At 45.9% G+C, this 142407-nt stretch overlaps 3 protein-coding genes and 1 long non-coding RNA gene across 5 annotated transcripts; 1 reads left to right on the top strand and 3 right to left on the bottom strand.

Moving 5' to 3' along the window:
• Window positions 1-39683: 39683 nt before the first annotated feature.
• LOC141948053 (uncharacterized) lies at window positions 39684-43623 on the bottom strand. The gene is made up of 5 exons (XM_074880018.1): window positions 43583-43623; window positions 43194-43338; window positions 42964-43077; window positions 42222-42418; window positions 39684-41924 (listed from the first exon to the last, which is right to left on the bottom strand). The coding sequence occupies exons 1-5, from the start codon at window positions 43621-43623 to the stop codon at window positions 41660-41662; spliced, it is 762 nt and encodes a 253-aa protein (XP_074736119.1). The 3' UTR covers window positions 39684-41659.
• A 3617-nt stretch (window positions 43624-47240) lies between these two features.
• Window positions 47241-122064, bottom strand: IQGAP1 (IQ motif containing GTPase activating protein 1). 2 transcript variants are annotated; one of them, XM_074880096.1, is made up of 38 exons: window positions 121952-122064; window positions 120317-120416; window positions 94803-94959; window positions 94352-94429; window positions 92607-92683; window positions 89774-89841; window positions 88611-88724; window positions 88041-88219; window positions 87264-87354; window positions 86638-86801; window positions 82046-82130; window positions 80749-80912; window positions 80212-80372; window positions 79568-79692; window positions 75855-76018; window positions 72985-73075; window positions 71334-71501; window positions 70844-70986; window positions 70345-70515; window positions 68786-68869; window positions 68616-68687; window positions 68456-68525; window positions 67807-68015; window positions 66652-66807; window positions 66341-66504; window positions 64975-65199; window positions 63545-63685; window positions 63367-63451; window positions 60911-61143; window positions 59992-60124; window positions 59567-59669; window positions 57972-58107; window positions 55122-55209; window positions 54516-54728; window positions 53273-53439; window positions 52269-52391; window positions 51289-51397; window positions 47241-49582 (listed from the first exon to the last, which is right to left on the bottom strand). In XM_074880096.1, exons 1-38 carry the CDS (start codon window positions 122001-122003, stop codon window positions 49469-49471), a joined length of 4977 nt encoding a protein of 1658 aa, XP_074736197.1. In that variant the 5' UTR covers window positions 122004-122064; the 3' UTR covers window positions 47241-49468. The 2 variants fall into 2 exon arrangements, with proteins under 2 accessions (XP_074736197.1, XP_074736198.1); XM_074880097.1 differs by lacking the exons at window positions 120317-120416; window positions 121952-122064 and adding an exon at window positions 96821-96854.
• A 5563-nt stretch (window positions 122065-127627) lies between these two features.
• Window positions 127628-141417, top strand: TUBGCP4 (tubulin gamma complex component 4). The gene is made up of 18 exons (XM_074880414.1): window positions 127628-127719; window positions 127831-127959; window positions 128534-128656; window positions 129159-129212; window positions 129665-129721; window positions 130295-130374; window positions 131058-131259; window positions 133219-133384; window positions 134499-134623; window positions 135294-135344; window positions 135738-135843; window positions 136172-136279; window positions 136515-136653; window positions 137129-137306; window positions 138250-138384; window positions 139583-139699; window positions 140149-140288; window positions 140600-141417. Exons 1-18 carry the CDS (start codon window positions 127642-127644, stop codon window positions 140610-140612), a joined length of 2001 nt encoding a protein of 666 aa, XP_074736515.1. The 5' UTR covers window positions 127628-127641; the 3' UTR covers window positions 140613-141417.
• Window positions 135921-138255, bottom strand: LOC141948224 (uncharacterized). Its single transcript, XR_012630396.1, has 3 exons — window positions 138177-138255; window positions 137011-137078; window positions 135921-135943 (listed from the first exon to the last, which is right to left on the bottom strand). It is a non-coding gene; the product is annotated as an uncharacterized LOC141948224 (long non-coding RNA).
• Window positions 141418-142407: the final 990 nt, after the last annotated feature.

The following is a 142407-nucleotide window of genomic DNA, read 5'->3' as shown; positions in this document are numbered from 1 at the left end:
TTTTGGCCTCCCACCCCTTTTCGGCTTCTAATTTTTTCTGGCCTCTACTATTCACCGGTCTCCCACTCCTTGTTGGCCTCCCACTTCTTTTCGGCCTCCAATATTTTCTGGCCTCTACTTCTCTCCAGCTTCCCACCATTTTTCGGCCTCCCACACCTTTTCGACCTCTAATTTTTTCTGGCCTCTACTTCTCTCCAGCCTCTCACCATTTATCATCCTCCCACTCCTTTTCGGCCTCTAATTTTTTCTGGCCTCTACCTCTCACCAGCCTCCCACCATTTTTCGGCCTCCCACCCCTTTTTGGCCTCCCACTTCTTTTCGGCCTCCAATTTGCTCTGGCCTCTACTTCTCTCCAACCTCCCACCGTTTTTTCAGCCTCCCACCCCTTTTCGGCCTCCAATTTTTTCTGGCCTCTGCTTCTCTCCAGCCTCCCACCCTTTTATGGCCTCCCACCCTTTTTTGGCCTCCCACTCCTTTTCGGCCTCCTATTTATTCTGGCCTATACTTCTCACCAGCCTCCCACCATTTTTCGGCCTCCCACCCCTTTTTGGCCTCCCACTCATTTTTGGCCTCCAATTTTTTCTGGCCTCTACTTCTCTACAGCCTCCCACCCCTTTTTGGCCTCCCACTTCTTTTCGGCCTCCAATTTGCTCTGGCCTCTACTTCTCTCCAGCCTCCCACCGTTTTTTCAGCCTCCCACCCCTTTTCGGCCTCCAATTTTTTCTGGCCTCTGCTTCTCTCCAGCCTCCCACACTTTTATGGCCTCCCACCCCTTTTTGGCCTCCCACTCTATTTTGGCCTTCAATCTTTTCTGGCCTCTACGTCTCTCCAGCCTCCCACCGTTTTTTCGCCTCCCACCCCTTTTTGGCCTCCCACTTCTTTTTGGCATCCAGTTTTTTCTGGCCTCTAATTCTCTCCAGCCTCCCACCCCGTTTCGGACTCCCACTCCTTTTCGGCCTCCAATTTTTTCTGGCCTCTGCTTCTCACCAGCCTCCCACCATTTTTCGAGCTCCCACCCCTTTTTGGCCTCCCACCCCTTTTCGGCCTCCAATTTTTTCTGGCCTCTTCTTCTCTCCAGCCTCCCACCCTTTTATGGACTCCCACCCCTTTTCGACCTCTAATTTTTTCTGGCCTCTACCTCTCACCAGCCTCCCACCTTTTTTCGGCCTCCCACCCCTTTTTGGCCTCCCACCCCTTTTCGGCCTCCAATTTTTTCTGGCCTCTTCTTCTCTCCAGCCTCCCACCCTTTTATGGCCTCCCACCACTTTTTGCCCTCCCACTCCTTTTCGGCCTCCACTTTTTTCTGGCCTCTACTCCTCTCCAGCCTCCCACCCTTTTTTGGCCTCCCACTCCTTTTTGGCCTCCCACTCCTTTTCAGCCTCCAGTCTCTTCTGGCCTCTAAATCTCTACAGCCTCCCACCCTTTTTTGGCCTCCCACTTCTTTTTGGCCTCCCACTCCTTTTCGGCCTCCAGTTTTTTCTGGACTCTAAATCTCTCCCGCCTCCCACAACTTTTTGGCCTCCCACCCCTTTTCGGCTTCTAATTTTTTCTGGCCTCTACTATTAACCGGTCTCCCACTCCTTGTTGGCCTCCCACTCCTTTTCGGCCTCCAATATTTTCTGGCCTCTACTTCTCTCCAGCCTCCCACCCTTTTATGGCCTCCCACCACTTTTTGGCCTCCCACTCCTTTTTGGCCTCCAATTTTTTCTGGCCTCTAATTCTCTCCAGCCTCCCACCCTTTTTTGGCCTCCCACCCCTTTTCGGCCTCCATTTTTTTCTGGCCTCTACTTCTCTCCAGCCTCCCACCATTTTTCGGCCTCCCACACCTTTTCACCTATAATTTTTTCTGGCCTCTAATTCTCTCCAGCCTTCCACCCTTTTTCGGTCTCCCACCCCTTTTCGGCCTCCAGTTTTTTTCTGGCCTCTACCTCTCTCCAGCCTCCCACACTTTTTTGGCCTCCCACCCCTTTTTGGCCTCCAATATTTTCTAGCCTCTACTTCTCTCCAGCCTCCCACCCCTTTTTGGCCTCCCACCCCTTTTTGGCCTCCCATCCCTTTTCGGCTTCCAATTTTTTCTGGCCTCTACTATTCACCGGTTTCCCACCCTTTTTTGGCCTCCCACCCCTTTTTGGCCTCCAATATTTTCTAGCCTCTACTTCTCTCCAGCCTCCCACCATTTTTCGGCCTCCCACACCTTTTTGGCCGCCCACTCATTTTTGGTCTCCTATTTTTTCTTGCCTCTACTTCTCTCCAGCCTCCCACCCCTTTTTGGCCTCCCACTCCTTTTCAGCCTCCAGTATTTTCTAGCCTCTATTTCTCTCCAGCCTCCCACCATGTTTCGGCCTCCCACACCTTTTCGACCTCTAATTTATTCTGGCCTCTACTTCTCACCAGCCTCCCACCATTTTTCGGCCTCCCACCCCTTTTTGGCCTCCCACTCATTTTTGGCCTCCAATTTTTTCTGGCCTCTACTTCTCTACAGCCTCCCACCCCTTTTTGGCCTCCCACTTCTTTTCGGCCTCCAATTTGCTCTGGCCTCTACTTTTCTCCAGCCTCCCACCCTTTTTTGGCCTCCCACCCCTTTTTGGCCTCCCACTCCTTTTCAGCCTCCAGTCTCTTCTGGCCTCTAAATCTCTACAGCCTCCCACCCTTTTTTGGCCTCCCACTTCTTTTTGGCCTCCCACTCCTTTTCGGCCTCCAGTTTTTTCTGGACTCTAAATGTTTCCCGCCTCCCACAACTTTTTGGCCTCCCACCCCTTTTCGGCTTCTAATTTTTTCTGGCCTCTACTATTCACCGGTCTCCCACTCCTTGTTGGCCTCCCATTTCTTTTCGGCCTCCAATATTTTCTGGCCTCTACTTCTCTCCAGCTTCCCACCATTTTTCGGCCTCCCACACCTTTTCGACCTCTAATTTTTTCTGGCCTCTACTTCTCTCCAGCCTCTCACCATTTATCATCCTCCCACTCCTTTTCGGCCTCTAATTTTTTCTGGCCTCTACCTCTCACAGGCCTCCTACCATTTTTCGGCCTCCCACCCCTTTTTGGCCTCCCGCTCTATTTTGGCCTTCAATCTTTTCTGGCCTCTACTTCTCTCCAGCCTCCCACCGTTTTTTCGCCTCCCACCCCTTTTTGGCCTCCCACCTGTTTTGGGGGTCCAATTTTTTCTGGCCTCTAATTCTCTCCAGCCTCCCACCCCTTTTTGGCCTCCCACCCCTTTTCGGCCTCCAATTATTTCTGGCCTCTACTTCTCTCCAGCCTCCCACCCTTTTTTGGCCTCCCACTCCTTTTCGGCCTGCAATTTTTTCTGGCCTCTACTATTCACCGGTTTCCCACTCCTTTTTGGTCTCCCACTCCTTTTTGGCCTCCAGTATTTTCTGGCCTCTACTTCTCTCCACCTTCCCACCATTTTTCGGCCTCCCACACCTTTTCGACCTCTAATTTTTTCTGGCCTCTACTTCTCTCCAGCCTCTCACCATTTATCATCCTCCCACTCCTTTTCGGCCTCTAATTTTTTCTGGCCTCTACCTCTCACCAGCCTCCCACCATTTTTATGGCCTCCCACCCTTTTTTGGCCTCCCACTTCTTTTTGGCCTCCCACTCCTTTTCGGCCTCCAGTTTTTTCTGGACTCTAAATCTCTCCCGCCTCCCACAAATTTTTGGCCTCCCACCCCTTTTCGGCTTCTAATTTTTTCTGGCCTCTACTATTAACGGGTCTCCCACTCCTTGTTGGCCTCCCACTCCTTTTCGGCCTCCAATATTTTCTGGCCTCTACTTCTCTCCAGCCTCCCACCCTTTTATGGCCTCCCACCACTTTTTGGCCTCCCATTCCTTTTTGGCCTGCAATTTTTTCTGGCCTCTAATTCTCTCCAGCCTCCCACCCTTTTTTGGCCTCCCACCCCTTTTCGGCCTCCAATTTTTTCTGGCCTCTACTTCTCTCCAGCCTCCCACCATTTTTCGGCCTCCCACACCTTTTTCACCTATAATTTTTTCTGGCCTCTACCTCTCACCAGCCTCCCACCCTTTTTCGGCCTCCCACCCCTTTTTGGCCTCCCACCCCTTTTCGGCCTCCAGTTTTTTCTGGCCTCTACCTCTCTCCAGCCACCCACCATTTTTTGGCCTCCCTCCCCTTTTTGGCCGCCCACTGATTTTTGGCCTCCAATGTTTTCTTGCCTCTACTTCTCTCCAGCCTCCCACCCTTTTTTGGCCTCCCACCCCTTTTTGGCCTCCCATCCCTTTTCGGCTTCCAATTTTTTCTGGCCTCTACTATTCACCGGTTTCCCACCCTTTTTTGGCCTCCCACCCCTTTTTGGCCTCCAATATTTTCTGGCCTCTACTTCTCTCCAGCCTCCCACCCTTTTATGGCCTCCCACCACTTTTTGGCCTCCCACTCCTTTTTGGCCTCCAATTTTTTCTGGCCTCTAATTCTCTCCAGCCTTCCACCCTTTTTCGGTCTCCCACCCCTTTTTGGCCTCCCACCCCTTTTCGGCCTCCAGTTTTTTTCTGGCCTCTACCTCTCTCCAGCCTCCCACACTTTTTTGGCCTCCCACCCCTTTTTGGCCTCCAATATTTTCTAGCCTCTACTTCTCTCCAGCCTCCCACCCCTTTTTGGCCTCCCACCCCTTTTTGGCCTCCCATCCCTTTTCGGCTTCCAATTTTTTCTGGCCTCTACTATTCACCGGTTTCCCACCCTTTTTTGGCCTCCCACCCCTTTTTGGCCTCCAATATTTTCTAGCCTCTACTTCTCTCCAGCCTCCCACCATTTTTCGGCCTCCCACACCTTTTTGGCCGCCCACTCATTTTTGGTCTCCTATTTTTTCTTGCCTCTACTTCTCTCCAGCCTCCCACCCCTTTTTGGCCTCCCACTCCTTTTCAGCCTCCAGTATTTTCTAGCCTCTATTTCTCTCCAGCCTCCCACCATGTTTCGGCCTCCCACACCTTTTCGACCTCTAATTTATTCTGGCCTCTACTTCTCACCAGCCTCCCACCATTTTTCGGCCTCCCACCCCTTTTTGGCCTCCCACTCATTTTTGGCCTCCAATTTTTTCTGGCCTCTACTTCTCTACAGCCTCCCACCCCTTTTTGGCCTCCCACTTCTTTTCGGCCTCCAATTTGCTCTGGCCTCTACTTTTCTCCAGCCTCCCACAACTTTTTGGCCTCCCACCCCTTTTCGGCTTCTAATTTTTTCTGGCCTCTACTATTCCCCGGTCTCCCACTCCTTGTTGGCCTCCCACTTCTTTTCGGCCTCCAATATTTTCTGGCCTCTACTTCTCTCCAGCTTCCCACCATTTTTCGGCCTCCCACACCTTTTCGACCTCTAATTTTTTCTGGCCTCTACTTCTCTCCAGCCTCTCACCATTTATCATCCTCCCACTCCTTTTCGGCCTCTAATTTTTTCTGGCCTCTACCTCTCACCAGCCTCCTACCATTTTTCGGCCTCCCACCCCTTTTTGGCCTCCCGCTCTATTTTGGCCTTCAATCTTTTCTGGCCTCTACTTCTCTCCAGCCTCCCACCGTTTTTTCGCCTCCCACCCCTTTTTGGCCTCCCACCTGTTTTGGGGGTCCAATTTTTTCTGGCCTCTAATTCTCTCCAGCCTCCCACCCCTTTTTGGCCTCCCACCCCTTTTCGGCCTCCAATTATTTCTGGCCTCTACTTCTCTCCAGCCTCCCACCCTTTTTTGGCCTCCCACTCCTTTTCGGCCTGCAATTTTTTCTGGCCTCTACTATTCACCGGTTTCCCACTCCTTTTCGGTCTCCCACTCCTTTTTGGCCTCCAGTATTTTCTGGCCTCTACTTCTCTCCACCTTCCCACCATTTTTCGGCCTCCCACACCTTTTCGACCTCTAATTTTTTCTGGCCTCTACTTCTCTCCAGCCTCTCACCATTTATCATCCTCCCACTCCTTTTCGGCCTCTAATTTTTTCTGGCCTCTACCTCTCACCAGCCTCCCACCATTTTTATGGCCTCCCACCCTTTTTTGGCCTCCCACTTCTTTTTGGCCTCCCACTCCTTTTCGGCCTCCAGTTTTTTCTGGACTCTAAATCTCTCCCGCCTCCCACAAATTTTTGGCCTCCCACCCCTTTTCGGCTTCTAATTTTTTCTGGCCTCTACTATTAACCGGTCTCCCACTCCTTGTTGGCCTCCCACTTCTTTTCGGCCTCCAATATTTTCTGGCCTCTACTTCTCTCCAGCCTCCCACCCTTTTATGGCCTCCCACCACTTTTTGGCCTCCCATTCCTTTTTGGCCTCCAATTTTTTCTGGCCTCTAATTCTCTCCAGCCTCCCACCCTTTTTTGGCCTCCCACCCCTTTTCGGCCTCCAATTTTTTCTGGCCTCTACTTCTCTCCAGCCTCCCACCATTTTTCGGCCTCCCACACCTTTTCACCTATAATTTTTTCTGGCCTCTAATTCTCTCCAGCCTCCCACCCTTTTTTGGCCTCCCACACCTTTTCGGCCTGCAATTTTTTCTGGCCTCTACCTCTCACCAGCCTCCCACCCTTTTTCGGCCTCCCACCCCTTTTTGGCCTCCCACCCCTTTTCGGCCTCCAATTTTTTCTGGCCTCTTCTTCTCTCCAGCCTCCCACCCTTTTATGGCCTCCCACCACTTTTTGCCCTCCCACTCCTTTTCGGCCTCCACTTTTTTCTGGCCTCTACTCCTCTCCAGCCTCCCACCCTTTTTTGGCCTCCCACTCCTTTTTGGCCTCCCACTCCTTTTCAGCCTCCAGTCTCTTCTGGCCTCTAAATCTCTACAGCCTCCCACCCTTTTTTGGCCTCCCACTTCTTTTTGGCCTCCCACTCCTTTTCGGCCTCCAGTTTTTTCTGGACTCTAAATCTCTCCCGCCTCCCACAACTTTTTGGCCTCCCACCCCTTTTCGGCTTCTAATTTTTTCTGGCCTCTACTATTAACCGGTCTCCCACTCCTTGTTGGCCTCCCACTCCTTTTCGGCCTCCAATATTTTCTGGCCTCTACTTCTCTCCAGCCTCCCACCCTTTTATGGCCTCCCACCACTTTTTGACCTCCCACTCCTTTTTGGCCACCAATTTTTTCTGGCCTCTAATTCTCTCCAGCCTCCCACCCTTTTTTGGCCTCCCACCCCTTTTCGGCCTCCATTTTTTTCTGGCCTCTACTTCTCTCCAGCCTCCCACCATTTTTCGGCCTCCCACACCTTTTCACCTATAATTTTTTCTGGCCTCTAATTCTCTCCAGCCTTCCACCCTTTTTCGGTCTCCCACCCCTTTTTGGCCTCCCACCCCTTTTCGGCCTCCAGTTTTTTTCTGGCCTCTACCTCTCTCCAGCCTCCCACACTTTTTTGGCCTCCCACCCCTTTTTGGCCTCCAATATTTTCTAGCCTCTACTTCTCTCCAGCCTCCCACCCCTTTTTGGCCTCCCACCCCTTTTTGGCCTCCCATCCCTTTTCGGCTTCCAATTTTTTCTGGCCTCTACTATTCACCGGTTTCCCACCCTTTTTTGGCCTCCCACCCCTTTTTGGCCTCCAATATTTTCTAGCCTCTACTTCTCTCCAGCCTCCCACCATTTTTCGGCCTCCCACACCTTTTTGGCCGCCCACTCATTTTTGGTCTCCTATTTTTTCTTGCCTCTACTTCTCTCCAGCCTCCCACCCCTTTTTGGCCTCCCACTCCTTTTCAGCCTCCAGTATTTTCTAGCCTCTATTTCTCTCCAGCCTCCCACCATGTTTCGGCCTCCCACACCTTTTCGACCTCTAATTTATTCTGGCCTCTACTTCTCACCAGCCTCCCACCATTTTTCGGCCTCCCACCCCTTTTTGGCCTCCCACTCATTTTTGGCCTCCAATTTTTTCTGGCCTCTACTTCTCTACAGCCTCCCACCCCTTTTTGGCCTCCCACTCCTTTTCAGCCTCCAGTATTTTCTAGCCTCTACTTCTCTCCAACCTCCCACCCCTTTTTGGCCTCCCACTCCTTTTAGGCCTCCAATTTTTTCTGGCCTCTTCCTCTCTCCAGCCTCCCACCCTTTTTTGGCCTCCCACCCCTTTTTGGCATCCAATATTTTCTAGCCTCTACTTCTCTCCAGTCTCCCACCATTTTTCAGCCTCCCACACCTTTTCGACCTCTAATTTTTTCTGGCCTCTCCTTCTCTCCAGCCTCCCACCATTTTTTGGCCTCCCTCCCCTTTTTGGCCTCCCACCCCTTTTTGGCCTCCAATTTTTTCTGGCCTCTACTTCTCTCCAGCCTCCCACCCCTTTTTGGCCTCCCACTACTTTTCAGCCTCCAGTATTTTCTAGCCTCTACTTCTCTCCAGCCTCCCACCATGTTTCGGCCTCCCACACCTTTTCGACCTCTAATTTATTCTGGCCTCTACTTCTCACCAGCCTCCCACCATTTTTCGGCCTCCCACCCCTTTTTGGCCTCCCACTCATTTTTGGCCTCCAATTTTTTCTGGCCTCTACTTCTCTCCAGCCTCCCACCCCTTTTTGGCCTCCCACTCCTTTTCAGCCTCCAGTATTTTCTAGCCTCTATTTCTCTCCAGCCTCCCACCATGTTTCGGCCTCCCACACCTTTTCGACCTCTAATTTATTCTGGCCTCTACTTCTCACCAGCCTCTCACCATTTTTCGGCCTCCCACCCCTTTTTGGCCTCCCACTCATTTTTGGCCTCCAATTTTTTCTGGCCTCTACTTCTCTACAGCCTCCCACCCCTTTTTGGCCTCCCACTTGTTTTCGGCCTCCAATTTGCTCTGGCCTCTACTTCTCTCCAGCCTCCCACCCTTTTTTGGCCTCCCACTCCTTTTTGGCCTCCCACTCCTTTTCAGCCTCCAGTCTCTTCTGGCCTCTAAATCTCTACAGCCTCCCACCCTTTTTTGGCCTCCCACTCCTTTTCGGCCTCCAGTTTTTTCTGGACTCTAAATCTCTCCCGCCTCCCACAACTTTTTGGCCTCCCACCCCTTTTCGGCTTCTAATTTTTTCTGGCCTCTACTATTCACCGGTCTCCCACTCCTTGTTGGCCTCCCACTTCTTTTCGGCCTCCAATATTTTCTGGCCTCTACTTCTCTCCAGCTTCCCACCATTTTTCGGCCTCCCACACCTTTTCGACCTCTAATTTTTTCTGGCCTCTACTTCTCTCCAGCCTCTCACCATTTATCATCCTCCCACTCCTTTTCGGCCTCTAATTTTTTCTGGCCTCTACCTCTCACCAGCCTCCCACCATTTTTCGGCCTCCCACCCCTTTTTGGCCTCCCACTTCTTTTCGGCCTCCAATTTGCTCTGGCCTCTACTTCTCTCCAACCTCCCACCGTTTTTTCAGCCTCCCACCCCTTTTCGGCCTCCAATTTTTTCTGGCCTCTGCTTCTCTCCAGCCTCCCACCCTTTTATGGCCTCCCACCCTTTTTTGGCCTCCCACTCCTTTTCGGCCTCCTATTTATTCTGGCCTATACTTCTCACCAGCCTCCCACCATTTTTCGGCCTCCCACCCCTTTTTGGCCTCCCACTCATTTTTGGCCTCCAATTTTTTCTGGCCTCTACTTCTCTACAGCCTCCCACCCCTTTTTGGCCTCCCACTTCTTTTCGGCCTCCAATTTGCTCTGGCCTCTACTTCTCTCCAGCCTCCCACCGTTTTTTCAGCCTCCCACCCCTTTTCGGCCTCCAATTTTTTCTGGCCTCTGCTTCTCTCCAGCCTCCCACACTTTTATGGCCTCCCACCCCTTTTTGGCCTCCCACTCTATTTTGGCCTTCAATCTTTTCTGGCCTCTACGTCTCTCCAGCCTCCCACCGTTTTTTCGCCTCCCACCCCTTTTTGGCCTCCCACTTCTTTTTGGCATCCAGTTTTTTCTGGCCTCTAATTCTCTCCAGCCTCCCACCCCGTTTCGGACTCCCACTCCTTTTCGGCCTCCAATTTTTTCTGGCCTCTGCTTCTCACCAGCCTCCCACCATTTTTCGAGCTCCCACCCCTTTTTGGCCTCCCACCCCTTTTCGGCCTCCAATTTTTTCTGGCCTCTTCTTCTCTCCAGCCTCCCACCCTTTTATGGACTCCCACCCCTTTTCGACCTCTAATTTTTTCTGGCCTCTACCTCTCACCAGCCTCCCACCTTTTTTCGGCCTCCCACCCCTTTTTGGCCTCCCACCCCTTTTCGGCCTCCAATTTTTTCTGGCCTCTTCTTCTCTCCAGCCTCCCACCCTTTTATGGCCTCCCACCACTTTTTGCCCTCCCACTCCTTTTCGGCCTCCACTTTTTTCTGGCCTCTACTCCTCTCCAGCCTCCCACCCTTTTTTGGCCTCCCACTCCTTTTTGGCCTCCCACTCCTTTTCAGCCTCCAGTCTCTTCTGGCCTCTAAATCTCTACAGCCTCCCACCCTTTTTTGGCCTCCCACTTCTTTTTGGCCTCCCACTCCTTTTCGGCCTCCAGTTTTTTCTGGACTCTAAATCTCTCCCGCCTCCCACAACTTTTTGGCCTCCCACCCCTTTTCGGCTTCTAATTTTTTCTGGCCTCTACTATTAACCGGTCTCCCACTCCTTGTTGGCCTCCCACTCCTTTTCGGCCTCCAATATTTTCTGGCCTCTACTTCTCTCCAGCCTCCCACCCTTTTATGGCCTCCCACCACTTTTTGGCCTCCCACTCCTTTTTGGCCTCCAATTTTTTCTGGCCTCTAATTCTCTCCAGCCTCCCACCCTTTTTTGGCCTCCCACCCCTTTTCGGCCTCCATTTTTTTCTGGCCTCTACTTCTCTCCAGCCTCCCACCATTTTTCGGCCTCCCACACCTTTTCACCTATAATTTTTTCTGGCCTCTAATTCTCTCCAGCCTTCCACCCTTTTTCGGTCTCCCACCCCTTTTTGGCCTCCCACCCCTTTTCGGCCTCCAGTTTTTTTCTGGCCTCTACCTCTCTCCAGCCTCCCACACTTTTTTGGCCTCCCACCCCTTTTTGGCCTCCAATATTTTCTAGCCTCTACTTCTCTCCAGCCTCCCACCCCTTTTTGGCCTCCCACCCCTTTTTGGCCTCCCATCCCTTTTCGGCTTCCAATTTTTTCTGGCCTCTACTATTCACCGGTTTCCCACCCTTTTTTGGCCTCCCACCCCTTTTTGGCCTCCAATATTTTCTAGCCTCTACTTCTCTCCAGCCTCCCACCATTTTTCGGCCTCCCACACCTTTTTGGCCGCCCACTCATTTTTGGTCTCCTATTTTTTCTTGCCTCTACTTCTCTCCAGCCTCCCACCCCTTTTTGGCCTCCCACTCCTTTTCAGCCTCCAGTATTTTCTAGCCTCTATTTCTCTCCAGCCTCCCACCATGTTTCGGCCTCCCACACCTTTTCGACCTCTAATTTATTCTGGCCTCTACTTCTCACCAGCCTCCCACCATTTTTCGGCCTCCCACCCCTTTTTGGCCTCCCACTCATTTTTGGCCTCCAATTTTTTCTGGCCTCTACTTCTCTACAGCCTCCCACCCCTTTTTGGCCTCCCACTTCTTTTCGGCCTCCAATTTGCTCTGGCCTCTACTTTTCTCCAGCCTCCCACCCTTTTTTGGCCTCCCACCCCTTTTTGGCCTCCCACTCCTTTTCAGCCTCCAGTCTCTTCTGGCCTCTAAATCTCTACAGCCTCCCACCCTTTTTTGGCCTCCCACTTCTTTTTGGCCTCCCACTCCTTTTCGGCCTCCAGTTTTTTCTGGACTCTAAATGTTTCCCGCCTCCCACAACTTTTTGGCCTCCCACCCCTTTTCGGCTTCTAATTTTTTCTGGCCTCTACTATTCACCGGTCTCCCACTCCTTGTTGGCCTCCCATTTCTTTTCGGCCTCCAATATTTTCTGGCCTCTACTTCTCTCCAGCTTCCCACCATTTTTCGGCCTCCCACACCTTTTCGACCTCTAATTTTTTCTGGCCTCTACTTCTCTCCAGCCTCTCACCATTTATCATCCTCCCACTCCTTTTCGGCCTCTAATTTTTTCTGGCCTCTACCTCTCACCAGCCTCCTACCATTTTTCGGCCTCCCACCCCTTTTTGGCCTCCCGCTCTATTTTGGCCTTCAATCTTTTCTGGCCTCTACTTCTCTCCAGCCTCCCACCGTTTTTTCGCCTCCCACCCCTTTTTGGCCTCCCACCTGTTTTGGGGGTCCAATTTTTTCTGGCCTCTAATTCTCTCCAGCCTCCCACCCCTTTTTGGCCTCCCACCCCTTTTCGGCCTCCAATTATTTCTGGCCTCTACTTCTCTCCAGCCTCCCACCCTTTTTTGGCCTCCCACTCCTTTTCGGCCTGCAATTTTTTCTGGCCTCTACTATTCACCGGTTTCCCACTCCTTTTTGGTCTCCCACTCCTTTTTGGCCTCCAGTATTTTCTGGCCTCTACTTCTCTCCACCTTCCCACCATTTTTCGGCCTCCCACACCTTTTCGACCTCTAATTTTTTCTGGCCTCTACTTCTCTCCAGCCTCTCACCATTTATCATCCTCCCACTCCTTTTCGGCCTCTAATTTTTTCTGGCCTCTACCTCTCACCAGCCTCCCACCATTTTTATGGCCTCCCACCCTTTTTTGGCCTCCCACTTCTTTTTGGCCTCCCACTCCTTTTCGGCCTCCAGTTTTTTCTGGACTCTAAATCTCTCCCGCCTCCCACAAATTTTTGGCCTCCCACCCCTTTTCGGCTTCTAATTTTTTCTGGCCTCTACTATTAACGGGTCTCCCACTCCTTGTTGGCCTCCCACTCCTTTTCGGCCTCCAATATTTTCTGGCCTCTACTTCTCTCCAGCCTCCCACCCTTTTATGGCCTCCCACCACTTTTTGGCCTCCCATTCCTTTTTGGCCTGCAATTTTTTCTGGCCTCTAATTCTCTCCAGCCTCCCACCCTTTTTTGGCCTCCCACCCCTTTTCGGCCTCCAATTTTTTCTGGCCTCTACTTCTCTCCAGCCTCCCACCATTTTTCGGCCTCCCACACCTTTTTCACCTATAATTTTTTCTGGCCTCTACCTCTCACCAGCCTCCCACCCTTTTTCGGCCTCCCACCCCTTTTTGGCCTCCCACCCCTTTTCGGCCTCCAGTTTTTTCTGGCCTCTACCTCTCTCCAGCCACCCACCATTTTTTGGCCTCCCTCCCCTTTTTGGCCGCCCACTGATTTTTGGCCTCCAATGTTTTCTTGCCTCTACTTCTCTCCAGCCTCCCACCCTTTTTTGGCCTCCCACCCCTTTTTGGCCTCCCATCCCTTTTCGGCTTCCAATTTTTTCTGGCCTCTACTATTCACCGGTTTCCCACCCTTTTTTGGCCTCCCACCCCTTTTTGGCCTCCAATATTTTCTGGCCTCTACTTCTCTCCAGCCTCCCACCCTTTTATGGCCTCCCACCACTTTTTGGCCTCCCACTCCTTTTTGGCCTCCAATTTTTTCTGGCCTCTAATTCTCTCCAGCCTTCCACCCTTTTTCGGTCTCCCACCCCTTTTTGGCCTCCCACCCCTTTTCGGCCTCCAGTTTTTTTCTGGCCTCTACCTCTCTCCAGCCTCCCACACTTTTTTGGCCTCCCACCCCTTTTTGGCCTCCAATATTTTCTAGCCTCTACTTCTCTCCAGCCTCCCACCCCTTTTTGGCCTCCCACCCCTTTTTGGCCTCCCATCCCTTTTCGGCTTCCAATTTTTTCTGGCCTCTACTATTCACCGGTTTCCCACCCTTTTTTGGCCTCCCACCCCTTTTTGGCCTCCAATATTTTCTAGCCTCTACTTCTCTCCAGCCTCCCACCATTTTTCGGCCTCCCACACCTTTTTGGCCGCCCACTCATTTTTGGTCTCCTATTTTTTCTTGCCTCTACTTCTCTCCAGCCTCCCACCCCTTTTTGGCCTCCCACTCCTTTTCAGCCTCCAGTATTTTCTAGCCTCTATTTCTCTCCAGCCTCCCACCATGTTTCGGCCTCCCACACCTTTTCGACCTCTAATTTATTCTGGCCTCTACTTCTCACCAGCCTCCCACCATTTTTCGGCCTCCCACCCCTTTTTGGCCTCCCACTCATTTTTGGCCTCCAATTTTTTCTGGCCTCTACTTCTCTACAGCCTCCCACCCCTTTTTGGCCTCCCACTCCTTTTCAGCCTCCAGTATTTTCTAGCCTCTACTTCTCTCCAACCTCCCACCCCTTTTTGGCCTCCCACTCCTTTTAGGCCTCCAATTTTTTCTGGCCTCTTCCTCTCTCCAGCCTCCCACCCTTTTTTGGCCTCCCACCCCTTTTTGGCATCCAATATTTTCTAGCCTCTACTTCTCTCCAGTCTCCCACCATTTTTCAGCCTCCCACACCTTTTCGACCTCTAATTTTTTCTGGCCTCTCCTTCTCTCCAGCCTCCCACCATTTTTTGGCCTCCCTCCCCTTTTTGGCCTCCCACCCCTTTTTGGCCTCCAATTTTTTCTGGCCTCTACTTCTCTCCAGCCTCCCACCCCTTTTTGGCCTCCCACTACTTTTCAGCCTCCAGTATTTTCTAGCCTCTACTTCTCTCCAGCCTCCCACCATGTTTCGGCCTCCCACACCTTTTCGACCTCTAATTTATTCTGGCCTCTACTTCTCACCAGCCTCCCACCATTTTTCGGCCTCCCACCCCTTTTTGGCCTCCCACTCATTTTTGGCCTCCAATTTTTTCTGGCCTCTACTTCTCTCCAGCCTCCCACCCCTTTTTGGCCTCCCACTCCTTTTCAGCCTCCAGTATTTTCTAGCCTCTATTTCTCTCCAGCCTCCCACCATGTTTCGGCCTCCCACACCTTTTCGACCTCTAATTTATTCTGGCCTCTACTTCTCACCAGCCTCTCACCATTTTTCGGCCTCCCACCCCTTTTTGGCCTCCCACTCATTTTTGGCCTCCAATTTTTTCTGGCCTCTACTTCTCTACAGCCTCCCACCCCTTTTTGGCCTCCCACTTGTTTTCGGCCTCCAATTTGCTCTGGCCTCTACTTCTCTCCAGCCTCCCACCCTTTTTTGGCCTCCCACTCCTTTTTGGCCTCCCACTCCTTTTCAGCCTCCAGTCTCTTCTGGCCTCTAAATCTCTACAGCCTCCCACCCTTTTTTGGCCTCCCACTCCTTTTCGGCCTCCAGTTTTTTCTGGACTCTAAATCTCTCCCGCCTCCCACAACTTTTTGGCCTCCCACCCCTTTTCGGCTTCTAATTTTTTCTGGCCTCTACTATTCACCGGTCTCCCACTCCTTGTTGGCCTCCCACTTCTTTTCGGCCTCCAATATTTTCTGGCCTCTACTTCTCTCCAGCTTCCCACCATTTTTCGGCCTCCCACACCTTTTCGACCTCTAATTTTTTCTGGCCTCTACTTCTCTCCAGCCTCTCACCATTTATCATCCTCCCACTCCTTTTCGGCCTCTAATTTTTTCTGGCCTCTACCTCTCACCAGCCTCCCACCATTTTTCGGCCTCCCACCCCTTTTTGGCCTCCCACTTCTTTTCGGCCTCCAATTTGCTCTGGCCTCTACTTCTCTCCAACCTCCCACCGTTTTTTCAGCCTCCCACCCCTTTTCGGCCTCCAATTTTTTCTGGCCTCTGCTTCTCTCCAGCCTCCCACCCTTTTATGGCCTCCCACCCTTTTTTGGCCTCCCACTCCTTTTCGGCCTCCTATTTATTCTGGCCTATACTTCTCACCAGCCTCCCACCATTTTTCGGCCTCCCACCCCTTTTTGGCCTCCCACTCATTTTTGGCCTCCAATTTTTTCTGGCCTCTACTTCTCTACAGCCTCCCACCCCTTTTTGGCCTCCCACTTCTTTTCGGCCTCCAATTTGCTCTGGCCTCTACTTCTCTCCAGCCTCCCACCGTTTTTTCAGCCTCCCACCCCTTTTCGGCCTCCAATTTTTTCTGGCCTCTGCTTCTCTCCAGCCTCCCACACTTTTATGGCCTCCCACCCCTTTTTGGCCTCCCACTCTATTTTGGCCTTCAATCTTTTCTGGCCTCTACGTCTCTCCAGCCTCCCACCGTTTTTTCGCCTCCCACCCCTTTTTGGCCTCCCACTTCTTTTTGGCATCCAGTTTTTTCTGGCCTCTAATTCTCTCCAGCCTCCCACCCCGTTTCGGACTCCCACTCCTTTTCGGCCTCCAATTTTTTCTGGCCTCTGCTTCTCACCAGCCTCCCACCATTTTTCGAGCTCCCACCCCTTTTTGGCCTCCCACCCCTTTTCGGCCTCCAATTTTTTCTGGCCTCTTCTTCTCTCCAGCCTCCCACCCTTTTATGGACTCCCACCCCTTTTCGACCTCTAATTTTTTCTGGCCTCTACCTCTCACCAGCCTCCCACCTTTTTTCGGCCTCCCACCCCTTTTTGGCCTCCCACCCCTTTTCGGCCTCCAATTTTTTCTGGCCTCTTCTTCTCTCCAGCCTCCCACCCTTTTATGGCCTCCCACCACTTTTTGCCCTCCCACTCCTTTTCGGCCTCCACTTTTTTCTGGCCTCTACTCCTCTCCAGCCTCCCACCCTTTTTTGGCCTCCCACTCCTTTTTGGCCTCCCACTCCTTTTCAGCCTCCAGTCTCTTCTGGCCTCTAAATCTCTACAGCCTCCCACCCTTTTTTGGCCTCCCACTTCTTTTTGGCCTCCCACTCCTTTTCGGCCTCCAGTTTTTTCTGGACTCTAAATCTCTCCCGCCTCCCACAACTTTTTGGCCTCCCACCCCTTTTCGGCTTCTAATTTTTTCTGGCCTCTACTATTAACCGGTCTCCCACTCCTTGTTGGCCTCCCACTCCTTTTCGGCCTCCAATATTTTCTGGCCTCTACTTCTCTCCAGCCTCCCACCCTTTTATGGCCTCCCACCACTTTTTGGCCTCCCACTCCTTTTTGGCCTCCAATTTTTTCTGGCCTCTAATTCTCTCCAGCCTCCCACCCTTTTTTGGCCTCCCACCCCTTTTCGGCCTCCATTTTTTTCTGGCCTCTACTTCTCTCCAGCCTCCCACCATTTTTCGGCCTCCCACACCTTTTCACCTATAATTTTTTCTGGCCTCTAATTCTCTCCAGCCTTCCACCCTTTTTCGGTCTCCCACCCCTTTTTGGCCTCCCACCCCTTTTCGGCCTCCAGTTTTTTTCTGGCCTCTACCTCTCTCCAGCCTCCCACACTTTTTTGGCCTCCCACCCCTTTTTGGCCTCCAATATTTTCTAGCCTCTACTTCTCTCCAGCCTCCCACCCCTTTTTGGCCTCCCACCCCTTTTTGGCCTCCCATCCCTTTTCGGCTTCCAATTTTTTCTGGCCTCTACTATTCACCGGTTTCCCACCCTTTTTTGGCCTCCCACCCCTTTTTGGCCTCCAATATTTTCTAGCCTCTACTTCTCTCCAGCCTCCCACCATTTTTCGGCCTCCCACACCTTTTTGGCCGCCCACTCATTTTTGGTCTCCTATTTTTTCTTGCCTCTACTTCTCTCCAGCCTCCCACCCCTTTTTGGCCTCCCACTCCTTTTCAGCCTCCAGTATTTTCTAGCCTCTATTTCTCTCCAGCCTCCCACCATGTTTCGGCCTCCCACACCTTTTCGACCTCTAATTTATTCTGGCCTCTACTTCTCACCAGCCTCCCACCATTTTTCGGCCTCCCACCCCTTTTTGGCCTCCCACTCATTTTTGGCCTCCAATTTTTTCTGGCCTCTACTTCTCTACAGCCTCCCACCCCTTTTTGGCCTCCCACTTCTTTTCGGCCTCCAATTTGCTCTGGCCTCTACTTTTCTCCAGCCTCCCACCCTTTTTTGGCCTCCCACCCCTTTTTGGCCTCCCACTCCTTTTCAGCCTCCAGTCTCTTCTGGCCTCTAAATCTCTACAGCCTCCCACCCTTTTTTGGCCTCCCACTTCTTTTTGGCCTCCCACTCCTTTTCGGCCTCCAGTTTTTTCTGGACTCTAAATGTTTCCCGCCTCCCACAACTTTTTGGCCTCCCACCCCTTTTCGGCTTCTAATTTTTTCTGGCCTCTACTATTCACCGGTCTCCCACTCCTTGTTGGCCTCCCATTTCTTTTCGGCCTCCAATATTTTCTGGCCTCTACTTCTCTCCAGCTTCCCACCATTTTTCGGCCTCCCACACCTTTTCGACCTCTAATTTTTTCTGGCCTCTACTTCTCTCCAGCCTCTCACCATTTATCATCCTCCCACTCCTTTTCGGCCTCTAATTTTTTCTGGCCTCTACCTCTCACCAGCCTCCTACCATTTTTCGGCCTCCCACCCCTTTTTGGCCTCCCGCTCTATTTTGGCCTTCAATCTTTTCTGGCCTCTACTTCTCTCCAGCCTCCCACCGTTTTTTCGCCTCCCACCCCTTTTTGGCCTCCCACCTGTTTTGGGGGTCCAATTTTTTCTGGCCTCTAATTCTCTCCAGCCTCCCACCCCTTTTTGGCCTCCCACCCCTTTTCGGCCTCCAATTATTTCTGGCCTCTACTTCTCTCCAGCCTCCCACCCTTTTTTGGCCTCCCACTCCTTTTCGGCCTGCAATTTTTTCTGGCCTCTACTATTCACCGGTTTCCCACTCCTTTTTGGTCTCCCACTCCTTTTTGGCCTCCAGTATTTTCTGGCCTCTACTTCTCTCCACCTTCCCACCATTTTTCGGCCTCCCACACCTTTTCGACCTCTAATTTTTTCTGGCCTCTACTTCTCTCCAGCCTCTCACCATTTATCATCCTCCCACTCCTTTTCGGCCTCTAATTTTTTCTGGCCTCTACCTCTCACCAGCCTCCCACCATTTTTATGGCCTCCCACCCTTTTTTGGCCTCCCACTTCTTTTTGGCCTCCCACTCCTTTTCGGCCTCCAGTTTTTTCTGGACTCTAAATCTCTCCCGCCTCCCACAAATTTTTGGCCTCCCACCCCTTTTCGGCTTCTAATTTTTTCTGGCCTCTACTATTAACGGGTCTCCCACTCCTTGTTGGCCTCCCACTCCTTTTCGGCCTCCAATATTTTCTGGCCTCTACTTCTCTCCAGCCTCCCACCCTTTTATGGCCTCCCACCACTTTTTGGCCTCCCATTCCTTTTTGGCCTGCAATTTTTTCTGGCCTCTAATTCTCTCCAGCCTCCCACCCTTTTTTGGCCTCCCACCCCTTTTCGGCCTCCAATTTTTTCTGGCCTCTACTTCTCTCCAGCCTCCCACCATTTTTCGGCCTCCCACACCTTTTTCACCTATAATTTTTTCTGGCCTCTACCTCTCACCAGCCTCCCACCCTTTTTCGGCCTCCCACCCCTTTTTGGCCTCCCACCCCTTTTCGGCCTCCAGTTTTTTCTGGCCTCTACCTCTCTCCAGCCACCCACCATTTTTTGGCCTCCCTCCCCTTTTTGGCCGCCCACTGATTTTTGGCCTCCAATGTTTTCTTGCCTCTACTTCTCTCCAGCCTCCCACCCTTTTTTGGCCTCCCACCCCTTTTTGGCCTCCCATCCCTTTTCGGCTTCCAATTTTTTCTGGCCTCTACTATTCACCGGTTTCCCACCCTTTTTTGGCCTCCCACCCCTTTTTGGCCTCCAATATTTTCTGGCCTCTACTTCTCTCCAGCCTCCCACCCTTTTATGGCCTCCCACCACTTTTTGGACTCCCACTCCTTTTTGGCCTCCAATTTTTTCTGGCCTCTAATTCTCTCCAGCCTTCCACCCTTTTTCGGTCTCCCACCCCTTTTTGGCCTCCCACCCCTTTTCGGCCTCCAGTTTTTTTCTGGCCTCTACCTCTCTCCAGCCTCCCACACTTTTTTGGCCTCCCACCCCTTTTTGGCCTCCAATATTTTCTAGCCTCTACTTCTCTCCAGCCTCCCACCCCTTTTTGGCCTCCCACCCCTTTTTGGCCTCCCATCCCTTTTCGGCTTCCAATTTTTTCTGGCCTCTACTATTCACCGGTTTCCCACCCTTTTTTGGCCTCCCACCCCTTTTTGGCCTCCAATATTTTCTAGCCTCTACTTCTCTCCAGCCTCCCACCATTTTTCGGCCTCCCACACCTTTTTGGCCGCCCACTCATTTTTGGTCTCCTATTTTTTCTTGCCTCTACTTCTCTCCAGCCTCCCACCCCTTTTTGGCCTCCCACTCCTTTTCAGCCTCCAGTATTTTCTAGCCTCTATTTCTCTCCAGCCTCCCACCATGTTTCGGCCTCCCACACCTTTTCGACCTCTAATTTATTCTGGCCTCTACTTCTCACCAGCCTCCCACCATTTTTCGGCCTCCCACCCCTTTTTGGCCTCCCACTCATTTTTGGCCTCCAATTTTTTCTGGCCTCTACTTCTCTACAGCCTCCCACCCCTTTTTGGCCTCCCACTTCTTTTCGGCCTCCAATTTGCTCTGGCCTCTACTTTTCTCCAGCCTCCCACCCTTTTTTGGCCTCCCACCCCTTTTTGGCCTCCCACTCCTTTTCAGCCTCCAGTCTCTTCTGGCCTCTAAATCTCTACAGCCTCCCACCCTTTTTTGGCCTCCCACTTCTTTTTGGCCTCCCACTCCTTTTCGGCCTCCAGTTTTTTCTGGACTCTAAATGTCTCCCGCCTCCCACAACTTTTTGGCCTCCCACCCCTTTTCGGCTTCTAATTTTTTCTGGCCTCTACTATTCCCCGGTCTCCCACTCCTTGTTGGCCTCCCACTTCTTTTCGGCCTCCAATATTTTCTGGCCTCTACTTCTCTCCAGCTTCCCACCATTTTTCGGCCTCCCACACCTTTTCGACCTCTAATTTTTTCTGGCCTCTACTTCTCTCCAGCCTCTCACCATTTATCATCCTCCCACTCCTTTTCGGCCTCTAATTTTTTCTGGCCTCTACCTCTCACCAGCCTCCTACCATTTTTCGGCCTCCCACCCCTTTTTGGCCTCCCGCTCTATTTTGGCCTTCAATCTTTTCTGGCCTCTACTTCTCTCCAGCCTCCCACCGTTTTTTCGCCTCCCACCCCTTTTTGGCCTCCCACCTGTTTTGGGGGTCCAATTTTTTCTGGCCTCTAATTCTCTCCAGCCTCCCACCCCTTTTTGGCCTCCCACCCCTTTTCGGCCTCCAATTATTTCTGGCCTCTACTTCTCTCCAGCCTCCCACCCTTTTTTGGCCTCCCACTCCTTTTCGGCCTGCAATTTTTTCTGGCCTCTACTATTCACCGGTTTCCCACTCCTTTTTGGTCTCCCACTCCTTTTTGGCCTCCAGTATTTTCTGGCCTCTACTTCTCTCCACCTTCCCACCATTTTTCGGCCTCCCACACCTTTTCGACCTCTAATTTTTTCTGGCCTCTACTTCTCTCCAGCCTCTCACCATTTATCATCCTCCCACTCCTTTTCGGCCTCTAATTTTTTCTGGCCTCTACCTCTCACCAGCCTCCCACCATTTTTATGGCCTCCCACCCTTTTTTGGCCTCCCACTTCTTTTTGGCCTCCCACTCCTTTTCGGCCTCCAGTTTTTTCTGGACTCTAAATCTCTCCCGCCTCCCACAAATTTTTGGCCTCCCACCCCTTTTCGGCTTCTAATTTTTTCTGGCCTCTACTATTAACCGGTCTCCCACTCCTTGTTGGCCTCCCACTTCTTTTCGGCCTCCAATATTTTCTGGCCTCTACTTCTCTCCAGCCTCCCACCCTTTTATGGCCTCCCACCACTTTTTGGCCTCCCATTCCTTTTTGGCCTCCAATTTTTTCTGGCCTCTAATTCTCTCCAGCCTCCCACCCTTTTTTGGCCTCCCACCCCTTTTTGGCCTCCAATATTTTCTAGCCTCTATTTCTCTCCAGCCTCCCACCATGTTTCGGCCTCCCACACCTTTTCGACCTCTAATTTATTCTGGCCTCTACTTCTCACCAGCCTCCCACCATTTTTCGGCCTCCCACCCCTTTTTGGCCTCCCACTCATTTTTGGCCTCCAATTTTTTCTGGCCTCTACTTCTCTACAGCCTCCCACCCCTTTTTGGCCTCCCACTTCTTTTCGGCCTCCAATTTGCTCTGGCCTCTACTTTTCTCCAGCCTCCCACCCTTTTTTGGCCTCCCACTCCTTTTTGGCCTCCCACTCCTTTTCAGCCTCCAGTCTCTTCTGGCCTCTAAATCTCTACAGCCTCCCACCCTTTTTTGGCCTCCCACTTCTTTTTGGCCTCCCACTCCTTTTCGGCCTCCAGTTTTTTCTGGACTCTAAATGTTTCCCGCCTCCCACAACTTTTTGGCCTCCCACCCCTTTTCGGCTTCTAATTTTTTCTGGCCTCTACTATTAACCGGTCTCCCACTCCTTGTTGGCCTCCCACTTCTTTTCGGCCTCCAATATTTTCTGGCCTCTACTTCTCTCCAGCCTCCCACCCTTTTATGGCCTCCCACCCCTTTTTGGCCTCCCACTCCTTTTTGGCCTCCAATTTTTTCTGGCCTCTACTATTCACCAGCCTCCCACCCTTTTTTGGCCTCCCACCCCTTTTCGGCCTCCAATATTTTCTAGCCTCTACTTCTCTCCAGCCTCCCACCATTTTTCGGCCTCCCTCTCCTTTTCGGCCTCTAATTTTTTCTGGCCACTACCTCTCACCAGCCTCCTACCATTTTTCGGCCTCCCACCCCTTTTTGGCCTCCCACTCTATTTCAGCCTCCAATTTTTTCTGGCCTCTACTTCTCTCCAGACTACCACCCTTTTATGGCCTCCCACCCATTTTTCGCCTCCCAGTCCTTTTCGCCCTCCAATTTTTTCTGGCCTCTACTTCTCTCCAGCCTCCCACCCCTTTTCGTCCTCCAATTTTTTCTGGCCTCTACTTCTCTCCAGCCTCCCACCCCTTTTTCGCCTCCCACCCCTTTTCTGCCTCCAATTTCTTCTAGCCTCTACGTCTCTCCAGCCTGCCACCTTTTTATGGCCTCCCACCCTTTTTTGGCCTCCAATTTTTTCTAGCCTCTACTATTCACCGTCCTCCCACCACTTTCTGGCCTCCCAACCCTTTTTGCCTCCCACTCACTCTTGGCCTCCTTTTTTTTTCTGGCCTCTAATTCTCTCCAGCCTCCCACCCCTTTTTGGCCTCCCACTCCTTTTCAGCCTCCAGTATTTTCTAGCCTCTATTTCTCTCCAGCCTCCCACCATGTTTCGGCCTCCCACACCTTTTCGACCTCTAATTTATTCTGGCCTCTACTTCTCACCAGCCTCCCACCATTTTTCGGCCTCCCACCCCTTTTTGGCCTCCCACTCCTTTTCAGCCTCCAGTCTCTTCTGGCCTCTAAATCTCTACAGCCTCCCACCCTTTTTTGGCCTCCCACTTCTTTTTGGCCTCCCACTCCTTTTCGGCCTCCAGTTTTTTTCTGGACTCTAAATGTCTCCCGCCTCCCACAACTTTTTGGCCTCCCACCCCTTTTCGGCTTCTAATTTTTTCTGGCCTCTACTATTCACCGGTCTCCCACTCCTTGTTGGCCTCCCACTTCTTTTCGGCCTCCAATATTTTCTGGCCTCTACTTCTCTCCAGCTTCCCACCATTTTTCGGCCTCCCACACCTTTTCGACCTCTAATTTTTTCTGGCCTCTACTTCTCTCCAGCCTCTCACCATTTATCATCCTCCCACTCCTTTTCGGCCTCTAATTTTTTCTGGCCTCTACCTCTCACCAGCCTCCTACCATTTTTCGGCCTCCCACCCCTTTTTGGCCTCCCGCTCTATTTTGGCCTTCAATCTTTTCTGGCCTCTACTTCTCTCCAGCCTCCCACCGTTTTTTCGCCTCCCACCCCTTTTTGGCCTCCCACCTGTTTTGGGGGTCCAATTTTTTCTGGCCTCTAATTCTCTCCAGCCTCCCACCCCTTTTTGGCCTCCCACCCCTTTTCGGCCTCCAATTATTTCTGGCCTCTACTTCTCTCCAGCCTCCCACCCTTTTTTGGCCTCCCACTCCTTTTCGGCCTGCAATTTTTTCTGGCCTCTACTATTCACCGGTTTCCCACTCCTTTTTGGTCTCCCACTCCTTTTTGGCCTCCAGTATTTTCTGGCCTCTACTTCTCTCCACCTTCCCACCATTTTTCGGCCTCCCACACCTTTTCGACCTCTAATTTTTTCTGGCCTCTACCTCTCACCAGCCTCCCACCATTTTTATGGCCTCCCACCCTTTTTTGGCCTCCCACTTCTTTTTGGCCTCCCACTCCTTTTCGGCCTCCAGTTTTTTCTGGACTCTAAATCTCTCCCGCCTCCCACAAATTTTTGGCCTCCCACCCCTTTTCGGCTTCTAATTTTTTCTGGCCTCTACTATTAACCGGTCTCCCACTCCTTGTTGGCCTCCCACTCCTTTTCGGCCTCCAATATTTTCTGGCCTCTACTTCTCTCCAGCCTCCCACCCTTTTATGGCCTCCCACCACTTTTTGGCCTCCCATTCCTTTTTGGCCTCCAATTTTTTCTGGCCTCTAATTCTCTCCAGCCTCCCACCCTTTTTTGGCCTCCCACCCCTTTTCGGCCTCCAATTTTTTCTGGCCTCTACTTCTCTCCAGCCTCCCACCATTTTTCGGCCTCCCACACCTTTTCACCTATAATTTTTTCTGGCCTCTAATTCTCTCCAGCCTCCCACCCTTTTTTGGCCTCCCACACCTTTTCGGCCTGCAATTTTTTCTGGCCTCTACCTCTCACCAGCCTCCCACCATTTTTCGGCCTCCCACCCCTTTTTGGCCTCCCACTCTATTTCAGCCTCCAATTTTTTCTGGCCTCTACTTCTCTCCAGACTACCACCCTTTTATGGCCTCCCACCCATTTTTCGCCTCCCAGTCCTTTTCGCCCTCCAATTTTTTCTGGCCTCTACTTCTCTCCAGCCTCCCACCCCTTTTCGTCCTCCAATTTTTTCTGGCCTCTACTTCTCTCCAGCCTCCCACCCCTTTTTCGCCTCCCACCCCTTTTCTGCCTCCAATTTCTTCTAGCCTCTACGTCTCTCCAGCCTGCCACCTTTTTATGGCCTCCCACCCTTTTTTGGCCTCCAATTTTTTCTAGCCTCTACTATTCACCGTCCTCCCACCACTTTCTGGCCTCCCAACCCTTTTTGCCTCCCACTCACTCTTGGCCTCCTTTTTTTTTCTGGCCTCTAATTCTCTCCAGCCTCCCACCCCTTTTTCGCCTCCCACCCCTTTACCGCCTCCAATTTTTTCTGGCCTCTACTTCTCTCCAGCCTCCCACAACTTTTTGGACTCCCACCCTTTTTTGGCCTCCAATTTTTTTCTGGCCTCTACTATTCACCGGCCACCCACCCCTTTCGTGCCCACCATCCTTTTAGCCTCCCACTCACTTTTGGCCTCCAATTTTTTTCTGGCCTCTACGTCTCTCCAGCCTCCCACCCTTTTTTTGACCTCCCACTCTTTTTTCAGCCTGTAATTTTTTATGGTCTCTCTTTCTCTCCACCTCACACCCTTTTTGGCCTCCCACCCCTTTTTGGCCTCCAATTTTTTCGAGCCTCTACTATTCACTGGCCTCCCACCACTTTCTCGCCTCCCACCCCTTTTCGGCCTCTAATTTTTTCTGGCCTCTACTTCTCTGCAGCCTCCCACCCCCTTTTTGGCCTCCCACCCAATTTCGGCTGGAGAGAGGTAGAAGCCAGAAAAAATTGGAGGCCGAAAAGTGGTGGGAGGCCAAAAACATGTGGGAGGCTGGAGAGAAATAGAGGACAGAATAAAATTTGAGGCCGAAAACGGGTGAGAGGCCAAAAACAGGTGGGAGGCCAAAAAAGGGTGGGAGGCTGGAGAGAAGTAGAGGCTAGAAAAAATTGTAGGCTGAAAAGGGGTGCGAGGCCAAAAAGGGGTGGGAGGCCAAAAAAGGGTGGGAAGCTGGAGATAAGTAGAGGACAGAAAAAATTGGAGGCCGAAAAGGGTGGGAGGCTAAAAAGGGGTGGGAGGCCGGAGGGAAGTAGAGGTCAGAAGAAAGTGGAGGCCATAATGAGTTGGATCACAAGGGGTGAGACGCTGGAGGGAAGTAGAGGCCAGAAAAATTGGAGGCCGAAATGCAGTGGAAATCTGAAACGGGGTGGGAGGCCGGAGGGAAGTAGAGGCCGGAGAAAAAAGTGGAGGCCAAAATGGAGTGGGAGTATCACAAGGGGTGAGAGGCTGGAGGGAAGTAGAGGCCAGAATACAGTGGAGGCCGAAATGGGGTGGGAGGCTGAAACGGGTTGGGAGGCCAGAGGGAAGTATAGGCCAGAAAAAAGTGGAGGTCAAAAGGGGGTGGGAGGCTAAAACGGAGTGAGAGACCGGAGGGAATTAGAGGCCAGAAGAAAGTGGAGGCCATAATGGGGTGTGAAGATCACAACGGGTGGGAGGCCGGAGGGAAGTAGAGGCCAGAAAAAAGCGGAAGCCGAAATGGGGTAGGAGGCTGGAGGAACGTAGAGGCCAGAAAAAAGTTTAGGCTGAAATGGGGTGGGAGCATCACAAGGGGTGAGAGTCCGGAGGGGAGTAGAAGCCAGAAAAAAGTGGATGCCAAAATGGGGTGGGAGGCCGAAACGGGGTGAGAGGCCGGAGGGCAGTAGAGACCAGAGAAAAGTGGAGTTCAAAAAGAGATGCCAGCCTGAAACAGGGTGGGAGGCCGGAGGGAAATAGAGGCCAGAAAAAAGTGGACGCTGAAATGGGGTGGGAGGCCGGAGGGAACTAGAGGCCACAAAAGAGTGGAGGGCAAAATGGGGTGGGAGGCTGAAACGGGGTGGGAGGCTGGAGGGAAGCAGAGGCCAGAAAAAAGTGGAGGCCAAAAGGGGGTGGGAGGCTGAAACGGGGTGGGAGGCCGGAGGGAAGAAGGGGCCAGAAAAAAGTGGAGGCCGAAATGGGGTGGGAGGCTGAAACGGGGTGGGAGGCCGGAGGGAAGTAGAGGCCAGAATACAATGGAGGCCGAAATGGGGTGGGAGGCCAGAGGGAAATACAGGCCAGAAAAAGGTGGAGGCCAAAACGGGGTGGGAGGCTGAAACGGGGTGGGAGGCCAGAGGGAAGTAGACGCCAGAAAAAAGTGGAGGTCAAAATGGGTTGGGAGGATCACAAGGGGTGGGAGGTTGGAGGGAAGTAGAGGCAATAAAAAAGTAAAGGCCAAAACGGCATGGGAGGCTAAAACAGGGTGGGATGCCGGAGGGAAGTAGAGGCCAGAAAAAAGTGGAAGCTGAAATGGGGTGGGAGGATCACAAGAGGTGAGAGGCTGTAGGGAAGAAGAGGCCAGAAAAAAGTGATGACCGAAATTGGGTGGGACACTGAAACGAGGTGGGAGGCCGGAGGGAAGTAGAGGTCAGAAGAAAGTGGAGGCCATAATGGGGTGGGAGGATCACAAGGGGTGAGAGGCCGGAGGGAAGTAGAGGCCAGAATACAGTGGAGGCCGAAATGGGGTGGGAGGCTAAAACGGAGTGAGAGACCGGAGGGAATTAGAGGCCAGAAGAAAGTGGAGGCCATAATGGGGTGTGAAGATCACAACGGGTGGGAGGCCGGAGGGAAGTAGAGGCCAGAAAAAAGCGGAAGCCGAAATGGGGTAGGAGGCTGGAGGAACGTAGAGGCCAGAAAAAAGTTTAGGCCGAAATGGGGTGGGAGCATCACAAGGGGTGAGAGTCCGGAGGGGAGTAGAAGCCAGAAAAAAGTGGATGCCAAAATGGGGTGGGAGGCCGAAACGGGGTGAGAGGCCGGAGGGCAGTAGAGACCAGAGAAAAGTGGACTTCAAAAAGAGGTGCCAGCCTGAAACAGGGTGGGAGGCCAGAAAAAAGTGGACGCTGAAATGGGGTGGGAGGCCGGAGGGAACTAGAGGCCACAAAAGAGTGGAGGGCAAAATGGGGTGGGAGGCTGAAACGGGGTGGGAGGCTGGAGGGAAGCAGAGGCCAGAAAAAAGTGGAGGCCAAAAGGGGGTGGGAGGCAGAAACGGGGTGGGAGGCCGAAACGGGGTGGGAGGCCGGAGGGAAGAAGGGGCCAGAAAAAAGTGGAGGCCGAAATGGGGTGGGAGGCTGAAACGGGGTGGGAGGCCAGAGGGAATTACAGGCCAGAAAAAGGTGGAGGCCAAAACGGGGTGGGAGGCTGAAACGGGGTGGGAGGCCGGAGGGAAGTAGAGGCCAAAAAAAAGTGGCGGCCAAAACGGGGTGGGAGGCTGAAATGGGGTGGGAGGCTGGAGGGAAATACAGGCCAGAAAAAGGTGGAGGCCAAAATGGGGTGGGAGGCTGAAACGGGGTGGGAGGCCAGAGGGAAGTAGAGGCCAGAAAAAAGTGGAGGTCAAAATGGGTTGGGCGTATCACAAGGGGTGGGAGGTTGGAGGGAAGTAGAGGCAATAAAAAAGTAAAGGCGAAAATGGCATGGGAGGCTAAAACGGGGTGGGAGGCTGGAGGGAAGTAGAGGCTAGGAAAAAGTGGAGGCCGAAATGGGGTGGGAGGCCGGAGGGAAGTAGAGGTCAGAAGAAAGTGGAGGCCATAATGGGGTGGGAGGATCACAAGGGGTGAGAGGCCGGAGGGAAGTAGAGGCCAGAATACAGTGGAGGCCGAAATGGGGTGGGAGGCTGAAACGGGTTGGGAGGCCAGAGGGAAGTAGAGGCCAGAAAAAAGTGGAGGCCGAAATGGGGTGGGAGGCTGAAACGGGGTGAGAGGCCGGAGGGAAGTAGAGGCCAGAAAAAAGTGGAGGCCAAAATGGGATGGGAGGATCACAAGGGATGGGAGGCTGGAGAGAAGGAGAGGCCAGGAAAAAAGTGGAGTCTGAAATGCGGTGGGAGGCTGAAACGGGGTGGGATGCTGGAGGGAAGTAGAGGCCAGAAAAAAGTGGACGCCGAAATGGGGTGGTAGGCCGGAGGGAAGTAGAGGCCAGAAGAAAGTGGAGGCCATAATGGGGTGGGAGGATCACAAGGGGTGAGAGGCCGGAGGGAAGTAGAGGCCAGGAAAAAAGTGGATTCCGAAATGCAGTGGGAGACTGAAACAGGGTGGGAGGCTGAAATGGGGTGGGAGGCTGGAGGGAAGTAGAGGCCAGAAAAAAGTGGAGGCCAAAATGGGGTGGGAGGCTGAAACAGGGTGGGAGGCCGGAGGGAAGTAGAGGCCAGAAAAAAGTGGAGGCCGAAAGGGAGTGGGCGTATCACAAGGGGTGAGAGGCTGGAGGGAAGTAGAGGCCAGAAAAAAGTGATGACGCCGAAATGGGGTGGGAGACTGAAACGAGGTGGGAGGCTGAAATGGGGTGGGAGGCCGGAGGGAAGTAGAGGCAGGAGAAAAAAGTGGAGGCCGAAATGGGGTGGGAGGCTGAAACGGGGTGAGAGGCTGGAGGGAAGTAGAGGCCAGAGAAAAGTGGAGGCCAAAATGGGGTGGGAGGATCACAAGGGGTGGGAGGCTGGAGGGAAGTAGAGGCCAGAAAAAAGTAGAGGCTGAAATGGGGTGGGAGGATCACAAGAGGTGGGAGGCTGTAGGGAAGAAGAGGCCAGAAAAAAGTGGAGACCGAAAAGGGGTGGGAGGCCAAAAGGGGGTGGAGGCCGGAGAGAAATACAGGCCAGATAAAACTGGAGGCTAAAATTGGGTGGGAGGCTGAAACGGGGTGGGAGGCCGGAGGGAAATACAGGCCAGAAAAAGGTGGCGGCCAAAACGGGGTGGGAGGCTGAAACGGGGTGGGATGATGGAGGGAAGTAGAGGCCAGAAAAAAGTGGAGGTCAAAATGGGATGGGAGGATCACAAGGGGTGAGAGGCTGGAGAGAAGGAGAGGCCAGGAAAAAAGTGGAGTCTGAAATGCGGTGGGAGGCTGAAACAGGGTGGGAGGCTGGAGGGAAGTAGAGGCCAGAAAAAAGTGGACGCTGAAATGGGGTGGGAGGCCGGAGGGATGTAGAGGCCACAAAAGAGTGGAGGGCAAAATGGGGTGGGAGGCTGAAACGGGGTGGGAGGCTGGAGGGAAGCAGAGGCCAGAAAAAAGTGGAGGCCAAAAGGGGGTGGAAGGCTGAAACGGGGTGGGAGGCTGGTGTGGAGTATAGGCCAGAATACAGTGGAGGCTGAAATGGGGTGGGAGGCTGAAACAGGGTGGGAGGCTGGAGGCAATTAGAGGCCAGAATAAAGTGGAGACCAAAATGGGGTGGGAGGATGAAACAGGGTGGGACGCCGGAGGGAAGAAGGGGCCAGAAAAAAGTAGAGGCTAAAATAGGGTGGGAGGCTGAAACGGGGTGGGAGGCCGGAGGGAAGTAGACGCCAGAAAAAAGTGGAGGTCAAAATGGGATGGGAGGATCACAAGGGGTGGGAGGCTGGAGGGAAGTGGAGGCAATAAAAAAGTAAAGGCGAAAATGGCATGGGAGGCTAAAACGGGGTGGGATGCCGGAGGGAAATAGAGGCCAGAAAAAAGTGGAAGCTGAAATGGGATGGGAGGATCACAAGATGTGAGAGGCTGTAGGGAAGAAGAGGCCAGGAAAAAGTGATGACCGAAATGGGGTGGGAGACTGAAACGAGGTGGGAGGCTGGAGGGAAGTAGAGGCTAGGAAAAAGTGGACGCCGAAATGGGGTGGGAGGCTGAAACGGGGTGGGAGGCCGGAGGGAAGTAGAGGTCAGAAGAAAGTGGAGGCCATAATGGGGTGGGAGGATCACAAGGGGTGAGAGGCCGGAGGGAAGTAGAGGCCAGAATACAGTGGAGGCCGAAATGGGGTGGGAGGCTGAAACGGGTTGGGAGGCCAGAGGGAAGTAGAGGCCAGAAAAAAGTGTAAGCCAAAATGGAGTGGGAATCTGAAACGGGGTGGGAGGCCAGAGGGAAGTAGAGGCCAGAGAAAAGTGGAGGCCAAAATGGGGTGGGAGGCTGGAGGGAAGTAGGGGCCAGAATACAGTGGAGTCTGAAATGTGGTGGGAGGCTGAAACGGGGTGGGAGGCTGTAATGGTGTGGGAGGCTGGAGGGAAGTAGAGGCGGGAGAAAAAAGTGGAGGGCAAAATGGGGTGGGAGGCTGAAACGGGGTGGGAGACCGGAGTGAAGTAGAGGCCAGAAAAAAGTGGAAGCCAAAATGGGGTGGGAGGATCACAAGGGGTGGGAGGCTGGAGGGAAGTAGAGGCAATAAAAAAGTAAAGGCCAGAACGGCATGGGAGGCTAAAACGGGGTGGGAGGCCGGAGGGAATTAGAGGCCAGAAAAAAGTAGAGGCTGAAATGGGGTGGGAGGATCACAAGAGGTGGGAGGCTGTAGGGAAGAAGAGGCCAGAAAAAAGTGGAGGCCGAAATGGGGTGGAAGGCCGAAAGGGGGTGGAGGCCGGAGAGAAATACAGACCAGATAAAACTGGAGGCTAAAATTGGGTGGGAGGCTGAAACGGGGTGGGAGGCTGGAGGGAAATACAGGCCAGAAAAAGGTGGTGGCCAAAATGGGGTGGGAGGCTGAAACGGGGTGGGATGACGGAGGGAAGTAGAGGCCAGAAAAAAGTGGAGGTCAAAATGGGATGGGAGGATCACAAGGGGTGGGAGGCTGGAGAGAAGGAGAGGCCAGGAAAAAAGTGGAGTCTGAAATGCGGTGGGAGGCTGAAACAGGGTGGGAGGCTGGAGGGAAGTAGAGGCCAGAAAAAAGTGGACGCCGAAATGGGGTGGGAGGCTGAAACGGGGTGGGAGGCCAGAGGCAAGTAGAGCCCAGAATAAAGTGGAAGCCAAAATGGGGTGGGAGGATGAAACAGGGTGGGACGCCGGAGGGAAGTAGAGGCCAGAAAAAAGTGGAGACTAAAATAGGGTGGGAGGCTGAAATGGGGTGGGAGGCCGGAGGGAAGTAGAGGCCAAAAAAAAGTGACGGCCAAAACGGGGTGGGAGGCTGAAATGGGGTGGGAGGCTGGAGGGAAATACAGGCCAGAAAAAGGTGGCGGCCAAAACGGGGTGGGAGGCTGAAACGGGGTGGGAGGCCAGAGGGAAGTATAGGCCAGAAAAAGTGGAGGTCAAAATGGGATGGGAGGATCACAAGGGGTGGGAGGCTGGAGAGAAGGAGAGGCCAGGAAAAAAGTGGAGTCTGAAATGCGATGGGAAGCTGAAACGGGGTGGGAGGCTGGAGGGAAGTAGAGGCCAGAAAAAAGTGGAGGCGGAAATGGGGCGAGAGGCTGAAACGGGGTGGGAGGCCGGAGGGAAGTAGAGGCCACAAGAAAGTGGAGGACAAAAGGTGGTGGGAGGCTGAAGCGGTGTGGGAGGCCGGAGGGAAATACAGGCCAGAAAAAGGTGGCGGCCAAAACGGGGTGGGAGGCTAAAACGGGGTGGGAGGCCAGAGGGAAGTAGAGGCCAGAAAAAAGTGGAGGTCAAAATGGGATGGGAGGATCACAAGGGGTGGGAGGCTGGAGAGAAGGAGAGGCCAGGAAAAAAGTGGAGTCTGAAATGGGGTGGGAGGATGAAACAGGGTGGGAGGCCGCAGGGAAATATAGGCTAGGAAAAAGTGGAGGCCAAAACCGGGTGGGAGGATCACAAGGGGTGGGAGGCTGGAGGGAAGTAGAGGCCAGAAAAAAGTACAGGCCAAAAATGGGGTGGGAGGCTAAAACGGGGTGGGAGGCCAGAGGCAAGTAGAGGCCAGAGAAAAGTGAAGGCCGAAATGGGGTGGGAGGCTGAAACGGGGTGAGAGGCCGGAGGGAAGTACAGGCCAGAAAAAAGTGGAGGCCATAATGGGGTGGGAGGCTGAAACAGGTTGGGAGGCCAGAGGGAAGTAGAGGCTGGAGAAAAAAGTGGAGGCCGAAATGGGGTGGGAGGCTGAAACGGGGTGGGAGGCCAGAGGGACATAGACGCCAGAAAAAAGTGGAGGCACAAATGGGGTGGGAGGATCTCAAGGGGTGGGAGGCCGGAGGGAAGTAGAGGCCAGAAATGGGGTGGGAGGCTAAAACGGGGTGGGAGGTCAGAGGGAAGTAGAGGCCTGAAGAAAGTGGAGGCCAAAATGGGGTGGGAGGCTGAAACGCGGTGAGAGGCTGGAGGGAAGTAGAGGCTGGAGAAAAAAGTGGTGGCCGAAATGGGGTGGGAGGCTGAAACGGGGTGGGAGGCCGGAGGCAAGTAGAGGCCAGAATAAAGTGGAGGCCAAAATGGGGTGGGAGGATGAAACAGGGTGGGACGCCGGAGGGAAGTAGAGGCCAAAAAAAAGTGGCAGCCAAAACGGGGTGGGAGGCTGAAATGGGGTGGGAGGCTGGAGGGAAATACAGGGCAGAAAAAAGTGGAGGCCAAAATGGGGTGGGAGGCTGAAACGGGGTGGGAGGCCAGAGGGAAATAGAGGCCAGAAAAAAGTGGAGGCCAAAAAGGGGTGGGAGGCCAAAAACATGTGGGAGGCTGGAGAGAAGAGGCCAAAAAAAAAATTGGAGGCTGCAAAGGAGTGGGAGGCCGAAAAATGGTTGGAGGCCAAAAAAGGTTGGGAGGCTGGAGAGAAGTAGAGGACAGAATAAAATTTGAGGCCGAAAATGGGTGGGAGGCTGGAGAGAAGTAGAGGCTAGAAAAAATTGTAGGCTGAAAAGGGGTGGGAGGCCAAAAAGGGGTGGGAGGCCTAAAAAGGGTGGGAAGCTGGAGATAAGTAGAGGCCAGAAAAAATTGGAGGCCAAAAAGGGTGGAGGCCAAAAAGGGGTGGGAGGCCGGAGGGAAGTAGAGGTCAGAAGAAAGAGAAGGCCATAATGAGGTGGGAGGATCACAAGGGGTGAGACGCTGGAGGGAAGTAGAGGCCAGAAAAAAGTGGAGGCCAAAATGGGGTGGGAGGATGAAACAGGGTGGGACGCCGGAGGGAAGTATAAGCCAAAAAGAAATGGAGGCTGAAATGGGGTGGGAGGATCACAAGAGGTGAGAGACTGTAGGGAAATTGAGGCCAGAAAAAAGTAGAGGCCGAAACAGCGCGGGAGGCTAAAACAGGGTGGGAGGCCAGAAGGAAGTAGAGGCCTGAATAAAGTTGAGTCCGAAATGGGGTGTGAGGCTGAAACGGGGTGGGAGGCCGGACGGAAGTAGAGGCCAGAAAAAAGTGGACGCCGAAATGGGGTGGGAGGCTGAAACGGGGTGGGAGGCCGGAAAAAAGTGGACGCTGAAATGGTGTGGGAGGCTGAAACAGGGTGGGAGGCCGGAGGCAAGTAGAGGCCAGAATAAAGTGGAGGCCAAAATGGGGTGGGAGGATGAAACAGGGTGGGACGCCGGAGGGAAGCAGAGGCCAGAAAAAAGTGGAGGCCAAAATGGGGTGGGAATCTGAAATGGGGTGGGAGGCTGGAGGGAAGTATAAGCCAAAAAGAAATGGAGGCTGAAATGGGGTGGGAGGATCACAAGAGGTGAGAGACTGTAGGGAAATTGAGGCCAGAAAAAAGTAGAGGCCGAAACAGCGCGGGAGGCTAAAACAGGGTGGGAGGCCAGAAGGAAGTAGAGGCCTGAATAAAGTTGAGTCCGAAATGGGGTGTGAGGCTGAAACGGGGTGGGAGGCCGGACGGAAGTAGAGGCCAGAAAAAAGTGGACGCCGAAATGGGGTGGGAGGCTGAAACGGGGTGGGAGGCCGGAAAAAAGTGGACGCTGAAATGGTGTGGGAGGCTGAAACGGGGTGGGAGGCCGGAGGCAAGTAGAGGCCAGAATAAAGTGGAGGCCAAAATGGGGTGGGAGGATGAAACAGGGTGGGACGCCGGAGGGAAGCAGAGGCCAGAAAAAAGTGGAGGCTAAAATTGGGTGGGAGGCTGAAACGGGGTGGGAGGCCGGAGGGAAATAGAGGCCAAAAAAAAGTGGCGGCCAAAATGGGGTGGGAGGCTGGAGGGAAATACAGGCCAGAAAAAGGTGGTGGCCAAAACGGGGTGGGAGGCTGAAATGGGGTGGGATGCTGGAGGGAAGTATAGGCCAGAAAAAAGTGGAGGTCAAAATGGGATGGGAGGATCACAAGGGGTGGGAGGCTGGAGAGAAGGAGAGGCCAGGAAAAAAGTGGAGTCTGAAATGCGATGGGAAGCTGAAACGAGGTGGGAGGCTGGAGGGAAGTAGAGGCCAGAAAAAAGTGGAGGCCGAAATGAGGTGAGAGGCTGAAACGGTGTGGGAGGCCGCAGGGAAGTAGAGGCCAGGAAATAGTGGAGGCCAAAATGGGGTGGGAGGCTGAAACGGGGTGGGAGGCTGGAGGGAATTAGAGTCTAGAAAAAAGTGGAGGCCGAAACAGTGTGCAAGGACTAGAAGGGGTGGACAAAAATTCCGGCAAATACCCAAAGACCCGACCCCTGCTTACAGGGAGGTCACCTGGCACAACGCTGGCCAGGGCACCAAAGGTCCTGGCGACACCCTTGCGCGACCGCAGCCCCGGTGACAGGGAGGTCCCGTTGCCCAGAGTGCCCTTCTCTTGCCTCCACTTGTTGCCCAGACTTCCTCCGCTCCTACCCCCACTCTTACCTTTGCAGGTCCTTTCGCACGTGGTGTTTGTCTCTTCTTTTTTCTCCACCACCAGCTGCTGCAAGGCCAGGACGCCACCATTGGGTCCGAGAGGGACGCCGGCCCCCAGACAGAGCTCGCCACAGCACCACCCGAATCCTGGCTGCCCTCCCACCTGCAACCCCCTATACCCTAACACCCCCCAACCCCCTCCCAGCAAAAAATCTCACAGATCTGCTTTTCTCATCCAGTCAGTGCTCCGGGGCTGCCACGCATGCAGTCCCAGCCGGCACTGGAGCTGGGCTCAGAGTCAGGCACTCTGGACAAATGGGAGCTGGGCACACAAAGCAGCAGCCAAAGAAGCTGCACCCCTGCTTACAGGGGGCTCGAGCTGCTGCCGGCACTGCAGAGTGCCCTGGCCTGCAGGTCACTGGCCAGCCCCGGACCTACAGGGCAGCCCCGGACTTACAGGGTAGCCCCTGCTGGCTGCCTACAGCAGCCTGCCCAGCCCTGATTACAGGGCAGCCCAGCTTCTCCTGGGGACAGAGGGCTCCACGGCTCGTGGCACTCGCCCCGAGTACAGGGCGGGCACGCTGGCAGGTCGCCAGCAGGACAGGCGGCCACCCAGGCAGAGACCCGGGCCCTGACTACAGGCGGGTCGCACGTTGGCCATGCTACGGCCATGTGGCTTCACTCTGTCCTTGGAAAGGAGGGGCAAGCCGGGACTCGCCTTCCGCTCGCGGGCTCAGAGGGGACCGACCCCCTGTTGCTGCACAGAGTCCTTCTTTCCCTCCTGGGAAGTTTAAGCTAAGTACGCTGCAGTGATTTCAACAGGGGCCTAAACGAGAAGCTCATTCACTCGCTCACTCGCACCGACGCAGACACAGGCAGGCACACACACACAGACACACACAGGGACAAACAAAACTTCCCAGAAGAGAGAGCGAGCTCTGTGCAGCCAGTGTCTGGGGAGCCATCCCTTCCCACAAGCAGGAGAGCAGAGCCCCAGACCTGCCCCCCAGGATGCACGGAGGCCACAGGGACTCAACGTGCCACGGGCCTTCACGGCTGGCCAAGGGACAAATGCCGTGACACGCCCCGACTCCAGGGGGTCACGCTGGCCAGGCCACCAGCAGCCAGAAAGCCGCCAGGGCTAGGTAAACAGCCCTCCCCTGCTTACAGGGTGGGCGTGGGGTCTGGAGAGCCCCATTTCCCTCTCAGCACGGAGACAGCGCCGCTCACTCTCCTGACAGGGCCGCCCTTCTCTCCGGGCAGCCAAACCGTGGGGCAAGGTGGCAAAAGGCTAGAGACCCGAGCCCTGCTTACAGGGAGGTCACCCAGTGCATCGCTGGCCAGGGCACCAAAGGTGCTGACAATGGTCTTGTGTGACCGCAGCCCCGGTAGCGGGGAGGCGCCTTTGCCCAGAGCTCCCTTCTCTTGCCCCGCTCCTCCCTTCAGCCCGCCACTCCTCATGATGCCTCGTCTTTCTTCTCCAGGAGCTGCTGCTCAGAAGGAGGGTGCAGTCAGGCAGCAGCTCCCCCACCCAGAGCACAGAGGGAAGCCGGCCCCCGGAGGGAGATCCCCACAGCACTCCGTGCCCCCCCCCATACCCCCCCCCCCGCCCCGGCCAAAAAAACCTCACAGATCAGCTTTTCTCACCTAGTTCGTGCTTCAGTGCTTCCTGCAGGGACGACTGTGATGGGCACTCGTCTGCTCCGGGCTCCTGGCTGCGTCCAGCGGGGCCTTGGACCCTCCTCAGCCCCTGAGGCAATGCCGCTCCCCCCCCAGGCAGCTCCAGTCCACCCCCACCCTGCCTTGCGGTGACGGCGCTCCCCCCCCCCCCCACAGGCGGTGACGGTGCTCCCCTTCCCCTCAGGTGGCCGCTCCGCCCCTCACAGTGCTGCTTTGCCTCCCGGAGCACCCTTCTCTTTCCTCCACTTGTTGCCCAGACTTCCTCCACTCCTCCTGCCACCCTCTCTTGCCTTGCGGGTCCTTCCGCACGCCATGTTTGTCTCTTCTTTCTTCTCCACCACCAGCTGTTGCAAGGGCAGAAGAACGCCGCTGGGTCTGAGAGGGACACCGTTGGGTCTGAGAGGGACGCCGGCCCATGGACAGAGCTCACCACAGCACCACCCGAATCCCGGCCGCGCCACCCCCCCCCCGAAAAAACCTCACAGATCAGCTTTTCCCACCCAGTTGGTGCTCCAGTGCTTCCCGCAGGGACGACTGCGACGGGCATTCATCTGCTCTGGGCTCCTGGCTGCATCTGGCAGGGCTGGACCCGTCCCCTTCCCCTCAGGCGGCCGCTCCGCCCCTCACAGCGACTTTCCCGCCCTTCGCCCTTCCCACAGGCAGGTCCCGCCCCCTTCCCCTCAGGTGGCCTCTCCGCCCCTCACAGCGACTTTCCTGCCCTTCCCTCTTCCCACAGGCAGGTCCCGCCCCCTTCCCCTCAGGCAGCCGCTCCGCCCCTCACAGCAACTTTCCCGCCCTTCCCTCTCCCCACAGGCAGGTCCCGCCCCCTTCCCCTCAGGCGGCCGCTCCGCCCCTCACAGCGACTTTCCCGCCCTTTGCCCTTCCCACAGGCAGGTCCCGCCCCCTTCCCCTCAGGCGGCCACTCCGCCCCTCACAGCGACTTTCCCGCCCTTCGCCCTTCCCACAGGCAGGTCCCACCCCCTTCCCCTCAGGCGGCCGCTCCGCCCCTCACAGCGACTTTCCCGCCCTTCGCCCTTCCCACAGGCAGGTCCCGCCCCCTTCCCCTCAGGCGGCCGCTCCGCCCCTCACAGCGACTTTCCCGCCCTTCGCCCTTCCCACAGGCAGGTCCCGCCCCCTTCCCCTCAGGCGGCCGCTCCGCCCCTCACAGCGACTTTCCTGCCCTTCCCTCTTCTCACAGGCAGGTCCTGCCCCCTTCCCCTCAGGCGGCCGCTCCGCCCCTCACAGCGACTTTCCCGCCCTTCGCCCTTCCCACAGGCAGGTCCCGCCCCCTTCCCCTCAGGCGGCCGCTCCGCCCCCCACAGCCACTTTCCCGCCCTCACAATCTATTACCTGGGCTACAGTACTTCATTTCTTGTGGCTCTTCTGAGATGTAAGCAGTATGTGTCAGGCATCTTTTTAGAGCCAAGGCACCTTCACACACACCAATAGAGAGCAAAACTCCGGGAGATGAGAAATTTAGAGCAATGCAGGTTAAGGAGATAAGAGAGAACATTATTACATAGCCACGACTGTTGCAAGTGCAGTGGAAATCATATGTCAAACAGTGAGCCAAAGTCAGACAAGTAGCATAATGACAGCTTGGAAAAGCCCTGCAAAAGACACCGAGGACGAGATGATTGCTTTATCTCCCCAGATCGGTGTGTAGCTCGGGGGGATGTGGGTGGAATCACACCTAGCACCAAGCAGCCCAACAAGGAGGAGTGGGGAGGGGTAAGAATTGCACCACCACAATCCACCCCGTGACTAAAGTCAATTTATCTTGTCCATAGAGTGGCAGTGGCAACTGAGGCACGGACTCGCCATGAATATAATAGTAAGAATATATAAAGCCATTGCTTATAGGTTATGTGGTCTTGACAGACAAGGGACACCACATACCAGTGTCAGCACCTTCTGTAAAAACTGCTGCTTTTGGGGGGGGGGGGGGGGCGGGGGCCTAGAGCACGGTGCTGGGCTTGGCCGCAGGCGGTCGCCCCGCGGCTGGGGGGGGGGGGGGTGGCGCTCGGGGAGGCCCGGGGCGCTTGCAGGTGGGGGGGCATGAATGCTGAGTACAGAGATCCACACAGTCGGTTTTCCAGATAGAATACTGTGCCGGCGTTAATACTGTTTTTAAAAGTGCCAGCCAATCCCATGGGACCAATTGACATCCATGAGCGATTGCCTCCAGTATACCTGTTGTAAATGAGTTTAAGTCTGTCCTCATTAACGGTCTTCTGTAGTTCTTTAATAACAGAAAAATGCAGTCCTTCACAACGTGGCTGACGTCCGGCTCATAAATTACAGGAGCAACAATCTTTCTTGCCATGTCCATATCCCCTTGCGCCAAGGCTTCTTGCCTCACTTTTACCCACGATCATCCCCAGCTAAGGGAGGACAGAGCCCAGGTTGTCTTTTAGGATTTACAGTGTCAGGGTCTAAAAGATTATCACAGTCTAGAGACCCAGCATATAAATCTTGCTCCCGGGGTTCAAAATATGCGTCCTTGCCCTCTGGGTTCTCATTCTCTGTGTTAACAGTCTGGCCGCGTTCATTATTTTGTCTTTTTGTTATCTCAAAATCTGGATCTCAAAAAAACCTGCTTTATTATCTGCAACCTCATTCCCTCGGGTTGCACAGTCCCACAGTCTTACTCCTGCTTTATCCCATATTGGAACAGTGAATATAGTAACCGCGGCTGCTACCCACTTTAAAATTCTCTTCAAGGCATGCAGATTAATATGCACCTTATATTTAGCTAACAGTCTTTCCATCAGTGCAAGCACTGACTTTTCTTCCGAGGGTATTGACCTACCCATCGCTTCCCCACAGCTCACCTTGCTCACACTGCAACCGTGACTGATGCCGGCTCCTGCTTCCTTTCAGCAGCTACCTAAGTTCTGTGGGGTTTGCCACTGCAGTGATCCAAGCTAATCACACCTATTGCCGCCTCACACAGGGCACCATTTGAGGCAACTGAGGCACGGACTCTCCATGAAGTCCAGAAGGAAAAAAGAGACTTTATTGTTACAATGGTACATACTTATGCTCTGGGATGCTGTCAGTAAAGCTCTTACTTCATAGTTACCAAATCAGCAATTAGACAGCTACCAACCTTTTCTCCTATCAGCATCAGACCACTCTAACACGCCCTGTGCAGACCAATCACCCTCTCGTTCATGCGCTGTTTTCGCAGCAGTAACTTCTCACAATTCAGTACTTTTCCACAGTTCAGTGTTGCAGCTGTCTGTTGTTTTTCCCTGCCACCTTGGCACTACTCAGCAGTTTCTTATCTTTCTTCTAAGGCCTGTTTTTCATCAAAGCCTAGCTATTTCTCAGAGGCTGTGCAAGGCTGACAGGCCAATGCCTCCCACAAGCGACAGTGTGGTTGCCTCTTGCCTCTATGCCTATAAACAGAGGATGCCATAATCCAATTATAACTGAAGGCAAGTTTGTGTTTTATTAGCTGCTATTAAAAAAAATTATTTTAGGGAAGCATATACACTGGGATGCTTTTGTAACTGAGTGATCTGTTTAACCATCCTCCAAACCTTAATGTACAAAACTATTAGAAGTAGTAAACATATTAAAGTTGGAATTAGGAAAATCAGACCGAGTGAAACATGGAATTGAACAGTCCTGTCGGTGGTGGTGACCATCCAGATAAGCTTTCCCACCATCGATGTTCTTCAAGGAAAGAAGAGAGCTGTCTCTAGGCGGGGGGGGGGGGGGGGGAAGGCTAAACAGGTTACCCCTTAGGATGCAGGATAAATCCATCTCGTACTGAGTTTCTTTTACTCCATTGTTGTCACTAGCATCCCATGCTAGAGGTAGGGGGGGTGCATCTAAAATTGGTGAAGGTTTAAATGCCTGCTGTAATGCTCGTGGGTCAAGTATTAATAGGCATTTGTAATTTAGATATGTTTTTAATTCGAGTATCAGAGTTTTAATTGCTTCTTCATGTTCTGAATGCCAACTCCACCGTTTTCCTTTTTGTAAAAGCGAATACAGTGGTCAGGCAATGGAGAATCCAGGTACCTGTTTTCTCCAATATCCTAAAGTACCCATTACAAAGCTGTTGTAATTTTTTTTCTAGATTGGGGCATTTCTGAGTGTTTCTACCCCCCTCTGGGAGTCTGGTAAAGGTATGCTGGATACCCTCCCATGTAAATGCAAATTTTTGTTTTGCCTTCTTCCCCTAACGGAAAAACCATGTCTTTGACATGTAGCACTGCCAGCCAAGGACATGCAGGAACTTGCAGCGTAGTCGTTAAGGCTGCATTGTTGGGGACTGCCGCTGACAATGGGGCTCTATTTAAGCACTTAAACGCCAATTCAACTCCACCTCCCCCTCTGGTTTACTGACTGGCCAAACAGGAAAATTGTAAGGGAGTTGGGGTGGGGTGTCTCGAAGTAATATGTCGTTTTTCTAAATCTGCAACAGAAAGCTGCTTAGCAACTTATTTACTTACTTCTAGCAAGTTATAGTACTACTTATAGTATTTTTTAATATTGCTAAGAATCCTGCTTGCCCAGACTGTTCTGCGGAATTTTACCAAGGACTGCTGTGTTCATCAAAACAAAGCAGTTTACTGTGAAAATCTACCAAGAACTGCAGTGTTCAGCAAAATATCATGTTTTTGTCCTCGAGGAACAGGTATGCTCTAACTAGTTGGGCCTCGGTAATGAGTAAAGATAGCCATATACGGATGGTAGAAGTTTTATTGCTTCCCTTAAATAAGATAGCATGAGTAAACCGGCTGAAAAACATTTCTGCTGTTCAAGAAATTGGCTAAGAGAATCTGCGCATGCTCCGGGGAAAAAACAAGGTGAGAAAGACTACGAGCCTTCCTCCCAAAGACCCCTGAAGACGCCCCCCAGGAGGCAATGCGCAGGTGCAAAGATAACATAAACTGCTGACACCAGCCTCTAGAACTAACCCAGTCTTACTCATGCATATGTATGTTTGTGTTATGTAATCCAGTGAATAAGTGTATCCACACTCTGTAACGTTTTGGTAAAATGTGCTGTTGGTGTGCAAGGTTTGTGGAGAAATCCCCTTGCACCCCGGCCGGAGTAAAACATACCTGCTTTATAATGCCATTTCGAGTTGTAGAGTCTTTTTCCGCGAATCAAAGGCCACTGCAGATCCATTGCAAGCGGCAGGGAAAATGACAGTACAGCGAGGCCTGTGCTGGTCATTATCAGCATCCCGCGGTGCTGACGGCTGCAGTCTCTGTTGTGGCATAACTTTGTCAGCCAGACCTTTCTGGGGGGAGGCAGAGTAAAGTCCACGACCCCCACGGCTCCTGCAATGCCGACACAGCAGCTGAGGTACTGGCACCCACGGGCACACCGCCCCCCAGCCCGGGGCAGTCTCTTGCCAGCTCTAACCCCCCCCACTTTCCTGCCTCCCTCCACCCTGCAAGGGCATTTCAGATGCCCTCTCGGACTGTCCCTTCAAACCACCCAACCACGCAACCCACTGAGCACGACCACTGAGCCCTAAAAGCCCTGACCACTGCAAAATTACCTTCTCCTCTTCTTCAGGAGCGCTGCGGCCGGAGTAAAGCAGCAGGCGCTCGGGATGGCCTTGAAGCCTGGGGCAACTTTCTCATGCCTGTGGTAGCTCACCGCCCTGGATGTGACAGCTGTGACTCCAGAACTGCAGAACGGTTTGAGGTGGGAAGGGAACTCTTGCAGGTCATCTGGTCCAACCACGCCCTGGAACTAAAAAGTAGCCACAGCAAACAAAAGAGGGGACGATTTAAAAAGACAGAGAGGGCATTAAGGAAAGAGAAAAACTCACTAAAAAGACACTGAAGGGAAAAAGAACATTTTAAAAGCAACAGGCGTTGGTGAAATAAAGGAAAAAATGATCACACAGGGATACCGAACTAGAACAGAGGCACAGAAAAGAAAATTTAAAAAGCGGCAGCACTAAGGAAACACAAAATAGCGACAGCAAACTAAAAGACGTAGAATGAAAATTTAAAAAGTGATGACACTAACCACAGAGATGGAAGATGAAAAAAAGGAGGGAGAGGCAGGACAAAAGCACAGAGAGAAATGAGAAAAGGGAGCAGTAGGACAAGAGAGAGAAAGTGAGAAAGGAAGGGGGAGCAGGACAGAAGAATAAAGAAGAGGAGAGGTCTAGGAAAGGGGCGGGGGCGGCAGAAATAACAGCAGCATGGAAAAAAGAGGTCCAGGTGATGGGCAGGAAAGGACCAGGACGCACAAGACGTGTGACAGGGCCCTGAAGGCCCAGGACTCACCACAGCTCTCGCTCTCGGCACTGCCGGGAGAATTTGACAGGTCAGATGCTTCTTTCTCCTTCCTTCCTCCTGCCCCTCTTCTTCTTCTGAAACTCCAGTCGCCTGGTTGTCCTCCCCCTCAAAGAATACGTGGGTGTCTCTCAGCTCTTACAAGACCAGGCTTCCGACACACGCAGCCTCGCTTGCTCGCGCACTACGTGGCCGTACCGCGCTTGGGGTGACGCACGCAGACCCTGGGTGCACGCTGGCGGTCTGACTGTGAAGAGGGCTCCTTCCTCACCCAGAGAGGCAGGCTCTCTCTTCCTGCACTGGGAGGCGGGTGCTGCACAGATGGTCTTGATTTTCTCTTTCTTCCCCTCTCTCTGGTCTCTCCAGCTTCAGCCGCGGCAGCTCCTGTCCGCTGTCCACAGCCGGGAAGGGCTCCGCCTGTCCCTTTTTGCCCCCGTGCCGTGAGAAGCGCAAGGCCAGGCAGAGACACCCCACACAAGCCTGAGGTGGGCGCAGTCAACGGCACCCCAGGGCAGGAACAAACAAGCGCAGCCTCAGCACGGCCTCTGGAAGAGGGAAAGAAGCAGCACTGACCATTATTGCTGTAGATCGCACGTGGCCGGAGACCCACCTTCCACCTCCCACTGCGCAGCAAGGCATCACAGACCCCATGGACACCTACCAAGGTGCATGTCCCGTGCAGAGAGCCCACGGGGCACCACAGAGACGTGGGGAAGGCACTGCATACAAGACAGAACACAGACACCACAAACGACACGAGGACACAGACACAGGCCAGAACATGCACATCCTGTGGGACAGACCCTGCTCTCTTCCTCCAGACTTAAGGAAGCCTAAATAGCCCTCTCCACAGCCCTGATGGTAGAGCCTCTGCTGGCCCCACCCTACCCACGGCTTTTGCCCCTTGACTTACCTTTCAGAGAGCACGCTCCAGAATCCATCCTCATCAGGAGCACGTCATCTCACTGGGATGCTCCCGCATTCAACAGGTTCCTCTCCATCACCTGCAAGACAGAGCGCCGCCAGTCACCGCAGACGTGGAGTTTGGCCTGGTGCATGCCGGCCTCCCAAGCTTTGGGGTCCCATGCCACCCTGACCCCCACCCCCTCCTTTCCCCCCCAGCCCCCAGCGCCCTCCCACAACCCTCCGCCTCTCACCTGCCTGCAAAACCAGCCAAACTGCATTCTGCTTTTGGCCCCCAAACCAGCTGCCTTAGTGCCTCTTATGAGCCCAAAAACCTGCCTGCTGAGCCGCTTCTCAAGTCCCAAAAAACGCACTTGACCTCTGTTTCTGAGCCCAAAGCCACACAACTCCGTCTGTTTCTGAGCCCCTCAATCAGCCACACGCGTCTGTTCTCAAGCCACAGGAAGGCAAAACGTTACGTCCATTTCTGGCCCACAGCACAGCTCACCCCGTCTACTCTCTGACCCCCTCCGCAGTCCCCACGGGCGATGCCGAGGGGTTGGAGGGGGGGAATGCAGCCACCCCACAGCCCTGCACCCCCAGAGCCCCACGGGCGGGTTTGGGGAGCGCTTGGGGATTGCGGCACTTCCGGGGGCCGCCACCGCGCATGCGCACTGCCGGGGCACGGTCCTGGGGAAGCCGCGGGCAACCCGCGGGAAACCGCACGAACCCGCCACAAAACCTCCCCTCCCGCTGCGCCGCGGGGCCGCGCCGGTAGCGAGGACTGTGCCGTGCCGCGCCCGGGAGCGACGCAGCCGCGCCCGGGAGCGACGCAGCTGCCGGGCAGCCGAGTGCGCGAAAACTACTGCTTCGGGCGTGCCTCGGGGAGCCAACATGGCCGACCGGAAGCCCCGCTCACGTGACTACAGCGCCCGCCCGTCGCCCACACACCCGGAAGCCCGGCCGAGCGCGGCCCTGGGAAGCGCCGCCCGGCCCCGACCCGAGCGGCTTCTGCCGCCGGTCCCGCCGCACCGCGCGGCCCCCCCGTCGCGGCTTTACCCGGCAGCCGCCTGGCGACCGACCGCGCGGCCCCGCTCCCCTTCTCTCTGCTGCTCCCGCGGCTCGCACCGGCTCCTCCTCCAGCACCGCCCCGGACAGGGAGGGGCCGCTGCCCGCAGCCTCACTGCCCGCCCCTGGGGCTCCTCCAGCCTGGCCCACGCTACCCCCTCCCCGCGGTAACTCTAGCGACCAGCACCGGGCTTAAGGCCAGGTAGCGTGTCCTCAGTGCAGCCTCTGGAAGAGGGCAAGAGGCAGCAGCACTGACCGTTATTGCCGTAGATCACCCCCGGCACTTGCTCACGGGCGGCACCGGCGCTGCCGTTCCGCGCTTTGCGCCCCGAGCACCCGCCGACAGCGCGCACGGAGTGGGGGCGGCACTTCCCGAGCATGACCCCGGGCACGGCCGTGCGCGGGCGCGGTACCCGGGCTGCAGTACCCAGCTTTAACCACAGGGTGGCAGCACAGAACACGACAAACAGCCGCGCCGTTCCGCCAGCCCGGCCCCGCGCTGCAGTACCGACATTTGCCCGCCGGGCGGCGCCATCGCCCCATCCCGCCCCTCGGAGCAGTTCCCGGCAGCAGAAATGACGCCCGCAGCAGCCCCCTTCTACCATCCCAACGCGGCAACTGCTCCCCGGGCGGACAGGGCTCGCGTTCCCCGGCCCCGGCAGCGCCGGCAGCAGACACTGCAGAGAGAGTTTTCACCCCGGCGGCAGCACAGCGGGTGCTGAAGGCAGCAGGGCACAGACGGAAAGCTGCTTTGTGCCAGGGGGGCGGCTGCGCTCACAGCAAACAGCACGGCCGAGCAGAGTCGGGGACAGCGGCGGAGCTGCACAGCAGCGATGACACGCTGGGGACCCGCGGGCTCTGCGGGGCTGTTTGCACCTTTCCTCACCTCTGGGCTACCGGTGCTCTGCTCTCCTCCCCCGGCATCCACACGAGGCTCCCTGGGCAAGGCCTGTCCCTTCGGGAGGAGACGCCGCACAAAGTTCCTCCCCAGCCTGCCCTCCAGCGCGCAGCGAGCCGTGCGGCAGGGAAAGCAGAGAGGCCCGTTGGGCTGGGAGATGTCCTCAGCAGGGGACCGCAGAGCCCGGGAGGGTCCGTCTTTGCTCCGGGCAGCCGCGGAGCCCTGTGCTCCTTGCCGCTCCCACCAGCGAGCACTTTGCTGCCTGCAACACGCAATACTTGGTCGGCTGGAGGGGCTCTTCTGCCACTGGGTCAGGCGAGCAGCTCAGTGCCTTTGGCTGCCTAATTCACCTTAAAACACACACTTCAACCCTTGCTTTCTTTAATTGAGACCCCTTTAGCTATCTCCTGGCCTGCCAGCCGTTTTCAGCTAGCAACACAGCTGACCTACAGTGCTGGTGGAAATAGAGCGGTCATCTTGCTTTGATGGCAAAAGGTCATGACAAACAGCTTGGCTTTCGTGGCTCATACTCATACGCAAAGACTCAGAAACACTCCATGACATGGTTTTGCTGGAAAGACACATTTTAATCCTGTCCCCAGAGGCGGGGGTGTTGCATGACATGTTGGGGACAACTTTCTCTGCTAGCAAAGCTGAGGTCCACCCCAGATCCTGAAAGGAGCTTGCTGAAAGCTCTCTCAGGTGCCAGCCCCAGGGCAGAGGCTGAGGGCTGGAAGGCAGGGGCAGTTTTTGGGTGGTGGTGTCAGCTATGGGGAAGGATCTCAGGATGTTTGGGGCCCAGAGGTAGGATTTGGGGCTGTGTGGCAGTGGTGCTGGAGACCCTGAGGCAGGGTCTGGAGTGTTTTGGGGCCCTGGGGGCAGGCTTAGAGGTCTTTGAGGGTACTCAGCCAGGGTCTCATGGCCAGTCAGAGTTTTGGGGCAGTGTTTGCTGGCTCTGAGGCAAGGTTTTGGGTAGCTGAGAGCCACAAGGATGCTGTAGAGCCAGAGCAAATGGCAAGGAGAACCCCAATGGAGTAGGAGGCTGCTGGGAGGGCAAGCAGGTTGCAGAAGCATTGGTGAGGGCCCTGCCCTTTACCCTACCTGAACCAAAAGAGAGGCTGTGTGGGTCCCGTAGGGTGCTACATGGCCACAGGGAGGTCCCCTGAGTTGGGTGGTCCACACCTCCACCCGAGCTGTGTCACATCATCCGTTGTTTCCTCACACCGTGACCATGCCCATAGGCGCAAGAAAGGCCAGGACTGAGGTGCAGAGGAGGGTGAGTTCACTGGTGCTGCCCCACCGTGCTCACCAATGACGGTGCCCGCTGCCACAATGCTGTGCCTGGGGCCCAGCCACGCATTCATGGCCACTGCTTGCAGTCAAGAGCTCACACAACGGCCATGGGGACAAATGACTTTTTACTTAGATGTGAGTTACAAAGGCAAATTTTGCCAGGAAAGAAAGAAGACAGAGTTTGTACTTGTAGCTACTCCCACAGTAAATAGTTGTGTAATGGAGTAAGCAAAGCTAAGTCACCAGTAAATCATAGAATACATATATTTTAAGTGCTGAGATGGGATCTTTTAAAAGAGCTTTTTCTTTTTAAAAAAAACCTCCACAGTTCCATACTGTTGCTCAACTAAGATGAGTAGACTCCCATTTTTAATATTACTTTTAAAGAACCGATTTGTTGGGGTTTTTTTTTCAATTTTTGCCAAAAATAGATGTAGGCAACAAGGGAATTACTGTAAATCACAGAGCAAGGCTGCTTTCCACACAGGTACTACACAGGCCTCTAACACCTCATCACCTTATCCCTAAATATCAGCTGGGTTATAGCTGAAATTTATTTGAGAGACATTGGAAAGTATTAAAAGTATTAATTAAAAAAAAAAAAGGTGGGGGGGATGATCAATCCCTGTGGCTCAAGAGCTTGCAGAGTACAGCTGCATTTTCTTAACAATCATTTTATAATGTTCTACCATTATTCTCATCATCCCCAAATCAAAGGAATTAAGTCCTTCTACAATACACAAAATTCAGAGGGAGGAAAAAAACAAACCCAAACCAAAAAAAAAAACAACTACCCACCCCACAAAAGAACAGGCAAGACCTTTATCCCATTTCAGGCCTCTTCTTCAAGATTTCAGTAGAAATCCAGTTCTGAGGTATCTCTGTCTCAGATGATCTGGACCACAAAGATCTTTCTTGGGTTTGGCAAGTAATTTTTGTTATTGGGTTGGACTGCACATGCACCAACCAGTATGTTTAAACACAGTCTAGACACCAGCAGGTTGAAATAAATATGTGCTTCCAAGACGACTGCAGAACAGTTATCCTCAGGGATGTAGCCATTTCAAATACTATGAGGATCTTTCATGAGAAAAAAAGATCTGATCTGAAGTAATCTGAACAAACAAGTGACCTATGAGCAACTTGAAATTTGCAATTAAGGTATATGTCCCTTTTTAAAAAATAAAAATGTTAAAAACATTGGAGGGAGAGCTGGAGCAACCGATGAATTTAAAGGTCAGAATTTTATTTTTTTTTTAAAGAGTCCCTGCATTTTTATTGAATATAGCAGAACCAGCAGCACCACCATGGTAAAAAAAAACCCCAACAAAGTAAAAGAAAAGGGAGCTTGAGTATAGCTAGAAAAAATTAACTTTTTAAAAGCTAACCTATTTAAAGATAGTCTTCTTCCTTTGACAAGTCTGCAAGTAGAACCTAATATTTTATTGCATCAGATACAGATATATAGAACATTGCTCTAAACTGGAAAAAAAGTTATTTTTACATTTCAAATGCTTTGCAAGCAACATTAAAAGTTGACATGTTTCAAGAATTTCTTTAAGTTTGCCTCCCCCAAAGGCTTATTTTCATCTGAAAGCACTAGTAAATACATTCCATGGTCCCTCTATTTAAGGGGCCATCTGTAAATTATTACAGTGTGACAAATAGAAACAAATCAAGAAGAATGAGACACTAAAGCTGTTATATGTGGCTATAGTACACAATCACAAACAGTTCAGCGACCATTTATGACACTTACTGATTTCCCCAAACCGTAGTAATTCTATCTTGGAAACTGGCTGCTGCCACCACCACCACAAGCTTACAAGCAAGTGGGTAACCTGGATCTTGGCCATTTTTTGTTTTGGTCATTACTGTTGGAGAATAATTGGAGTCTGAATACAATCTGCAATCCTTTTTTGCTTTCAGAAAGAGGTAAACCGACAGCTGTACAGTGCTGGCTTTCTCTTTGCACAGGCAACCAGAATTAAGCCTCATGAAGCACACAATTAGGCAAATAAAGCATCCAGATGCCCTAAGTATACTCTAACATTAGTTTAACCCCCAGTGCCATGTAAAAATACATTCTAAATTAACTGCTTTTCAGGGGACCTTCAAAGTTGAAGATAAAGATCATAAATAAACAAGAAACCAACTCCCTGCAGACTCAATCAGAGTTGTCAATTCACAAGAGGTTCTTAGTCCTCCTCCATGATACATTTGATATATTTTAGCACAGCATGGGCATATACTGATACATAGCTATGTCATTAGAAGTTGTATGTGCAGGTTTCTATTCATGTCCCCTTTCACAGACTTGCTGTCAGAGGTTGGTTACTTCCCATAGAATTTCTTATTCAGAAGAAAGATCAGAAGATTGACATTCACTTTTGCTCTGTCGAACAACTTCATGACCGCAACACCTTCATACTGCAGCTGCAGAAGATCCTGCCAGAGAGAATACCTTTATGAGCGAGGAATCCTCAGGAGCCTATAGAGAATATACAAGACCCTGTGGTACAGTATGTTTTTGAGGAATATCTATTGCAAAGTACATGGCCTAACACAGAAAAACGGGAGACTCATTAAAAGATCCATGCACACTGCGTGAAAAATCAAGTTCTCTAAGGCATTCAAGATCTTAATTTTTTACAGCTGTGTTTATTAAAAAAAATTACAAGAGAGGGCAGAAATAAAAGACCATTCTAAGAAAGCCAAATTTCAGATCTAACCATCTCCAGGCTTTTTATTTGCACAGTAACCATAAAGTTGTTGTAACGTTTAGAAAGGGTCTCATATGTACCTAATTGTATTATGTACCCATGAAACATTACAACATTCCACAGCATCACTTTCTAAATCTTAGTTGCCACAGGTCTCAGTGAGGTGGTTTAGAGCACTGCAATCTAGGGCAGAGAAAGAAATGAGTCTCTCGGACATTTATGTAGGCAGTTCTAGTTACACTTTGCTGTTGTCAGTGATGCACCTGACAGAGTAGTAGAACTCCCTGCACTGATTTCTCAGCAATGAGTAGTTTTCAGCAAGCCCACTCTTAAACAATACATATTGAAGGTGGTCTTCAGGTAGTGCTACTGCAGGAAAATGTTGTGTGCATTCCAAAATCCAAATCTGGCTCCTGCAGGTGTCCAGCCTGGGTGACACTGGAGTAAACAATCATAAAGCTATTTCTGCTGCTTTCTGTAAAAATTTTGGCAATGGCATGCAAGTCTTTTTAACTGATGCCACTGTTAATGCTATACTTGGATGACCAAGGGCAGTTCCCTCACTGCTGTCCTCTCAGAACATCTGCTTCTTCTGCAAAGCAGTGCTACAAAGGCATAGTGGTAAAGCGACACATGTGCCCGAGGAACAAGTGACCTTGGGTAGCCCCATGAACCAAGAAGTTTGTGACCAGCTCTGCCAGATTAGGACTGGAATGAACTACGGGACTCCTCAGAGTACACGAATGGGCACACGCAAGGCAGCTGTGCCTCCCAGCAGCCAGTGGGGCGGCATGGACTTATCCCAGTGCAAGGTGCTCCCACACACAATCTGTTTTGAGACCCCTGAGGCATTCATAATTAACAAACCTAATGTCAAGTTGGGTGGGGGCTGGGCAGGGACAAAGTGGAAGAAGGGGACAGAGGCACCAGGCAATACAGTACTGCCGTAGGAGGAAGAACGGGGAACCGTTTGGGAAAAGGTCAGTCCGTACGCCTGTTTGGTAGTCTGGCCTAAGGAAAGGTTGAGGACTCCTAAGAACCGTATGGCTGAAGAAACCAGGAAGTATAGGGTGGCAGAAAAAATACCACTATGTGATGACCGGCTGAAGCCACCACACCCAAGGCCTGGCTGACTGCTGCCAGACTCCCAGTCTCTGCTGTAGCAGGAAGTTCTTGAAAATGCATGTGTTCATTTTGTGTGTGTGCATCTAAATGTTACTAAGAACACAGACTGACATCAGGCTTTCACTTGTAAAGAAATACAAGTAGTCCGAATCCCCCATTTACATTGCATCTGTTTCTCCTGCAACAAATGGGTTGTTTTTGAGAGCATTTTTCAGACTGTTCAGGCAGATAACATGTCATTAGTGTTTTGATGAAGAGTCTGGCAAGTGGAACTTATATGCCACTATTAAATAGGACAGTTCTTACCTGATAATGTAACATAAAGGTTTCCATTTGTACTCCCATGAATTTTGCTTTTACCTCGAAATCTCCTACTTCTTCTGTTGGACTGATTTCAAATATCACGTTTTTAAACCTATGAAATTTGAGAAATGAAAAACCACAGTTCATTACTGAACACGTAATTCCTACTGGAACAGGGAGAGAATATACAAGATGAAACCTGAAGATGAATTCCTAAGAACTATATTCTTTATTCTATATCCCCATTTGGAATGAGACCACAAAAGCTGACCAGACAATACGACAGTGAATAGAAGCCTAACAGATTCTACGTCCGGTAGACCACATCTTCACACAAGCATAGTATAGCCCGTGCAGTCTAAACAGTCTACTTTAGTGCTGCACAGCCACACGTCATTTAGTGCATGAAGTACAACATATGATTCAGGACTGAAAAAAAAAGTCTAGTAACAGGCAGTCTCTCTGTATTCCACCAAGTTCTCAAGGCTAGCAAACTGCACCTGGACCAACTCAAGCTAGCATTAAGTTGATTTTTCAACTGAGAGCGCTAATAATCATAGTAGCAATTGACCTGAGGAGGTACCCTTCCAGGACTGTGGGGATGACAGGGAAGGGGCGGGTGGGAAGAGGATGTCATGTTTAAATCCTGTTACACTTCTCAACCAAAGAGCTGCTTTGCTTCAACCAGGAAAAAAAAAAAAAAGAGAGCTGTAAAGCGATCATTATGCAAGGTTGCTTGGCCCTAGAGATGCTAGCCTGGATCACCAAAACAATTTCTTCCGTTTCAATAGCTACATCTACCAACAACGCTGAATTCCAAGAACAAAACCACAAGACAATCTGTCACTATTTCAAACAAGCCTCAGAGCTTCTGTTCCTCAATTTCCAGCACCTAGACTAGTTCAAAGGAAGAGACAAGAACTCAACATACCCATTTTCCTCTGAGAAGGTTATTTAGCTCTGAGTTTTAGAAAGATACTCACTGGTTACTTTGCAGGTCCTCAATCTCTAAAAGCACTCCCTTCTCATGAAGTCGAGCTGCTGTGTATTTTAGAGAAATCTTTTTACTGTTTTTGCCTTTCATCTCCCGAGGTTTCTTAGAGACTCTGCGGAAAAAATAAACAACAAAACCCAAACAAGATAATCAGTCAAATGAGTAAAGAGATTTCGAACAGCAAACATTTAAACCTATTTGGATGAGGGGATAGAACCAATATAGCTAATTAACCGTGACTAAGGCAGCTGATAGATGATGTATTTCTACTAGTGAGTTTATCTACATAGCACTTGTAGCTCAGGTCAAATCTCTGATTTTCTACTATTTACCAGTAACTCTAACACTACAGGAGAAGAAAAAAAACCCACACCAACAGAAGTCCCCAAAACAGAACCACATGGTACTTCACAGAAAGCAGTACCATCTATCATTAGGCAAAAGAAGATCTGGTGACAACTGACATGGAGAAGGTCGAGATTACTCAACAACTTTCTTGTCTCCGTTTTCACTGGCAGTTGCTCTTCCCACATTGTACTGGGGAGAAAGACACTTTTTTTTTTCCAGGAAAATCTGAATTGTCTTGCACTATAACAACTGACTCCATTCAGGATAAAAAGAAGACGACAATTCATGATCAATGCTTTCCTTGTAGGTAACTGTTATTTTTATTCTCTGCTCCTAGGAAGGATGACAGGTCAGACTGAGCAGCACATGCATTATCTGGGCAACCTCCTTCATTCCCACTGGACTCTTCTGAACTCCCCTCTCCCAGAGGGACCAAAATTCTTTCAAATGTGTCTTTTTGACCCCATTCCAGGCACTGCCCTCTCCCTGCATTTTTCCACCACTGCTGAGACCCTTTCCCTAGAACTACTGCTGTGACAAAGAGCTTGGCCGAGAAGCTTTGAGCAGATTGTTCTTAGCGACAACCTACACGTGCTTCCTATAAGAAGCACTTCTAGGTCCGTGGCATGGTTCTGAGACACTTACTTGCCCTTGCTGGCCAGGTTATCCAAGCAGGTTTTGATGTAGCTTTTATAATAATCCACTTGCTCCCCATAAAAAGTAGCTTTGGAGTTCAAGGCACTGTATGTCTGCTGCAGCTTCACCAGCTCTGCCTTTCTTCTCTGACGGTATCTACGCTGATTTCGGATATCCTATGCCGCAGAGAAAAACAGGCACAGACTTAACAGTCATTTGAGCTCTCCAGCTGCTCAAGCCCAGAACAGAGTATTTGAAACACACCATTTGATTTTGCTTAGTCTTGCTTCATGCTACAAGCTGGAGCCCTCAGTTGCACTTGCCCCACTTTAAGCGTAACCACTTCTTCTCTGTGTTGACTGTTTTTGGAACTCACCCACCCTACACAGTAGTTCATTTGAACCTTTTGTTGGCTTTCTCAAACTTCAATGCTGTCCTAGTTGCAATGACTACAGTGGGCACTGACAGTACACGATCTAAAAGCAGGCAGCAATTTCTGCCACTGCTGGGTAGGAAAGGTATCTTACAAATCAAGCATTATAACCACAGCAGCGCACAGACATCTTTATTTTTCATTGTTAGTTGGCCATCTTTAAGCATATGATACCGTAATGCCGAACAAAAAATACATGTCTTCAAGTCGACTTCTATTTTGATTTTTAGCATGTATTAACGACAGTACGATTAATTCTAATTGGTTCCCTAAAGGCAATTATTTGTTTACTTTACATACATGACACTTCCCAAGTAGTTTTTTTGTAAGGATGTGATTTAAAATACATTGTCACTGTAGCAATGTACAACAGTATTAGACAACTTTTACAAGTTTTTCTCAGCTTCCCCCTTTATCATTTAGGTGTTCTTGAATGGGTACACTTAAATAAAAGTTAGGATGTCTAAGTTAGGGCAAAACTTCCTCTTGTGACTAGGTCTGTAGAGGCATTACTTAAATTAGTGAAAAAGAGCAGAAAAAAAGGTCACACATCAGGACTTCCCCTCCAAGGTATAACGCTTTCCCTTAAAGTACCTGAGATTCTGGCAACACAGTAATTTGAGAAAACACAAATGTCCTATAAAAATAAAGGACTTGCCAAGTGCCAAGAGGTGGAAACGCTGTGGCAGAAGGTAGGCTTCGTGTCTGTGAATTACTGCTACAAAAATTACTCCTCCTGAGAACTCCTGCCAGTTTCACAACACTGCAGACTGTGGGAAAACTCCCCTATGATTACTAGGAAACCACTGATTGGCATACCTTCGCGATATCATTGATTAGTTCCTGGTATTTATTTTTTGCATTCACTATCCCCAGTTCTGTCAACTTCTTCAGGCCTGTCTTGATTTTATCTTTTTTTTCTGCAAGATTTAAGTTGCCATCTTCCTTTACAGACACAGATTTTTTCATCTTATCAGGAGTTTTAGCATCACGAATGGCTCGTTTCTGCATAGCTCTTTGATGCTCCGCTTCCTAAAAAAAGAAAACAAAAAATTATAAGTTCAGAAGCAGATCAATTTTAAGGTGACAAAAAACCAGAAACAGACTGCCTGACCTTTGGCTTAACATAGGATACTGAATCCACGTTTGATGAACACATTCCACATACGGGAACCATCAGAAGCCTACCTGCCATTTAAAAAGGTCTTCTAGATAAACAGTTTCTAGCAACTCCCAGAGGAGTAAGATTCACACATACAATTTATTTCCATTATATCCCCTCCTCGTTATTGTTACACACTGCTCCAACATCAGTGGAGACAGCTTCACTGCAATACATAAATGCAGATTTCCAAGTATACCCACATATATCTAGATAGGTGACAATCTCCTAGTCTAGAAAAATGCAGGTAAACAATTTCGTACTTGCTCTGAGGTAGCTGGAGTTTCCAAGATTTCAGTCAGCGTCTCCCCTGGTTGGAAGCGGATTACATCGACAATTAAACGTTTTGTGCTGCAAAGACATCAAGGAGAACAGGAGAAAAAAAAACTTTAAACTGGAAGAGCTTCAATACTGTTCTGTTCTGCAATACCAACGTTACTGATTTACCTGAAATCAGATTATCACTGGATGCACGCTTAGACAGTAATAGACTAGACCACACCAGAACCCTGAGAAGCACTTTACTTATTTGACAGTGTTATCAAAAACTGGTTCCCTGAAACGATCACATATGAAGGATTTTCTCCCCAGTATCCCCTCAAACAGCAAGGACGTTACCCCATATATTCCAAGGCAGACCCAGTATTGCCAAGTGGACCACAGAAGCTGCAATTCCAAGGTGAAAGGTAAAGCAGGTAACAGCAACAGTGAATTTCTGCAGCTAGAAAAAGTCGGTAATGTTATCCATCCGTAAGAGTGCTTCAGTGCTTTGTAACAGGTATAAAAAAAACCTCCATAGGACTATTTTCTTGTGTGTACAGTAACTGATCCAAAGCAGATCCCTGAGTCCAGTCTGGTGATAGACACGGCTGTTCCTTGAACTCAACTGTGACTTAATCGTAGCCAGTGCCCACTCTGAGGCAATTTTGTCCTTGAGCCACACAATGAAACCAAACAGCACCTTCAGTACTTCACAGTTAGGCTGAAATTATTTCTGGCCTCACAAAAAGCACATCACATGGATGTCTTCCTCATCCACGACTTGGATAACTACCAACACATCTAGTAGGTCTTTATTTTTTAAATCAATGTCACTCTCTTCCAGCAGGTAGGGAAATACTGATGTATCTTTTGAGAAGCCCAGTTAATTTAAAGTTATTTTTGGAGACAAGATTTTCTTTTGGGATATCACTGTTCCGTCTAGGCCAAGTGTAAGCTGACCCCAACAATTCTCAGTTAAACTATCTAGCGCTTGAGCAGGAATGCATCAGAGTGGGTAAACATGCATGTGAATGTCAGGTAGCTGCTCTATATCTCTCAGCAACAAGGATTTGCTTAAAACTGTCCAAGACTTAATACTAGTACTAAGTCCTCTGGAATATAGAGCCTAGCGATCGTGAAATCCCTGACAGTCCATTGCTCTCTTTCCATTAGGCTAATAACACCTCTATTTCCCAAAAAAGGCTATCAGTCTCCATCTATTAAGAGTCAGGTTTGGGGGACAGTGAGTGCAGAGAGAAGGGAAGTGCATCATAAACCAAAAGAGGAGAGCAGCAACAGCAAAAATATCCTAAGGAAATATTTCCCACAGACAGGGGAAAGCTACAGGGAGAGTATCGTGAACTACCATCGTCTCCTGCTTTGCTGGCAGGATACAGACATAATCCGCTCAAAGACTGTGTGAAGAAAACTGATTCTGCAGGAGCTAGCAAACTTAGCAACAGAACGTTATTCACATATACTAGACATTTAGTTACCCTTAAATTTTCTGTATGTCGCATGTATTCTATTGAAAACATTTGCACAGGGCATTATATAGATAACACAGATATTCATAGAATCACAGGATGGTTTGGGTTGGAAGGGACATTAAAGCCCATCCAGTCCCACCCCCTGCCCTGGGCAGGGACACCTTCCACTAGCCCAGGTTGCTCAAAGCCCCGTCCAACCTGGCCTTGAACCCTTCCACGGAGGGGGCAGCCACAGCTTCTCTGGGCAACCTGTGCCAGGGCCTCACCACCCTCACAGGGAAGAATTTCTTCCTTAGATCTCATCTAAATCTCCCCTCTTTCAGTTTAAACCCATTACCCCTCATCCTATCCCTCCCCCCTTTCCTGTAGCCCCTTTCAGTCCTGGGAGGCCGCTCTAAGATCTCCCTGGAGCCTTCTCTTCTCCAGCTGAACCCCCCCAACTCTCTCAGCCTGTCCTCACAGGGGGGTGCTCCAGCCCCCCGAGCATCTTCGTGGCCTCCTCTGGACCCGCTCGAGCGGGTCCGTGTCCTTCTGCTGTTGGTGCCCCCAGAGCTGGACCCAGCACTGCAGGGGTGGTCTCACGAGAGCAGAGCAGAGGGGGAGAATCCCCCCCCCCCCCCCCCCCCCCCGCTGCCCACACTGCTCTGGGTGCAGCCCAGCACACAGTTGGCTTTCTGGGCTGCCAGCACATGTTGCTGGCTCACAGTCAGTTTTCCACCCACCGACACCCCCAAGTCCTTCTCCTTGGGGCTGCTCTCCAGGCACTCCTTGCCCAGCCTGGATTTGTGCTGGGGATTGCCCCAACCCATGGGCAGGACCTTGCCCTCGGCCTTGTTGGAGTCCATGAGGTTTGCACAGGCCCACCTCTCCAGCCTGCCCAGGTCCCTCTGGATGGATCCTTCCCTCAGCGTGTGACTGCACCACACAGCTCGGTGTTGTTGGCAAACTCGCTGAGCGTGTGATTATTGATTCATCTAAATTTCACGTTAATAGACTTCAGAGTTAAAACTCAACTGTGATGAACACTACAGATTATTTACGATGATCTTTACAAATTATTCACATGCAGGCAAATCCAACTGCTGTCACACTCACATCTAGAAAGTTTTATTTTCTGGTAGTTTTCTGCTCCAGAACCGTCCAAGGTAGACTTTTAAAGAATAACAAATTCAACAGTGACAAAGAACTAACAGGAACAAATTTAACAGCCACAGCATTGAAAGGACATAGCTACAGGCTCAGTGTATTTGGAGTAACGGTTCCACGTTTGTTTAAATTGCACTTCCGTTCTCTTATTTTCACGTGCAGATTAACTGTGAAAATTCAGGTTCCTCATTCTCAAGAAGCATACCCCTTACTTACTTCAACAGAATCGTCCTTGCATCCATCTCTGCATTCTCATCACCAGGAACATCAAATTTATTAGTGAGTGTGAGAGAAACCTCAGTCTTTGCTAGCATTTCCCTGTTGGGGTCATTAACATTGCCAGACCCTTCCCCTGCCAAACCAAAAGAGTTTATAGATTAAACTGTATTCTTTACATTCTTGACTGCTAGAGCTTTGTAATTTTTCCCTATGTAATAGACCACAGAAAAACTACACTGGTTCCTATACTGTCAAAAGGACATTTCAAAAGCCATAAACGGCTTTTAAAAACATCATTTTGAACATCTTACACTTATTCTTCACAAAACTGAGAAAGCACCGGCCAGAAAGGCACCACAAAAATGACTAGTTTGTATGCCTTAAAGATGTACACGTATTCCACACTGTATCTCAGCATCTCACTGTACTGAGAAGAGTAGCTGACCTGCCAAAAATACTTTATAAATAAAAATATGACCATGCCTCTATGTCCGTGTCCTCATTAGAATGAATTTTCAAGCTAAGAGAGAAGCCCATGTTGGCAGCTGAGTTTATAATCTTCTATTAAACAAAGCCATCTGTCAAAAGGAATTTTTCTTGTTCTAATTGTGCCTGAACTTTCATCAGAACAGTTGTTAGGACACTTCCCCTCCTGCCCCCCTCTTTTAAAGGGCTGCAGAGAGGTTAAACTCTGACACATTAACCACATAGATACAATGCACACAGGAGAAATTACATGAAGAAGAAGGGTAAGTTCTAGTTGAACTCAGGGTCTAGGTTAGCTCTAATGCTTCTTTATATTCTGTTCTTTGCCAGTGCTCGGAAGAAAATGTGCTACCAATCATTCCTTTAAAAGGTTCCAACCTTTTAATCAAAGTGACTTCAAGACAAGCATTTTGCTGTCAAAGCATCCTCTCCAAAAACTGTGTCTGTTTGCCCCCCCCACTAGATTTCACACTTCAAACAGCTGCAACATAGATACCAAGGAAGGAGAGGCTTGTGCACCTTTCTAGTGTTTGTTATATCCTGAAGCAGTGAAACATGGCTCAGGTTTATAGAAAACTTTCACAGATTAGTGAAGTCAGTTCCTTCCTCCCCCACCCAGAATAAAGAGAATAAAATTCTTAATGTATAGAAAAAACTCTAAAGGATGGAAAAAACTTAATTGTCCATATGCCTAAGATCCTTGTAGGGTCACATATCATTTAATACACTTATTACTGCACTCTGGAAGGCATGCATACGGACGTCCAGAGTGGAGGACAGATCTTTGCAAACAAGCTGGGACAGACACACGCACAGAAATGGCTCCAGTGTAATGGAATGAAGAAAACATGTCAAAATATCCATCTGCCTTGTAGAAACTTCTGGAGTGGGGGTGAGGTGAGGAGGGGTGGAGAACAGCAAGAACCCCTCCCTTCTTTCAGGGTCACAAATTCTGCAGTTGGAGAGAATACACTGGAACAAATCTGCTGCTGCTTTTTAGAGCACATCTTCCCTAACGACCTATAATGATTCCTTAGTTTCTTTACTGCAGTTCAAATCATTTAAGGTAATATCACATATTTCTTAAGCACAATAAACTAGACAACCTATTAAGGACTCAATTGTAGGAACCTCTCCGAGATCATCCAGCAGCTCATGAATTGGATCGTTGTGCTCAGGAGCAATTGCATCTTGATGGTCTAAGAGCAACTAGATGGACAGAAAAAACATACCAACATTACTTTGAGTTGGTATCTTTTAGAAAAAGATCTTATTTCACTGAACTCCACAGCAGCAATATCAGTATGCAAAGCTGTGCCATTATCACATACTCAAAAACTTTCAAAAGAAACTTAAAGAAGTCACAAATTACTTAATTCTTAATTACTTAATTAATAAACCTACAAGCTCTTGCATACTATGAAAGACAACTTTTCAGCCTTGTATTTGGTAACCTTGCATTTCAGCCAGAAGCAGCATTTTCTTTGCAAGCACTGCTTATAAGGAGCAACTGTGACCAATGTATACTTACAGTGTGTGTATTGATGATTTCACCAATAGAAATATAAATAACTGGTTTAGTAAGAGTCACCAAGTCAGAATATTCATCAATATTAAATTTATCCTGCAATTCAGGAACCTCACAGGCAGCCTGAAAAAAACGTCTTCAGAAAAAAGGAGGAGAAAAGAATCAGTATGACTGACAGTCACATGATGTACCAAGAGCATTAACCCCCCATGACAATCCCAAGCATAGTCTCTCTGCTTTAAACTATGGTACATTATGGCATACACCAGTCTGACAGCCTTAATTTAACATATCAGAAGTAACCTAGTAAATTCAATTACTGATACTGGTCATGTTGATATTGGCTCATTTTCAGCATTCACGGGACTGGTCTATGGCTCCAGTGACGTTGTTCACACATCCTCCTGCCTCCACTGCAGTAACACCTTTTGCTCCCAGCAACCTCCGGTTTTCTTTCTTCCACAACACGTGAGGTCTAAGATGACAATTCTTGAACAAAAGCTTACTTGAACTATATGAATGACTAAATGCCAGTCTGCTTTACTCCTGAGCACCACTGGGTTTTCAGGTGGAGCTAGGGTTCACACAGGACAGAAGAATGTATGTCCATTTGTTGTTCATGTCCAAAGGATCACAATAAACATGTCCAGAAGCAACCTTTATTCTGGAAACTCCTAAGTCCAAACACTTGACTTCGCAATCTCGTTAACATACAATGTATTGTTCATAAATTCGAGGAACACATTTTACCTGCCGTTGTCACTGATGCTTACGGCAGCCTGGAGTGCAACCTCTTATCTTCAACAGACCGCATATTTGACAGAGACAGAATTTATCATATTTAAAATTTATTATTATCCCTTTTTACTTGCAATGTTACCCTCTGCCACACTTTTCAACTTAATTAGCTAAGGTCTTCTACCTGAATTTCTGGTATGACTGCGATAGGTATTCATTAATGATGCTTAGGTGCGCATTGTCTCCCATGAACATCTTATTGGATGCAGCGTGCTGCAACATCTTTGCAATGGAACCAAGGTTTCTGCGTTGATCCGTGGTCAGCTGACCTCCAGCTGAAAGATCAATGATGTCAAACGCATCTGGTGCGACAATGGCTGGATTCATGTAGCGGTAATAGAGTAAGTTGCCAACAATCTGGGAGAAGTTGAGTAGAGAAGAAATGCATCAGGAAACCATGATATAGGACCTGACTGAATTTTACTCAAACTACTCTGAGCTTTGATAAATTATTTTCTTGTAAGCCAGAGGCCTCTTCCAAGATAAAGGTTCTGCTGTGCTGCTGTATGCAAGTATATACTAGGATCTACAGTGTAAAATAAAATAAAATCATTAAGATGCAATAGGATGGTCAACACAAAGAAGGAAGACTGAGCACTACTAGTCACAGGACAATACAGCAGCAGATATTCCTATGCCTAAAGATTTAAAACTTTAACTTAAAATGTACAGACAGAAGACATTATAAATTACCAACAGACTACTCATACGAGCATGAGACAATCTATCAGGAGAATTAAACGTAACTGAGTTAGTCTAACAGAGGGCAGAACGATCATGGTATAGAGGAACCCAGTAATGCAGTGTCAATATGGAACAAGACCTAATTCTTAGAGAAGCATGCAAAATTGCCCACCATTTCTGACAAAGCAAAAATGGTGAGGAAGCATGGCACACCAAGGAGCTAAACTGAGGAAACTACTTTCCATTCCTTCTTCAACATTCTTTTCTATTTCAGAGTAATTCTTTGATAAGCCAGCAACATTTTCACACGTAGACCCCCAGTTCGCAAGAGTAACTGAGAAACCATTTAATTCAGAGGCAAGAAAATCAGAAGTACAGAAGACAAATGGCACTTGATGTTTCAAAACCCAATTTACCTAGTCAATTGTGAGCAGCAATAAACTTCAAGGAACCAAAAATAAAGATGTCACGTTATCCATATGGTCACAAATAAGACTTCTAACCTGTATTGAATGTTTTGCCAAAAGTAATTCCAGCAATGAAAAGGAATTAACCCAATACGCTGATGTAAAGCGGTAGTTCTCACACCACATGCTCTAGTATTTTCTGGTAGTTCACAGAAATTTGCAGAGGGCCAGGTCACTGAATCTTGGCTTTGCCTACTTGCCACGTGACCTAAATGCATGGAAGAGATTGGGGTCTGAACTAACAGCTGAAAACAGAGAAAAAAAAAATCTAGCCATTGCTGAGCAGCCCCAGAAATTATTAACTGCTTTCAGTGAGGTCATGTTTTTGACAACTGTTTCATGCAAGCCCCTACTGTACTCTCACAGATTATGTCATGGGATGACAACAGTCAAAGCTGTTTACTACCAGTAATAAGAAAACACATCTGTGAAAGAAACTGTATTAGTGACTTTCAAACTTGCAGAGGGAGAAGAACAGTATGTTATATGGGTAGCTTTGGTTGCTAAAAAATCTAGGAGTAGTCATTGCACGCAACTGCAGTTTTGAATTTCATGTGGACATTTACATTGTTTCCACAAAGATTAATGAAAACCGCAGTTTTCCACCTAAATTTACAGATGGAAGAAATTAATTCACCTGCATAGAAAGAATCGATGTCTCAGAATGGGAAAGCACAGAACTAGAAGAGAGAAGAAAACAGCATTCAGATTGGTAATTATTTTGTGATTGAAGCAGAGGTAGAGAAGTTTAAAGAGACGCTGTCAAGTATTCCAAGACCCAAACTTTGTTTTATTAACAAGCAAAGCATTCATGGACATAAAGGCTTTCACAATTACCAGAAGCCGTAAACCCAAAGAAACTTTAATGAAAACCCCAAAGCTATACTAATCTGAGACTGCCTACTATTAGGATCCTTCTAGTTCTCCAAACCTACTGAAATGCAAAGTATAAAACTGACCAGGCATCATGAAAAGTGACTCTCTACCCGTTGCTATCAAAATATCCTGGAGTGTTACAGATAGGGGAATTAGAAACATCAGAATTTTGCATACAGACTTTTTAACTTGACATTGTCTCTTTAAGAAAGGAGCAGCTGGCTGTGATCATACCAGCAAAATCAAGGTTTACTTTCTAGGCGCAAGAGTACCCCAAGTCAAGAAACCTAAAGGACCCAATGCCCAAGATATTAAAAGCAAAGCAGAAGCAACAGGACATCTCCTTCTGAACAACGTATTACATCTCAGGTGACATATATGAAGCTAACAATCAAAAGCCCAATATGAAACATTTTCTATCCGTAGAAGTACATAAGTTTATATATGTTTACAGGCACTCCTCTCCACACACATAGCTGACAAAGAAGAATGAGATGCGTTCACCACCGCGAATTTGGCCGACAATTATTCACAAAGTTGTTCAGATCCTCACCTTCAGAAGATCATCCTCGCCAGCATCAGGAAACTTCTCGTGCAGGGAGTCTTTTAGTACCTTGGCAATGAAACGCATTCCATAACTTCAAGAGAAAAAAATGGGCAAATAAGACTGCTGCAAGCATGAACCCATCACCAACTTCCCCGAGATAATACTGTGGTAACACCAGACTCACGGGATTTTGTCCACTGAACTAACAATGGCAGACAGGAACTTGTCTGTCACTGTTCTCATGTTTCTGATTGAGGCATCCAGGCGCGTCCTCACCTCTTCATGATTTAGAGCTTGTTCAGGTGTAACATCATATGGCAGTTTGCTATTTGAAAAAGCCAAACATGTGAAGGTGAGTATTCCTCAGGTTAGCGTATTTCAAGAATTTCTAGCTGGACACAGAAACAAGCTTATATTCACTTAGCTGCCAAGAGCTGTGCATTGCCTTCAATTAACCTTTCAGGCACTGGAGGAGCTGAATACTTCTTGTTTTTACTCCCTCTACTCTCCCTTGCAATAGCCACTGTGAGAAAAGGCCCAGCTAACTCAAAACTGGTTGGGTTTTTTTGTGGGTTTTTTTATGGCATACACACATGCACACTAAGGAAAAAAGTGTCATCTGAGACATGCAGTGGTACTTCAGTCTGCAAATAAACTGGTGAAAAAGCAAGCTATGCATTTGAACGTTAACATGATAAAATGCTTGGACACAATCCAGCAGCTAGAACAGCATCCGTAAAATTGCTGTAACATGCTATGGGTAGGAAGCAGTGCCAAATGCGTAGTTACGTTTTCTCCATGAGCTAAAGTTACTGCACAGTACTCCAGTGAAGACAGACAGATGAAGCAGGTAATTCATATAAGTGTCTCCTAAATCTCATGTAAAGAGAAAGACTTGAACACACACTTTTGCCTGCATTTTTAACACACTCAGAATTTTGAACTAGGCGTACATCAAGATATATGACTGCAGATTGCTCTGAATGGGGAAACTCACTCATCTGTATGGTGCTTTTTGTGGGTTTTTTTTAAAGCTATGTTAAAGAACCCAGACACAATAGAACACAATAGAAACCTCAAGTTCTAGCAAATCACACGCACTGGAAGAAACCAGAATGACACAAAACCATCTAGTACAATCTAACTGTTATCAGTGTCTGATATTAATTAGAAAGATGTTAGGACTAAAAGAACTGCAATCTCACACTCCTCCACCAAAAGAGGCTTTGCTGGCTTGCAAATAGTACCTAAGTTTGCAGAGGCTATATACAACATGAACAGAGACTGACACGGACAGATTCCCAAATAGTTTTTCTTACCATGATTTCTTTTAGGTTAGAGGGCACCTCATAGCTCATTACCAAGTCAACGTAGGCAAACACCAAAGAGCATTTCTTCTTCCATCTCCTAATGAGATTCCCTTTCAATACCCTCAGCACCATCAGCAGAACACGATCTTTAGAACTCTCAGATGAAAGCCATCTTAGATGGAAAAGCCGGTATCAGCTGGACACAGGCACGCAGTGAAGCCAGGGATGGTTTGGACTGATTAACAGAGCAGTGCAAAGCAGCCAAGCAATCTTTAGAAAAACACAGTAGAAACAGTTCCCATACCTGGCCTCGCCAGTTTGAGACTCCATCTGGTTAACCCAAGACTTGTAAATATCCACTGGATCAGTTTTGATGTTGAGCGATTTGTCATCGATGATTTCCTTCACAACTGGTGCCAGGATCTGTCTCAGGGCGTTCTGACCACGGGCACCACGGTTGAAACTTACCACCATTTTAATAACAGTAGGATTCCCCGTCACAATTTCATGTATTTGGTCTACTTTTGATCTGAAGAAGAAAGACTCTATATGAAATATGAGGTATGCATAACTCTGTCAGCTTTAGATCCATTTCCCAGCATAAAACAAAATGTTAAAGAGCATCACCCTCACGAAACAGATGATGGATTTGTACTAAAAATCTTGATACAGCAACAAACTACAACACTGTGTAAGACCAATACTGGAACACTTCTCAAGACAGATGAGGCAAGAAACTTATGACCTCTGTTCGGGAATTTCAATGCAACTTGCCAGTAGTCATCTCAATGACAGTTAAAGCAAAGGTGACTGTACGTTGTATTTGACAGCACAATTCAAAAATACAAAGGAAACAGAGCATGTGCTATGTAGAGAAGAAAAAGAACAGCAGGTTTCTTCTAGTATTTAAAATGAGAAAACAAGCAATTGACAACAAAAGCCACTCCTAGTATACAGCTATGTGAAACACAGCAGCGGAGAACAAAATTTCTACAATTCCCAAGCATTAATTTAAGGGGTGAAAAAAAATAATCTCTTTTAGAAGTTATTTGTTTCAGGGCATATTCCAAAGTGCTTAAAGAGTAGTTCCTCAGAAATGTTATTGCACATTCTTCTTCACAGCAAGCTGGGCAGCTCTGCACTGTAAAGAACTGAAGTCACACAACACCAAGCTCCTAAGGCCCAACTGATCAAGCAAAACATGCCTGAGGACAGAGTCCCTAACACTGACAGTAAATAGAAATGCCAAACAATAAAGACTCTCGGTTTCAGCCTCCTCAGCAGCTTCTGGAAATCCAGAGAGCTTAGTGTTAGCTCTCTCCCCAGCTTGTAAAGCCCGAGTTTGCTTTTTGTTGGAGGTGTTTATAGCCAGACACTGGAGAACTGAGATTAGCCTGAATTTCAGGATGATTTTGCATCAGATTAAAAGTAGCTGCCGTGTTGAGCAGTGAAATCTTGACTGAAGTAAAAAGCCCTCATCCTCAATGGACATACTCAACTCTTCCTTTATAGACCTCATTAAGAACAGATGTGAAGTGGGAAGAGGACACTGAAGGGACATGTTAGCATTATCTGCATATTAGCATGAGACATAACATGAAAACTGCCGCAATTCAAGAAATTGCCAAAACTGATTCAACAGCAAGAATGTGCCGTACGCTACCACATACTTGATCTCTTCCTGCAATGCTGTTTGGAAAAGCCGCAACAACAGGTATTCCTCTCTTTGATTGGATGCGTAGTTATACAGCGTGAAGATGACAGAATCCATGAATTTTGTAGATTTGTTTTGAGGCATCTGAAAAATCAGCTTGGCCAAGTAGGTTGGGTTAGTCTACAACAAGAAAAATGACTTAGTGTGCATGTCCACACAGGCCGCTGTCTATGGTGGCTCTGAACTACAGTGCATAACCAAAGACTGTGCCAAGACATACAAGCCTCTGAGACAAGAGGTTACCAAGCAGTGTTAGAAACTGCTTACCTGAAGTAAGTAGAACAGGTGCTGATAGGCTTCCAGCTTTTCTCTCTTCTCTTTGCTCAAAGCTTTCAAACCTCCCCTTTGTTTGTTGAGCATCATCATGTCAGAAAGCTGTTCCTTGTTCTTCTTGGTAAGTTTTTTGCTATGGGAAACAACATCCTGGAAAGAAAGAACAGGGACAGATTCTACTCTAAGTATTTTATAACAGGCAATATTGGAAAACAGTTGCATCTGAGAGCTCACTTCTCTTGTATGTGGAAAGGCAAGGTCAGGATATGCCTGGGGCTACTGAAGTGAAGCATTATTTGCGATGGCAGCAATTTCTCTGACTGGAATTACATGTTCTGCTTTGTCCCTGACTTTGTTCCTGAACTTGTCTGAAACCCTAGAAGGGTTAGTCACTCTCGGCAGAGCTGGTAGCATCCTGAAGATGCCTGAAAATGTCTTCCTTTTCTAAATTGGGCTTAAAACGTAAAAATCCTATTTCATAGTCAGCTAGGTTTGCTACCTCTGCCTACTCTGACAGCAGTGGCACTTTTCACTGCAGGCACCAGCCCAAAAGCTGCAGTCTCCTTCCGAGATTAATTTCACTACAACTGAGATTTTACACTGGGAGAAGCCTAGTGTCATGCCATCCAGGACCAAGTGAAAAGCTGACCAGAACTTCAGCTTGAAGAACAGGCAGTGCTGTATCAGCAAGAGCTTTTTTTTTTGTGAAATTAGTCACATCAGCCAAATGATAGAGGGGGCCTCCTTTAACCAACACCAAGTGGCACGAGTGTGTCTCCAGCCTCTGAAATCACCGCCATCACTGCAAGCTTGCAGAGTGTCGCTTGTTTAACCACAAAGGAGCAACAGAACAGAGTTCTCAAAGCCTTCAAACACACAATCTGTTGCATTAATTAGGTCAAGACAGTCTGGTGTTTGTCTTTTTGAGCTTCAGGTCTTGTTTCTTCTCCTTCTGCCGTTTTCTTTCCAAGGATACATACTAAATTAGTAGAATGGAATAAGAACGTACTGGGAGTAAAGTCTGCAAGGCTAGGGCAATGTCTTCCGCTGGGCCTGAGCAACTGACATCCAAGGCCAGGAGCTCTCCATGCTAACTACCACTGAGCTCAGTTCAATCTGTAGCTGGTCTCCCATCAGCACATTTCCTACCTGCAAAGTAATTTTGTTCTTCACTAGCAGTCCAATTTTAATGTCCATGAGATTGAGGTCATTTTCCAGTTGCTGATTGGATCGGATCAAGGTTACAACCTCCTCACGCAGTTTCATTAGCTCAAGCTCCTCCTGAAAATCTTGGTCACTCTGATCTAGCAAGTGGACAAATTTCCGGACCACAGCCATAGGTGGGTTTTCAGCATTAACTAAAAATAGGCATGAAAACATCAGGGGATGGGAAACAGAAGTAAACATATATCTTATCTATGTTTAAACAGTGTATCAAGGAGCAGCCAGAATAAAATTAGCACCACCATGTCTAAACAGCTTCTGACATTTTGAATTTCTTGTTTTGAGTAAATCATGAGAGAAGCAAACAGTAAAGAATGACATCAGTATAAGTCTAGGGTAGTCCACGCCACCAAAGTTAACTGCAAAGCTATGGTTCTATTTTTCAGCAGCAAAAGCAACAGTTGGAATCACATTTTCCTTCAGCCTTAAGAACTACCTACTCTCCCACACTGCCCTACCAATTTCATCCCAATCGCTCTTCAAAACTGTCTTGATATAATAAGATCACACTAGGAACATCCCTTGCAAACAGAGGTTCAAGGAACATCAGTTTTATCCTCTTGGCAATACTTACTGAGCGTTTTGTAGTCTTCTCGTGCCTTGTTTGCTCGTATAAAGGCTTGAATTTTTACAACATCATTTATCTAGGATTAAAAAAATAAAAGCACTTGACCTCATTCTGGAAAGAGTACAGAAGTCATGTACCAAATTCATTTACCAAGATAGCCTCTTACGTGGTTTCTGAAATACTGTAGACGATCTCTGTAACGCCTTCTGGCTTGATACATCCTGGTCATTGACTGAATCTATAGAAGGGAAACCAAAATACTCAGATAAAAACCTTTCCTACAAAGTTCACTACCCAAAAGGTTTACCAAAGAAGTCACTAGAGAGCCTTCACTACCTTCACTACTTGGTCCTTTTGTGCTCGCAGGTAATCCAAACGAATTTGATATGCCTTCCTCTGCTTGTAGCCGCGCCACTGGGACTGAAAACACAAAACAGCTGCACTGACTTTACTTTTCTACTTGAAGAGAAATAACTACAAATCTGAGCTTCTTTCTGCTCCTCAGCTTCCCAACTTCCCTCTTGGCCAAGTAAAATGTGGGGGAGACATGATTATCTTATCAAGAGATATACAGTGTGCAGCATTAACTATTTCATCAACTGTAATCACGAGACTTGAAACTGCTCCATGAAGAGCCTGGGCCTTCTGAAGCACAGTTAGAGATCAAGGATGCAGCTAAACAGTCAAGTTGACAGAAACTGTTCTACACGAGCATCTCTCAGACGCTGCTGCTGGCGAGAACAGTGATTAACATTATAAGCCTTCAGAGCAGGCTCACTGCTACTGATACTTGGAAGAAAAGTTAGGCAAGGGGTTCTACTACACTTAAAGGGAGAAAGTGTTATTTTAATGAGCTGAGAGTGGTTTTAGGGGTTTTGTTGTGGATTTTTTTCAAATATACACACAAAGCACGTGCTACTTAGGCAGAAAAAAACCACACATCTACTGCTCAATTAATAAAGTGGTAACAGGGTGCAAAGCATCTACTTCATTTGCATGCATTTCGGTTACAGCACCAGAGAAAGATTTTTTTCATTGTTCTCCTGTAAATGCACCCAATCTCATGCTGAATTATCCCACCATCTCTTGCAGGTCCTCAATCCTCAAAATACCTGGACAAATTTAAGAGACGAAGAATGTTACTCAGGAATACTGAAAGCCATGTTGTTTTTCTTCAATTCATGAGGAATCACAGTAGTAATTCATCACATGGCGTCCTGGTTTAGATAGGATAGGGTTAAGTTTCCCCAGCAGTGGGGGGAAGCTCTAGCGGGGTTATTCATATACCACGCTGAAGTCACCTCCTGGTGCCCAAGTGCGGCAGCGTGGGAGAGTCGGTTAACGCGTGTGTTATGCCATCTCTCCGTTCTCACTGCTGTATTGGTACATAGCTTGCTCTGTTCATTGTTATTACTGTTGTTGTTGTTGTTTGTTGTGTTGCTGTTGCACTGTTGTATTAAAACTTCTCCTTATCTCAGCGCCGGGGCTTTGTATTTCACTCCCGTTGTGAGGGAGGGGCAGTGGCCGTGCGGTCTCAGACCCCGGCAGGGACTAAACCACCACACATGGTATGATCACCACAAAGACATATAACAAACTTCATATCGCTCTATTCCCAAAACACTGAATCTGATAATGAAGTGATAGGTAAAGCTTCCTCAAATAAGTTCTCTCTCCAATTCTGCCTGAGAAGACTTTCTTGATTATATATGACATGGGAAAGTAAGTAATATACCAAAACTCTTCAGGAAAAGGAAATGCCTTCAGATCATTTGCAAAACGAGGTGAAAACAATTGTGTGCTGTAACTGTTTGAACTGAACAAAAACTGTCAATAAGCTTGCGTATAGAAAACAATTGCAGAGTATAAGTTTCAAACATAAAGGATATCTTTACCTGAATGCAAGTGATTGCTGGGACTTGTTTCTTCAAAAAATTCATTCTTGAGTTGAATTCCTGGCGAACAAGATATCCTCGACAGCAAGCCTGAAGTTTTGTAATCAGGTTCTCATTGGCCAGCCACAACTGCTCTCGGTTGTATGCCGCTGTGACTCCAGATATGGTGCTCTGGATTAACATTATGGTAGGAAGAAGAGTCAGAAAAAGAGAACGGAGATACAAGCATCATGATGTTACATCAGCTTTCTGTATCGTGCTTACAGGAAACTTCAACATTGCCTTTCACAACACCACGGACCGACAGGATGAATTTTTCTGAAATGGGAGAAGGAGTTTTGACACACACAAATCTGATGACACCCAGTGAAATAAATGAGTTACTAAACTTGTTAACGTGACTATGGCATTGAGGCATTTTCTCTTAAGAGCTGCATTAAGGATGGGAACAGTAGGAACATCATCTTTTCAGAGAAAGAGCATGTGTTATCTACGCTACCTGTATCTCCTCCCGTGACAGCTGCATGTCATTTTGCACAAAATCCGCTGGTTCATCCCATCCTCCCTCTTTGGTCCTCAGGTTATGATAATAATGATAGCCTCCTCTCACCCAGTGTTTCACCCATTCACTGCCATCGCCCCCTAAGAGCAGAAACTGAAGTGTAAGTCTCAATAACAGACAAGTGTCTTATCTGTCCCACATACAAATGTTGCAACTAGGAAATCCACACATACAGATGCTCCTTCCTCCAAGCAAGAGGAGGAATGTTTCCGAGTCCCTAATGACCTCATATGACAACTACCTAAACACAACACATCCTACAAGTGGACAACATTCTACTATTCACTTTTTAAAAACTTAGTTCACAAAGCATCCACAGTTGCCACCTGTAACACACGACTTCTCCCCAGAGTCTTTTTCACTTCTGGTTCTGATTCCACATCCAATAATATTGAATTTATTTCACTGTTAGCTACTTGACCTTTACCTGCTGCCATTTTTCTTCTCTTAACTTCTGACAGCTCTCGCTGGTACGTCTCAGCACATTCTGGAGTGACTCCATATAGCCCAACATCCGGTGAACGCAAGGCACTTAGGGTCTGGCTCACATCACCATGATCTACTGCTTCATTAATGGCCAGAATTCCTAAAGAGACTTGGATAACACAAGGAAGCAGGTTATCTTGGCATTCAGGGGCTCAGTGACTCACAGCAAACACAGAACAACAGAATAGAGCAAGGCAACTGTGAACACCTGCTTACAGTTGGTGTGTATACACACAAATATTTAAGTTTATATAAATACAAAATACAAATAAAAACAATCAGGCAACTTGCAGCATGGAGGCCTCTTCAGTAACCAGTGTCCAACCGTATGTGGTACTGCACCTGGCAGCACATAATTTGTGTGCCCCAAGTGCCAGTATGGTGCTGATTTACCACCAATATTTCTCAGCAACACACAATGTTTTAGCTCTACGCTGACATCCATTTTAGTTAAGGCAGTTTTTTCTGGCAGAGCAAGTCACAACTCTAAAGGGGCCTTTTCAACAACTAGTACCATCCATCCCTAGTGAAAAAAAGTATGGAGTAGTTTGTTAACAATTCAAAAACCTGATTGGGGAAAGACAGAGGGCAGAGGAAGAGAAAAATAACAACATGTCATTCCAGGGCTACTCTACAACCGCAACTCAAATACAGACGTATTCACAAGAGCACAGGAATCGCTCTGACACAGCGAACGTCAAATACAGTAATTTTCAGCAGTAGGTAAGACTGCAAAAATGTCTGTTCGTACATGGATAGATAAGGGTATCTGAAGATCTTATTCAGGCTTAAGGGCACATACTTTAATCCTGGTTTTGACCAAATGTTCCTTGCCATGATTCCTTGGTACCCAGCAAACAAACAGCGTATACACAGAACAGGTCATCAGAATATATCAAAAGACTTTAAAAACCCTCACATTTTGTTAAAGAGAATGCTTCTGTCAGGAACAACAAGAAAAAACCCAAACCAAAACACCCCCACAAAAACGTCAGTTTAAAAAAAAAAACCCCAACTTCAGCAAAGAGTAGTAATTACTTCACTGATTCTGGAGACAGAAATGACATCATTATAAAGACTGGGATGTAATGATGGGCAGGCCAGTCCGCCTGCAAACTGCGCTGAGGAGCAAAGGTGGGTATCACTGATGTGTGTGATTGTCTGCATTTGAAAAAGATGTGGCGTAGTCTAGAAATACTTAATAGAAGCAAGAGAAGACAACAGTATGCCACACAACTAAAAGGTAACGCGCACTGGAAAACACCATTTAAATTCTGCATGTGAACATTCTCATACTTAACCACCCACACACCCAATTAGTTGCAAATGACAAACAATGTGATAGAGGTTTGCCAAAGGAGGCAACACTGTCACACGCAAAACTGGAAAAATGGCATATCCCTCCAAAAGGTAAGAAATTCAGTGTGTGAAGAATCACTCTTCAAAGAAAAATTATTACACCAGAAGCACATAAGCACATTTGATGTCCTTTGCCACATTTACATGACATTTCCAGCTCCCAACATTTCCTGAAGTAACCAGTATTTGGTTGATAATGGGGATTAACTGCAATTTTGTGTGACAATACTTACATCTCTCCGACTCCTCTGTGTCCTTGTTAGCCCTATGAATCCCATCCTGAATTTCATCTAGCCAAAGTACAGCTGTTTCATCCTGTGTGTCCTGAAGAGAATATACGATGCAGAAAATATACATAACATGAGGAGAAAAGTATCACTATTTTTGCAAAGTAAAATAATCTGTAATCAACGATAGTCAATATTGTAGTTTTCTGTATCAGAGGGAACAGGAAGCATTTCAGTCTTTCTAACTGACTCCAACACAAAGACATGTGCATTTGTGACTAGCAAAGACTACTAGGGCATTACCAGACTCAATACCTCCCAATCAAATACTCTTTTCAGGAAACAGAATGAAGACGAAATTCTGTCAGTGGGAACCACTCTGATATGCAAAGAGAACACAAGGCCAAGGACTCAGTACTGGTTAGTCCTAAAGCCCTACTTGCTAAGAGGACATGACTTTCAAGGAATAGAAGTTAGTCCTTTGTCAGAACACGGTTACAAAGAGTTCTTAGAACAGAAAGCTGCTGATGCACATCTCTGTGCAGAAGCTAAAAACTCTCAGGTAACTAATGCCACATCAGGCTGTTATTGTTCCTGTCCACAGAAGTTCACAAGTCTGTACAAACTAGCAAACCAAAAAGCATTGTACATATGGTGGCTGGGTGTACATGCTCAAAGCCACGTTTCAAGTTGTTGTTTAAGAGATTGTTTGTCAAGGAGCAGTGATCCCACAGTATCCTGTATTTTGGTTGGGATTTGAAGAAATCCAGTCAACTAATATTACATGCAGAAATTTGAGAAGAGGAAAGAGACAAGTGTTTAGCCAGTCCCAAAATATACATAAAGAACAATGATCCAGCAGTTGCCAAGTGTAGCCTTCTCCCCACCCACTGTTGCTTCCTGTAGGTAACTACTGAAAGAAGTGCCAAGACACAACTGCCACCTCTCTGACAACTCTCGTCATACAAACAGAACACAGGAAATTTATTTCTGGTATGGAATAATAATCACACTGCACAAAAAAAGCCACTATTTACACTGTTCAAGAGCTTTAGGGCCAGACTGAAAATTAACATTTCTCTACATGCCCTCCACATTTTTCCCCACTCTTTTGGCGGGTCTGAAGCTGCCATGCTTACTGATATCTCATTCAAGAGACCAACACGCCTTTCACAGGCAAGTCTCATCTGAAAGCCCAGAGGGTCCCACAGGAGTACCAGCAACAGTGAAACTCTTGTCCAGGGAGTGGGGGAGAATAATCAAAGAAACAACTTCCTCTACTGTAATCTCTACCAGCAAAAATCAACCCAAAGACTATCAAAACCATCCCATGGTTTTCTATGGATTTACTGTTGCAGGCTTTTCGGAAGGTACACAGTGCAACCTACTACAGAGTCTACTGTTTTTCTCTCTCTCCTCGTCATGTGAGAAACGTGCATCACACAGCGCTCCCCATTCACATAAGCAACTGAACAACGTCTTGCGGTGAACTACAACCCCTCTCAGCCCCGAAGTACCAAAATCACTAGTTAGCAAGTAACAACTGACTTCAGATAGTGGCTATTTTCCCCACTAAGTTACTTTATAATATGATCTTTCAATTTCTGAAATTATTACCATGCTGCTAGGAGAAGCCCTAAACTGAACACATGCCTAAATAAGGTAATTTCATGCCAACTGAGAAGTTACCAGCACAGCCTGGCAGAAGCTTACTCGAACTAAAGAGAGTTCATTATTTCATTCTGACTCAGCAGGAGGAAATGCTTCAGCACAAAATGGGTTCCTGAGAAACATTAACCCGTTCAGGGTCCTTGGGGAAGCTGCTTAATGATTTTCATCAAAAATGTATAGTTTTCAGCTATTGACATCATGTGGATTTACCTTTAGTCAAAATAATTGAAAAAAATATATATATCAGTGTTCTGATCTTATACCAATGTAGATCTCAGTCTCCATGCAAAATTCTGCATTGGTATTAGAGCAATGAGCTTCACAGCAGAAAAAAAAACCCCAAACCACTCTCAAGCCACTGAAAGCTGAGACATCTGCTACTTCTTTGCAAATAGATTAGAAAAAGAAGTCAGAATCTCATCTACACTACTCAATCAGTTGCATATACACAGGCACAGTCTCATCGCCTTTCCTAAACCCGTAAGATAAGACTTGCCCTTCCTCTCCCCACCTTCACCTTCACCTTTAGTCAGTTATTGAAAGCGGCAACTATGTACAAGTAGGTAGAAGTCCTTGGCTAATAAGAAAAACAATGAGCGCTCAAAAAGTCACTAGCAATAGAAGTGTCACCAGGTGAACAAGAGGCATCAGTACATATTTTGCTAGTAGCATGTATTTTGCTTCAATTATTTTTTCTAATTTATCCCTTAACAGATTTTTCTACTTTCAGAAACTTTCTTTTCTCCGTATATAACTATGCCTATGACTACATTTAACAAAGAACACTGGAAAAATAATACTTAAGCTTGCAGCAAACTTGCATTCAGAAGTTCAGAGCTCCTAGAATGAACATGGTCTCCTTGCGAAAACAGATGAAGCAAATTATTTCTTCACAAACAAGACACACATCTCATTCTGGACCTACAATTAGCTATAGCAAGCCACCTCGTGCTTATATTAGCATGATATTATGGGTATAATATCCTTATACCCATCTTTGTAGTTCATGAAGATTCATATGGTCTGGCTGCAAATCTCTTTCTCTAGTATAGAAAGATCCAAACCAACTGGGTAAGATCAGTTGATGGTATGTATGAATGCCCAGCTCTCCACTTCCAGTTTTGATTCCTGGCTTTCAGGATGAGTAATAAGCCCATTACACAGACGTAAAGGTTTTTTGAGAGGTGGCATTTACTTGCACTCACCTGTGCTTTCTCTCTCTTGGCTCGAAGTAGTGTATCCTGGTAATGCTGTGCTACCTTTCGGGCTACACCCTCCAATTTTGCTGCAGGAATTTGTAAGGCTTGAATAGTCTTTTTAGTGTCCCCTTCATCCAGAGCTTCATTTATAAGACCAATTGCCAAAATCCCTAGGGAGAACGGTGTAGGGGGAGAAACGCAAAGTTCCATTTTTGGTCAACAATAATCATAAGCATTGTTTCACAAGACAAGTGCAGTTAGTCCTTCCTAAACCAGGTATCGGCTGAGAACTGCAATATTTTTAACAGAAAACTTTATTTACTTATAAAGAAAGCAAGACTATTGCTCCACCTGAAAATAGTCATAATGCCTGCGGCACTGCAATTAAAAAAACGGGGTGGCCAAAAAAGAGGACTCAGGGAGACCACATGCAGGGATAGAATTGAGTCCTCAGACATCCAACTCAGGGCCACTGGAAGAGAACTATCAAAGCCCAAATGGCCAGAGTTCATAGGTTACAGTCTTCCAAGGTTCTGACTTCTCTAGAAAGAAATCTTCACATAAAGCTAAAGATTTGTATAGAATACCACTTAAAAATAGTAACTTCATATTTCAGAAAACTTTTATTAAATATATGTACTATTAGCTGTATTATCAGAGATGTGGATGCTATTCAAGTACAGTAAAATTTACCATTCAGCTAAATAAAAATAAACAAAAATACCTATCTTATAGTTAGCTAAATGCAAACAGAGTCTACATCATACATGCCCTACCTACAGAAACCATCTCCTGCGAATCACAAAATAACTTGGGTTGAGGTGGACCCTAGAGGTTATCTGATTCAATTCCCTGCTTAAAGAAGGATCAATTCAAATCATGGTTTGATCAGTACAGAATAAAGAGATCTTTTAGACAAAAGAAAGCAAGGACCTCAGCGTGGAGATTTCCAATTTTGGTTAATGTAGCCGAAGACTGTGACTTTTTTCTTCTACACAGGAAAGTGAATCACAAAAGTTTGTATGAAAAACAGAACCTCTTAGGGAAGAAGTGGTATTTGCATGAAATTAGGGAAAAATATACATTGAGGACACTGCAAGAACCAGGACTGCTAAAATGATGGCATGGTTTTTGTCAAAAAGCAGATATAATAACTGTTTGACTTTGGAAAAGGCACAGAATGTAAGTAGTAATTCTGATTAGTTTGCTAATATGGGCATGACAAGATTACTTCATGGAACAACAATATATTACAGCTCCTCGTGAGAAAGCATTTTTTAATTTGAATCTACCGACAAGGATAGCGGAAATGAAAAATATATGCTTGTATGCCTTGAGGACCTACTTGGGACTAATTTAACTTATTCATAGACAGGAGATAAAAAGTGTCTTTGCATAAGGACATATATGAAGCAGACCAAAGAATTAAGAATTCCCCGTGAGAACAGCATATGTCATTATAGGATTTCCTGCGCCTTTTCTACAGCATAAGGAGTGCTATAAGAAACAGGGTGCTGGGACTACACAAACTTTTAGACTGCTGCTGTGACCTCTTACATAGAAAAGATACTATGAGACTGGCGTGTGCAGGCACCAGTGTGGGTCTGTGTTTGCGTGGTTTCCTCAAATCTGCTCATGTGACCCAAACAGGAAAACCAGTATCTATTTGGAGATCCAGGAAACAATTTAATCAAGATAGCAGCTCTTGAATTAAAATGTAACCCTCTCTAGAGTATAAAGTCTTTTCAAGGTGAAACACAACTCACCAACTACACAACAAGAAGTGGCAAGAAGACACCTGTTTGTCTCAGTGTACAATATAAACTTTATCATCACCTCCACATTTGCAACAACACTCTCCCCCCTTACGATGCAAGGCTTTGAGCTAAATATTACAAAAATGGCTTGAAATTAAATGTCACACTACTTGCACATGCAGGAGGTTTTCAGTACTGGTCACAACCAAAAATTACGGTCCGCTAATGAAACTGAAAAAAATTAATAGCAAGTTAAACCACCTGATATAGAACCTTACAAGGATCTACCTAAGAATAAGCTGGCTTAATTGTGCTATTTTCAATGACTCCTCTATCTCCACTCTGGATTTTAAGTCAACACTGTCTTAGAGAAAGGCGAATTACTCCAGTTTTCTGTTTTGCTGAAATTTTCATCGTTATGCTCAATCCCAGTCTTTTATCACTGATAAAGACACACTTATTAACATAAACACTACTAAAAATTAGAAATGAAAAAATGCAGAACTAGAAGAAGCATAGAAGTTAGGTTAACACCCATTCACATTTCTCAGCTTGCATCACGAATTTTTTCCTTCAAGAGTATTTGTTTTGGTACTCGCAGTTGCTGCATACACTTATAACTTCTATGGGTTTTTGTGTATTTTCCTATCAGGGATTTTTTTGCACTTTACTAATATCTTGTACTAAAAGGCAACAGCTGTGCAGGCATATTCTTCTACTGGTCAGAAGATCAGTTATCAGTCATTTCAGCTTTTATAGATACTGGTTTTAACAACTAGTAGTCATATACAGTGTTAAAACAGAAAATAAAAGCTTCTAATTTCCTGATGGAACTAACTGTAAACAAAGCAATTAACCTCTTAAGAGATCAGCACTTTCCATTTCAACTCTAATTTGAGATTTGGGTCTCAGTATCTTGAACTTTGAATTTGAATGGCATCACACTGATGAGATAATTAAATGTTCTTTGAAAAAATAAAAACCTGTATCAAATGTTTTAAGCAAAAACATCTGAATACATAACTGTTGAACAGACAGCACTTCAGAATAAACTTTTTTGGGCATCTCTGTTGACCTATCCCTGAATCAAAGTAACTCCAAAAGCCTCGTTCTTTGATGCAATATTTGCACTGCTGATCTTCAAATAAACTGTAATTTTGAAGTAGTTTTAATACAGCAAGGCATTAAAGGACTGAGAATAAGACCTGGAAATAAACTCATCTCTCTTTTTCATTCAAGCTCCTCATCCACTACAGAAATGCATCTGACAGATCATTACATCTGAGAGTCATCAACACAGAGACGGGTAGCTTAGCTTGCATTTGCAGGTCGGAGTACCCACAGATGAAGAGTAGAGGAGCATCCTGGACTGAGCCTGTGGAACACTAAATATTGTAAATGTAAAAAGGCCAAAGTATGTTCAAAAGAAGGAGTAAAAGGGAGAAGAGGAAAACCTGAACAGGCCAGAGATGGCAACCAAAGAGAGAACAAGACTTCAAAAAAAAGTGACTTCTACTGAACACAGCAAATGAGGAAAAAGGATGGAGTACTCCCAGACTAGACTACAATTAACTCAGAGATTTTGTTAATAGTTTTCATTACATTTGAGAGATTGAAGCAAAATTAGGAAATATTCTAGACTAATCCTAGACACTGGCAGCAGACAGCATATTTTGTTATCCCAAAAGGGTTGAAATTTGAATTGGAAGGATTAATAAACTGTTTGGAGATACTGATTTCAATACCACAGACACTCCTGACTGCCTGATCTCTCCATCAACAGTCCTGTTATCAAGCCTTTTATATTACAGACCACCAAGTCTTGCTACAACTAAGATCTTCCTAGACATCTAATGTATGACTCAACTACAAGTCAATCAATAACTTCTTGTATTGACATGCACCTAATTTTAGAATTCCTTATGAGCTAGGCTCAGTCAAGCATAAATCAAGCAAACTTACTTTCATGTTCCTCATGCACAACTATGTTCACACGATCAACACATGACTGGATATCATTCCATGTGATAAATTCATTTCCTTCTGCACGTGTTTGAGCTTTCAGCTTCATCAAATCATCGATGTATCTGTCAAAGAACAAAAACCAAAACCAACAAACATCACATCGCAACAAGCTGGCCAGGGAACACATAACATGGCATGAGATTTGTGCACAGAGTGGGAGAGGTAACATAAGGGTTTAAACTAGAACAAATATGAAAAGGGGGCAGAAGAGAAAGAGGAAAGGCTGCATGCAGGATGGTCAGCCCAAATGTGAAATAACAGACAAGAGCAGTAAAACACTGAATGGTGGTCCAGGGCAAAGAACACAGTGGGTGAGCTGGTGTATTATCGGTGACAACCTAATTGTACCACAACATGGCTTTAATGTGAACTTCACAAGAAAGTGTTGTAAGATGGCACAGAAATCAGACCAGTAAGAAACAGTAATCACAACTACAAGATGCAAGAGCCGATGGAGATTAAATCAATACTGTAATAAATAATGTAGAAAGAACATTAAGTGTAAGAGGGGAAAAAAGCATTCAAGAAGCGACAGAATATAATCAAAATCAAAGAAAGACATGATCCCTTGAAATATCCACCTCTGAGAGTTCTCATCCTCAATGTTTGTAAGCCCTGTGACAGGACTGCTCAGTTGTTTCCACACTGTATTCACATCCCCTGAATCCAAAGCCCTATTAATCAGGGCCACAGAAGACAGCATCTCTACAGCAACAGATAATTCTGGATGAGTGAGGTTACCCTGCATACAAAGAGGACAACAAATTAATTTCACTTGCTCTTTACAAACTATTGCTGCACATGCAACACGGAATAGAGTAGTTGTCAGAGTAGTGGCTTAACAAAGCAAAGGGACAACCTTTATGACATGAAAGTAGAAAGCTGAGTATCATAAACAAAGCTAGAACACCAAGTAAGAGATTAAAGTAGAATCTCTTATAGGGACAAGCAGCTCAAGAGTTAGGAATTAAACTGCACAACAGAACAGACTGAACACCAAAACAGTTCTATGAAGACTCAAGACAAGTTTGTTCCAGAGAACACATTGAACGAAACAGAGAAGGTAGGGCCGGTGATCCACACCAACTTCCAGAAATAGGAGAGCACGTGGTACTTACTTCAGGGCTCTGTTGCTGCAAGGTGGCCAGCTCCCTTTGGTAAAGATCTGCAGCAAATGCATAAACCTCTGGTAACTGCGCCTCTGGATTCATCATTTCTGTCACAGTCTTCTCAGCATCACCCATTCGAATTGCAGAATTAATTCTGGCTACTGCTGCCAGCCCTAGAAGTTCAAAGAGGTAGCACAAAAAATGAGGAAGGCAGACAGTTGACTCCCCAGTAATAAGAGCACTTTTATTCTACTCAATAATCAGATACCTAACAAGGAAAAGAATAATTTCCTTAGCTTCAGGAAGTGAGTGAAGCTTTCTGATCCATACTTTCCCACTTAGTCTTCCACTACTGTAGACAACTAAAATACATAATGCCTTCTTTACAATAAAGCTCATGTTTAAAACCAATTCACCTTTTTGCTTGGTTATCAGTGGATTGTTTCTCTGTTTCAGTCTTTTGATAGTAAGAAGCTTCATGATTGCAAATTTTTGGACGGATGAGTAGTAACAGCTTTTTCTTCCTGTCTGTGTCTCTTCTGCTCAAGGCAGTAACAGGCACTCTATAGTGGGTACACATTGGCTAACTTTAAAATATCACACATAGGTAAACAAATGCTGAGCTCCACATTGAACAAGTAAGGTACTTTGCAGGCAGCCTCCTAGTTATTAGGCATTCACTATTTTCCTCTTGCATTCTAAACCCTCTCTCCCCAGATCTCTAGCAGTCTCCTTTCTACCTATTATAAATTGCACTCATTCCTCTTGCACAGCCAGAACTGAACAGTCTTCTCCAGAAAAGAGCTCTGCATGGTGTCAGAAGCATCAATCAAAAAACAATCAGCCATTGTGATCTGTATTTTATTTGCTACGTGATATTTAGAAACAGTTAAATGTTCTGTAGCTCAAACCAAGTAAGATTTATGTCAATGGTCAGCAGGTAACCTAGCTTTCACACCTCATGGAGCAATCCAGATCTCCTTCACAGATCCATACCACAAAAACTTATCCAAACATTCTAGAAAAAGAGGTAATTTAAGGTGGATGACGAAGTTCCATGTTTCTTAGTATTTCAAATTATATGCTGTTATCTCCAGCAGTACTGTAAGAGCTGGATAAAAGACACTAAATCATCAGGGCAAGTCTCTCTTTAGTGTTCTTAGCAGCCACAAAGTACTTAAAAGGACATTCATAATGGTTTGAGAGAGACTTCATGTATCCCCACATAGACTCAAATATTGTGTCATCTCATCTTTTTGATCACATCCATGGCCACTTCACTGCAATAATTTCTGCTGATCCTTACTTTGCTGATACTGTTGTGCTGCCCTGTTAGCAGCATCCACTCCCGACTGCAACTCTTCCTTCTGCAAAGGACCTGTAAGGCCAGCCTAAGAAAAAAAAAAAAGAAACCAGGAAGGTGAAATGATGTCAGCTTACTCACTTCAAATAGCTCAATAAAAAAACAAACCAACCAGCTTTTCCTTAAAACGCTCTAATGCCACATAGCTTCTACAAACAAATAATGCCACATATGTGAGGAAGATAGAAATTACTCACCAGATTCTCAGTTCATATGCTGAAAGGCTGTATGTATACATTGCAATTCCTTTTACACTATTAGAAGTGCAGTCTGATGAACACAGCAGTTAAAGTCAAGACCCAGCTTCCAAAATTGTAAAACATTTAAGACAAAGGGGACAATTCTGTAGGAAAAGACTCCCTGTACACGAACTGTGTGCTGGAGTGAAATTAGTACTTGTATAGTTTGCCATGAAGTGGCACACTAATTAATTAATGCTCCATTTTACCTCTGAGCTACAAAAGAGGTAGCAAAATGTCAAAAATTAACAACATGCAGTTTTGGCTTATACATACATGCTTCTTGGACTACACAGTACCACATGAATACAATCAGAAAAGGAGACTGATTGACTGGGAAGCAGGAGGGCTTGAACAACTTGGGTAGTAGCCATATAGGTCACGCCCCTTCGTATAGTTCACACAGTAAAGATGGCAATTCTCCAAAAGCAACAATAGACCACATTTATGTAACAAAACCCTTCAATTACATTCTGGAATCATGTGCAATCTGACTTGGCAGTTTAGAACACAGCTGAACTTGGGTTTTGTGGCTGCTAAAAAACTTGGTAAAAATCTTCCCAGTCCTGTTTCATCCCTAGAGACATCTTTGGACAACTACTGAGAGTTTCTGCCACACCAAAGTTTGGTAGGACTTTTAAAAAAGCCCCCACTTTTCCTGTTTTATCTTAACTGTAGGTCCCAAGAAACACAGCTTGTGAAGATCATTCTTCAGAGTTAAGTGACAAATCTGAATAGCAACAGCTGCGAGGCTGTGTGCTGTAGAATTCCTCATACCCCCACAGAAGGGTATAACAGCAATACACACATCCTTTATCCCAAAACAGCACATTTTCTGTAAGGAATTATTCTCTTAGGAACATTGTTTAGCTATTGACCAAACAAATCTTGCATCACACCAAAAAAAACCCCCACACCCAACAAATAAAAATAAATAAATAAACAATCAAGAGTGGCCCTGAATTACTGCTGTATGCCTTTCAGATTGAGGAATCCTCCTGAACACAAAAAAGGTGCAGTCCAGCAGAAAAAGCTGTAACGGTCTACTAAAAAAAGGTATTGTATACCTATATATATATATATATCAACTTATATTGATGCAAATAGATTTTGACAGGGTTCAGGGAAGAGGACATGTTAAGTTAGTAGAAATGCAGGTCCTAATGAGCTTTATGGAGGGACTGTGCAAAGTGGGAGAATGTATCAGGTACAGTCACAAAGCTAACTCAGTCCTCCTCTACTGATAGGTATATCTTCGTGTTCTGTACTTTCCCACTGGTCTCAGAGGCCTGGGATTCGCAAGAAAAAAATCGTATCAGTAGAGGCAAGGAAAGTATTCAGTACCACAGCCTTTGCGATCCACGTCATCTGCTGCCCTTCCCCATTCAGCAGCCGTCCCAGGTATTTCTCTAGTCTTCCTTTTGCTGTCGATATATCTATGTAGAAGTCATTCTTGTTACCCTTCATGTTCCCTGCCAGATTCAGGTCCAGTTGGGCTTCAGCTTCCAGCTTTCTTAACCCCACCCCACATGCTCAGATGGCATCTCTGTATTCCTCCTGAGCCACCTGATCCTGCTTCCTTTTTCTGTTTTGAGCTTTGTGGGAAGTTCTCTGGTTCACCCATGAAGGCCTCCTGCCACCTTTGCCTGACTTTCTGCTCATGCAGGCAGGCCATTCTCAAGCTTGGAGGAGGTGATCCTTGAAAAGTCAACAAGCTCTCCTGGACCTCTCTTCCAGGAGTACAGTCTGCAGGATTCTTCCAAATAGATCCCCGAACAGGTCTTCAGGCTCTCTTGAAGGCCAGAGCTGTGATCCCACTTTTTACCTAGTTCCCTCCTCTCAGGATCCTCAAGTCTATCATCCCACTGCCTCATAGTCACTGCACCCAAGGCTTCCCCTGACCTTCCCATCTTCAACTACTTCCTCCTTGTCTGTATTAGGTCCAGCAAAGGACCTTTCCTCATCAACTCCTCTGTTAAATATGCCAAGAAGTTATCACCAGCGCACTCCACAAATGTCCTGGATTGCTTGTGCACTGTGTTGTCCTTACAGCAGATCAGCCAGTTCAAGTCCCCCCAGAGGGACTCAGGCCTGTGAACACAAGGCATCTTCCACTTGTCTGAAGAAGGCCTTATCTACTTCTGCCTGATCAAGCAGTCTGCAGCAGATACCCACCACAATGTCATACACGTTGGTCTGCCTGCTAATCCTGACCCATAAGCTCTCAACTGGTTCATCATACGTCTCAAGACAGAGCACCATGCATTCCAGCTGCTCTCTCACACGAAGGGCTACTTCCCCTCATCGCCACCCCATCCTGATCTTCCCAACAGGCCTGTATCCAACTGATGGCAGCATCCAGTTCTGGTAGCTATCCCACCACATCTCTGTGATCCCAGTGATAGCACAACTCTGTCGCTGCACACAGACCTCTAATGCCTCCTAATCATTCCCCACCCTACATGCAGTAGTGTACAAGCACTTCAGAGAGGCACCTGGTCATGTTGACTTTCCAGGAAATAGGTAAGAGATTCCCTTATAACACTGCTCTCATCGCTTCTGGACAGACGCTAGAGGTAGGTCCCCTTCAGCCCTGTCTTGCTGATTTCAGGGTGTCTCTCATCCACACCACTCTACACCCTTTGCTTCCCAACCCAGCTGACCACTTCCTCACTTGGAGACATGATCACCAGATACCTTCAACAATTTGGGAATAAACATGGTATGGGGTTTGATCACCTCCTTCATTCTTACACGTACTGCGTAAGAAAGGTCAACCCAGAAGCTTGATGTTTGCTGACTTCACAGAGAACTAAAAGGGCAGTTTTGTGAGCAAGGCAGTGTGAACAGCATTCTGAGGCTCGCATCAGGTTTGTCAACACAGTTTGACAACACACTCTGATTTGTTCTCATGCCTTTAACTGCTGCCATTAAATATGCATTTAAATATGCTGAAAGACACACTACTCAGCTAAGCAGTGGCTTACAACAGTGAATTACGTATGATCCTTGGTGCCTGACACTGAATGTTTGTTTCCCACCTGCCAGCTCTGGCGATTTAAGAGTCATACTATCAGTGAGGTCTGCTCCAGTACCTCATGATTTAACAGTGGTAAGATTTAAAAGCCTTATGACAAGGCATAGCTACCCTCTCCAAAAATAAACAGAATTTCAAACTTTACATTTATTCAGGACCTCAACTTAAACTGCCAGGCCTTACTACAGATTCAGTGCTCTGCTTGCTTGACATATACCACTTCTGCTCTAAACTGTGGTTCAAAGGTCTCAAGAACAAATATGCTTCTTCAGCCTCTTACTGTAATTATGCAGTCTGAACTTTCCTAGGTCCTTCTACACTTCCTACAGTGCAAAAGCCATTTCATCTCCTCCTCCTCAACAGGTCTTCCAGCAGGCGCTGTTGGGTCACGTCACTGCATTTTCTGCTTACAACATACAAGCACCTAAGCATCTACCACAGTTCCCAAGATCTAGTTCATTGTAACGTATAACTGACCTGTCTGCATTTTTCCTGAATCCAAACACATGCGCTATTTTACTTGTTTACCTTGCTGCAGCTTTTAAAAAATATCATTCATTAAAGAGATGCAACAGTAATAACCATCTTTGTATCAGCGTATTTTCTCCTATTGACATACATGACATTGCGATAATTGAAACAATGCTGGCTTTAAAAGCTATTCTGTGCGTTTTATAAACAGCATACATAAGCAGCCTGCACATAAAATCCACGGAAGAGTTGGCTTGAAATGAGAAACTAAGGTTAAATAGTTATAGAAACAGAATCACTTAGGTTGGAAAAGACCTGTAAGATCGAGTCCAACTGCAAACCTAGCGCTGCAAAGTCCACCAGTAAACCACAGCCCTAAGCACCACGTCTACAAATGGTGTATGGTGGGATTCTCCACAGTGAAAGGAGTTTATGCTTATCTGATAGGTATTTATAAACCACAAACATCCACATTATTTGGGTACTGACAATAGTCAAGTGAGAGGCAAGACACTGCTCTATACACACGAGTTAGTATTTTAAGGTTTAGTAAAAGTATTTAAATTATATATATATATATATATAAGCATTATACTGGCCTTTCATATGCAGAGATGAAAACTAAAGGATAAATACGCTTACTGTATGCTTCTGTCTCTCAGCATTAACTTTTTCAAACCAACACTAAACTGTAATGCAGGTATCTAGCAAGCGATTAGTATACAGTGGTATGGTGAAAGGGGGGAGGGGGAACCTCATGAATCAGGGTAATCTGGACTTTTCCATACCTCCTGTTTCTGCTGTCTGTCACTCAAAAACTGCTTGAAATACCAGTCGCAATTTTCTCGTACCAATCCTCGGAGTCCCAGGGCTGGTGTTGCCAAAGCTTCATAGAGTGCTAATGCATCTCCTTGTTCCAAAGCTAGGTCAATCTTTGATATGGCTGCATGTGCTGCAACAGTAAGAGTTTTGAGAAACATTAAATGAGCAACTCCCGTGGTTTATGTAGTCTACTGCTCAGAAAGAAATAGTCTTGGTAGATATCAAGTTATGTATGTGATCTGAATGGAAGACTTCTAAAGTCAATTGCAAAATAACACTTGAAAAAGGGGCTGAAAGTTGGAAACAGCATGCACTACTGAAGAATTGGGGGGCCAGCAACATGGACAATTCATTTCCTAAAGGAAGGGCAACAGAAGTCAAAATGCATTCAGCTTACAACTACGTACTGGGTTAACAAAAAAAAAAACCAACAACAAAACAAACCACCAAAACCTCCCCCTCGCCAGAAAAACCCACAAAAACAGGGGAGCTGCCTTCCACTTTTGTTAGCATTACAGAAAGCAAGGAGGAGCATAAGTATCGTTTCTAAGTACTCTTTTATTTAAGAGTATTACTTTGGCATGATACCTACTGTTCACTTTATTAATGTTTCCCTGAATCTCAGCTTGAGTCAGAAGTTCTTCATACACATCTCTCTCTCTCTCTGAATTTTCTGAGGCAATCTGTAGAAGAAATAAAAACTAATCAGTGTTTCTAGTCTCCTTTGCCCTCATAGATCCTCTCATTGAAAATGTCAGCAGGATAACCGTATATCTATATAGAACTCTGACAGGTCACAGACAGGCCTCCTCTACACATGCAAAATGAAGTCCTAGAAGTAAATACATATAAAGTAAGTATACTCACACTCTGATACAGAGAGCCTAGAAACACCTTATTTCAATGTAATGGCTCTACATGAACACACAGTAGAGCTCCAGAACATAGTACACATAGAACACTCCAGTACACACAGCTAGGCTAGGTGTTTGATATACAGTGTTCTAAAGCAACACTGACCCTTTATGAGAGCATCAGTCAGTTTTGCTCATCATTTCAGTGGAAAACATATCCACATTGTATGAAAACAGAGGGACAGCATTCCCAACATATAAAGGCTGACATGAATTCTGTACCTATGCGGCCCGTCTTTCAGACAACTAAACAGGGTAACACAGCTAACTGCTGCCTGTCTTCTGCAACAGGAAGACAGGTTACTGGGGAACATACTAGAATACCACCAGGAGTAAATCCACCTAACTCTATACATACAGGACTGTAACACACATTCTGTGAATTTGTCAGTTTACACTGCAATACAAAATTGCAATGCATGCAAATAGATAGTTTGAAAGAAGAATTGACCTACTCTGTTTTTAGCATTCTCCATCTTGTCTTGCTTTGCTCTGTAGAGTGTGTCTTGGTAAATGGATTCCAGTTGATCATCAAGATTTATTAGCATGGCATTAGGGTTCTTCATTGCCATAAGAGTGTCAGCTGGAACCTGATGGTCAATTGCTTCATTAATGGCAATGACAGCAGCATGTACTGAAAAACAAGACACAGTTTGCCAGTTAGCCCCAAACACAACAGCTCTGTTAAAAACTGAGAACTTAACTGGAAAGAGCAGAATAATTATCTGGAAACTAACTGGAAAGCAGAAGAACTATCGAAGTACCTCTCATTTCATCACGGCTTTGTGTTCTTGACAAAAACCAGCAGCCTATTTCCTAGTAGTATACTCTAGCTAGTCAAATCATCATGTTCCAGAAAGAAAAAATAAAATAAAAATACATAAGGCAAAGAAGAAAACGCTCCTCCCAGTCTTCCAAAAGGCCTGTACTGTCTTACAACAAAAGGCATTAAATCCACACTTAAAAAAAATGTCATCTGCTGATTTGAATAATCACATAAAACAACACTCCCATTTTTTCCTTACGTGCTGCTTCATCCACAGAAAGTTCATTTGCAAGAATTCCTCCAATCTTGCTGAAGGCAGGCATCTGAATACCATACTTCTCCAGTTCAAGCCTCATATTACTGATTTCCTCCTCTGAAACATACATAAAAAGTGTTATGCAGGCTTAAATACATAAGGAATCAGCACTGCTACACCAACCGCTGCTATAAAAAAAATTTAGGATAGCTACAACAAATTACAATTACTGTTTAAGTAATACTTTGAATATAACTCAGTAAGTGAAAGAAAATAAATGAAAACTGATAAGCCATTTTGCATACTTTCCTAAAATCTGCATTTCTCCTAGAAATTCATATGGGAATATTCTGTAGTCTCTCTCACTAGAAAACAGTACGTGACTCTTATGAGGAGCTGGAAACAGACTCCTTCATTCTGAGGTGCCTCCACTATGGCTGCCTACAGGTCAGGAAAATGCACAGGCAGTATTGTAGCATTCTTTTTTCCCCACACAGAGACTATGCCGAGAAAAGCGAATGGAGGTTATTGAGACACGCTGTTGCTAAATACCATACAACTCAAAAAACAGTTGATAGTTTAGCATTTTATAGGTACAATCAACAACTGTTTTGCAGGAAAATAAAGTTCATACAACTTTTAAATCAGACGCATGCTCTCAGGCAGCAATCCCACTAATGCGAAACAGAATTTGACACTTTTGCAAAAATCAAGGAACTGACACCTTGAGAAGGTGTGTGGACATGAGACCCTGTGCTGAATCTCCTGCAGCAGATCAGCTGGCAAACTCTTCTTCAGCTGACGGCACCTCTACTTTAGACTGTCCACGGAGGTCAGAACCGTTTACAAAGTTCAAAACGGAAACCTCGCCCAAAGGGATGGAGGCAAGGGCAAAGTTTAAGCATCTTACAACAGTTAAGGAAAAAAAGTTAAGGAGCTGTTATTTGGGAAAGGAATGATTAGTGAACTGATGGCTATTTAACAGCCTGGCTCAGAAGCACCCAAATCAAACCTTTCTTATAAATTACTAGACCTCTCACAGCCATTAATTTTGAATTTAACTTGCATTTAGGGTATCAACAGTAACAAACCTTTAGTTGATCTCTACAATATCTAGTAGAGTATGAGATAAAGGCAGCACAAAACCAGCACTTTTTTTTTTTTACCTGTGAAGTCCACCTTCCCATATAAATCCTGAATCTGGGGGGCAAGACCCAGCTTGAACAGGTACAGGCTAGAAAAGAAAATAATCAAATAATTAGAACTAGTAATTTTTCTTTGTAGTTCTGACAATGACACAAATAATTTTAGGATACAGATATTCAAGGAGCCACTCAGATAAGCCAATGTAACAGCTCATCACCACCAAGAGGCTGAGCTGACTCCTCTCTTTCCCCCTCAGCTGCACATAACTGGTCCACCACTGAAGTCTTCACAGAATTACAGAAAGGTTGAGGCTAGAAGGGTGCTCTCAAGTTTGTCTTGTTCAAGCTCCCTCCTCAAACAAGGTCACGTGGGACTACGTTCCTCAGGATCACACCCAGATGGCTTTTGAATATCTCCAAGGCTGGAGACTCCACAACCTCTCCGGGCAACTTGTGCCACTCCTCGGTCACCCCTACAGTAAATCAAGTGTTTCCTGATATGCAGAGGGACCCTCTTGTGGTTCAGTTTGTGCCAGCTGCCTCTTGTCCTGTCATGGGGCACCACTGAAAAGAGCTTGGCTTCATCTTCTTTCCACCTCCCCTTCGGATCGCTGCACACATTGCTGAGACTCCCCTGGAGCCTTCTCTGCTCTAGGCTGAACAGCCCCAGGTCTCTCAGCCTTTCCCCACAGGAGAGATGCTCTAGTCCATTAACCACCTTAGCAACCCTTCCTTCAACTCCCCCCAGTACATCTGTTTCTCTCATGCCAGGGAGCCCAGAGCTGGACGCAGCACTGCAGGTGTGGCCTCACTGGTGCTGAGTAAGGTCAAAGTATTCACGAAGCTGATTTGGCTTACTACAACAGTGTAAAGGTATTCATTTGAAGCTTGACGAGAAATGGAACTGCTACAAAGGAAGGATGACTCTGTATAGCTAAGGACAAACGTGACTGGGGAAGGAGAAGCAACCCCTCTCCTTTTTGCCTGTTGTGCTGGCTCAGCACAGATTATGGAAATGTACTTTCTATTGAGATATCTGATTATACAGGAACATTTAAAATAAACTATTAATAAAGTAAATATCCATTCCTCCGGTAAATTCAGTTTTACCGTGATTGTAAAAGAGAGGGTAAGCAACCACCTTTTCACATGACCTCAACATGTCAAATCTAGATCTCCCATCTTTATAAGCAGATTGTTTTACAAAACAAAACACAGGCAGGAACACTTCTGACCTATGAACTATCAACAAAACTGCATTCTAGATCTTTATTTCTTCATTGGAATATACTTAGGCACTAAGCCTAAAAAAAGAACAAGGTTTTATAAAAACATCCTTTTCCATATTTATATTTACATATCAGAATTACTCTTCTTTCCTTGATAAGTAAAATTATTGAAGTGATAAAATCTTGAGGAGGCTGCCTTTTCAGAGAAATTGGTTACGGAACACTTCAGCCAAAAAGGTTAATAACTGAAAAGAAATTAAGCAGTACAGAAAAGGTATTATTAGATGAAAGATTATAACTTCTACAGCCTTAACTACTGTGACTGTTTGCATCTATTCATTTTGCTCCCTGAAATAATTTTCTTTTCCTAATATATGGTCTAGAAAGAGTACAGCAACAGCTAACTTAATTTTCTTGGGAAGCTTGGTAATTGTACACCATTCAGACTACTGGGGGGCAGGGTGTGGGGTGGGAATGACCAAGACAGAACAGAAGAAGTAAGAGGAATATATGCCAGCCAACTCCTGCAGAAAGCAGCTACAGTAGCTATCAAAGCTGCCAGTGAGAGAGGAACTTTGCCACAGCCTAAACAAAAAGTAGCATTATTCTTGATAGCGGCAGTGTACCCCACCACAGGTCTATTCCTCACTGTTCTATAAACTCCAAATTACTTATTCTACAGAGATAACTCCTTTTAGATCTAAAGCTGGGATCAAGCTCACTTCTACAAATAATAATTTCATCTACAGCAATCTGAAATATCAGATAACATTCAGATAAATGCAGTCCATCTCTATGGATTTCACACTGGCAACAGATCAGAACAAGCCATTCATGAGAACTGAAACTGAGTGAGCAATAGATGAAGACCCGAATGTATACAATCCAGCATTCAGTCACCTAGTAAATTCTACAAAAGGAATCCTTTTTAAATAAAAATCTCAACATGTTCCAAAAGCCGCACTTGCATTCAAACCAGCTAGCCAGGGAGGAGGAAAAAAAAAAAAACCCACAACACAACAACAAACAACCCCAAATTAAAAAAACACATGCAATCTGCCATCCTGTCAAATTGAAGAGCAAAGCTTCAACAAATGAATCCTCCCAGTTTTCTCAAGCACTGGGATTATCTTACTCAGTCTACGTGAGATTTTAACATTTAAGAGACCTTTCAACAACAGTTCCTGCCTCATCATTTACTGTGGTCATCAAGATACACATACTGCAGGACAATGCTATGACCACACTGGCTTTCATTCAGTGATCTGACTGAGCCCTAGACAAAAGAATATTTTCCTTTCTCACAAACACCTTTTATGGCTTCAGGCTTTCCTTTAAGCCCCAAAATGTTTAGCTCTGCCTCAGAGAGTAGAGAGGGAGGGTGAGAACTGGGATGGGAAGGTAGCCATCACAACATACTTGACTGGTTCTTTTTCCTTCAGCCTCTGATTTGGCCACTGCCCAAGGCAAAATATTGGCTTCATGGATCTTTGCTCTGACCTGGTAAGAGTGTTCTGCTAGAAAATTCATCCTCGTCCAGCCTTCAGTTCAGCTCTCTCCCCTCTCCGCTTTCAGCTTTGCAGAAGATTTCAGAAGCGATTAGATTTCTGCCTAGCATGCCTTACCTGAGTGCATGAATACAGTAGATACAGCGTGGCATATTCTTGCGATCATAGATATCTGTAGTTTCTGGGTAGAATATCTAAAGATAAAACAAAGTTAGCAGTCTGAATCATACTCTATGTAGCCAAATCACGTTAACTATGATAAGCCCAATTCTTCTGCAGTACTCTAATGAAACAGCCCACAGAACAAAACTCTTGAAGCTTCTCTGCCCTGGCCCAACACTTGCCCTACTTGAAATCCTTCCTTTTGCTTCTACCACCCAAATCAGGGGTCCCCTTTTCCTGCCCAAGTTCTACACTCATGGATGAGTACACCCTTTCTTTTGTGTGCCCACCAAGATACTGGGTCATAAGGTACTAGTGAGGACTTTGGTGAAAGCCAAGAAATAAAAAAATACTTACAACAGAAGAGAATAAAGAGGATTTTGTTTGGACTAAATGGGGTTGAGAAGCAAGAGAAGAGACAGTGACAAAGGGTAACTGAGACCAGCACTGAGGTGCTCTCACACTGCATTTTCAGTTAGCTGAAGCCAAAAGCTTTCAGACAGTCTCAAATGCAAAGTTTAACACAACAGGCTAATACCGGAAGCGTCGATCCATTCAGAAGTGCTGACAAGGTACATTACTTTCTAGTTACTGGAAGGCTTCTTGCTGTTGCCTATGACCACAAAATAGCATCACTCTTTCTGTAAAAGAGCGAGCAACGGAAGGACCCTCACAATTCCACAGCATTACTTCCCTGGCTCTTCTGCAAGGGAAAATACTGAAAGCAGCAATATGTCTCTGTTAATGTACTGGACCCCAGCCCAGTTTCTTTAACATGTCCTCACACGGTTTCTTCCCCCCAAAACCCACTTACATCTGAAAATCTTGCCTCATACATGGCACTTCACTTCTGTCTAGCTCCCTCCTCATTTATTTTCACCTAACAACCTTCACAGCATATTTCAGTATTTCCTAATCCAAAATTTGTTCCTGTAAAATCATCATAAATCCCAGCAAGGCTAAACTAATAAATCTCAACAAATTATTTGAAAAACTTTGCCAAAACAAGTGTTTAATTTGCAAGCATGTATAAAAACAAAACATATGTTAAACTATGCAATGCTGGTTTTAGTGGGACTAAGTATAACATGGCTTACAAAAAAAGAAAACCCATATTAAAAAAATGTACTTACTATTCATGTATGCAACTTGACTATCAGCACAACACTACCACAGTTTCATGTATTTTCAGACAACAGTGTTAATTAGCTCAGAGTAGTTTATCTGGCCATTCTCCTAGTGAAGCTAATAATTTATATTGACTTAAACTACACCAGGAACATTTCAACTTGATATATTTGGTAGGGAAATTTGAAGAAATGGAAAACATAGTATTTTCTGTTGCGCTACTTCTTTTAGCATAGATTTCTAAAAAAACTTCCACAACCAAACTGTAGCTCAGATAATCGTTCAAAAGAACGCATGGCAAGAACAACGTAATGCAGATGTTATGCAAGATTAGCAATATTAAGGATATGGCACAGAGGAGGAATTACTTTGCTCCTAATCATTCTCACACACATAGCAGAATGAAATCGTACAGCAAGTTTTAGAAGAGAATTTCTATAGGGATGCAAATCTAGAAAATGAAGAATTAACTAGATGAAGCCTGCTGATTCTGTACAACAGCAAATGCTTCCATGGAATGTAAAGCTTTTCAGAGATTATTTATTTATCTGCATGTACAACACAGAAATTACCTTGGGGAGACCAATCTCAGCCATGGCATTCAGCCACTGGATTACATTATCTGTGTGCCGGAAGTGGAGACCAGTTGCCTGAAATAAAAACAGGCAGGAACAAGGGGAAGGCCATTAAGAAACAAAATACCACAGCTGCCAAGAACAGCAGGGAGGTTCATGAAGACTGATACTGAAAACGGTACTCTAATAGAAAAGACGTCAGAAGTCTTCTATATATGATTATATTGACTATTTATGACAAGTTCTTTCACATGAGCGCAAGCTCAGATATAAAGGGGTCCACCCTCCCCCCCAACCCCTTAACCAATGTTCTAGAGTCAAGGTAGAGTTTCTCAGGTAATACTAATATAAACTAACTTTCTGCTTATTTGCTCACAGTAAGTCCGCATGCACGTTCTTCTATTTTAGATGTCTACCTAAAGCAGAATGTATGGCCAACAGCTCTCACCTTATATCTAGTCTGTTCCCTATCATAGATTTTCTTCACAGAAACCACTTTAGGGGAGAAGAAGTTTCCAAGTTTGGCCAGGTAGACTCCATTTCTCAATCCTTCTTCCAGCTCTGTTGTGGGAGGCAGCTCCTCATTCAGACAGGCCTCCATCCATCTGGAAGTGCAAGAAGAACAAAGCTGGTCACATGAGTCCATTTCCAATTTGTGAACACAACCCCACACTAAAGAAGTTTCATGCTGCCACTGCTGTCATACTCTAACATACTATTTACTTAACATTAGGGGGCTGAAAGCACTACCACACAGTCGGTGTTGTTAAAATGCTACTCAGTAACACTTCAGAGAACATATCACGGAGAAGTACGGAGTCCAGTAGCCAGTTTCACAAGTAATTAAGATACCACCTCACTGTCATATTTCTCCTTTAGCTGTTACTGGTGTAGACCTAGTGGCCAACCTGTCCTTTTAACTAACTTCAATCTTCCTCTTGAGTACAGGTTTATCCCACAAGCATTTATTTACTCTACTCTCATTAAGTAATTGCTATTTATTTCATAACTTTGTACCATTTATTCAAGCTCTTTTAGCTAATCTCATAGAGAGGCCCTACAATGTGTCATCAAGTCTACCTTCCCAACCTATATATTTTCTCACACTCTACTATAAATTTCAAAATCAGGGGGGGAAAAAATAGAACAGGCATTCCTCTCCTCATAACAACTGATGTTCCTTTGTTTCCTTCTACTTCATTTAATGATGTCATGGATCCTCGTGACAAAAACAAACAGGAAATAACTTGAAAAGTCACTGTTCTCAACACAGAGGTGCATCTTGATATTTATTCTGTACAGAGCTACCAGAGGCTGTACACTGCACGCTCAGCTATGCAGTTTCTTCCAGAGACGACAGGCTCCCTGCCTGTGCTGATCTCAGAGAAAGGCAGCTGCACAGCCACGGGCCACTTTCTAAAACATTTTCCTTAGATCACACCCCACTTGCGGACAAACTCTAAAGGTCTTACAGAACGTATGAGCCTTGGATCAATAAGATCACAGAGAAGCAGCTTTCAAGACAATAGTGGCCCAGAATAGCGTTAGCCCGTAATATAAAAGAGAGCTGACAGCGTAACATAAACAGGGTTAATAATCTGGCTCATGGGGATGAGTCATTGACATTACTGGGACTGATCTTAAAGACAAGTGAGTAGAGGATCCTGCTTGAACCCAATGAACAGAATTTTAATATTCTAAATACTGTTTCAGATGCATACATAACTGTCAACTATTTAGCTCCATATTAATCCAGGCAAAATAACAGAAAAACACCGTACTGGATGCAAGTGGTAACAGATTAAATGAATAACTGGTAGTGAATTAACACAATTTCACAGAAATCAGTTCTGTAAAACACACCTGGGAAAACTACGTGGCTCTTGACCAACTGAAACTGCAGACATTTCACATCTGCAAGGTCTGAGGCCTCATGCCTCGTAATATTCTGATTAAAATCAAGCACTGTACATACATACAAAAAATAGCTCATATATACTATGAACAGACATCTCCAAGCAGTGTTTACATGGAGATTCATTGAATGGTGCTGTTTCTAATGCATTTTGGCATAGATGCACGCTATGCGCCCTTCTTTCAGTTTTCCAGGAAGTAAACACAAAAACAGAGGCTGACAAAATTAGAAAATTAAAGGATAACACCACTATTAGCATAACGGTAACCTATAATTAGTAAACAAGTGGTCACAGCTTGAGTAAGAATAGGACTGTTCAAATAACCTAGGCTTCAGACATGGTTAAATATTACGTCATTGATCTAGTTTATCTACAGACTGGGGTTTGTATCCTAAAAGACAACCGTGACACTGAAAAATGTGTAATGAGTACAGCAGACATAATTAATTCAAAGTTTAAAGCTGTAAGACCTAATGTTATCATAGGGTGTATACAAAGGGGAACAGTAAAGTCAGGCACTACTATTCTATACAACACCAATGAGACTAACCTTGTCACTGTGGTCTGCATTTTTTCAAACTGGAGAGCAGGAATAAGACAGGAAAGAAGTTTTTGATTAGCTAAGATAATACTTCACAGTGAGAAGCCTGAACATTGCAGTACATTCAATTTGTTGAAATAAAGTCTGAGAAGCAGCTTGGTGCTCTGACAGTCCTTTGGTAGCAGACTGAAATCAGATGATTGAAACTGTGGTCGCTGACATCAGCCTGCTCCACCTTTTCTGATAAACAGCACCAAATCTAAGGCAGAAGCATATGAACGACACATCAATCAACTTCTGAACCACCAATTTTCAGCCCAGCATGCAAGGCTCAATGGAAAGAGCTAAAAATTATTTAACCTGCAGTATCTGAGAAGATGACAGAATAAGTGACTGTTCTTTCTGACCTTAATGAGAAAATAATACGTGATGATTTCTTTACAGTAATTTAGAACAGAAGTATTATAAACATGAAATTTAATTTGCATTTTGGGGATATTTTTGCAGAGTTTACTCTTGATCTCTAATACAGAACACTGTAGTAGTACATGACAGAGATGAGATGCATTGAAATTCACCATGGTCAGTTCTTCATCTCTCCTGAGAAGGCAGTAAACTGCATTTCTAATTATAGAAGACAGGTAGCTGTTAGTTAGAAAATGGTAGAAAATGAAAAATCTCCCAAGGCTGCAATATTTAAGAGTCAAAGGAAAGATAACTTTGATTAGTGCAGATACGCAGTCTTAGACGATCTTCTTGTCTTGCCTGTATTCAGTTTCAACTATCTCTAAGGTTTACTTTTTTTAATCTACCACAGAACTAGCTTGTTATTACTCTACCACAGCTCCTCCATCTTCATGTCTGTTAGCATAAACAGAATGCTTGCTAAAACATACATTTCTGATGAAGATACATCTGCACTACTGAAATTCAAGGGGAATGCCAGTCAAGTTCTCTTGTCTGAATCTATTACTTCTCCGTCCCTCTCTACTTGAAATGTTAGTGTACAATGCAGTCTCATAGTACATTAAGCAGCCATCTGCCTTTTAAGATAAACAAGACAGTGTTCTTAAAACAACAGAAAAAGGTGTAACACTAGTGCTTTGTTCTTTGCTTTTAAGTCTATATTTGCTGAAATGTACACATCTATTTAGCTCAGCTGCCACTAATCTTCATATGGCCTTTTCTATTAGCACAAGTTCAAATCAACTGCAGTGATTCCGATGCCTACACCCAGGAGCATCTAAAAAAAATGTAGAGCAAATACAGCATAAAGTCCTCAAATTTTTAATTTATCCCTCTTGCACTTCTGAGGTTTTTTAAAAGATCTAATTGCTGATGCTGTCTTCCTGTTTGTGGATTCTGCAGCAGACAGTTATGCTTACAACCTCACTGTTGATACTCATTATTCAATAGAGATTTTACAAGCAGCTTGATTTCACTGCTATTTCTTTGGTTATTCTGATTGTTTGCAGTAGCTGCGTTCCTCTCCAGATTACACAGAAAAATATAAAGTTATTTCAAAAGAAAAAAAAAAAAAAAAAAACACTCACTGACATTCCATAGCTCCTCATCATAAAGTACCAACAATCAGCCACTACTACAGTCCCCCAAATCTCTGTTCTATTAATTCTTCCATCTGAATGCAAACAACTACCCAATTTTAAGACCCATCCCCTTTGCCCAGAAAAGCCTTTTCCTCACACCTGGCTTCTCTACAGAATCACAGAATCATCTAGGTTGGAAAAGACCTTGAAGATCATCTAGTCCAACCATTAGCCTGACATTGACAGTTCTCAACTACACCATATCCCTAAGCGCTATGTCAACCCGACTCTTAAAATACCTCCAGGGATGGGGACTCCACCACCTCCCTGGGCAACCCATTCCAATGCCTGACTACACATTCTGTAAAGAAATACTTCCTAATATCTAGTCTAAACCTTCCCTGGCGCAACTTGAGGCCATTCCCTCTTGTCCTATCACTTATTACTTAATTAAAGAGGCTCATCCCCAGTTCTCTGCAACTCCAAGCAGCAGAGGTGACACCTTTGAAAAGCTAACACAAGCAAGAAAAAGGTGCCATGAAGCTTTTCAATGAGGTTGCCACAGTAACTAACCACAGAAACAGGTCAGCAACCAGACGTCTCCAACAGTCACAGTGGTGGAGATTTCAGCAGAGCCTGGAAGCAGGGGGAATAGAAAACGGAAACTACACATTTCTCAGGAACTAGCACTCCCAAAAATGAACAGCAGTAAACAGTTTTATGTTCCTGCTGACAGTCCTCCCACAACAAGAAGTGGTTTTCTGCAGGAAACGGGCAACACACCAGATTTTCCAGCTTCTGCTGGCTTCTCGTTCCCCAGCTCTCACTCACTTCTAGACTTTCCCAACCCTCAAAACTGGAATAAATTTCCTAATTAATGTCTCACAAAACCCTTCATAAAATGTACAACATGGAGAATTGTATCCTCTGCTCTGAACGTCCAGATTACAAAGTCTCTGTGTGCAGAAACTTTCAATCAGCAAAAAAGTAGCTGGTTGGAATGGCTGACACAAACTTTACACAAAAATGACTGGGCCTTAGCACTGCTGAAGAAACTGTCACTTGAAATGGGACACTGCAATGCTATGGGGGGGGGGGGGGGGGGGGGGGGCAGAGGGAGAAAAACTCCCCCACCAAGAGTGGATACTCCTCAGAAATCAATAAGTATCCTTCTGTATTCTGGAGACGCACTTAAAACTCTATTTGGAAAGGTACATAAAAACAACATTTCCAAGCCTCAAGTCTCACACACTCTTTGTGGGTTCTACTTGCTTTCCTAAAAAAGCTGTGAGAATTCAGAGGACTGATTTATGTACCCTTTGATAGCACCTGACTAACTGGAAATGGTAATTCATCCCACTGCCTGGTTTATTCACAGAATCACAGAACAGCCAAAGCTGGAAAGGACCTCAGAAGATCATTGGGTCCAACCTCCCATGGGAAAGCAAGCCTAGATGAGATTATCTAGCACCCTGTCCAGTCATGTCATGTAAACCTCCATGATGGGGACTCTACTACATCGCTGGGGACTTTGTTGATTGTTCTCACTGCAAAAAAAAAAAAATTTCTTTCTTGTATCAAGATGAAACCTCTCCCCGGTGCAACTTGCATCCACTGCCCCTCATCCTCTCCATATGGCTCCTTGTGAAGAGAGCCTCTGCCCTCTCTGTAGCTGCCCTTTAAGTACTGGAAAACTGTGATGAAGTCTTCCCTGAGCCTTCTCTTCTCCAAGGTGAAAAGACCTAAATCCCTCAGTGCTTCCTCAAAGAGCAGGTCCTCCAGCCGTTTTATCATCTTCACAGCCCTTCTTTGGACCTTCTATTCACATATGAGAAAGTCACCAAGCACCAGATGACGCGCAGCCATGTTCTCTCCCATCTTGCCTTTGAGTTCCTTGCCATCTAACTTGGGAAGGCAATAGGAAGACTGTTTATGCAAAGCCTGTAAGGTACAGAAAACAAATACAACCCAAAGGACATGTTAAGCTAGTAAGGAACTGAGTCAAAGTACAAGTTACAGAAAGCAAAACCAGTTCAACAGGTTTTGACAGGAGTTCAGTATTCAATGTGAACAGCTTACAAATTTTATGCAGATAGATGGAAGTGCAGAAGGCAAAAAAAAAAAACAACTCAGGACACATACAAGCCATAGACAGTGGGGGCTACATGTCAGAAGAGTTCGAAATAAAATACCCCATATTAGAGAAGCTTCCACAAGAGAAAGGACGCTCAGTCCCTCTAGTCCAAGTGAAAACAGCATTAATAACTTCAAAAAGTCTTATGGACCTTACATTTAGTACTTCAGGTATAGTGTATTTAAATGGTAAGTAACAAGTTTGAAGTGGAAAAAGTATATATAGGAAGTTGCTAATGTGAGCCTAGTTTAGCCTGGAAAGCATTAGCTTTCCTGCAAGCTTCTCCTATATTAAGCCCCCTGCAAGTCTCCTGTATTAAGAGGCTTAGGACCACACTTTCTAATAAATACAGTGCTTTGTGACTTAGACTGTCATAATTCCTCAGGTTAATTTTGTAAGTAGGAATGCAAACACTCTCCTAAAATCAAGCTGGTCGCCACAGCTTACTGAACAGAATGTTCTCAAAGAAGCCTCTAGTGCAAATGAAGAGCTGTAGATCATGGGCAGTTAAACTTGGAGAGCACTTTAAATCCCAAATGAGACACCATTACACTGTGGTGCACAGCCTGAGTCCAAGAAAAGGGGGGCTTGCAACCCACAGCAGGACAGGGAGCCTGGAAAAGCATCAAGGAGTAGTGTTTACCAGGAAGAAAAGTTTTCTGGGAACACCTGGCCAACTTCTGTACACGAGCTACAAAAAAGACATTCTTCTGCAAACTACTCTTTTCCTAGGTTTTGCTGCTTTCCTCTCAAAAAACTTAGTTCTTCTTGAACTGTAAGTTCTAGAAAAATGCAGATAATAACTGAATGAGTGATAGAGAAAACATGACATAAGTTTAAAAATTCTGGACCATTATCCAAAAGATACCATAAAGCAAGCCAAACACTATCATTCACATCATGCTCTTCGCCCGTCCCACACAGCTGCATTTCCTGTGCTCCTTCAACCCAACCTTCACAGAATCTCTGAGGCTGGAAGGGACCTCTTGAGATCTAGTCCAACTCTTCCCCGCCCCCACAAGTAACCTTTTACCCCATTCCTTCTGAGTGGGCAAGAGGTTTCTGTAACATCACTTGCATGCCTTAGATCATCACAACCAAAGACTCCTGAGAGGACACAGAGCTACTCAAACCCTGGAAGAGTCCAAATGCTAGCAACAGGGTTCATAGTACCCTCTTCAAGAAACTTACCGGGGCAACAAAAAAAAAAACCCGATCAGCTTTGTTCAACCTAGGAAGACCTAAAATGAAAGTAGAAGGGACATGCGACTGAATTGAAGGAGGTAGAGGCAGTGAGTTCTGTTTAAGCATCTCCATAAAGTAAAATAAATAGCCCATAATTAGAACATAAGCTGTCTCAATGTACTCATACCTGTTTCAACAGATTCTTATGTGGGTGTTAATGTAACTACAAAACTAGGGCAATTTACATACAATAACGCTTCCCCTGGTGCGGCATTGCTTAACCATTTGCTAGGCCAGAGGACAAAGTCATGTTTTCAGAAAACATTATGCAGTACCTTTTACATTTAAAAGCTCACATACTCATATTAAAATTAACACCTGTCATCCTTAAAAGGCAGAAATAAATGCAGAATTTCCAGATGAACAAGAGAAAAGCATTTCTCAAGTCTCTCGGGGCAGGGGGCAACGTGGTCGAGGGGCAGCAACCTCTACTCTCTTTAGACATTAGGGATTGGAACAAAATGTCATCAATAAGCTTTCCACAGAAATCTTGAAATTTTTTTTGCTACTTCAGCAGTTTCCACTACACTTCCTCCCTCTCACCAGCACAGAAAAGATAATTTTTAACCCATAATTAATTCTTCACTCAAATTTAATCACATGGCTGCATAGTTAATGCTGGACCCTCCAATTTTACTGAAGCTAGCTCAAATTAAAGTAGTAATTGCACCTTTCTAATCACTCCGTCCTACTGCTGTGAAATGCAGATTCTCCCCTCCCCCCACCTCCGCTGAAAATGATCCTTGAATATCTATCTACATGCATCTACTACCATCAGCTGCAGTTTAGAGCAAGGCCTTCCTTGAGAAGATAGGGACACTAAAAATGTAACATCGGGTATTGTCAGGCAGCCAGTCTCTCAAATAATGCTGTCTTCAAACTTCTAAATGAAACATTGCTCCATTAGCAAGGATGGGAAAAAATTAACATCAGTCATCTCAACTACCAACTTGTTTACCCTCTCCCAATACAGCATTATCAAGGATTCTGACAAGTTACACAAAGATGTCACATTTTTCAATAGTATCACAGGCAAATTTTATGCAGAACTGGAGTTTAGACACAGCAGAAACTTAACGCTGATTACACACACATATTTTGCTCTTACATTTGCAACAGCATTGAAAGTCTGGCTAGCCCCAAGACAGCGGAAAAAAAGGCAGAAAACAAAGAAAAAGTCACTCTCTGTCTCTCAGACCGATTATAGATAAGCCTGAGGAAGAACTAGCAACCCCTCTCTCCAGAAATTTTTGCCATACTCAATTTAATAAACAAAAATAGTAGAGCATACAATTTAAAAACTGGACAAAACCTGTAAGGAACACTGCTCATTTCATGACAGGACTACTATGCAATATGTTCCAACACAAAAAGAAAACAGAACATGGCACAGAAAACACAGAAGGCATTAACAGTCAAAAAAGGTGTTCTTTATCAAGCAATGAGGAAAGCTCACTTCTTGATCATCACTAAGTAGTAGTAATTTCAAGCTAAAATTAATTATTTGCAGAGGCCAGAAATAACTTTTTCTAACCTTCAGCTGGCCTAGAATTTCAAGACAATTATTTTCCTTTTGTACACAGATCTAGCCAGTGACATTTTTCAATTCTGAGACCAGACTGCAGCCCAACACACCATCTGGGTCTGCGCCTGGTGGTCACTTCCACTGTGATGGTCTCAAGAGCAACACTTCAGTACTCACAGCCATTAAGAACTCTAATAAAGCATGTAACACTAACACCTCATGCTAAAGGATAACCAGTACCACTTGTATCGGTCTGGTAGCAATGCCACGTGTTGGTTGAAGCTCAGTTGTCCACAGGATCACATCACATTCTGCTTATTGCACACCTCACCAATTTCATTAGCAGGAAAGTTGCAAACAGAAACTCAATGCAAACTTCTGAGCCTCTAGTTTGGGAGCACTGGCCACAGAGTTCTTGATCATGGGTCAGAATCACAGGAGTCTTCTCTTTGTAAGCATGTCAGCGCCCCAGCACTCCTTGCTTACTTCTAGTGGTCCCCTACCAACTATATTTCAGAAGGGTGTTGTCTCCTTCTTTAAGAAGGCTGAATATACTTTATTTCCACCTGAAGGAGATCTAGAGGTGGACTGGAGAGGCATAAAGTTTGATTCTCTTTCCAGGTGCATATGATATTATCCTCCAGTCTTTGTAACACTGTCTGTATACTATACCAATATATTTTATTTCAAAAAATATGCCTGTCTAAACCTGTGCTCTACTAACACTGTTAGACTGTCTTACACAGTTAGACTGTCTTACACATCTCCTTCTCATAACCATGAAATAGACAGGCTATTTGCCCAAAATCAAGATCTTCAACCACATCTCCAAGATGTCATATTCATGTGCACACTCACACTATGGGTACAAATTCTTGAAACGAGGTGATCTTTTCATGCTTTCAAAGTAATCCTATGGGTATTCACCCACTGCCTGTTGCTATATCAATATACAAACAAAAAGTGCATCTTGCACTCTTTGTTTCTTCAAATCTCACAATACCCAAAATTAAACGGATGAGAAAATAAAAGGTGCATCCACCTTTGTACTGGAAGTGCCATGAAGAACTTCATAGTTATTTCCAGTTGCTTCCCCTTCTGAATGTTCACCCCCTAACATTTAAAATTTGCAACTCCAAGCAGCATTGTTCAGTCTACTCAGGGATCTGGAGAGGTACCTGGATGCTGTTCAAACAGTGACTGAAGAGCTGCTCAACCATTAACTATGGTTGGAACTTGGAAGCGGTGCAAAAGCTACATGTAGTGCTTAGCAAAACTGCTGACAAAGCTTCAAAGATCTCTCTCAAAAACACCAGTTATTTGTACTTGTGAAGGTATTCACAGCACAATGAATACTGGCACTGTTGTAGAAGGTTCTGAAGAGTCTAGTACTGAATGCAACAAACACCCGTGTCAACATGAACAGTACAGATGCCCTCTGCTATCAAAACAAAGAGGCAGGAGATCACACTGGAGTCCTTCAGCCTGGTGAAGATAAAGCATTCACAGTGTCCAAGACTATGAACTTATTTATTAATCCTGAATGCTTATAGTTCAAGAAAGAGCGATTAACAGTATTTCATGCTAAAAAATACAGCTCAGAAAAGACAACTCTAAGTGGCAAGAGCCTTACAACTCATCCCTCTGTTGAAGTGACATCCTGTTGACCTCAGAGAGAGACTCTGACTGCCAGCACCTAAGTCAGCTGAGGGACTGCCAACATATTCCCTAAGAAAATAACCATCTTGATTTTAAGTAGAGCCAAGTCGCTAGGAAGTACATGGAGTTGTAATACACAAGCACCAGGATCCTTTCACCTAATGCTGCATGCATGTCAGGCTGGGATTCTACACAAGCTCTTGCAAAAGCAGGCCTTCAAGTGATGATTAAATAAACTAATCCCAGAACACTGAGGCAGAGATTACTGGGGATATCGTTACCTCACAGGGAACTAACTCAGTTCTTTAAACACCATCGTCTATAGAGGGACTGGGAAGTTCATCCCTCAAACTATTACAGTACACCATGTCTTAAAATCAACCCCTGTAATTCCAAGTTCTACACTGGACCTACAGCACTGCATTTTCCCACTTCATTTATCAGATAAGAAATCTTTTTGCTCACTCCTCTTGAAGGAAAAGGTTCCTGCAAGAGTTTACTACTTACATCTCCAAACTAGATAGTAAAGATCACCAGCGTTTAACCTCATCCAAACAGTACAGCTACCACCATGTAACAAATAGGCTTTACTGTTGGCTCCCTGCTCTTCTCTCGCACCGAAACACACCAGACGGGCAGCAAAATCTAGCGTGGCAGTCAAGCACCTACTACAACTGAACATTTTCAGGCCCATGAAGAATTCAGGGGTGGGGGTGTCTATCTCTTTAGGATTTTATTTTTTCCCCCCAGTCACACCACATTCCCAAATGGACAACAGAAGTTACAAAAGAGAGGCGAAAGCATACCAACCAAAGGCCAGAAAGGGGCAGGGACAAATACCTTTAGAAAATTCAAGCTTCCCAAATTACTGTGGAATCATCTGCATTTCCCTTAGGCAACCGCTCTATGCTTACTTCTGTTCTCTTTCTAGGTTTTGATAGCATCTGCCTGTGCTTTATGGCTATCCAGTCTAGCAATCTGGTGAGTACAGTTGCTGACAATGCCTTCTAGCTACCTCAGCCATGTTTAATCCAGGAAGCTGTCACCAAGGAAGGCACAGATGACAACAGCAGCCCCTATGCCTGTTCATGGTGTCAGACCAACAGTTCCCACCCCACAGATCCCAACACCCTGTCTCTGACAAAGGCCAGTAAGAGAGATGCAAATAAACATAACCTTTTATTAAACTAGGTAATTAACTGCTCAATTAAATATGCTGTATCTATTCATACTTGCCTAAATTATTGTACATAGGATATGTTTAATTGATTAAACTTTTCAGCAGAACTTTGTATCGATACCACATACTTTGACAGTTTATGTCACATTTGTGAGTTTATCTAGTGTGCAAAAACATATTTGGGAATAACAGAACTATTAAGATGCGTAAAAATGGGCTTTAAATTTACTTTCACTAGTTGTATCTCACACACAGAAAGTACATAGGACCTACCAAATACATTTTGCTTTAAGACTAAGGCAAAACTAGTACCTAACAGACTGGTTTTAGTCACCCTAAATCAGACTTAACTGTATTCACATAACCAGCGATGTCTATAGATATATATAGCAAAACCTTCAGAAGTACTTATGTACCCCAATTTCTATCTCCTGCAGTAATCAATGAAGATAAGATCTTAACCTGCAAGAACATTTCTTAAATAACAGCAGGCCTTTTTAGATCTTTGAAGATGTTGCTCTATTTTATTTTTTTTAACTGGAAAATCGTCATTCTTCTCCTGGACTTAACTAAAACAAGCTTTCTTGTATTTTTTCCGCTCGTCTCTCTACCATTTACATGACTCTGAGCGAAACATTCCAAACCAAGATAGTATTCTATATACTGCAATACATTACAGAACAGGAGGTAATTTTAAAAAGGTCTTTTAAAAGTCTTCTGTAAACTAACATACTCATTTCTTTCTTTTAACCGTTAGCCACATAGCCTCAGACCTCACCCAGAAACTAACAGCCAGCACTCGGGATGCAAAGCTTCAAGTTGCCACTTCACTTGAAGTACACTTGCAGAAATTCAGAAGAGGAATGGCAGAGTTCCTGCATTACTGCAGACACAGACAACACACAACAAACAGAATTCAACTTTGCTTCTCCATTTTGCCCTTAGCACTCTACACCAAAACAAGATAACCCCTGTATATCCAAGTAGGGCTACACTGCATAAGCACGCCATATACCAAGGATACAGGCAAATGATTTATTTAGCTTTGAGAGAGATTCTCTTAATCAGTACAAGAGGGTCTAGTACAAGCCTTAATCTCCCCTCCAGCCAGGAAAAACCCAAGTATCCTCACATGACATGCTCATGTCTACACAGGTGGATTGGGTTTGCATGGCAAGATTCTGGCAGCAGGGGGTCTACAGGGGTGACTTCTGTGAGAAGATGCCAGAAGCTTCCCCCATGTCAGACAGCACCAGTTCCAGCCAGCTTCAAGATGGACCCACCACTGGCCAAGGCTGAGCCCATCAGCAATGGTGGCAGCATCTCTGTGATAACATATTTAAGAAGGGGAAAAAGACTGCTGCACAACAGCAGCTGGGAGAAAGGAGAGAATACGTTAAAGAAACACCTGTGCAGACCCCAAGGTCAGTGAAGGAGGAGGAGGAGGCGCTCCAGGCACCAAAGCAGTTTCCCCTGCAGCCCGTGATGAAGACCATGGTGAGGCAGGCTGTCCCCTGCACTCATGGAGGTCCACGGGGAAGCAGAATCCACCTGCAGCCCACAGAGGACCCCACACCAGAGCAGGTGGATGTGCCTGAAGGAGGCTGTGACCCCCACGGAGAGCCTGCGCTGGAGCAGGCTCCTGGCGGGACCTGTGGACCCGCGGAGAGAGGAGCCCACGCTGGAGCACGTTTGCCAGCAGGACTTGCGACCCCATGGGGGATCCACGCTGGAGCAGTCTGTTCCTGAAGGACTGCACCCTGTGGGAGGACCCACATTGAAGAATTTCGTGAACAACTGTCTCCCGTGGGAGGGAGCCCACACTGGCGCAGAACAACAGCGTGAGGAGGAAGGAGCAGCAGAGACCACGCATAATGAACTGATTGCAACTGCCATTCCCCATCCCCCTGCGCCACTCAGGGAAGAAACAGTTAAGTCAGGAGTGAAGTTGAGCCCAGGGAAGAAGGAAAGGATGAGGGGAAGGAGATTTAAGATTTGTTCTTATTTCTCATTATACTACTCTGATTTGATTGGGAAAAAAATAAATTAATTTTCCCAAGTCTGTTTTGCCCAAGATAGTAATTGTTGAGTGATCTCCCCCTGTTCTTATGTCAACCCATGAGCCATTCATCTTATTGTCTCTCCTCCCGTCCAGCTGAGGGAGGGGAGTGAGCAAGCAGCTTAGTGGGCACCTGGTAACCAGGTCAAGGTCAACCCACTGCAACAGGAAAAGAATCCTCTCTGAAATCCCGCCCATCCAGTAAACATACAAAGTGGTCCTCCAGAGCAGCCAGAAAAGGAAATTATTATTTACTGTGGTGCACAGAAAACCCAATTATGCACAAGCCATTCACTGTGCTTCAGCACGTTATCGTCCAGGCCATCCCTTGCCCAGGCAGCCCACAACATGCCATAAAATGTGCAACACACCAAAAAACAAAGGTGAGCACTGGACAAAGAAAGTACACTCCAAAAAGCAAAGGAAAAAAATTCCCTTACCTCGGCACTCTCAAATTCAGTGAAATGACCACTGCTGCAGAAGGCATTAAACAGAGGAAAAGACAGATGCTTTACACCAGTTGGGGGTAAAACAAATCATCTTCAGGAGGGACCTTATTTGAGGAAGATATGGAACAGGAATTCATCAAAGCTACTGTCCTTGGCCAAGTGAAAGTAGTGGTCAGCAAAAAAAAAAATATTATTTATGAAAAGGTAAGTAACATGCATTGAAAACAAAAACAAGCTTGAATTTGATGTACTGGGAAAAGGAGATTAGAGAGGGGAAACCAAAGAGAGCCACAGTAATAAACTAGCAAGAACCAAGAACAGGCATAACTGTCTAGGCACAGGTGATAATTTAAAACTGCACAGAGAAAAACATGGCAATATCAGGGCACACCTACAAAAGATAAATCTCTTTCTCTGGCTGCAGCAACAGACTCCAGCTGCTTCCCTTGCATTTTGGAGACACATGTGTCCCAGCAAGCAGATTCAGCCCAGTTGCCTGATGTCCAGCCCAATGTCCCCACCCTCTATCTCAGGGAAAAGAACAGATTATTTTTGCCAGGCCAGCAAACTGGCTATTAGAGAATATTTAAACACTCTTAACCAGTACCAATATAAATAGAATATCAAGAAAAGCAGGAGTCTCAACTAGACAAAGACAACAAGAAACAACAGCTAGAAGATGAAACAGGAAAAACTCTTACTGGAAAACACACAGAAATTTTAATCCATTGGAATGATCCACCTAGGTATTGCCTGACCTCTCACTACCTGGAGTCTCAAAAAAAAAATCAGCACCGGATGGATACCTTTATGGTCTAACTCCGTCAAATGTCGTAACACTGATGTAAAAGTCACATAAAGTTGCCTAGTCTGGGTTAAAAAAAAAAGCTGTCACAGCATGTATTGCCGATGTACAGGCTTTTTCAATACTTTAAAGGAGTGCCCGGGGAAAGATTTAAAAAGTTTCTCTCTTCTCCTTTCAGTAATTTTGAGGGCAAGTGAAAGGTAAAAGTTTTGTCCACAAGAAAACAAATGGAAAATTTGAACCTGATCTACCAAAGCCAAAATAAAAAACTGCAGCAGCAAAGACCTAAAAATATTCAAATGCTTCAGTGTTTGGCAGTTAATTCGCTAGTTTCACAATTCCTGGATATCTACATTTTGAAAAACAAGAACCTGTAACATAACATATCTGTCCCTGTGTTGAAAAGGACTTTTATTTTAGTGGAGAGTAGTTTGCTTCAAAGGATTTCTGACATGCAGTAAATGATATCATCATCCTCAAGCAATAGAGGTTGTGGTAACATCTTATTCATGCAGCTGTTGTAACAGGAAAATCTGGCAAGAATTTGGTCGAGGGTAGAAAAACTGCAGGGAGAAGAGGGCAGAACCGTCTGTCAAACCGAGTGTCAGTGATCACAGCATAACCGCCAATCAGAAGCTGGAAACAAGCCAGTGAACACTGCTAACCAGCCATTCAGTTCCACCTACAAAAATGACAAATGACATCACACAAAGACTTTCAGAATACCAAGCATTCCACTCAGAACAACAAAACCTCAAGAAAAAAAAAAATCTTCCTTTCCCGAACTCCCCACCAGGTTTGCTCACCCTCAGGGTCAGTATTTGCATAACATATCACTGCCTTTTCCCCATCTTGTCTAGTATCCTGCACTGACACACAGAATTTCAAACATTACCATCTTTTGCCTGACAACTCATCCTACAGGAACAAGGCTCACAAAAGTGGACCAAGGGACACCAGCACATTCCAGACAGCAGGTGTCCAAGCTAAAGGAAGGCACCAACAATACTTCCTTAGAATTCCACTCTTCAAAGAACATATTCAAATCCACGGGGTAGAGGGCGGGGGGGGGGGGGGGGGGGGGGAAGGCAAGTTGGCTTCCGCAGTGGTGTAACAAACATCCCCCTGGGAAACATCATCATCAAGAGAGAGTGTTCAAGATCAGCCCCCTGAAGTCATCCAAAGCAAGTAAATCTGAAATTATACCTATGAACACACAGGGCTCTGCTCAAATCAGTGTGACATATTAAGTAAGGTACCTTTACAACCATTATCATTACACCAGTAATTACCACAAAACAATCAGAACTGTATTTTGAAATGTTCTGTCGAGCAAGATCTCTTTCCTAAAGCACATTTTGCCTGTCCATTGGTTCACAATTTTCTCCAGTTCTCTATCAAAAGCAGCATTCTTAATCTCAATTTCAACTCAAAAGGTTTTGAGAAATCTCACAAGCTGAAATTGAAATCTTTGTTACTTGCCCCAGAAAAGAAAAAGCTCTTGCATTCAATGTAGGTCTAAAGCCAGTGTCTGCTGAGCCTGGAAGGTGACAGATGAGCAGGAAATGCAGTTATACCCTTGTACCAACAACAGCAAAATACAGCGTAACTGATTGTATTTGACATAAAAACTGAAAACAAAACAGGTTTCACTCAGTCTCAAACTCACAAGCACCAGAAAGCATTTGGTGCCCAAAAAGTCTGTCCAGCAATCAGGCAACCAGAAGGATGTTCAAGCTGTCCACGCAGCAGTGGGCCATTACACCTGGCCCAACAACATCCATTAGGAGGTCCAGGATCTGTCAGGTTCTCACATCTCCTGGCCTCTTCCTCTGCTGGCAAAGGCATGCAGATTTTACAGGTTACAGATATGCCTTTTCATGCCCTTTTGTAGCCGACAGTGATGACTATCTCTGTCCTGTACCACCTCCATGACTCACCAGGATTTGTTCACCATGCTCTGCCTCCCAACTGAATGCAAACGTGCTGGGGTCTTGATGACTAGCTGCTAATCTGGGAGTTTTTAAACACAGGTCGTTCCAACAGCCCTTCCTGTTGCGTGTGGTGCCTCCACATCTAGATGCTGCCATTCACATCCATTTAGCCCTTCTACTGCAATTCCCTACAGGCGTGCCAAGGAAAACACGCGTGCTTGCAGCAGCATCACAGCAGAGGGAAAAGGGGCCAGAGCAAAAGGGCAGCACTTCTTCCCCCCATCCCCCCCGTGTCTGCATAAGCCATCTGAAAGAACGTATGAAGCTATGGCTTAAAGGCTTCTGCACCACTCAGCATTGCCAACACCACAGGTATGGCATTTTTTGGACAAATCATGCTATTCATTTTATTGAAAGAAGAGGGATCTCATACTCCAGCAGATCGCTGCCTCTACATATGAATCTCAAACATTTTTAGTTCAGTCACAATCACAGACTTTTCACACATTCTCAGAGAGGATCAGAAGCATGCCCTGAGCAAGGGCATTACACAGCCAGGCAAAAATCCCGAACAAAAACCTCTCTAAAATAACTCATTCTACCAATTCTGAATAAATCAAGGAATCACCCGAGAAGACAAAAGAAGATCTCTCAGAGAGGTGAGAACAACAACAAAATGAAATAAATTTATCACATCAGGAGCGTTCTCTTCTAGAGAAGTAGGTGGAAATTTAAATGAGCTTCAGTACAGTTTGTGCAGGAGAAGACACAGCCTCTCAAATGAAGAGCTAGGAAAACAAGTGCTGCCCACAGCTAAAAAGGCCTAGGACATTCTCATTACCCACAGAGTCATTCTCAGTTCAAAGATAGCAAAAAGCAAAGGATTAGCAAGTAACATAGGCCAGATTTTTCCCAATGATTGATGCACCCTCCCTAGCAACATGCAGCTGAACAGAAGACCATATTAATATTCTGGCACTGAAATCCTCCCCCCCCCCCCCCCCCCGCCCCCATAAAAGTAAATACGATAAATCTTTTTTCCCTTGCAAACACTTCCAACAACTGTTAAAAATTACTTTAACTGCTCTCGCTGATGGGGATCCGATCACATCTGCCATGTTTGCCAAAAAGATTAGACCTGAAGAGCCTTCAGATGAGTGCCGAGTGCACCATCGTGAGAAACTTAATTATCACATATGCAAAAATCTTTCTCAGGGCACATTTATCATTAGAAACTAAATAGGTTTAAATGCTGGGAAGATACAGCATCACTAAAGTTATCACCCCTCAAAACTAAGTTGATTTCTTGCAAATAAGGGTTATAAGCAACACTCCACAGTACTCAATAGTCCAACTGCTGCGTGACAACTACTGGCTTTCGGCTGCTCTCTTCTTGCATCATATACAATATTCCTTCAGAAAACACCATCCAAACAGCAAAACCCTAGTCTCTGAATTCTGTGCAAACAGCTGTTTCTCTCGTCCTGGCCTGCCTTTCATTACTGTTTCCAGTGAGTCATAAAAGAAGTATTCAGAGTGAGGCAAAGATGGTGGTACTCCACCACTGTCCTCCCCCATCTCTCTCCACCCACTTCTCAGAAAAATATAGCTCTGAATGTGCATTCCGAGACACTTCCAGTCCAGACAGCCACTCCCTGCCAGCTGCATGAGGTCATCAACAAAACAGTACAGGAACTGTAGAGAAATACGTCCTCAAATCCAAACAGGAGCTGACAAGAAGCCCCAGATGAAGTGGTGAGAGCTAAACAACAGCCACTTCAACTCACAACTACTGATATTATTTTAAAATATTCATGGATTACAATCTAACATGGAACTTGCATCCTATCTGACAGAAGCAGGAAAAAAAAAAAAGACACACACAACAAAACCACACACACAGAAAAAAAACCCACCACAAAACAGCCCAACAACCAACCCAAAAAACAGTACCTGACCAAATTTACAAGTGAGAATAAAATGGAAATACGAGGAAATAAAGTAAAAAGTTTTGATTAGCCTGGAATAAAAAGAGGAATCCTGTTTATGCCACATGAGAGTAAATTATACTATCTCAATTAGTGACCTTCTGACCCACTCACCTGATCTAGAGGGGTCAGTTTTGGTGGCAATTACAGAAGTCATTTTCAACCAAATGCCAGTTCCTGTAATGCTGTGACTTGAATTATACACGAAGAGATCAGGACTGCTCACGTACAAATACATCTACAAATACTTCAAATTATGAATGAGCTTATTTCTCTCTTGATTCTGCAACTGGAAAAGTCAGATCATACTTGAGTATTACAAGTGTTTTAGAAAAAGAAGAAAATTTAAAAAGGCCTCATTCTACAGTTAGAAAAACAGAAGAACTCCAAAAATGAGTTATACGTCTGAAATAAAACATGGGCAAACCAGTCAGACATCATTCAGAAGTCTCAGACTGCCTCCCATCTAAGTCTGAAGACCTCACCAATAAGAGGAACACTTTCTTAGGTTCTACTACAAGCTACTGACTAAATTACTGCAGATGTTTTCTAAACATAACTAATTACATCTTTACATCTTTTCCAGCATGCAATACAGGCCAGCAATTGTTAGAGGGGAGCATTATGATCTGATGGATTAAATATAGATGCAGGCTGACCTGCACAAGGCAAAATAGCTTTCACATGTTGTAACTACAGAGTATGTTTCATATCTAGTCTGTGAACAGTTTAAGATCTACTGCATTATCCTCTCTCTTTCTATTATTCGCAAAGTTGCAGTAAATCCCTATGCTTCTGAAGTAATACAATTAATTGCTAATAAATCACTGAAGGACACTAAACTGTATCTGGGCTGCATACACTCTGGACATTAGAAAATGAATGCAGATAGAAGTATCTTTAGAAGTTAAAAGAAACCCCATCCCACAAAGTCAGGTTTGCCTAAGTCTGGGAAAACAAAAAAGGAAACAAACAAAAGACAGGAAAAAAATAAGGAGCTCAGAGATAAACCCAAAACAATCCTCACCTTTCTTTTTATTTGAGGGACTCCACAGTTACTGATATTTACAGTAAAACAAAGAAAAAAAAGATTTCTTCAACTGCAGCTCCGCTTCACATGATCAGGACTGTGACACTCCAGGCTGTACTCCACAGACTGCTGTTACCACTCCATCCTCAGAATCCTCCAAGAGGTAGTGCGCTAACTCTGCGGCTTCAAAACTCACAGGAAACTTGCCTGTATCTAATTTGCAGACTAATTTAAGCAGGATTTAAATAAACAAGTTGTGTGCAGAATATTTTACCTGAGGCACACTGAGAACTGTACAAAAGTAAGTGAGAAAGACTAATTCTGCTTTTCTCAAACTACCTTACTGGCACCTAGTTTTCTATTACAGCTTTGTTCTTAACAGAGGCTCATATGACACATATTTTAACTGAACTACCTCATTTTTTCCAATTTCGGGTTAATAAAAGAATAGAACCAATGCAATTTATCGCCTTTCTGAAAAACCTCTGATTTGCAATGAAGAAGCCTCTTGAGACTAATTCTGTATTAGAGACCAACTATCACATTTCCTTTACAAGCAGATATAAGCTGTAGTGTACTATTTTAAGTATTTTATCTTCCAACAGGAGCTCCTTCAACAGCCGCTATCGACACCCTTACAGACACTGGTGAACCAGCTTTACAAAGTTATTCACCGAATAAGCTTTATAGAGCTTCCCATCTAGCACTAACTCTAGATGTGTTCAATCTGTCCAGAAAGTGGTATCCTCTACAATTCTTCCCCTTCATTCTTCCAGGCACCCTACACCTCTGAAGATAAAGAAACCTGTTTAATCAGACCTTGGATGACTATTCCAAATTCCAAGAGACAATGATATCAATCCAAACACTTTCAAACAAAAAGTGGGAAACACAGAAAGATGAAGACCAGATTTTTTTCTTTAAACATTAGATTTCTTCTAGGAAACAAAACTTCACTGGGTCACCTGGCAAACAATTTAGGTTTATTTTTGGCATGAAGACACACACAAGTCATCCCAGTCAAAAAAACAGCTCCCCACTTTAAAGAGAGAGAGCATGCATGGGAGAGATGGGAAGTAATTCTTACAGAAAAGCAATCAATGGGAAAGACCCTTCAGACTTTACCACACAGGCACAAAATACTAATTTCTCTCAATGTTATCATCAGTTTACACTAAGGCATCTTCCAATCTGTTAGAAAGAAAGAGATTACCACAAAATCACAGACAGTACACTTCAATCCTGAACAGATTAAATCAGCAATAAAGAGCAAGCAGCATCCTTTTCTTGGTCAATAGAGAGCATCTTCTATAGAAACCCCAAAAAGGAGAAAAAAAAAAAAAAACCCAAAAACCCAACACATGGTCAGATTCCATCCTGATGCATACAAGAAGAAACACAGTGCTCGGGCACAACGGAAGTTACAGAGTTACTGGAAGCCACATAATCTGGGCACTAAAATGCTCACACCATGCTAGGGCGTAACTCAGAATGAAAATATTTTGTACTATCCCAAGGGAAAAGCATGGTACCATCACCCAGCAAACCAGGTAACAAAACAGCCAACCACATTCCAGTTTCCAATTTGGAGAACCTAAAATATTTCACAGTGAAAGACAAAGCTTGAAAAAGCCTTTGCCAAATTGACAAGTGCTAATTTCATCATGAAAATGCCACAATATCCCAACATACAACTCAGGTAGGAAAAAAGAGGATCACACAACACAGATGAAGAATATTATAGTGCACCAGCCTGACTTCTAGACAAGGACCACAAAAAGAAGTTCTCTCAGGTTGCTTCTATTCCAGGTAAGCATAGCCTTACCCCTTCGTGAGCACAAGCTGCCATGTCACAACACAAACAGAGCAGTACTTACAGTTTTATATGCACTGCCACAGCTTTTCTCTTTAGACTACTCTGATTTGGAGACAGCAAAAATAAACCCCAAAACCCAAAAAAACACCAACCAAATATGAAACACCAAACTTGAAGTATGAAACAACACTTATTCAATACGGTCATTTTTATTCAAGGAAGAGGTATCTGGTCCAAGCATAGTACAGGAGTCCCTCTATTCACAACCTTCATTTTAGCTCCAATTTTCATTTCAATGTCTTTCACAATCTTAAGCAACTTAGTCGCACACTCTGCCTCGCTCTCTCCAACTAGCAAGAATAATGCCTGTTTCACAAGATTGTTGCACATTAGTAGCCGAAGTCAAAAACTGCTAAATAACAGTAGAACAGCAGTGACAGCTCAAGAAAAAAACAAACGAAGCTGGAATACTGTTAAATAAGTACAAGTTATTGATGTTCCTCTGATAATGCCTCTGATGTATGCTCCTTAGCAGACAGGTACTCCAAACAACTTCATTAAATACTCAAAGCTACTGCACATATGCTGTTACATCAGACAGTTCAGAAATTCAGACTTTTCTGGATTTTTCATTTCAGTATGAAATTAGGTGCTAGCTGATTTTCACCATACCTTCTCCTTTTAGCATTCATGGGAAAGGGAAACACTTTTGTTTCTAGATTCCGTATTCTTTACTTGGTTAAAGGGATAGCAAGACTCTGACAATGCTGATGCAATGCAAACCAGCATGATATTACATCATTTTAGGTGCCTTTACATTATAAAAAACCTGAATATAAACTACACTGTCTAAATGTGATACTATAATGTAAAATGATAATATGAGTACAGGGGAGAGGAGGGGAGCCATTCTTCAGCTGCCTTCCACCCTGCCTCAGCCACCATCAACTTCCAACATTCACCTTCTCAGCTTCTGACACCGGGCGCATCAGATACCTTCCTCTGCTATTAGGTCCTCCTCTTCTCCTTATAGATAGAGCTTCCAATCCGAAAATCTCTCACTATGAAGAAAGATTATAAACCCTCCTATTTGTACCCATAGCTCTGGAGCACTGTCATCAATAACACAAGCGAAATGCTACAGCATCTAATTCACACATCATGTCTCAGTTACACTACAGGCAAAGAAGTAAAGTACAGAAAATCTCAGACCAAAGACATTAATTTCAAATATAATGATCTCTTACAGTTCTGGTTTAGTTGTTTTTGTTAAATAAACTCCAACAATGCAGCCAAGAGGCCTATTTTAGGCTGTACTAGTAGGAATAAAAAAAAAAATTCAAAGAACAATTTACAAAGACTGCTCAGTGAGGGAAAAAAATTATTGGGAGTAGACCATGAACCCAAGCCTTTCTGCTCTCACTTGTGTATCTTAATTATTAAACTAAGGAGTCTGCTCCCCTCCTTCTGGTAATCTAATGTCTAACTCTTAGGCAAAGTGGTATGGCTTCAGCTGCAAGAGTCAGGAAATCCCACTCACATACACAGGAACAGCCTGCAGGCTGGCACTAAGCACACACGGGTTGAGGGTTGGAAAAGGTGTATTTGAAGCTCTTCAAGCAGACCTTTCACCTCACAAGTGCGTGCTCTGACTGCCAAGGTGGATAGGAGGAAGGCTGTAAAACCACTGCCTGCATTTTGAGGGACACAGCTGTTGCTTCATTCTTCACAAAGCACACTGGCAGTCACTAGGCGTTACCTGAAACATCAGACTGCTCATCCTGAGACAAAACAGTGAAAACATCTTGTTTCTGACAAGGTGTGGCAAAATCAAATGCCTAGCCGCTCAGCCTCATCAGTACCAAGGCAATACTCACAGGCTGAGATAAGATGGCCAAGAAACTTGAGAGTCAAAGATGATTTATCTGAAGAGTAAGTCCCCATGATTAAGCAAGAGGTTAATGAAAATATTAAAGCTATTGTGGTGTTACGCATTTTTGTGTGGATTTTTTTGCAAATCTGGATGTGGAATTGAACAGAACAAGAAATTCAGAAAGCACTGACTCTGAGGCCAACAACAGACAGAGTCACAAGTGATAGATCTGGGGCTCCTTCAAGCACAGACAGCGACTACTGCACAACTCATCTCTCCCTGTTGCCCAGCATTTGCTCCTAAAGACTTTGGATTCAAAGGGAATGAGTTATTTTGATTTATAGTCAGATCTTTCTCAGTTCTTCAAACCTCACCCAAATCCATATGGACAGAAAATTATCATCTCCTAAGAACTAAGCAGCCTCTGTGAATCTATAGCAGTGACAATTGTTATGAAGCACCTAAGAGACTACAGCATAAACTGAGTGCTCCCTGCCCCTTCAAAAATATACAATATATTCTTGATAAGGCAGCGTAAACTATTGAAATCCTGGAGTGAAGTCCTTCTTTATACTCTGCCAGCACCAAACTCGCACAGACTCAGCATTTCCTCCCCAGTAAAATCACTACAGTGGAACATGTCTGTCTTGCTGGGGAAGGCTTACACAAATTTATCCAAAATTCATCACCCAGCCAGCGGAAGACAAGGTTTTCTGGCTCTTAATCCCTATCATCTTTTGAAGGACAAGGGCAGACTGAAGTATTCGGTGAGCCATGACAAAACATGCTGTTGACTATTTTGAACACGTTTTTATGCATGGTCTGTACTTTTCTACTGCTCCAGAAGTTATCTTCTGTGGCACACACATTGGCTAGTTTGCCTAGATCTTTGCGGGAACAAGGAAAGTCTGAGATCACAATCCATTTCCTGACTAATTACAAAATGCAAACTGAAACACTAGCCTTACTTTCAGGAGTGCTGGGGGCAGGGGGAGTCACCAAAACAAATATTACCTCACCCCTTTTTCTGTAATCTTGTTCTTGAAAACCTGTCTTTGGACTCAATCTCAGTTTCAAAAAACATTTTAAGTTACAGTAAAAAATTCAATTTATACAAAGGCATGAAAAAAAACAACTGTCATGAAGGAAAGCAGAAGAAACTGGTCTGTCTCATTCCTATTCTCCACGTACAGCATATAGGATTGAATGTTCGCAAAAAGATTTTAAAAATACCAACAGTAAGACTTCATGCATTCATTTTTAATATTGGTTCCTTTTCCTTTAATAGCAGATATATAGCATCTACTGTGTTCTGATCATACTTTCTGAAGAATTGTCTGAATGAAGAACTACAGCATGCCTACATGCTTATTAAACACGGAGATGGCAACAGCTACACACATGCTAGAGGACAGCAGTAAGGTCAAAATTATTTCAACACATTAAACAAAGATGGGGAAAAAACGAATTAGGCAGCATCAAGTGAAAGGTAACACACTCAGGAAAACACAACAGACTGCAAATACAGTATGAGGAACAAATTTCAGCAGCACACCTTCAAGGAAAAGGGTTGCAAGTCAACAGAACTCCACCACATCATACCGTTATGAAAACGTCGATACCATGCCATAATGTCCAATACTGGCGTATCTATCAGGGTACACAAAACAATCCTTGTGCTCTTGTAAGTATGCATGTTAACACCCCTGTTGGAAAACCTCTGTTTTGGCAGTGCACTTTCAGAAAGATAGGAAGTGAGCAGAGTGAAGTCAGAACAATCCAGGGAAGAGTACTACAGATCTATTAAACAGGACCCACAGAGAAATACTGAAGAATTGGGTTTTCAGTCTAAGAAGACAAGTGCAAGGGAAATACACAGTTACAATTTTAATTTGTAGAAGGTTGCAGTTATGAGGAAAAGAATAACCTGTTCTTCATGTCCACTGAGAAGTAGCGAGGTAAAACTGCACCAAGACATACACACGTTGGGTAACAGGGAGAACCCATCCAGTGCTAGGAATACTGGAGCACTAGAGGTATATGAAGCCCTTGTCACAGAAAATCTTTAAGAACATATTAGATAAGCACATCAGAGGTTGGTTGTTTCGGGGGGCTTTGTTGGTTGGGTTTTTTTTTTAAGACTAATCTATACAGCCACTAAGAAACACAGACGAGAAGTAAACTGCATCCAAATTACTCCCCTTACCAAATATCACAACTTCTTTTAAAGCGCCAGCAGTTTCAAAACCACTTATTCTTACCTCTTTGCTTCCTCCAGATGACAAAGGTATTCGTAGGCTACATTCTGGCGTCGTCTTTCATCCATTTCCTCTGCTGTTAATCTCTCGTTATCCAACACAGCTGCAAATAGTCAAAACGCATTCTCAGGTTGTTGAAGACTGAATGTAACTGAACAGGCACACCAAAAGTCAGATCCAACCTTTCCCACAGAAACTCATCACAGGTTTTGAGTCAGAAAAATGAGAGACCAAATATAGCTGTTCTTTACGTGCAACAGAAGAGACCCTGTTTCCTTATTCTTCCTTCCCTATCACATAAGCTTGCCATCTTTCCTCTTTCTGACCTCAATCTGTGATCCAACTCCTTCCACCTTCCAATTTCTTAGAAACAGTCCTTCATTTTCTTGTTTTCTTCTAGCTTTGCCTTCTCCTCAAAAGCACATCAGTGACCACATGTCCCTCCATCTATCCTTCAACTTTGGCAGTCCAGGACTAATAACAGACAACATATATTAACACCATATAATCCCTTCTGTATCTTTATAGCCCATGTCTAAAAAAGATGGAAATGCTACTCCCAATCCTCAAGTGGAAGGGAATCATTCAGATCCACAACCTGCCTGTCGTCTTCAGATCAAGCTGAGGACCTCCACAGGGGTATGTGCCTAAATCTTCCAGAGGTTTAAAACCTCAGTGACAAAGCCCGCTCCTTCCACTCTTACAGCTAAGTATCTCAATACAACGTTCCCATGTCAAAAAAAAAAAACAACCCCACAACTTTTTAGGTTTTATGGACCAACTTGACGAACAGGAAAGTCTCATACCATTGCTAATCAAAGCTTAGCTTACACCTAAAATGCCTTCAACAAACACACGCGAGTCGTGAGGCATACACTACAGCACCTAGGATCAAACCAGACCTCGGCTCCAGCTCCACAGGGTCTCCTCGAAACCAGTTCCGAGCACCGCGGAAGCATCTTGCCGATTGCTCCGACCCCACCCAAAGTTACAAGAGCTGAAATCTGCCCCAAACCACAGGGTGACGCCTACCAGTGAGGAAAAGTTCTCTCCCCTCCCAACTCCTCAGCTCCATCCTCCCTTCCTCCTTCAAGCCGTGGGCCGAGCAGGTGGCCCCGCTCCCCGCACTCCACCTGCCGCCCCAGCCCTGAACCCCCGGGCGTGACCGGCGGCCGCTGACGGCCCCTCCCGCCAGCAGCGCCGCGTTTCTCCCCGCCTTTGCTCATTTTTGACGCGGTATCGCAGCACAAGCGAGCGCGTATCCCGGGCAGCTTGACCCAACGCCCCCGCCCCGCAGCAGCCGTCGGAGGTGTCCGACCGAACGCGCGTTCCGCACGGTGAGCCGGGGGCGGCTGAAACATGCGGGAAGGAACAAGGGCCGCGGCCCTGCACCCCCCCCCGCCCACGGCGGACATCTTGGGCGCGGCGCGGAGCCCGCCCGCGGAAGGCACGGCAGGACGGGCTGCGCCCCGGCGCCCGCGTCGGGAGCCGGCGGGGCCCACCGCGCCCCGGGGCCGGTCCCGGAGCCGAGGCCCCGCGGCGCCCCACGGCTCCCCGCGCGCCCGCGAGAAGGGCGCTTCCTCCCTGGAAGCGCCGGGCAGGGCGCTGCCCGCCGGATCCCCGCGCCCCCCTACTCACAGCCGTAGTGGGGCCGGGACAGGGGCAGCCCGTCCACCTCCTCCGCCGCCATGGCGCTGCGCTGGGCCGCGGCCGGCCGGGAGCTGGGTGCGGGCGCGGCCGTTCCTCTTCCTGCCGCACCGGGTGTGGCGGGGGAGGAGCCGCCGCTCCGCGCTCGCTCCCGCTCCCCGCCCCGGCCGCACCCTCGACCGCCTCCGCCGCCCTCGGCCGCCGCCGGAGCGGGACGGCAGCCCCGTCCCTGCGCCCAGCGGACCCCGCCCCGCGCGGGTCCCGGCCCCCCCATTCCGCACGGGGCCCTGGCCCTGGCCCACCCGTAGCCCCGAACTCTCCCGCCAGCCCCGTTGACAACGCGCAGCCCCGCTCCGGGAGGGCGGCCCAGGCCAACCCGGCCGTGACCCTTCATCCGCCCGCTCGGCCCTTCTCGCACGCATCCCCACCGCGCCAGCCCCGCGCCGCCACGCCACCCCCCTCACGCCGCGGGGCCGGGCTTGTGCAGGGCCAGGCTTAGTGCTGGGCCAGGCGTCCCAGCTGCATCAGCCCACCCTCCGTAGCCAGCCCGGGCCTGGCTGGACGCGGTTGTACCTGCCCGCCCCAGCGGCTCTGCTGACCCCACCACGGCAGCACCTGAAGGCCGGCCGCAGTTTGAGGCAGGGTGCCCCAAAACGTCAGCACACAACAGCAGCAACGCTCAGCAGCACTGCCACGGAGACAGCCGTGCCCCCAAAGTTCCCTTCCCCTCAGCACATTAAGCTCATCTTTCACTGTTGCTTTCCCTAGTTCTCGTTCAAGAGTACTGAAGGTGCCACAGCGTGTCCATTTTAGTTAGTCCCATCAATTTCACTGCCAGAGGTTACTGCTTGAACACAAATGAAGTAATCTGGTAGACCAATAGCCTCTATTAGGAAAAGCATCACCAACAGGTAAGGGAGGTGATCCTTCCCCTCCTCCCAGGGCTGGTGAAACCACATCTAGGATACTGGGTCCAGTTCCAGCTTCCCCAGTAGGAAGAAGGCACAGACATAATGGGACAAGTTCAGTGAAGCACTGAGCAACTGATTAAGGGCTCGGAGCATCCAACATATGAGGAGAGGATGAGAGAGGACAGGGCAAGAAGCAGTGGGCAATGGACAGAAGTTCATGGAAGTCCACTTAAACATAAGAAGAAACATTTTTACTCTGAGGGTTGTCAAACACTGGTACAAGTTGCCCAGAGAAGTTGTGGAGTCTGTCCTTGGAGATACTCCAAACCGAACTGAACACAGTCCTGGACAACCCGCTCAAGCAAGGCTGGACTAGAGACTTCCAGGGGTCCTTTCCAACCTCGATGATTCTGCAGGTCCATGAAAAAGTACATTTACATATGTTTTTTTAAAGAATCTGTATGAAAGGGAGACTAAGTGAAAGCTGGTTTTGTTGATTATAAGGGTTACATGTCACAGTTCAACAGTTACAGGAATAACTACATAGGTGAATGCCAGACATAAATTACAAAACAAAAGGTTTTATGACCAAGTTATAGTTCTAATTATTAACATTTATTTGCATAACTTCACATGTGGCCACTTTGCAGTTATACAATGAGAAGACATTTAAAGTAATGTTTATATGTAGATTGTGAAGTGCAGAACTGGTTTTGTTCCCCCTAAAAAACCTGTAATACTTTTTGCACACTCCCACAATCCTCCCTCAAAAAAAACTCATAAACTTACTCTTTCCTGTAAGCCCCATTCTGATAAGAAAAATAAAACATGATTATCACACATCATCAAAGAATCTGGCTAAACCTCTTCAAGGTTTTATTTCAGTGGTTCTTGTAATAGCTCCCCTAATTTAAGATTTCTGGTCTTTGTTACTGTCTCTGCTAACTTGTTTGTTAGGGTTTGTCTATCTACATGTTTAATGTACTGCCTCTCCTGCTTGTCTTTTTTTTTTTAATGTTGAATAGGCACTAGTCAGATAGCCTTACAGAGGTACCTATTTCTCTCTAGTTTCAAAATTTGAGTGATTTATTCTGTAAAAAAAAATTTCTTTAAGTACTTTGCCTTAATGCCTAATTACTAGACTTCCTAGGGGACACAAGAGCTCCAAAATTCAGTCCTTTATTTAAACTACTGTTATCTGTTCTTTTGGAGGTATTTATTGGCCACTTCCTTTATGAGAAAGATTTTTTTATGTGAATGGTGCTGAAAAAAAAAATGTTTAGAACACCTGAAGACTATGAAGCTGTGATTCTGTAGTCACTTAAAGATACCACTGAAACATAAGGAATCTCTAACCTCTTCAAATCCTCCTCCAAACAGAATAGTATATACAGCTATCACACCTGCCTTCCCAAAGTATTACAGTCTTGCAGTCCAAAAAAGATTGGGAAATAAAAACATATTCAAACAACCTTCTGCTGAACAATTGTTCACATGTATCCTCATTTCTGGCAAAAAAACCCTGAAGACAGAGTAGGATCTGCTCTAGGTCCCATTTAGCACTAAGAATTCTAAGCCATCACTTATTCTCTCTACAGCACACATGAAACTCGGACAGCTGGAATAACATATGACTATTGCCACTCTACATCTTAGCATCCTTCATTCTGATGATCCATCTCACCCTTATTAATCGTTTGTCTCTTAATGCCATTTTTTGTACTTCAATCACGTATAGCCAATCATGACCTTTCCCTTTAGACCCCATTTATCCCAGATAAGTTTAAATCCTATCCTCTATGTCTGTAATAAGGTTTAGATCCCTATTAATTTTCACAGTCTTCTCTAATTACCTGGTTTAGCTACATGTTCTGTGCCTACAGGGTCAGAATGCCCTGCAGGAATCTGGAGGGAGCTATTTAAGTTGAGTAAGTACATATATATTGAAAAATGTGTGTGTGTATGTGTATATATACAAAGACAACTCCTACCCCTCATATACTTGATGATACTCTCCTGTATATGGTTGCATGTTAGGCTATGGATTGCCAACAGCAAAAGTTGCCTTTTGTCTCCCAGCATCAGATCAAAATCAGTGGACAAATGAGAGAAGTTACTGACCTGATCTTAGCAGAAACACACAGACATACTCACAAATATCCCTACCTGCTCCCACCAGTGCTACTTCACAACTGCACTCTCAGGGCCAGCCCAGATGACTCCCACAGCCCTGATCCACCCGTATTTCCAGCAGGGAACTTTGCATGAAGCTCTGGAGAAACTGCAAGGGAAGCAGCTGCACACTTGGGGCAAGAGAATGCAGACCACCCCATCCCACATGCTTCCGCTGCACCAGACAAGCCAGGCAGCAAAAAGGGAAGTCTGGCTTTCAAAATGGGTCTCCTCAACCACCTCTGCTTCCAGACTCTGCTTCTGCATCCCGACCTGGCTTCAATGGCCCAGCAGCTGCCTGGGATACAGGCCTGCATGCACAGTGTCTGCAGGACTCCCCACGGAAGACTGAGAGCAAGTGACAGAAAAGCATGGAGCCCAAATCCTGCCCATTTCTGCTGATAGCCATGACATGATGCTAGGGCACAGCAACAGGTTGCTGGAATAGCAGAGGAGTCCTTACTCTTTGGAGGCAAGCTGGCAGTCTCCCCGCTCTGAGTGCCAATCATAAAATCCTCTCCTTCCCCCCTCGTGACAGTGCAACATGGGCAAGCTCTGTACTGGCAAAAGGGCTTCCTGAACTGGAAAACTGTCCACTTGTCCCCACATACCAGGTATAGTTTCTCTTGGAAGACCTGTAAGGTCAAAGGAAGCCTCACAGCTACATGGAAAAACAAAACAAAACAAAAAATTGGGTAATTCAAGATTAATTTTTCCCGAGGTACATGCTCCCTGTCTTTTTATCTGCTTTGTAATGCTTTACATGTTTTCTATTTGTTCTCATGTAGGCTATGGGAAACCAATAAAATAATTTAAGTCCTGAGCAGACCACAATATTTAGCTGGAAGCAAGTGAGTGGGGATGAGCCAGATTTACAGATTGTAAAGCAAGGACACAATGACACATCTAGTCTGACCAATTCTGCAACACTGCCCACATACCATAATACACTCTGCATCAAACCTGTAACTTCCACCATCAGAGGACTCCAATGATGAAAAAGTCACCATCTCTCTACTTAAATTGCTTTCATAGTTAATTATAATCTTATCCCTAGTATGATTCAAACAATTCATCACCTTCCACAAAACTTAGCTCCCCCCCAACCCCCACCTTTATAGAGGAAAGTTCCTTCTTTTCTAATAAATTTTACACCCCATTTACTCTTGCCCTGTTCTTAAGGAAGATGTGCGATTTTCCACTTTTTGTGACGGAATACTGCTGTAAGCTTAGTTTCTGTCTGCAGAAGACTGTGTTTAGACTGAAAGATTTCTTTAACAGATTAAATATGTAGTATGTATTTATGTTAATAAAAGCATTAAATTCATAGTACCGTACAAAGATACCACTAAACTACATATTTAGTCTTTACAGACTACACAGGTTTTGGTCAGTTATTGAGCCATCACTACATATTTAACTACCTATAAGCTCTCTATAGCATGCTTAGCTTTATAATCTACTGGAAATAGTGTTTAAATTCGACATTAATCAATGTTAGCACAGAACTTTTGGTCAGCAGCATGCGACTGAACCAAAGCCTTTCACGAACAAGGGAAGGTCGGCCCAACGTCAGCACTGAAGGTTGAAGCCAGCAGTGCTAAACCTCAAATGCAGCTTCCGCACAGCAGCAACGGCACGTGGCTCTCCTGGCCCAATTGTATACGGTGATATTCATGTCAATGGAGAACAACAAATTCTTAGCCTAATTCCTCAGTCTTTATTCAGACAATAGAAGCTTTATCAATATAAAGAGGATAGTTTTATTATACTGCTACATGACAGAACAATACTGTTGGGGCTCCCAAGTTATACATAAAGATAGCTATTGAAAGCAAATGCATACATATCAGACGGTCTGTATTAAAAGAAAAAATTATTTAGAAGATGGGGCAACACATTAGGAACTTGCTCATCCCTGTAAGAACAAACAGAAATTCTTCTTCCTATGTTTCACAGCTCATAACAATAGCTGATAACGCTATTATTATTGCTATATAATAGCTGACAATGCACCCAATACACGTTTAAAATGCACAATTAAAACAGACATCTGTTATATGATACTTAACGGTAATTTATTCTAAGCGAAGAAGAGTAACATGAAGAAAAACACTGCCAAAAATAGGAAAAAGAAAAGGAGATTGCTAAACCCCAGTTTACTAGATAACTCCACAATTTTGAAAGTGGGTGGTACTGATTAAAAGACTACCTGGGTTAAGAGAGAAAGCGAAGGAAAACAATATAGAATAAATGGAGAAAGGTAGAACTAGCAGTGATAAAACACTGACGAGTAATATGCGAAACTGACAAAGAAACCCGGTAAGGAATACCAATAACAAAAATCAACCTAGAAGGCTGCGGAGATGCTGCTGTCCTAGAAGGGGCCTTCCGGGCCAGCACTCGCCATCACAAGCACCCACGGGACTGGGCCGCCCACCTGCAGCAAACCAACGCGCCCCAACAGCGGCCGGGCGTTCCCGGTACCCCGGTACCCCCGTACTCCCGCCCGCTGGCCCCTCAAGGCCCCTCACAGCCCCGCCCTTCCCGGCGGCCCCTGCGCGCCTCCCAGCAGCCCGCGCGGCGCCGCGCGGCAGGATGATCCACGAGCTGCTGCTGGCGCTGAGCGGGTACCCGGGGGCCGCCTTCACCTGGAGCAAGCGCGGCGGCCTGCAGGTACCCGCCGGACCGGGCCGCCCCGTCACGGCCCCCGGCCCGGCCCGGCCCCGCCCCGCCCCCGGCACGGACCCGGCCCGGTCCCGCCCTCACCGCGGCTTCTCCCCTCAGGTGTCCCAGGAGCTGCCGTTCCTGCACCCCAGCGAGACCAGCGTCCTGAACCGGCTCTGCCGCCTCGGCACCGACTACATCCGTTTCGCTGAGTTCGTGGAGCAGTACACGGGGCACGTACAGCAGCAGGTGGGGCCGCCGCGCCGCGGTGCTTCCCGGGCAGAGCGCAGCGGCTGCCGGTGCGCGGATGTCCCGCAGCCAGCGCCAAGAAAGGCGCTTTCCCGAGCAGGGCCGCGGGAAGCTCTGTGCGGCGCACGTAAGAGCGGGCTCAGAACACCGAAGGATGGGCCAAATGTAAAATCTCATTCTTGCAGAAGTGTACTGTAATAATTTCTGGTCACTGCAGACTGGTCGGGGTTTGTGACCTGCACAGGATGCTCGTCCCTGTGTTGTAGTGAGTCCTCGTGGTTTGTGAAGAGCCTCGAGATCCGAGAGGCACGCGTAAGTGCAGAGAAGCACTGAGGTTACTAGTGGTTCCCAGCACTTGCCTATGTCCACAGAAGAGCTAAATATAACCCTGCTCAAGTAACTCTCTTTGTGACAAACTTCTGTGTTGTTTTTTTTTTCTGGGCACTTTCTGGTGGGCTAAGGTGCATTTCAACATCTTTGGACCACTGGCAGCTGGTGTAACGCTCCACAGAAACCCCTTGACTCTTTAGGCCTGCACAGGGGAGCTGATGTAGATTTTATTGTTTGGTTTCAGGACCATCATCCATCTCAGCAAAACCAGAGTGGATTACATGGCATTTACTTGCGAGCCTTCTGCACAGGTCTTGATTCAGTGCTGCAGCCATATCGACAAGCACTACTTGACCTAGAACAAGAGGTAAAGGAGAGAGACTTGGAACAAGAGGCTGTCCTGCTGCTGACAGATTGTGGAAAGTTGTCATTTCTGCAATTAATATGCTAAGTCATAGTAGCTAAAGAGGAGAGAAAGTATTTTCCTTTCCACATCAGGGATGTCTTCCAGATTATTCCTGTGAGGTGCTATTGTAAATGACACTTCATTCTAATAAGTATTAAGTGTCTTCTACCTTCAATTCAGTAAGTGCCCCATCTGCCTCAGAGCCCAGTGCTGTCTCAGACTATTGTGACTTCTGTTTTCAATCGTAAAAGTTTTGATTAATCTCTGCTAGATTAGCAGCTGTCATATCTCGGGTATCACCATCCAGTGGTTGTTATAGCCTAAAATGGGACACAGCCCAGAAATATGTGGGGCGTGAAAAAAGCTGTGGGAACTAAAGGTTTGGAATATAGAGCCAAACATGCTTTTTTTACTTATCCATGCCTTATTTTAATTTTCATTACTTGCTTTGTCGTTATTACAGTTTCTGGCCGACCCACATCTTTCCATCTCGCATGTTAATTATTCCTTGGACCAGGTATGTCATGTTAGTAAACACGTCGTGCTCTTTGGTTACTCTTATCGCTTCTTGAGTCTAATAAGAAAGTGGGTGGGATAGATAAGGGTTAGTCTGTCACGTTGTGCCATTTCTTTTTAATGCCTCTACGTTTGTAGTCCCTTACTCATGCTCAGAGGATCACTTGTGCTTTGACACAAAGCCGAGGTCCTCCACCTTGACACTCGCATACTCCTCACTGCCAGTGTTTATCCTGAACTGCAGCTGGGATGCAGTAACTTCATGCATCGTGGTCCAGTGGAGAGAGAACATACTTCCTAGAGATTTTCATGTTGTGTTTCTACTTTGTGGGGAAAGCCAGGTGACAGTTTCATTAAATGATTGTCATCAGGTGCTGTCCACGCTTACTCAAGTACAGTTTTTCTCTCCCTTGCATAGCAGCCTAATTCAATATTTTGCTCCTTGTTCTGCAGTTTCAGTTACTCTTCCCCTCTGTGATGGTGATGGTGGAACAGATCAAGACTCAGAAGGTACAGGAAAATTGTAGCTAGTTTCTCTTAACAGGTTTCCTCTCTTGCTGGTAAAGTTATTTCTGCCCCTATCCCAGACGTCTAATACTAGGAAAGAATGTGGTTTCAGCAATGGGTACCCTATTCCTAGTACTACTGTAAGTATTGAATAACTATTTTGCAAATCCGTGTATGCTGGATTTGACTTCATTATCAGTGTCATCTGTGATGACTTGCATTTTACAATCACAATACATTTCATAGTACAAGATGCTGCCGGTTGGAATTTCTTCTTTTCTGAGTCAGTATTCTCCCACTGTCACCCGAAAAAAAAAACCAAGGCAGAAGTTAATGTTTTCAGAATCCAGAGATGCTTACGTTTTGTTAAGGGAAATTTTGAGAGAAGCTTGGGTGTGGAGCCACGTATAGAAGGCCTCTTTCTTCACTACATGGCATATGTTACATCTTTCTTTAAGACTTGTGCAGCTTCTTAAGGCATCTTCTTGTTAGCCAAAAGTGTAGCGTTTATATGTCTGAAAAGGTCAGTACAGATCCAAATAACAGGCCCAATCTAACCATCTTTTCTTTCTGTAGATTCATGGATGTCAGATATTGGAGACAGTCCACAAACATAGCTGTGGGGGGTTGCCTCCTGTTCGCAGTGCTCTTGAAAAGTATGTAGATACAGTAAAGCTATTATTTAATTCTTCTGTAGTAACTGGAGTTAGTGTCAAAATGTTTATCTTACTTGTGAAAACTACATGCAAAACAGGCTTGCATGATCTAATAGTAGGAGTAGCATGCAGGGAAAACTGCCACAGTCCCCATTATTTATCTAAAACATGCTTACGGCAGGAATTAAGGCTTTCTCCTTACTTTGGATTTAGGGCTGAGGAAAGTTCAGACCCTATGTTTTTTCTTCTTTTGAGGTCTGTATGTTTTGCATATGGTTGGCCTGTTGTTATTTTTTGATCCTTCAAAAGGATGTGACTGGGTGAGTGTTGCTGGGTTTGTATGTCCTTGGGGAGAAAGTCAGACTACTTAAAAGATAATTTGTGTTCGTGCTGAAATGGTAATTGAGTAGAAACAGGAGGACTAGAAAGCCACTGCAAACTTACTTATACTTCTGGTATACTAGCAGATCTCCATGGAGCAGCCACATAGAGGATATGTTGGTTTGGTTTCGCAAGTGATTGGTCCACCTTTCTCTGTTTAAAAAAAAAAAAAAAGTTATAAAATTCCACGTTAGCCATTTAGCACTTGCTGTATTGCCTAACTGGACTTTCCAGGATGACGTACAGTCAGGTTTTGATTACTGTGTGCAGAGGCCCCACTGTCTTATTTCTCTTGACCTCAGGATTCTGGCTGTGTGTCATGGAGTCATGTATAAGCAGCTCTCCGCCTGGATGCTGCATGGATTGCTACTAGACCAGCATGAAGAGTTCTTTATCAAACAGGGCCCCTCTTCTGGGAATGTCCCTAGCCAACCTGAAGAAGATGATGACGACCTAGGAATTGGGGGACTTACAGGAAAACAGCTACGAGAACTGCAGGACCTGGTAAGACTGCAAGTCATAGCTTGGCATCCTTCAGTCCTTAGGGAACTAAAGGAGAAATAGATTGTCTTCTGCTTCAGTGCAAGCTATGCTAGGCTGGACGTATGCTGAGAGCTGGTGGGATGGCAAATCAACAGAATATTGTAATGGGTTGCAGCCAGGCATAAAGAACAGAGACACTGTTTGGCACAGCTGGATAATCCTGGGGCAGAAAGCCCCGTGGATGGAATCTGTAGATGCTGATGTCAAGGAATTGGAAGTGCTGTACTCTCGCCTTGCTCTTGAGTGACTCTTCCGACTCCTTACGGCCATCACTGATCTGCTGCACACAGGCACTGGCAGGACAAGCAAGTGCAAGGGAAGGGGTCTGGGGAGCTCGGGTGTTGGCTTGACTTGCACCCTTTCTGTTGGCAGCTGGGTCAGGTACCTTTCTTGCACAACTGTTTGTTGTGCAAATGTTACCTAGCAGGATAATACTGCTGACATTACTGGGGAAAACGTGCTACGTGAGAGTCCAGAGACTGCTAAGAACACGTCCAGGGTGCTAGGCTAAGCAAGGGAGCAACCTGCCAGCACACTGGTGAAATGCAGGAGCTCCTCATGGAGATGACAGGCCGTTGGAGTGCTCTTGTGCGAAGTAGCTTTCTCAGTGGAGTAATCTCCCACACTTTGTGCACCTGAATAGCGTCTGCATCGGGGACCAGTGAGGGGCAACTGCAATTCTGTAAATTTACACTCCGGGCACCCATGGTGTTAACGTGCTACGTGCAGCTTGGCTGTGAGCACACAGAAGATTCACCCCCAAAACACCCTGCGTTGCATATTGATTAAGTGCCCTGTACAGGGAGTCTCTGCTACACACAGGCAAAAACAAGGGAAAACTTTAAAAGGCAGTTAGTGAAAAATCTATTATTTCACTATATTGGATATAGGAAAAATGTGAATATTGGTGAGTCTTCTAGATCTGTGGTGGAAAATGTAGGCATTAAGAAGATGACACCAAGAGAGCCTAATTAACTCTCTTTGTCAGTATTATTGACTTAACAGTCTTGGCAGTTCTTCAGTCAGAGAGAAAAATAAGAAATAGAGTTTTGATGGGATTGCCCAGTAAAATACTTGCGTATTTCCTCATCTAAAAGTGTCAAGAATCTTAAGAATTGCCAAGCTGTTAATGTTAGTATACAAACTTGTACTGAACTCCTCTATTAAAATGAAGAATTCTGTAGATGGCAAATGTTCTCAAAAACTTGTCAGCACAGTGTTTTTTGGATTATAGACCAATGAACCTAATTCTCCAATAACAAGAAAGCCAAATGAAATAATCACTATTGCTTCTCTGAGGGAAAATCTTGCCTCTGTACTTGGAGCTCTTTATTAATACATTCAGAAAAAAGTTAGTAACTTACTGTATTGTTCTAAACACCTTTTGCAGGAACTGAGAAAATTGCCTAATTTATGCTAGCAAGCCTTCAGATCTTTAGCCTATTAGCTCACTAGCGGAGGTGTTTACATTTGGCCCATATCACAAGTGTTCTAGCAGTATTAAAACATATAGGAATGGATGTAGGGGAGGAATATTTTTGGTAGTGCTAATTAACATTGTTATGGCTGCAAAAAAACTAATGTAATGCAGTTGCAACAAAAATTCCGCTGGCTGATGTAACATTATCCTTTGGGAGAGCCAATTTGCTGCTGTTCCACAAAGGTTTAGCTTCTCCTTTTCCCGCTTCTGCTCCCCTCTCTGATGAAAGCAACATCTTCTCTAGGGAGATCTGCTAGCGTACCAGAAATATAAAAAAGTTTTCAGGCTCTTAAATGATGCAGATCAGGTTTGCTACCTTTCTGCTTACTTCAAATATACTTCGGTTCTGCCTCTCTCCTCCTGCTCCCTTTACACACCTTTTCTGTCTGGTTTTCTCACACTTTTTTTGCTTGATTTCTTTTCCCTGGGGTCTCTGACAGCGCTTGATTGAGGAGGAGAACATGTTAGCTCCATCTCTAAAACAGTTTTCTCTGCGGGTAGAAATGCTGCCTTCATACATTCCTGTGCGGGTTGCTGAGAAAATCCTCTTTGTGGGAGAATCTGTACAGATGTTTGAGAATCAAAATGTTAACCTGACCAGAAAAGGTAAGGAACATCTTTCTTGCAGACTTTGCTCAGTTATGCGTGATTGACAAGTATCTTCCAAAATGCTGCATTAATGAATGCCTCAACAGTCTCCCACTGTTGGCCAGTATTCCTCAGAACATAGGGATGGTTGTGCCAGGACAGAGCAGTGGCCCCAGTGTTCTGCTTCGGATTGATTTCAAGGGATCGGTATAAGAACAGGATGAGTAAATAATAATAATAACACTTCCCAAACACAGTCTCCAAGTTTCCATCAACAAGTCACTGTGTGATTTGCTCTGGATAAATAAATAAAACAATTGCAAAGGTCATGTTTTCAGTTTGCATCCCTGTCCCTGAAGGGCACAGAGAGACACAAGGGCACATCTTGCTCTGAGTGTACATGTTGCAGAATGATGTCACAGGATTAAAGCGCATCCACAAACAAGAGATTCATTGCAAGGTGGTCCCAGAGGTCACTGTGGAAGACAAATGATCACGATGGAGCCTTTACGAGAGTAAGAGAGAGATAATTCCAGCTGATGGTTCTCTTTGAGAGCCTGATGGAAATACATTCCTACACCACTTGGGGACTGCTCTATCTTGAACTTGTCTATGCAAAAGTACTGAAGTGACTCGACATTGCAGAGAACAAAGGACCAATTAAATTAGACTGTTTTCTTGCCTTAACAGAAGGCAGGTGAAAAAAGGTCTCCTAGCTTAGTTGATTTAAAAAAAAAAAAAAATCCCCAAGTTCAAGCAGTAGGACAGATTTGAAAGGGGCAGGGGTAGATGGAGAACCAAACCAACTAGTTAATCTGGCAGAAAAGTTGGGGTTTCAAAGATCTAACTCAGCCCTAGGAAGAGGGCTGTTAGCGGCAGTCATTTACATGGACGTATTTTGGGTGTTTACTGACAGCACAGCATGGCCACGTCAGGTGTCTCTACTGTAACTGTATTTGCAGTAGTTGTCTTGTACTCTGGTACCTGTACTTTGAGGCCTCCTCAGCTTCACATTCCTCTCCAGACCTGGGATGGTGCTGCCCAGGCGGCCTTTCTGTGCTGGGAGGGGTCTGCACTTCTCCAAACAGTATTCCTTGTTACTGTCCACAATGCTGTTCTCACCGCTGCACAGGCTCCATCCTAAAAAACCAGGAGGACACTTTTGCAGCAGAGCTACATCGACTCAAGCAGCAACCGCTCTTTAGTTTGGTGGACTTCGAATCAGTGGTTGACTGGATACGGAGCACTGTTGCCGAGGTGAGGATCCTGGGAAGGGTAACGGCAGCTCCTGGTTGTGTGAAAGACAGGGAGGAGGCGGCTCTTTAGAATCAGTGGTTGAACAAGCGTGTGAACGCTGCAGGTGGCTTTCTTAGGGGGCTCAGAGCTTCGTGTTACCCCAACTTCTGATGACAAAAGGACACTAACAAATACTATGCACTTTCATGGGGGAAAGAGGAGAATTTTTATATATTTTTTTATTTCACCTGAAACAACTTCAGAACTTCTCATCATGCTTTCAGCATAATGGCATCTCACTGGAGAAATTCTTTGCTTTGGCAATTTTTAATCTTTTTTTCATTTAGGGCTGGGAGGGAACCTGAGAAGATGGGGAGGTTAGAGAAGTGAGAACAAAGCTAGGGTGGACCTGATTTAATAAGAACTTGCTTATTTTTTTGTCATGGGTTGTCATGTTTCCTAGGCAGTTTCTTGCTGGTATACATCAAGAGTGTACTAACTAATAGCGTGGGCTGCCTACACACAGGATTCTTAGTGTGTTCTCTTGTGCTTTATATAGTATTTTATATAGGTGCTTTTTTTATATGCATGACAAGTATTTTAAGACAGCTGCTGTTCTCACCGAATGGGTTTAGATAAATCTGAAGGGAGCTTTCTTTTGTGTTTTTTTTTTTGTTTGTTTCCTCACTAGCATCTTTGGAAACTGATGGTGGAGGAGTCAGATTTACTAGGACAACTGAAGGTAATTTAACTGCTATTTTGTTTTTGCTCAATCAGCTTAATTTTTTTTTCTTTTTTAATGGCTCTTTCCAATTAAATTCTTTAGTGTGTTACATTGTGCGCTTTCTTCTTTTAGGTAAAGCTGTTTTCATTTTCCAGATCTCAAGAATAAACACAGAGTGACAGAACTTGGTCAGAGACAGAGTTAGAGGGGTATCTGTACGTGGTTTTGTGGTTTGCACCTTGAAGCAAAGGCAGAGTAGACTTTCTGGGCACTGGATGAAATTCAGAGCTCCCTAGCTGTATTTTGAAGGGAAGAAGTTGTCCAAGCAATAGTAAAAATGGATGCTATCAGCTAGGATGCTTAAAATTTCAGTTTTTGATATGCTTATATACAAAAAATTCATCTCTACAGATTATAAAAGACTTCTACCTTTTGGGAAGAGGTGAGCTGTTTCAGGCCTTCATTGACACTGCACAGCAAATGTTAAAAACACCACCTACGGCTGTAACTGAACATGGTGAGTGTTGCTTCTTTGCTTACCAAACTGTCCTCGCTATGGTATAGCCACGTCCAGTCCAGAAGAGCCCTCTCTTATCCTGTGGATGTTGCTGTTAGTTCTGAAAGAACAGCACTTGTGAATTAGAATGTCTCACAGAGTGGGTGAAAATAACATCTTGGAAGCTCTCAGATGGCAGGCTTCACTCCATGTTTGAAACGGGAATTAAATGAAATGAGTGGAAATAGCGTGTCAGTGTTGTTTTTTATGGCTGAGCATAAATAATTAATGGGTGCAAAAATAGCACTAGCTGCATCATCTTGTGTTGGTATCTGTGCTCTCTCATCAGATGTCAACGTTGCGTTTCAGCAGTCTGCTCATAAGGTGCTGTTAGATGATGACAACCTTCTTCCTCTGCTTCACTTAACCATTGAGTATCATGGAAAGGAGCATAAAGGTATCTACTTCCATCTTTAGTAGCGAGTTAAGAGGAGAGATGATGACCTTGTTTTCAAGTCCCATTACTTACCCTTCTCTGATGTTAAAGAAATACTAACTTTGTTCCCTGTGCAGCCCTATGTGATGGCCTGGCCTGCTTTGGCTCTTCTTACTCTGTTCTTTCCCCTTGTCTTCCTTACCATGGTTGTCTTGACTGAGAAGACAACTTAATTCAGCACCTCATTTGTTTTCAGATACTTCTCAGACTCGTGAAGGGCCTTCCCGGGAGTTATCTCCACGTGAAGCCCCCGCATCTGGATGGGCAGCTCTGGGCCTTTCTTACAAAGTGCAATGGCCACTGCACATTCTCTTTACTCCTGCTGTTCTGGAGAAGTAAGTACTAGGTATGGTCTTTGTATATTCATCTATAGGTTCCTTGATCTCAGCACTCACTAATGTGGTGGTGGGGTTTTTTTTTTCCCCTCTGTGGAGAGAAAGGTAGAGCTACAATACTTCATCTTGCTTCTTGAACCTTGAAATGACTCCACTTACTCAATTGAGGGTACTTGTTGTAGTGACAGTAAGACCTGCAAAATGCTGATGGATATTTTTTTTTTTTTTATGAACAGTGCTGTTTTGACAAAACATTGTCAGCTCTTCCTATGGTGAAATTAACTTTGTATTTTTTAGGTCAGTAATCAATACAAGCAGAAATCTGATAACTCTGAGATGGGCCATCACCTGACCTACCTTGTCTGTTGGCTGGCAGCCACCTCCTGTTTCTTCTTCCAGTCTTGCATTGTTATGTCCTCCAGTACCTGCACCCAAGGAAGATTTTAATCTTAAACTTTGTATTTTTTGACTGTAGGTACAATGTTGTGTTCAAATACTTGTTGAGTGTGCGACGAGTCCAGGCTGAGCTACAGCACTGCTGGGCTCTCCAGATGCAACGCAAACACCTGAAATCCAACAGAACTGATGCCATCAAGTGGCGTCTGAGGGATCACATGGCTTTCCTTGTGGACAATCTTCAGTATTATCTGCAGGTCAGGATTATAGAGAAAGGTAAACTATCGGTCAGTCAGGCACGGGCAGAAATGCATGGAGGGAGCACTGAAGTCATGTGTTTCAGCGTTCAGATTCTTTGTACCTTAAGGAAATCAGGATTTCCTTTGGAACAAGTCTATAACTTTGAGTTCCCAGATTTAGTCCTACAATTATAAAGTTTTGGACTTGTGAATCCGTGAGTGTTACTGGAAATGCAGGAGGTTTGGCTATCCAGTGCTGCTGAACATTTATGAGAAGCCAGAGACATCTCTGAAGTAGCCTCATTAAGATACCATCCTGGCTTCCTCCCTTCACATGAACTCCAGTTTGAGTTAAGTGACAAGCTGTTTTGGGTTTTTTTGTTAGGCTTTTTTTTTTCCTTAAGAATTGAAAGAAGCCATATTCTGACCATTTGAAGTAAAAAAAGAGACTTTTCAAATGTAAACAGCAGTTACTAGTAGCATGATTTTGTGAGAATTATTATAATTTTGTTAATAGATGTAACAGCTGAGTTGAGGGTGCCTGGCCTTCTAGATTCTCCAGAGTAATCTGGCTGAGCTTTTGCACTGCAGCCTTTGCCCCGAGATTCCAGATAGTGTCTCCCAGTATAAAGTTCAGAGATTATTACAATCAAATACCTTTGTTTACATGCTAGTTGTATCCTTTTTCAATAGTTAATCTTAAAGAAAGTGACCATTTCCCTTTTTACTTAGATAATACTTAGGCATCAAAAATTGTGTGTTGGTCCATATGTCCCCACCCTGCCCCCCTTATGGATTACTGTTTTATGTAATTCCCCATTCAGGAGGCAGAGAGGTGATCCTCAGCCTCTAAGGTAAGAGTAGCAATAAGGAAAGTAAATTTCTCACACAAAACTTCTGGCTGGTCTGAAGTACTCCCATTCCTCAAGATACTAATGAGATTTCTTCACATATCCATCAGGTAGATGTACTGGAGTCTCAGTTCTCACAGCTTCTGCAGCAGATAAATGCCACGCGAGATTTTGAGAGTATACGATTGGCTCATGATCATTTCTTAAGTAATCTGTTGGCTCAGTCTTTCATCCTCCTAAAACCTGTAAGTAGGTCTTGTTTTCACCTTTTTCTACAAATTCTCCAACTGCTCTAAGAAACACACTTTTGAACAGATATGACAAACAGTCTCTTTTAAAACAGATCAGTGATAATCTCCTGCAGAGCACAGACTACAGTTCTAGGAATAAAGCAGGTATAAGCTAGAACAGATAACTGAATTAAGATCACTTAATTTAATTTACTTAATTTACTTTAAATTATTTACTTATTTAATCACTTAAAAGTTGGTGAGTGTGGATGCTGCATTCCTGGCAATTTAAAATCAAGGTTATTCCAGTGTTCAGTTAACCTTATTAACTTAAATTCTGTTGGTGTATTTTCTCACAGGCAATTTTATTAAGTACTAATTAGCATAGTGCTGAGAACTGTATTCCTGAGGGACTCATTCTGAAATGCATTAGATTAGGAAAAATTCCCTCTCTCTCTTATACTTTGGAGGATAAAAATAGTTGAGATGTTCCTGAGTGGAGTTTAAGGGTCTTTTTTACGGTTGCTTTAGTAAAAAATGTTACAGTATTCCCAGTATTTTTAGTAAACACGTGACCTCACAGAAACATTCCCAAAGAAGGTTGGTATCAGTGAAACACAGTGATACGCAGATATTGTCCGTTTCATTATTTCACTCCGTTTACAAGGCTATAGCATAAAGATGGCAGAATACTAATTATCCAGTCTGGAACTTTTATGTGTTCCGGTAGTTCTGTCTGTGAGGCCTTTGGGCTTTCTTAACACTCCTGAGTGCATGTTACCTTGATCAACTGATACCAAAGAAATTCCAGGTTTTGTGAACAGTGCAACCAAGGCCTTGAACCACAGCTCATCCTGTTCTTTATCCTTCCTTCTCAATCCCGAAGCTGTGGTGGTGGCTTGCTGGCTGGGCAGGGAAGCCAGTGTTCAACTTCTGTGCCTGTGCAGATGGCTTAAGCCAGTCGCTGTCTCCCCAGTAAGGTCTGCAAAAGGTTGGGGGTCGGGGGGAAGATGCAGCATAACGTTTAAGTTCTTTTTCCATAGAAAACCTTACAAAAATGCTATGGGTGCTTTAACATCTTCCTTACTGATCAAAAACAGGGTATCGGCAACATCTTGATTATAAATGCTGCAACTTTTCAGGTACTAAGAACAGCTTTCTCTGGGTTTGAACTCTGTTTAAACTACTATCTTGTATTTTTTATCCCATGCAGGTTTTCCACTGCTTAAATGAAATTCTGGATCTTTGTCATAGTTTTTGTTCCCTGGTCAGTCAGAATCTGGGCCCATTAGATGAACGGGGAGCTGCACAACTCAGTATTTTGGTGAAGGTAAACCTGTTTATATGGACCTGTTCTCCCACGCAAACATTTGCCTAAGCCATCATCTTGGCTTTAACAGCTGTAGAACAGGAGTGAGTTTAAGCTGAGACCTTCTATATGAGTGCTTGCAATGATTTTAATTAATCAACTGCTCCCAAGTCAAAAATTCTATGTGAAAAGAGAGGAGGAATGGGGGCAGATATGCAAAAATTACCCTATTAGAATAACAAGGAGTTGGGTATCAGTTGTTGCCTCTACTCCTCCTTTTGGATACCTAACACCTAATAACTCTTGCAGCTGACAGCTTACCTTACCCTGGACCACAAGCATCGCTTCTCCTGCAGTGATTCTTTCCTTCAGGCTGTCGTTCCTTCAGGATTGTTTAGGCAGGAAGAGATGAAAGGCTTGCTTGCTTTTTTTCTTGAGCGTGCCCAGAACTGACTCCTTCTAATTTGTAGGGATTCAGTCGTCAGTCCTCACTTCTCTTCAAGATTCTGTCTAGTGTTCGCAACCATCAGATAAACTCTGATTTAGCTCAACTGCTGCTACGCTTGGATTATAACAAATACTACACCCAGGCTGGAGGAACCTTGGGCAGGTAGGAATATCTTCAGGGTTGCTTGTAGCGTTACCTTGAGGTACTTGAAGTACAAAGTGATCTAAATGAGCATAAGTCCTTTTTATTGGCGGTGTAAGGCAAAATAATTAGAAGCAAAGTGTTGCTAAATACGATGACAGAGAAGTAACAAACCAGCATGAGTTGATTGTTGGTTTTCTTATGCTTTCTTCCCCCCCAGTTTGTTTTGACACAAACAAGCTGCTAGCTCATATTGGCTGAGAAATGCTGATGTGGGTTGGTAAGGGGAGTTCCTTTCAACACCTAGTTAATATTGCACCATTCTCTTGCAGTTTTGGCGTTTAAGCACTAAGACCTTTTCTTCAGGCTGTGACCAACGACACGTCAAGCAGTGGAGACGGGTGCTCTTGGGAAGTCTGCACTCAACTGGTAGCTGGCTCTTGCCTTGTGAACCACTGTGTCAGAAGGAACTGGGAGGAAGCACCACTTACATGAGGCTGCCCGGTGACTGCAGAAAGCTACTCCACTTTTTCTGAGCTAGTAAAAACATGCTTTCTGCAGCCCTGCGTGTACTTACAAATGCTTCTAGGGAGGCAATCTAGGCCCCTTCACAAAGTGAAAGTGCAGCAAGAATTATGTTCTCTTGACTTTTCAGCTGGACTATGATCCTTCGCGAGTTGGGAGCACGGAGGAACTAGTCTGTTGTTCTTGACTAGGAAGAAGTTTTGGCTGTATTAAGAAGTTCCACTTGTGCAGTAAACTGATTTTCAGTACACAATGTCCACTCATCAAATAGCTCCTTCCAGGTAAATGAATCGACTGCACTGGCAGAGGTGAAGGGGGAGGGAAGAAGGAATAGATCTTTAAGAATCCCTTCTCAGAGTAAACTGTTGTAGCATATCGGCAGAGGAGCCACCGGTGATGCCACATGCTTTCTCTATAGCTTAATACATTTTGTGTGTGCTAAATTTACACATCAAAACAGGAGCTTTGCCCTCTTCAAAGTGCAAACCTCCCTCTGCTGGCAGAAAAGGGGGTTAGAAACAAAGCTAGGGAGAAACTTAACTACGCTGCCAGCTCTCAGTGTACTGTTTACATGCAAGACTCTGGAATGCTACTAGTGATCAGAATAAAACTATCTTGTCATGCAGTTATGTGGAATATTGTCAATGTCTGCACCCAAGTGCAAAGGGACTCGAGTGGCACAGCATCCTATTGCAATGAAAAATAGTACCTGGTGGGAACTTTATGCACATTACTAAGATTTCCCAGCCTTGCTGTAGCAGTCTTGCCCTAAGTCCATTGGGATGAGTGGCAGAAGATCCCTCCAGTCTGTCACGGGGATGCACTATCACATTTCCCAGTTGGAACACAAAGGCCACCAGGAAAACAGCCTCCCCCTCAAGGGTTGGTGTTTTCACAGTATCCAAAGCTGCAGCTCTCAAGAAAGTTCCGTGTCCTTGGGGGAAAAAAAAACTCCTCTCTGCCTGCTCAGGACACAGTTAACAACAAACAGCAAGTATGAGGCCTGGCCTCTGCAATGCGCTGCAGCTGTTCGTGGTAGGACTGTGCTCGATGGAAAGTTTAAAATCCTGTGACCATGAAAAAAAGCTAGAAAACTGTGAAAGGGTGTTGCAAGAAAGTTTGGATGTGAGATTTACAGACCAACAGTCAGAAAGTGACTGAGCTAGGAAATAATAGGGAAAAAAACACACATCAAGAAAAACTTAAGACTGTCGAAGCAGGGGACTAAAGACTGCGTGCGAGGCTGGATGGAGGCCTGCGTACACCTCTAGCCTACAGCACTGCCAGAGCGGAGAGCTGTCAAGCTTGGCTTTTGCCTTTCTGCCAGGTGAGCACTAAGATAAGGTGCCTGGCTGTGAATGCAGCAGCTCCGAGGCAGGTGCTTTACCCTGCTGCCGTTTAGAGACACAGCACTTGCATGCTCTGCACCTAGCTCTCCCCACAGTTTAGTTGTGCTGGGTCCCTGTGTCTAGATCTCTGCTTAGGTAGTGCTAGTCTGCACTGAGGCAGGTTAACACCTATATAGTCACAACAGGGAAAAAGTAGCCAAAACAAAATGACACAGTGTCCTAGAAATTCTTACCAGTCACTTCAGCAACATCGTGATGAAATGAAT

The sequence above is a fragment of the Strix uralensis genome, chromosome 11 (genome assembly GCF_047716275.1).
Source record: "Strix uralensis isolate ZFMK-TIS-50842 chromosome 11, bStrUra1, whole genome shotgun sequence".
NCBI classification, from domain to species: domain Eukaryota; kingdom Metazoa; phylum Chordata; class Aves; order Strigiformes; family Strigidae; genus Strix; species Strix uralensis.
Note: the sequence above shows the minus strand (reverse complement) of the source record. Positions and strands in the feature narration are given on the sequence as shown.

Bases quoted from the DNA above. Each gene is read 5' to 3' on its own strand.
- LOC141948053 (XM_074880018.1), bottom strand. From the start codon at position 43,623: ATGGGGTCTGTGATGCCTTGCTGCGCAGTGGGAGGTGGAAG. The intron at 43,078-43,193 runs CTGCGTGCGTCA...TTCTTTGAGGGG, and splicing joins CGCCAGCGTGCACCCAGGGT to GAGGACAACCAGGCGACTGG. The intron at 42,419-42,963 runs GTGAGTCCTGGG...GCTACTTTTTAG, and splicing joins TGCCGAGAGCGAGAGCTGTG to TTCCAGGGCGTGGTTGGACC.
- IQGAP1 (XM_074880096.1), bottom strand. From the start codon at position 122,003: ATGGCGGCGGAGGAGGTGGACGGGCTGCCCCTGTCCCGGCCCCACTAC. The intron at 68,016-68,455 runs GTAAGTATTGCC...GCCTATTTTTAG, and splicing joins AGAAGACTACAAAACGCTCA to TTAATGCTGAAAACCCACCT. The intron at 59,670-59,991 runs GTAAGTATACAT...CTGTCCATCTAG, and splicing joins AAATCATCAATACACACACT to TTGCTCTTAGACCATCAAGA.
- TUBGCP4 (XM_074880414.1), top strand. From the start codon at position 127,642: ATGATCCACGAGCTGCTGCTGGCGCTGAGCGGGTACCCGGGGGCCGCC. The intron at 130,375-131,057 runs GTATGTAGATAC...TCTTGACCTCAG, and splicing joins GTTCGCAGTGCTCTTGAAAA to GATTCTGGCTGTGTGTCATG. The intron at 134,624-135,293 runs GTGAGGATCCTG...TTTCCTCACTAG, and splicing joins TACGGAGCACTGTTGCCGAG to CATCTTTGGAAACTGATGGT.